A 108,295-nucleotide genomic window follows, 5' to 3' on the forward strand; every position below is an offset into this window, starting at 1 on the left:
ATCTAGTGGTAAGATACTGGGAAGTGGGAAGCAACTTATGTTTTTGTTTTCTTCCTTTGTGACCCTTGATCCTTCCCAATATAGGGAGCTAGCATTAGGCAATCGTTTCCTGGGAGTTATAACTTTGGGATTAGAAAACAGAAACGTCAGACTGTTCTCTTTTAAGCCCAGCTGCACATTCAAGACAGAAAATATTTGGAATAATATACAGACTAAATAAAATTTTTCCAAATAGAGAAGGGGGGAGAAATCAGATGAGAGAAATCAAACTTAGAAAAGCCCTATATTGCACTGTTAGGAAGGAGAGGAGCCAGGATGTGAACCCAGGCCTTCCTGACTCCAGGAGTCCATGATCTGACCCATGAGTACCTGAGCAGAAGTACCACTGCCTGAAGATCATGGGACTGTTAGATGCAGAACTGTGAGACAGGTTGGTCTCTGATGAGGTCCAGTGTGGAAAGCTGTCTCTAAAACATGAGGCCAGAACTGGATGGGGGCCTGATTCCTTCAAATAGGCACTGATTGCGGGATGCAGCCCACGGTTCCCCAGGAATGGTCCTCACTTGGCCTTACCACCCTCATTTTCATTCACACTTACCTGCCTGTTGTTCATTATGTCAGAATATGACTGTTTCATGATGCTTTGTGATTTGTTTCAGTTTATGGCAGGGACAGATTTGTATCAATCCCTCTCTACTATTTATTCAGACCTCATGTGCCTTCTCCTGAGGAGTTCCTAGAGTGCAGGGCAGCATAAAGCTAGGCTTTGTCAAGCACACACACAAGTTTGGCAAGGCCAGTCCTGATGGATCCAGCCAGTAAAGATACAACGAGCCACTGCATTCCTCAGTTTATTACTTACATATATAACAAAGGGAAGAATGCATCAAGGTACCAGCTGCCGGTGGTCCTTGTCCCACATGAGAAAAAGGACACTAATGAAGTAAAAGGAGCCAGATGGATGCACTGTAAGTTTTGGGAAATCTGGATACTGAGGAGACAATTTAAGACTGTAACTAAGAGGTTTTTATATTCTCAACTCTTTTGTGATGGGGGTGGGGCAGAAAGCGCACACCTCATCAGAACCTGCCTCCGGACAACCTCCCAGGAGAGATTGCCTCAAGGTCTTCCCTCATAAGTCTGTGGTTCTTTCCAGTTGTGGAAAGATCACAAAGCCTTCTGCTAAGTCTCAGATAAGTTTCAGTTCAAGCCTTTGCCTTGGAGGCCTCTGTGGATACGTGCAAAGTTGCCAGGGTGCGTGGCTGTGTGAGATGTTCCTCTACAGCTTTCTCAGGGTTAGAGGCTTTTAAACTCTGCATAAAAAGAGAAAATAAGATATGAAAACCAAGAAATCTGAATTCAATGCTAGTTCAATTCATAATTAGGATGTGACTTTAAATCCTTTACCTCTCTGGGGCTCATTTTTTAAATCCATAAAATTATATATTTTCTGTTTGTTTGCTTTCAGGGAGGTCTGTTTCCTCTTATTAGAATGTAAACTGCACAAAGACAGGGATTTTGCCGACTTCGTTCACTGTTGTAGCCCCAGTACTTGGAACAGTGACAGGCACATGGCAGAGATTCAGGAAACATTTGGATGAATGAAATGAAGTACAAGATGTTTCATTGCATTTTGTTAGCATGAGCATGTGCATTCATAGCCTTAAAACCTACTTTTGGGTGCTTTGTTTTTTGCAGGAAATTCATAGAGGAGTCCCAGTAAAACGTGACTGTACCTTTACTTTCAGAGGAATTCAATTTAAGAACTCATTAAGCAAGAACTCATTTAACCTCAGAGTGGATAATTACATACTGATGAGTGAAACTTGGTACCCAAATTATCTTTCACTAGTGGTGTCATAATAAACCCTAATGACACACACCTCTGACACATGGTTCCTTGTAATAACAGAGAATAGGGAAGACCCAGCTTGTCCACTGTTTTGTTCTACACGTGGCACTTTCCCAGTCATCTCACTAGGCTTCATTTTTCTCTTTCTCTCAGCCAATGTATGGTGCAGAACAGAAAATAAATTGTGAGTCTGGGGATCTGCCTCCGGTTCTGATGCTAGCCAGTCACTCAATTCCCCGTCCTGGGCCCCACTTTCTTCATCTTTATGTGTTTGTGTGATACACATGGTTTTCCTTAATTGCAATTTAGTGACGTTATTTTATCTTTTTCACAGATAAAGAAACCATGGCTCAAGGAGATTGACTGACCTGCTGAAGGTCATTAATTAGTACTAAAGCCAGGTTTTCTCACTCCCAGTTCAGGTTTTCTCACCATAAAAATGAGATACCCAGAAGATCCCCAAGGCGGTGGTTGCTTCCTTCTCCATGTCCTCTCCATGAAGGGACAGGGACTTTTGCCTGGCTTGCTCCTTGCTCTAATCTCAGCGTCTACTACTCCGCCTGGCACATAGGAGGCCCTCAATATATATTTGTTGAACGAAAAAAACAGGTGAGTAGAGACGCGCCACAATTCGTCCTGCGATTTGCAGCAAGTCATTGCCCCTTTGTGTATTTCATCTGTCCCCCACTCTCGACTAGTCTCCTTCCCTCGCCTCGTTCGCTCCTCCGGCCACTAGACGGCCCTGTCGTAAAGGACCCCGACTGGCAGAGAACGAAGTCCTTCTTGGCCCCGTTGCGCTTTGCCTGGTCGGAGGGCGGCTCGCAAGAAACCGGAAGTGCTGGAGCCGCTGCCGCCGCCGCCGCCTTTAAGTGCCGCGTTCACCGCTTCGGTTACCACCGGCGCCGTCGCGGAGGAAGCCGCTGCAGCCGGGTCGGGAGTGGAGGCGGCGCGGCATGAAGCGGCGCAGGCCCGCTTCGTAGCGCGCGTCGGGACGGTCCGGGCGGGGCCGGGGGGGAAGGTGCAGTATCCGCCCCCTCCCCTTCCCCTTCGCCCGCAAGGCCTGGGCCCCAGCCCACCCGGGCCTCTCCGAGGGGCCGCCCGGCGCGTTCTCCCGGTTAGCCCGCTCTGCGGTTTATCCGGCGCGCCGCCGTGCGCGGGCCAGAGCCGGTGGCGGGGCCCCACTTGCCGGAAGAGCCGAGGCTCTGACATTCCGAGTCAGCCAACGTTCACTGGGCGCCCCCGGAGCGCTGGGTGCTGGCCTCCGGACCTCCACGTCCGTTATTTAATTGAGCCTTGCTGGGGTTGGGAGCCGGGTACTGTCCGGGCTTACAGATGAGAAACGGAAGCCCACAGAGGCGAAGGGATTTGCCTAAAGTCCGATTGTGGCAGATCGGATTCGGACTGAGATTTTCTGGTTTCCCAGCTGGTGTCCTTTCTACTGTCCCACTCTAGCTCGATTCCCTCCTTGGTCACTGGCCTCTTTTCATTCTATTTCACCCAACCGGGGAAGGATAGGTACTTTCCTTTCTTTTTTCAAACCTTTCCCTTCACGCACTTTTCTTCTAAGTTTTGGCATCCCCCCCCCCAAGCCCCCTTCTCCACATTCTCTTCTGCACCTCTCCTCTTACTCATTCTAGCTTTCAAGATCTTTGCCCACTTTGTGATAATGAACCCTCAACTAGCTGTGAACCCTGGCGAGTGAAATAGCTAGGCTTCAACGTGGTTTGGGGTGTTTAAGTGGACAGACTGGCTCCTGGATTAAAAATTAAGGAATGACATTTGAGTGGATCCAAATTCAAGAGTCCTGAAGCTGTTTTCTAACCCAACATGCTCTTCTCTGAATGAAGGCTTAATGCGTGGGAAGGTGCCTTGACGTCTTACTCCATTGTTACTGTGCTAGCACAGCTTCACCTTTTCCCCTCCATTTACCACTGAGCTGTTCTCACCACATCTCTCTCCATCGCCTATTTGGGCTACGAGAGCGCAGAATTAAAACTGATAACAGAGTAACAGGTACAATCACACATCCTGCTTTTTTAAAAAATTTCTTTTCTTTTACTCAGCCAGAATTTGAACAAACTCAACACTTCCTTTTCTGGAAAAGTCACCTAGTTTGATTATTTTCAGGATATTTGTGGAAAGGAAAGAAGCAAAAATGCGATGCAATGAAAATGGATAGTACATACTTTATCTTGTGAAAATCTTGTTAACTGCAAGTGCTCTTTCCACAAAAATGGCCTGTTCTATAATTCTTCCTGGTTATTCTACTGAATCTATTATATCTCCAACCAGCTTGATTATGTATTCTGTAAAGTAATACAAATGTATTATTAATGTAAAAGGCAGAAGAACAGGACTAGGCACATAGAAATAAATTATGTTAATCATCTGTCGTTTTTGAGGATTTGCAATAGCCACTGAGTAACCTCTCATCTGTATGCCTTTTATATTTTTTAAAGGTCTTCCATAATTTTGCTTTTAACGTTTGTCGATGTCAGGATTTACACTGCTGTTCGGATATTCTTTTGAGTAAATTGGGTTATACACTTCTGAAATAAAATTACAATTTTCATAACGAAAATGCAGATACAAAATAATTCAGGCATTATACCAGAAAAAAATATTTATGCATCAGTTTTAAGTACTGCTTGAGACTTTAGGTTTAATTTTTTTTTTTTTTTTTTTGGCCACATGTGATCCATTTTAATAATGATCAACAGCCTTATATTGTATTTCATTATCCTGGTGAGCAGGATTGGATGGTGAGAAAAGGAAAGACTCCTGTGAGAAGAGAGCAGGATGAGCAGAGGGATCTATGCTTGAAGTTGAGTCACTTGAAAAAGATCTCTTTGAATGTGGAAGAGATCTGAGCAGATGAAAATACAATCAGGTAGGCACCACGGAAGGGCCCAAAGTGAAGAGATAGGTGGGGCAGTGAAACATGCATGGTGCGGAGAATGGGTGATGACCTGTTTTATAATTTTTGAAATTGGACAACTTGGGTCGCATATTTTGAGAATGCATTTGTGCATAAGGTGTTAAGGAAATCTGGAACTTAAATCATTTGGTTACCCGTTTGTGTAAATTACTAAAATTATATAGTATCAGGTCTGTCCTAGGAAATGCAGGACATACATTTATCATAAAATAGAGAATAGTAGTGTTATTTGAACTGTACAATTTGTGTATGTATGTAGAGAGAGAAGTAGTCTAGAGACCTAATACAATTTAGGAATACTAGATAATTTTGCTTATACACAAGCTAATGCAACTTTCATGGAGGAGAGATGTCACGTTAATGATGACTCAAGAATCGGCAGTAAGCTTGGGAGGTCTGTGGGCTGAGCTTCTCTGTTTTATCCCCCTAGACCAATTGTTTCCAGCAGTGGTTTGGAGATGATTTTAACACAAGGGAAGTTGAGAAAAATAAGCCCAATTTATATCTCTTCTCTTACCTGCCCCTCACTCTGTTACGAATCAAAGTAGATCCACTGACATATTTGATAGAAACCGACCTCCATCAGCTTTTAGATCAGCAAACGACTATTATCACATACTGCTACTTACTATCAGTGTACTGAGTACCAGTTGAGCTAAATGACTTTTTCTCTTTTGAGCTGTTTGGGTTCAATCACTGGCGGTAAATGCCCAGTTGTAATAATATTACAAGTTGTATACTTACGGAACTCTTGAGTGGGTTTTCTGGCTGCTCTTGCTACTGTTACATTGGAAATGGTAGTGTAGTTCACCGTAGCTTGAAAAAAGACACAGTATCCAGGCCACACAGTTCTGTTCATCTTAAATATGCCGTACAGCACAGTGATGGACTAATTCACAACCCACACCTGCTAATTACTTTTTCTCTGTGGTTGGTAGTTACCATGAACTCTGTCAACTTGTGAAACTAAGCTTTAAAAAAGACATCATGTTAAATATTCAGCCATGTATTGATTTTTGTTGTAGCAGTAGTTAATAATTATCTGAATTGGTTACACAAATGTAATCTAGTTTAATCTTCCAAGTCCACATGTTTTTGACATTTATTAGTTGAAAAAGAGCAAGTTGCCCTAGAATTTCTGTTCATGTTGTTCCTTTTTGGTAGTGTTATGAATAATGCATGTCAGAATACCAGACAGTGGCTTATGATAACACTTACTTGTTGTTTTCTCTGACACTTTGCACCTGTTACATTTAAATACTAAAATAGATAAAGGAAAAATAATCCTCTTCTGGATTTGCAAAATGAAAGAAACATGATTAGTAGATGAAATATTAACACTGTTTTGGAGTTGAATGCATAAACTGAGTTCAGACTTTTATCAAAATATTGATAGTACAAACATTAAATGCTTTCTGCATAAACCGCTTCACCTAAAGCCACTTGAAGATGGTATCTTTTTTTCCCTCTCACTTAATCATGAGAATAAAAGTTGTATACTCTGTAATAATAGTCACATAGATTCCTTATAGTGTAGAGTTACCACAAGGGATCATCAGAAAGGAATGATTTCTAGGGAGAAGCAAACGACAAGGGAAAAATGTAGCAGCCAGTTAGGTCTTTTGTTGTTTTGGAGTCCCACTTAAAAGGAAACAGTATTTATATTATCTTGGGTAAGTGACCTAGGAAGATTATTACAAGTACATTGTTTGCAACAATTTTATTACTGTTCTAATTTGCCATGATTATTTCTGTTAGCTGAAGAAGTCCACGTTTATCAGGTGTGTTACTTTTTTAAAGTGCAAAAACACTTAACTCCCTTGGCATACTTAGCTTCGGTATTGACAAACTCGTGGAAGGAGCATAGCAGCCAACTGGCATGTGGCCTGTTTCCTTCCAGTGTGGGAAAGAAAAAGGAATTTTGGCAAGAGATACCTAAGGAGAGCCTCTTATGAAAGTTACCAAAGGGGTTTATAGTCACTGTGAAATAGACATGACCTCAATTAAAAAAAAAAAATCTCACTTTTGAAATGAACACAGAAGGGGGAGTTATTGCCTTACTAGGTTTCATTGCAACTACTGAAAAGCATTTTTTTTCTTTCCTTTTTTTGGTGGGAGGGCCCTGTCAGACTGTCATTGTGATTCATATGAGAAGGCAGACCTGTGAACTTCATGTGCCTTCTTTTTCTAGGAAAATGCAACATGGCAGCAGCGATGGAAACAGAACAGCTGGGTGTTGAGATCTTTGAAACTGCAGAGTGTGAGGAGAATGTTGAATCACAGGATCGGCCTAAACTGGAGCCATTTTATGTTGAGCGATATTCCTGGAGTCAGCTTAAAAAGCTCCTTGCTGATACCAGAAAATATCATGGCTACATGATGGCTAAGGCACCTCATGATTTTATGTTTGTAAAGAGGAATGATCCAGATGGGCCGCATTCAGACAGGATCTATTACCTTGGTGAGTATGAAGTCATGGTTTCTGAAAGGAAATGCTTTCTTAATTCAAACTTAGAGGCTAGATGCAATTGGCACTCAAATTTTGGTGAATAAATTAATGAATCAGTAATGGTTCCATTAAAGGAAAAAAAGCTGATTTGAAGAACTTCAGTTTTAGTGCTCTTTTATTTGTTTTGTCCCATTATATTTTCACTTCCAGGTAACAAATCATGGATTGATCATGATCTTACTTTCAAAGTCAAAGTTAGAGGTGCTAGATATTGCTTCTTCCTAAAGCTAGTTCAAAATGCCTTCCCGTAGGAATGGTCAGGTTAGGAACATAATAAAACCAGTAGTTTGTTCCCACGCTTAACAATTGCATCTCTCTTTTTTTTTTTTTTTTTTTTTTTAAAAAAACAAGGCTGTTCTTGGTCTCTTCTTCCTGAGCCCATTCACTCCAGATTTAAGATTTGTCTAAATTAAATAATTACATCACTGATTGACTTCTTTTTCTGATTCACTTGTTTGTTTATGTACCTTAAATGCTTTATTAAGATGTCACAGTAAAAGGTAATAAAGGTAATAAAAAAGGTTATAAATCTTGAGCAACTACCTTGCCTAGGCACAGCTTAGGATTGAAAGAAATGACTAAGCTAGCACGTAATAGATATAAAGCAGTGAATAAAGAGCCAGTCTTGAAATCAGAAGACCTGCGCTCAGTCCATGGGTACCTTATTTACCCTGTGGGTCTCAAGTTTCCTTATCTATCAAATGAGGATTAATATCTATCTCAGAGGATTGTTGTAAGTACTAAACATTTTACATGAAAACACTTCCAAACTCAAATGTTAATAAACTCAATGCTGTGTTTGTATAACCAAATCAAGTTTTACTATGGTTAGTTTGAAGAAGGAAACCTAGAAAGGGAAAGAAAAAGAAAACAATTTTTAGACCGCATTCCCATCACCCAAGCAACTGTCACATTACAAATATTTATTTTTAGGATTAGAAATAATAGTTGTAAGTTACAGTACACTGCCTGTCATTCACCAGCTGGTAATTATTATTTGTATTATTATTAGCTTAAATCTCAAGAGCCTATTCCTTGTTGCTCATTGAATACATATTTATTGAGAGATTTATTGATGCTAAAATATTTAGATACGTCATTTGAGTAGATTATATATATACATATATATATATGTATATATATTTCTCAAGAAACTTACGTTAAGGCTTTTAAGGAGGCAAAAAAATCAAATTTTCCTCAGATTGGAGAAGCTGTATAGGAAAAGCCCATCTACTTATTTCCCTCCCCACCTGGGGAAAAAAAAAAAAGAAAGAAAGGAAAGGGAAGCCCATCCATAATTGTTAATTCAGGCAGTGGTTGGAAGAGAGTTTGGGCATAATTAGGGGGGGAAACCTTATATTTAGTATAATGTTTTAAAATTATAGCCGTACCATCCATAATTCTTATCTGTAAACAACTCTTTCATGAAATGCTTATGTTGCTATTAAACCTGCTTAAAGAAGGGAGTTTCTCTCCACATACAGTAGTTGAGTAGAATCATAAGCCCATAAATCTTAGAGCTTCCTTCCTGTAGTCAGGCTATTTTATTTTCCTAACTCGGAGCCTGAAGGGAATGAATTTCTGGTTGGTAGAGTGAGGAAGAAAAGGATGTGAGAGGGATGGGAACCCTGGAGGAACTGTGGCCCGAGTGGAGTCGAATGGCTGGGGCTTGGATGGGGAAGGAAGGGCTGAGTAGCCAGAGGCGTGTATGAGGGCACTGACCTCCTGTTGTGCCTTTAGTAAGTTTTTAAAAATAGGTTTCCTCCCCTCCTCCAAAGCTGTTTCATGTGTTTTTTTAAAAAGAGATACTCTCTTCATAAGTCTACATCAGTAATTATAGGTTCATTTTCTAGCAACTCCAGAATATTCCATTATGTAATTGTGCCATATTTTACTTAACTAGGCCTCTAATAATGGGCATTTAGGTTTTTCTGTTTTGTTATTACAAAACAAGAGACAGAGAATCTCACTTCTAGATCGTTTTGTCTGTGTGTGACTTTACTTCTAAGAGTAATTCCAAAGAGTGGAATTACTGAGTCAAAAAGTGTGTCTATTCTGACATTGATATTACTAATACTGTCAAGTTGCCCCTCCAATGAGACTGTAGGGTTTACATCCCTATCAGCATTGTCTCAGGGTATCTGTTTCTCCACACTTGAACCAATAGTGAGTAATCAACCTTTATCTTTCTCAGTCTGATTGGTGAACATTAGTCCATCTTTGTAGTTTTCAAAAAATTATTATTTTTTTAAATTGAGGTATAGTTGACATTTAACATTATATTAGTTTTATGTGTGCAACTCAATGGTTCAGTATTCGTACACATTGCTAAATGATCACCGCAGTAAATCCAGTTAACATCTGTCACCACACATAGTTAATAAAAAAAATTTTTCTCTGATGACAACTTCTAAGATTTATTTTCTTAGCAACTTTCAAATATGCAATACAGTATTGTTAATTATAGTCATCATGCTGTACATTAATCCCCATATTTCACTGTAGTTTTAATTCGTATTTCTCTTATGAGCGAGGTTGAGCATCTCCTCACATATTTACAAGACATTTGTATTTCCTTTTCTATGACTGATCTGTTTGTAATCATTGTCTGTTTTCTTGTTGGGTTGGGTGTGCTCTTCTTTTTGACCTAAAGCATTTTTTTGTACAATAAGGGAATTAACCCACTGTAGTATTTCCCCCTGAAGTTGAGTTTGTCTTTTGCCTTTAGTGCCTTTGCCATGTAGAAATTTGTGATTTTTTGTTTTTGCTAGTTAAATTTTTCCTTTTATGTAGTTTTGCATCGTATCTTGAAAGGCTTTCTCAACTCCAATTTATATGTTTTGCGATCTTTACATATTTCATTGTGTTTTTAAAATCTTTATATACTTTGGACTTTGTTTTGTTCCGTTGATCTGTCAAATCAAGTGCTAATACTATGCTGTTGCTATTATTATTATCATAGCTTTAGATGTTTTACTGTTCGATAGTACTAGTCACCCTTCATCACTCTTTCTCATACTTCTCTTGACTATTTTTGTTTGCTTGTTTTCCTGTGAGAATGTAAAAAGTAGCTCGTAAAGCTCTTTACTCCCAATCCTATTTATACTGTTTTAGGATTATGTTATATCTATAGATGAAGGTAGGGAAAATTGACAGTCTTTAACATGTTGAGCTTTTCAAGAAAGTTGCATGCCATTTCATTTGCTCAAGTCTTTTCTATCTGTCTGAATTTTAAAATTTTTTCCATATAAATCCATTGTTTCAAAATTTTGAACAGACCTCGGACACCGGTAAATACCTGTGTGTCATCAGGAAAGAAACAATGAGAAAAGCCCATTTTGTTTTTATGCAGAACTGGGGTGTGTTCGTAGACTGCCTTGGGAATCCTTACTGATAATGGTTGAAGCCAAGGAAGGCATTATGGAGCAGGGAGCAGTTTCAAGAGGGGCAGCTGAAGTGATTGTGGGGAATGGCTCTCATTTGAGGCTAGAAGAGAACCAGCTTTTTCATATTTGCAGGCTGAAGTCTCTTAGAAGGAGAAGGCTTAAGGAGGCTGTGATCACATTTTGTAAAATCATTGATGATATTGGTAGGTGACTACCGTCTTAAGAATTCTGTAACAAAGTTATCCTGGAACATACAAAATAGATTTAAGGCAAAATCAAGTACTGAAGTAAATGTCAGTTGATACCTAACTTTTTACCCCAAAAGTCAACAGAAACTAAAAAATGCTTAAGAAATGTTTAGGAAAATAAAGGGATAAAGAAGCTGTGGATGTGTGGGAGCTCATCCCCAACTTTTGCAGGGATTAGGATGGAAATTAACCATGCCCTTCCACAGACTACTTTCACGGCCGTTATCAGGACCTCTAGGCTGAGGATTTGTTCCTCTAGAGACAGGTTTTGTCCTTCCTGTGTGATTTATTTTCTCCTTCCTTCACTGTCCCCGAGCTTTTTTGGAAGTGATACCTTTCTGGTACCTTTTAGGGTTGAAGGGTTTTCTTTGGTTCACATCTTGATAACCATGCTGTATTTTTCTTACTTCTTTTTTTTCGTATGTAGTTCATTCTCCACTGCTGTGATCTTCCCATTCAATTATTGTATGATTTCACAGAATAGGCCTATCTTCTACGTAGCATAGATCTCTCTCTTTCACAATTCCTAACAATAAAGGATAAAGATACTTTTAGCAAATCAAGTATCATCAGATTGTGTTGTTTTAATATGAGTATACTTTCATTTGAAATGTATTAGTGATTACAGTTATAGAACATTTTTAGTTCAGTTATAAATTCGATTAGACCTGTGTATATTTCTAAATAGGTACTTTAAATGATTCAGAAAAAGAAGCAGTTTAATAATCTGAAGTTATCATAAAGCACCCCCATTTGGAATCTAATGAGTCTATTGCCAACTTGATTAACTTAACTTGCCAACTTAAGACATAATTTTCAAAAAAAACTAAAAATGACACTTGTCACTACATCATTTTATACACTTTTATGTTTTGAGAAGGACTAAAATTTGAATATTAAAAGGAAATCTTAGGATTTTTCTGTGAAGCCTGGGTTTTATTGAAGAAAATTACCATGGTATGTGGCGTGTGCATCTCCTACTTGTTAACATTCATTGTTAAGTCCTATAGAGTGCAAAATTTTGCAGCACATAGAAGGTGTTATGTACTTACTACTATGGTTGTAATAGATTGCTAGTTTTAAAAAATAACAAAGTGATTTTTTTCTTTTAAAGCTATGTCTGGTGAGAACAGAGAAAATACACTCTTTTATTCTGAAATTCCCAAAACCATCAACAGAGCAGCAGTCTTAATGCTCTCTTGGAAGCCTCTTTTGGATCTTTTTCAGGTGGGATTAAACATTGTTATTTCTGACTTGGTATAAGTTTTTAGATGTTTCATTTATTTAGAGGCAGAAATTCAGTTGGGGTTTTATATTTAAAGCAGATATGAGTCAAAAGGAATTAAAACATTTTTATGATTTTGCATGTATGGCCCTTAAATTTCATTTAGTTGTCAATATCTGAAGCTAAGGGATATTACAATTCAGATTTTTTTATGAAAACTGCCTTCTTCCTGTTTAACCACCTTTCCCTTTTACAAACTTGCTAGTTATGTAGTTCTCACATTTTGTAGTTATTCACGTAAAAGAAGTAATATATTTTCAGGAAGCTTTTTATTTAAATCTTTAAATTGAATTTGTAGTTCTAATATTTAGTTACAGCGCTAACATAAGGGTTAAATAAAGATACTAAATTCTGTTTTTGTTTCTAAATAGTATAATTCAATTTATGTAAAATTAAAAGTTAGAATTTTTTTGTTTCTTCTTCAATATTTTGTCTTTAGACAAAATGTAAATAATTGAAAACATCCCAAGAACAAGATGATAGTTTGGGTGTGATTGTTTGCTTTTTTGGTTCTCACTTATTATTTTTACATTGAGTACTACTGAACAGCATGTTTGGGCTAAATGAACTAAAATGTGATATTTCTCCTAATTAAAAAAAAGTAACTTCCATGACAACTAATCATTTTGACTGTGTCCGTCAAAATCACGGATGTTTTTTACATAAGCTTGTGACTTTTCTTTAAAACAAAAATTCTTTATTCTAAGAACAGTGTGTTGAACTGAAATAATGGCAGTTTTCTTATGGAATAGTTTGCAAATTAGTGAGTCAAAGTTTTTTTTTTTAAGCTTTTATTATGGAAAATTTCAAACCATACAAAAATAGAATCACATGTAAACAAGTTTCAACAATTATCAAATCTTGGCCATTAGTGTTTCGTTGTAGCCTTGCCAGTTCCCCCTCATAGTCGCTACTGCCACTTCTCTGATTATTTTGATCCATTGACAGTTACTCTTACTGTACGAACTGTCTTAATTTTGGTTGATGGAAGCCCCTTCAACTTGACATGTCAAATCCTTTTGACATGACCGTGGTGATAGTTGATAGCTCTCTTGCTCTCTGGCATGATGAAGATGTTTCATGATGATCTTCACATTACTTATCCCGCACTTGGAATCAGCCATTTCTCTAAGGGGCCCTGGTTCCTGTACGGGGAATTGGTATTAAGATATCATGATCTGCATACTAGAGATGCTCATTATTACTGGGTTGGTGGTTGTTTCTAGGTCTTTACTCATTTATCCTGCATAAGAATCTCCTTTCATGCTTGCCTCGGCAGCACATACACTAAAACTGGAACGATACAAAGAAGATTAGTATAAGTGTGTGTGTTTTCCCACAGACTCTTCAACACAGTATGTGGTCACACATTTGGATTTTTTGCCAATCCGATAGATGGAAATGGTATCCCAGTTTAGTTTAATTTGCATTTCTGCTATAGGCAAAGTTGATCATCTTTTTATATAGTTAAAGGCTATTTGCATTTCTTTCTCTGTAAATTGTTTATTGATATCTCTAATGCATCTTTCTATGGGGTGATTGGTCTTTTTCTTCATTTTTAGGAGTCTTTTATATACTGGAGAAATTAACCCTTTGTCTGTGATATAGTTTGCAAATATTTTCCCAAGGTTGTCATTTGTGTTTTTACTTTCTTTGTGGTGTATGTGAGTACCACTTGAAAGATTTTTGTGTAATAAAATTTATCAACCTTTTTTGGTATTGCTTCTAGAATTTGTGTCTTCTGTCTTAGGACAGTTTTCCTACACCCAACTTATAAAACAATTTACCCATGTTTTCATCTAGTGCTTTATGTGGTTTCATTTTTTAAAGCTTTATTGAGATATAATTGACGTATAATAAATTGCAAACATTAAAGTGTACAATTTAACAGATTTGGACATACATATATATCTGTGAAATCATGACCTCAGTCATTACCCCCCAGAGTTTCCTTGTACCCTTTTTCATTCCCCGCTACCCACCCACCTCCAGGCAGCAATCAAACCAGTCTTGCACAGTCTCTCACAAGATTTCTCTCTTCAGTATTTAATATTTTTTATTCTATTGTAAATGGTTTTGTTTTCTAATTTCAGCTTTTGGTTGGTGTTCATTGCTAGTATTTAGAAATATAGTTGGTTTTGTATATTGCTCTTATATCCTGCAACCTTGCTTAAACTCGTTTATTAATTCCACTAGGTTTTTTAATAGCTTCCATTGGGTTTTTCCATACAAACGGTCATATTGTCTGCAAACACTGACAGTTTGACTTCATCCTTTCCAATATAGTTGCCTTTTGTCTCTTTTTCTTGCCTCATTGTACTGGCAAACTATTCCAGTACGATGCTGAATAGAAGTCATGAAAGCAGATGCTCTAGTCTTCTTCCTGATCTTAAGAGGACTCAGTCAGTCCTTTACCTGTAAGTCTGTTAGCTGTAAGTGTCTCATAAATGTCCTTTCTTAGGCTGAGGAAGTTCCCTTCTGTTTCTAATTTGCTTAGAGTTTTTATCAGAATTTTGTCAAATTTTTTGTGTGTCTTGAAAAAAGATCATAGGATTTTTCTTTTTTAATTTGTTAATATGGTAAAATATCACATGATTGTTGAATGTTAAATCAACCTGCATTCCTGGTAAAAGCCCACTAGGTTATAATTTATTATTCTTTTAAATATTGTTGGATTCAATATGCTAAAATTTTTTTTAGATTTTTTTTAATGTTCATGTTTGTGAGGGATATTGGTCAGTAGAGTTCTTGTCATGTCTTTATCTGATTTTGTTAAGTGTTAAGTGAGCCACAGAATAAGTTGGGAGTTACTTCCTTCTTTCTAATTTTCTAGAAGAATTTGTTTGGTAGTGAAGCTATCTGGACCTGTAGTTTTCCTTGTGGAAAAATTTTTAACTACAAATTCAGTTTCTTCATTAGATATAGTGCTATTGAAGTTATGTTATTTCTTTTTGAGGAAGCTTTGGTTGTTTGTATCTGTTTGGGAATGTTTCCATTTCATCTAAGTAATTGAATTGGCATAAAGTTCTTAATATTTCCTAAGCTTTTTAATGTCTGAAGAATCTTTGGTGATATCCCTCTCTTATTCCTGATATTTTGTGTAATTTGTGTCTTCTCCACCCACCCCCTTTTTTTTCTGATCTGTCTGGCTAAGGGTTTATCAGTTTGGTTTCATTTATTTTTCTCTATCATTTTCTTTTTTCTATTTCATTGTTTTATACTCTGAACTTTATTATTTCCTTTCTTCTGCTCCTTTTTGGTCTTTTTTCTTATTTCAAAAGGTGGTAGCTGAGGTCACTAGTTTGAGACCTTTCTTTTTTTCTTACATAGGCACTTGGTGTTACAAATTTACCTTTAGGTACCACATTAATTACAGCGCATACGTTTTGATATGTTGAGTTTTCATTTTCATTTAGTTCAAAATACTTTCTATTTCCCTTTAATCCATGAGTTATTTAAAAGTATACTATATAGTTTCCCTTATTTATCATTCCCTTATTTAACCCTTCATTTATCATAAAGAGCTATTAGTGAGGGAAGATGTGGATGTAAATTTTTTAAGCTAGCACTTACTAGATTTGTTTTCTTTATATTCCTTTTTAAAATTTATACATGTATCAAATGATATTTTTAGCTTAGGAAAGTCTCTCCTCGTTGTCAGTCATTAATTACAAATATTCTTTGAGAGCAATTTTAACAGATGCTATAGGTATGAAAACAAAATGACACAGATTCTGCTCTCAAGTTGTTGTTGTTGTTTTTTTAATCTGTTTCTAGTCAGAGATAGTGAAAAACAAAGCCATAGCCAAGTGAGTAAAAGAGACAGTAACTCTTAGATATAAATTTCTGAGAAAAGATCACCATAGGAAACTTTCCTGGCCAAGGTTGAATTAGGTCTAAGGTTTTGGAACATTAGTAAAACTCGGATGGATAGAAAGAAAAATGGCCTTTCAAGGGGAGAAAATGGAACAAAGGCCAGGAGGCAGAACACCACATATTGGGTTTTACATCAGTGATGTGACCAGCCTGACCCAAGGTTTTATAACAGGAGCATCAGTAGGTGTAGTGGAAAGGTACTAACGACAGCTGATATTTGAGAGCTTCACTCTGTGCCAATCGATGTGCTGAACATTTTACATATTTTTTTCTAAGTTAATCTTCACAAAGCTGAGGTAGGTGATTTAATACTATTTTGAAAGTTAGGAAAATTACTTTTGAAGAAGTTAAGCTACTTGCCCAAAGTCAGACTTCTAGAAATGGTCAAAGCCTAGATTCAAATCACTTGACTTCAAAGCCTGTGCTCCTAACTGCATGAAAACTGCTTAATTACCATTTAAGTTGTTGAACATCTTGAATGCCAAGCCAAGGTGACAATACTTAATTCTTGTTCTCTAATGTATACAGTAATCATCTAGGGACCCTTTACCAAGAAATCTTTCGGCAGACTTCCTACAATTAATCTACTTAGAGTTGCTGGCAAATTTTGGGATCACTCAAAATGTAAACTCAGTCATATTAGGATTTCAGTGCTAAAAGCAAAAAGCCAGCTCTCAGAAGACTGGAACAGGAGACTTTTCTTTCCTTCTACATTAGGCCACACTGGACTATGGAATGTACTCTCGAGAAGAAGAACTATTAAGAGAAAGAAAACGCATTGGAACAGTTGGAATTGCTTCTTACGATTATCACCAAGGAAGTGGAACATTTCTGTTTCAAGCTGGTAGTGGAATTTATCATGTAAAAGATGGAGGGCCGCAAGGATTTACTGTAAGTCGGTATTACTACTTGTTAAATCTATTTTTGGGTCCTAAAGGTTATTTGCACCCAAATCAGAAACATAATTAAACCAAAAAATTATGTTTAGCCACCAATTGTTTACTACTAATTTAGTAGTAAAGAAAACAAGAAATACGAGTATAATTTCCAGTTTTAAGAGTTAATAATTTTTTCAGTGACATTCGTATACGATTTTTAAAATGCTAAAACCAGTTTCTATGTAGACAGAGATAATAAAGGACATCAGTGCCCGTTTTCTGAGTAAGTACTGAGGGGTGTTTTGGAAGATAATGAAATCACAAGGCAATTCCTTTTTGTTTCCCCTTAAAGCTTAATTCATCATAATAAGCAGTTTTAAATGTTTGGTTTTATTCCAGGCAGTTTTTTTATGTGATATTAGAACAGTCCTCCTATAGAATTGTGATGATTCTGGCTTTCATTGTATTTTTTTGAGCAAACTGTTTTATACTAGTAAAATTAATTGGAAATATGTAATAAATAAAATAGTCAGTAAATAAGTTTAATAAAGTACATAACAAATAACAATTACTCTACTAATAAGCTTGGGCAACAAAATTTGTAAAGTGCGCTAATATTGTCTCTATTTCCTCTCTTATTAATTCATATTAAAAAAAATGAGTCCTTTATAAGTTAAGGCATATGAAAATGTATTTTGCTGGGGACCAATTATCATAGTTGACATTTTACTTGGAATTAGTATTCATTTTTTGAAAAATTTTTGTTTGTTTTATTTTGTGGGGGAGGTCATAAGGTTTTTTAAGTTCTATTTATCTTTTTAATGGAGGTACTGAGGATTGAACACAGGACCTCACGCATGCTAGGCACGCAGTCTACCACTGAGCTATGCCCTCCCCACCAGAATTAGTATTCATTTTATAGGAAGGGTGCTGGCAAACAAGTATGTGTGTATCAGCCTGATACTTGCCTTTAAATGTTGTTTACTTTTCTAGCAACAACCCTTACGGCCCAATTTAGTGGAGACTAGTTGTCCCAACATTCGGATGGATCCAAAATTATGCCCGGCTGATCCAGACTGGATCGCTTTTATACATAGCAATGATATTTGGATATCCAACATTGTAACGAGAGAAGAAAGGAGGCTCACCTATGTACACAATGGTAATTCAGGTTTTCAAGTTCTTCAAATCTGCATTTCTGAAAAGTATTTTTAAAATGTAACTTGCTTTTGCTTACATTTTGAAATTGAAGCATGCTGGGTGATCTTTATATTTTAAATTGAAATCTTTAAAATTAAAAAAAGCAAAAGTACAGAGGATAACTGGTATGTACCACCTATATAATGCTGCCTTGTTTTAATGTTCAGTTTATAACAGTAGCACCTCTGGCATGATTATTCTTTTAGCCTAATAAGACTGCCAGAATTTCCCCAACTGTTCTGATTAGAATAAAATTTTAATTAAAAAAGTTAATCTTGTTTTTAAGAAAACAAACAGAAAAACCTAATACACATTGTAAGAACTACCTAAAAATTTATCTCCCCTTTTTGGAGAGCCTACTTGGTTATTTTGTCATAATAGGAAAAATAAAACTTTGTAGAACTATGTGTATTGTGGAAACATTTAATTTTTATTAAACTAACTATAATAATGCTACACACTACTGAAAGCACAGAAAATATACGGATGTTTTCCTCTAAAGCTTTCATACAAATAAAGATGGGAAATAGTGTATTGCTTTTTTTTTTTTTTTTTAACATATGAGATAGACCTTAAGATGAAGCTGCATAATGAAGGACAGTCACTCTAGAAATTTATTTGTTCAACTTTTGCATAAGCTAATGTTCCACAAAACTGGTTTATTGGGCATCTTAATAAATTATTTTAGAATATGATAGTGTATTGACGGTAAACACTTTTTCATTAGGATAATCAGTGTTATAGAAGCCGCCTCTTCCTGAACTTTTTACACTGATAGAGCACTGAATCAGGAGTCAAGAAACCTGTTCTAACTATTCGAACAGTCAACAAAGATAGATCCAGTTCCTATGTGCCAGGCACTCGGGCAGAAACTAAAGGTACCGAATTGAATAAGATATAGTCCTGGCCCTCAAGGAAATTATAAATAACAAAACAGGATGATAAGAGGAAAACGTGGGGTGTTATGAGAACACCAGTGAGGTAGGCAGTAAATGTCAGGAAAGGCTTCACTGTAGAGATGACACTTAAACTGATCTTAAGTGGTGACTGTACATTAGCCAGTACACAGCAAGCAGGGGGACTCCATGAGAAAGGGCTTGATGCAGAAGGTCCTGTGGTGTGTGTGAGGAATTAGAAGCAGTCTTCTGGTCCTAAAGCATGAGGTATGAGTCAAGATGTGAGGAAAGATAAAGCTGGCAGATAAGAAGAGCCAGGACAGGGACAGACTGTACCTCATGTAAATGAACATGGCCTTTATCATGATACGGGGATTCACTGAAATGTTTTTAGCAGTTGAGTGGTGTGGTCAGAGTCATAGAGAAATTGTTCTGGATATTTTGTGCAATGTATATATGAGAAGTTCAAGTCTACAGACTGGGACACCAAAGCTTGACTGTTGCAATTTTCCAGGCTTTATAGCCTGAAACTAGAGCATAGGATAGGAAAAGGGGGTGGAATAGGGAAAATTCTAAGTAAAAAGTACATGTTTTGGTGTTTAATGAGTCTCCGTTTGTAGTCAGGGAATCAGAACAGCTACCACTGGCAGTAGACAGGTTAGGCTGGTAGTGGTAAATCGGGGTTGGGAATCCTCACCATTTGTTCATGCTTTTAACAAACATTAAACTCTCACTATGAGCTAGTTACTTTAAAGGCTGAGACTGCAAAGCTTTGACAGTAACTGTTAGAATGAAGGCTTTTTCTTTTTTCAGTTTGTATGTTTTTTAATCTTCTGTAGAATTGTTTTCCACACAGGATTATTGTGAAGATTGGCACAATTTAAAGTAGAAACCCTGAAATCTTGCAGGATGCTATAGCAGTGTTTTTATTCTTTTCTGTACATGTAGGTATGTGGTATATTTATTATTTCCAGGACTAGTGTAGCGGTTAGAAATGCAGTCTGGAACTGGGGTATCGGGGCTTGAGGCCCACATCTACCACTTGAGCTCTGTTTCTCTGAGTGTTACTTAACCTAGCTCTTTGCTTCCACATCTCTAAAAAGGTTAATTAGTAGCATGATATCATAAGGTTGTTACTGAGACTTAATATTCGTGAAGTGTTTTACCGAGCAACTGCTACTTAATGTTTGTTTAGATAGGAAGGCAGAGAGTACGCATCATCACTCTTACTCTTATTCACAGCAGGTTCCATGTGCAGGTTCTCCTTGAATGGGTTTAGTCAGTCCACATGTGCATATGTTTATTCTCTGCCCAGTATGATAGAGGAATTTTAAAGTAACATAATACCAGCCAATACGCAGATGACATATCTTATTGTGAGAACAAGGTTGATACCACTTATTCATCTGATAAATCTTAGTAATTGAGGTCTGAGTAAGTGATAGGGAGATACAAATGAGTGGGACCTATTCTCACATCTAAAGGAGAACAAAATATAAAACAGTGTGGAAGGTATAGCTTTGGAGTCGTTCAAAGGTCCAAGAAAACTGAGCACTGTTTTGGCTATCTCATTAATTCCCAAATTCAAGAAACTCTGACAACTGAACTTAGTTTTCATTAGGCTGGTGCTAAAAACTCATTTGGTGGCACAACCTGACCTGAACTGACCTGAGGCTATTTATAATCTTAATCCTTCTTAGCGTGCCTATTCATAAGTTTGCTGCGGGAAAACTGGTGTATTTGATTACAGGTGTTTCATTGCCCTGCTGGAGACATGGCAAATTATGTGGTTAGATGTACAGTATATGAAAAATCCTCCACAATCTGAGTTCTAAATACTTCTGGACTCAAAATTTTTGGACAAGGGGATGTTCGTTTATATTGCGCATTTGTTTCAGGCAATATATAGAAAATACAGATAAGAAAGATAGTACATTGAAACTCGCCTATAAAATTAAAATCACTGTGAGATCCTACTGCACATCCCTTAGAAGACCAAATGTTGGAGAGGAATTTTCATACATTGCTAGTAAGAGTAGAAAATAATACAAATACTTTGGAAAACTGTGTGCCAGTTTCTTACAAATTTAAGTGCACACTAAGCGTACTACCCAGCCATTCCACTCTTAGGTCTTTATTCAACAGAACTGAAAACATGCATCCACAAAGATTCTTACACAAAAATGATCATAGCATTTTTATTCATAATAGCCAAACACTAGAAGCTGCCCAGATATCCATTAACAGACGAACAGGTAAAAGAACTATGGTAGAATATCACTCAGCAACAAACCACAAAGTGTATACTGTATGATTTCACTTCTATGAAATTCTAGAATATGCAAAACTATTAACCTACAGTGATAGAAGTCACATCAATGGTTGCTTCTGGGGTGGGCATGGATCTTGCCTGGGAAGGGGGATGAGAAAACATTCTGGGGTGTTGGAAATATTCTGTGTCTGGATAGGGTGTGGTTATACAAGTATATGCATTTTTAAAAATAAATGGTACACTTAAGATTTTGTAAAATATAAAGCGTTTTTTTAAAAAAGCTTGTCCATAGTCTCACTATTTGGAGAGAACCACATTTTGTTTTATGTTCCAACACTTTAAAAAGTATATATTTGTATAACATTTTTATAAAGGGAATCACAACGTGCATATCATTTAGTAATATGCTTTTTAAAATTCAAGTATATTATAAACATTTCCCCATGCTGTGAAATCTTATGTAATCATGGCTTTGTGGGGGGTTTTGTTTTTATTTTTGTTTTTTTAAAGCAAAAGTTCCCTTCAACTATTTGCTGGAAACCTAAGTGTAAAACAGATAAAAACTGATCTGCTCTGCTTGAATGGGAGGAAGGGGAGAGGGGAGGAATGGTGAATCACATGATCTGTAAAAACCCCTTCTAGGTCTAAAGATGTACTTCTCTGTGTGGGAGAGTTGTAAGTCACCATGACCCTTACATGGATTCTTTTTCCCATGATTTTAACCAAATGGGAAAATAATAACTAACATTTATGGAACACATGCTAAGGTTTAGGCTCTGTTTTAAGTACTTTCTGTGAAGTAACTCATTTAATCTTCATAACAGTCATATAAGGTAGGTTCTTATTCTCATTTGCAAGTGGGACACAGCAGTCAAATGTGACAGGGTGATTTGCCTGAGGTCAGTCTGTTAGTAAATGATGGAATCCAGATTTGAATTCAGTCCATTTGGCTCCAGAGTTCACCACTATACAACAGCTGCCTTTCAAAGTAAACTGAATCATTCTGCCTTGTGCCTATGAAAAGATAAAGAACTTCCTGTGAGATTTGCCTTTTATGTTTGCATAGAGCTAGCCAACATGGAGGAGGATCCCAGGTCAGCCGGAGTTGCTACCTTTGTTCTTCAAGAAGAATTTGATAGATATTCTGGCTATTGGTGGTGTCCAGAGGCTGAAACAAGTAAGACGGTTCAAAATAATCTATTATAGGTCAATTACAGTGTTATGAGATTGAACTACCAATTAGTTAAGTGCACAGAGTCTTAATTCTGAACAGTAGATTCTGAAGTGCTGAAGACTGGATCCTAGCAGTAATTATTTAGAATATTCAGGCTGTATCCCACCATAATGAATTCTAGTAAAAACAACTGTATTGTGGTTCAGTGCCCCAGGTCCTTCAACTCTCCTTGCCAATTGTTCATCTAGAAGCTGGTCTTGGTAATGTCGGTAGCAAAATTAAAATATCACACCTTAATGAGAGTTGCTGGAAGAACATAGGACTGGCTAGAGAGTCCGCAAGAACAGATGGCCAAATTAGTGTATGAATGGATCAGAGAAAGGGACAAATTCGTCCTTTTTCTTGGTGAATTGATGAGTATTTTCCTTGCCAAGAAAAAACTCTCTGAAGCAGGAGCTTTCAAACTTTGTCTTACGATCCAGTAAGAAATTTATTTTCCATTCTAGCCTAACACATTGTACATGTACTCTATACATAAAACTGAAAACAAAGTTCATGAAGCAATACTTATCCTTATGTGTAATGCACTCTGACATTGTGTAGTTTTTTCTGTTTGCTGTATTTTTTAAATGCTGGTTATGAGCCATTAAAAGATTTCATAACCCACTAGTGGATTGCAGATAGCATTTTTGAACACGTCTCTAAGGGACCATGAAAAATATTTATTTTTAAGCCATGTCTTTGATTTGGACATTTTATTTTAAGATGTAAAGTGTTTTATAATAACTATGTTGTTAGAACAAGATTGTGACATGAATTAGAGAAACTATTCAAAAAACTTGATTCTATTGAAATAGGACTTTTTATAGGAAATATTGTAAATATAATGATTCATTTTTCAACACTAATACATTTTAAGGTATGCAAGCACTGAAATCCTTCACAAGTGTTTCCCCTGTTTTAAATATGTATATGTATTTTTTTACATGCCCTCCAAAAAGAATAACCTTTAACCAGTAAAAGTGGCTTAGCAGTAACTTAGCTTGCTACTACAAAGACTAGTGATATTTTCAAACATAAAAGGCAGCGTAGTTCATATATAAACTATTTTTCACTATGGGAAATATAATACTAGAGGGACTGGTCAATTATGATTAATTTCTGGCATAATTCTTCTACATTTTCAATATTTAATTTCCTTTTAAGCTCCCAGTGGCAGCAAAATTCTTAGAATTCTGTATGAAGAAAATGATGAATCTGAGGTGGAAATTATTCATGTTACATCACCTATGTTGGAAACAAGGAGGGCAGATTCATTCCGTTATCCTAAAACAGGTACTGTATTCCTTTGGCATTTGTATTCATTCATTCCTACTTTTGAAACAAGATTTTTTCTGCAGTTATCCCAAGGGATGGTCAACACTGGTTCTTTACAGCCTTAGTAAGGATGAGTTGTGTATTAAGTGTCCCTGAAGTAGCTTTTCTAATTACAAGCTGATCCTTTTAGTTATTTTCAAAGCTGGGGAAGTGTACTGATTATTTCAAGAAATGAATAAAAAAGTGTCTTTGCTAGGAAGTGAAGATTTTTAAGGGATTATGTTCTTAATGAATTAGTAATTTCCCCCCCATATTGCTGTTTACAGCATTTCAACTGTAAAATGATACAGGATTTCCCTTCTTTATTACCTACTGACTTGATATTTTACAGCTTTTTTTTAATACCCATATTAAAAATTGTGAATTTGAAATGGAGTTTTGAGTTTCTTATGCTATCAAGCCCTGACTCTATGCAGTATCCCTGATTTAACTGAAGTGAAAAAAGGATTGACCTGGCAACATTAGTTTGAATAATTTTGGATGTGCATTACTGTTCATTTATGTCTCTTTCTAAAGGCACAGCAAATCCAAAAGTCACTTTTAAGATGTCGGAGATACTGATTGATACGGAAGGAAGGGTAAGTATAAAATGCCGAGTTAACTTTTTGTGTCATTTGACTAGTCAGTCAGTAGAGATCCTAAATACACTTTTTTATGTTTTGGACTCGTTGAACTTGCTGAGATCTGCAGATCATGATTTCAGGTTGACCTGATTTTCTACTTTGAAAACTTTCTGCTGGTTCTCAATAGGAATATGGGGATATGCATATTTACTACTGCTTTCCAATAGGGTTTCCCCTTTGCCTTTGCTAATTCTCCAGATCATTGTTTTTTAAATAGTGGCTTTTGACTGGTAAGTTACCTTCTGTGCTGAATAGATGTCTATGGTAGATTGATATAAATATCCCTCACTTCTCTTATACTACTGTTCTCTGATTTGGACAGCCAAATCCTTGTAAGCTGAATATATACAAAATTAATTAAAAAGCAGTCTTCTCTGCTAGACTTTTTAAAAACAGCTTTATTGAGATATAATTCACATACAGTACAATTCACTCATTTAAAGTTTAAAATGGCTTTTAGTGTATTCACAGAGTTGTGCAGCCATCACCACAGTCAACTTTAGAATATTTTCATCATCTCTAGAAGAAACCCACATCCCTTGGTCATCACCCCCAAACCTTCCTATGCCCCTCAGCCCCGGGGTAACCGTTAATCTTTGTCTGTGGATTTGCATACACTGGACATTTTGTGTAAATGGAATCATACAGTATCTAGTCTAGATTCTTTAATTAATATCATGTTTTCAAGCACTAATCATGTTACACTATATAACAGCACTTCATTACTTTTTATCACCTAAGAATATTCCATTGTATGGATATACCACATTTTATTTATCTGTTCATCAGTTATGGACATTTGGGTTGTTCCAACTCTTGGCTGTTAAAAATACTGCTGCCAATAATGTGGGTGTACAAGTTTTCATTTCTCTTGGTTAGATACCTAGGAGTGGATTTGTTCGGTCCTAGGATAACTCTATGTTTATTTAATCTTTGAAGATCTGCTGAACTTCTCCCAGGTGGCTGTACTATTTTATATTTCCACCAGCAGTGTGTGAGGTTTCCAAGTTTTCCACATACTTATCAACACTTGTTCCTGTTTGTCTCATAGCCATCCTAGTGGGTTTGAAGTTGTACTTACTGTGGTTTTGATTTACATTTTTATGATGGCTAATGATGGTGATCTTTTTATGTGCTTATTAGCCATTTGTATATCTTCTCTGGGGGACTGTCTATTCAGATCTTTTGCCCATTTTTAAAAATTTATTTTTTTTAAATTGTATTAGCTAGACTTTTAAAGGGAAAAAGTTTGCTTACCCAGGACCATTTCACTAATATATTATACAAATAATATTTTAGGGTAAAATATAAGGAACTAGGGACTATGATTTTTCTTAGATACTAGAGTCTAAAGTGATTAAAACCTGATTTACTGGTGATTTTCAAGAGTTCTATTAGTATAAACTCATGGGAAAAGACTTTTAGATTTTGCTAATTCTTGTAGTTAGAACTTTTTTAGGCATAAAGAACACCAGTATAGGTAACCCACAACTTATTGCTGGTTTTGCTACATCCTATTAACCTAAGACTGAAAAGGTGTCATGTTGTTAAAGATAGTGATTTAAGTGGACCAGTAAGCGAATTATTTGAGTCTTCTATAACTAGATTCCTTTTTTTCTTTTTTAATAGATTATAGATGTCATAGATAAGGAGCTAATTCAGCCTTTTGAGATTCTGTTTGAAGGAGCTGAATATATTGCCAGAGCTGGATGGACTCCAGAGGGAAAATAGTGCGTATGTTAAATTGTCACTTCCTTACAAATAATTTAGGATCCAGAACTGTCTGTGCTATTAGGTTTTTCTTTCCAGGGCAGCTGCCTTCACATGTAAATTTGCAGCATAGTTATTTCTGCACAAAGAATTTTTCCTGAACTAAATTGACTTGTGGATTTGTAATCCTGTAAGTGTAGGTGCATTGCATTTTAATTGTCTCTTACCTAGCCAGTCATGGTTTCACAGTGTTATTTGTGGTTAAATTGTATGACTTTCAGGCTCACGTGTAAGTGTGTACTTTTATTATTATATAATTTAAGCAAATATTTGTAGAGCCTTATGTAAAGTTGATTACACATAGTTCCTGTGTCTAATGCGGATAACAGGAGTTTCACAAGGCTGGTGTTTGTTGACATTAAAGGGAGAAAACAATTTCAAAAGCCACCTGTGGTTTTGGAAATTTAAAGAAAACCACTTTAAAAAACTCTGCTCAAGCTTAAAATAAGTGTAGAATAAGCTAATACTTTAAATTAGTCATTTATAAGTGATAATTTAACATAAACTAAAGCAATTCTTCCTTTGTGATTACAGAAATAACTGATGGGTGCTAGGGGAGGAAGTAGTAGAGTATTCATTTTCTGCAAGTTGGCTTTATTTTTGGTTCTTTCCTTTTATTTATCTAAACAGTGCTTGGGCCATCCTGCTCGATCGCTCCCAGACTCGCCTGCAGATAGTGTTGATCTCACCTGAGTTATTTATCCCAGTAGAAGATGATGCCATGGAGAGGCAGAGACTCATTGAGTCAGTGCCTGACTCTGTGACGCCACTTATTATCTATGAAGAAACAACAGACATCTGGATAAATGTATGCATGTTTTCTTGTACTTGGTTTAAATATTTTCTCAGAGTGCTAAAGCGAATGAAGCTTGAGCGCGGTCTATCAAAATGAATTTTTTAAGTTCAAAGTAATCATGAACATTATTTGCTTAGTTAGAACATTTCAAAGTGGAATGATGGTTCCAGAATGGGGAGGGGTTTGTAGACAGAAAGTAGATGCCACTGAAATGACGTCTCCCTGGCTGCAGAATTGCCCTTGTTCCTGGATATCGAAAACACTGCCTCATCCAAGGGCCTCTGAGAGGACCACAGGAGTTCTGTCTTTTTTGGAAAGGGCTTTCTCTTTTAAGTTGGCAAACTATACCAAAATATACCAGTTTGGGATTAATTTTGAATTTTCCAGTTTAGTGGAAAAAACTTAAAACAAGATACAAAATAAATAAAGCCAGCTCACTCCCTGGCTGAATATAGGCTTCATATGATTCACATAAACCAGATGAACATCTGCTTTCCCTTCAACTGTTAGAATGTTTCTCTCTGGAAAAGAAAAGTAAAAAAAAAAAAAAAATTTATCCTCATCATTTCTGTAATAAGGTTTATATCATTAAACAAACCTCGTGCCATGTTTCAAAGGATTGCAGAGAATGGTGAGTAAGAAACAGTTATTGGCCACATTTTTCTATCTTCTCCATTTGGAAACATTTATTTCTAAATAGATGAAGTGTTTGACTAAAGTAAGATAAATATGAAAGGCCCAGGCAAAATCTAACATTGTGCATATACCATGCCCCCAGCCTGACGGTTATTTATATTTCGGAGTATGTTTATCAAGTAATTCTTCTTTCTCTGGCTTAATTGAATTGTTTATGTAGTATTTTCATTAATGTGTATAGTAAATTAAGCTATTCATTTTACAGATCCATGACATCTTTCATGTTTTTCCCCAAAGTCATGAAGATGAAATTGAATTTATTTTTGCCTCTGAATGCAAAACAGGTTTCCGTCATTTATATAAAATCACATCCATTTTAAAGGAGAGCAAATATAAACGATCCAGTGGTGGGCTGCCTGCCCCAAGTAAGAAATCCTTTTTTATTTAAAAAGGAAAAAATGTTGGGAGCAGAGGTGGGAGGGGCAGGGTAATCTAATTTTTTTTTTTTTTTGTATACTTTATAAGCGTAGGACAGAGTTCTCGGTGGATACATAATAAACTGTTCATAGTGGGTCATCTCTGGGTACTGGGATTACTTATTTCTACTTTCTCTTTTTTTTTTTTTTTTGACTTTGACCTTGACTGTACTTTTTAATTTGTTTAAAATCAGCCCATATAATTTTTAGATTAAAAAAGCTATTTTAAAAATGTTATATAGTGAGTAGATATTTGTACATACTAGATTTTTTTAATACTGTCTGCATCCACGCTAAAGTTAATTTATAGTTACAGCACTTCGGACTGATAAAATTATGTTGCCCAAAGTGAAATTAAATATTATGTCAGCTGAAGTTAATTTCTTTTTAAAATGTGATGGTTTTCCTTCTGGGAAATGTAATATAGAATGTGTAAGCCTAGAAAAAATGAAATAGTACATCAGATACATCTCCTGGGTATTTGAAAAATTGAGTTATGGTTTTCTACTTTAAAAATACAGAGTTTGTTTTGGACCCTAGGCATTTTATAATGTTATATGCTTAACTGCCATTTGTAACTTAACAGACTCAGCCATTTTTTGTGGTAAAATACACATAACAAAATTTACCAATTTAACCATTTTAAGTGTGCAGTTTCATGGCATTAAGTATGTTAACATTGTTCTGCAGCCATCACCGCCATCCATCTCCAGCACTTTTTTCATTTTCTAAAACTGAAACTATCCAATGTGTAATACCTAATTTAGTGGAAAATAAATAATAACTCTTCATTCCTTCCTCCCCTCAGTCCCTGGCAACCACTTTCTGTCTCTATGAATTTGACTACTCTAGATACCTCATTTAAGTATAATTATACTTTTATATAAGTATATTTGTCCTTTAATGTCTGGCTTATTTCATTTAGCATAGTGTCCTCAAGGTTCATCTAGGTTGTAGCACATATCAGAATGGCCTTCCTTTTCAAGGTTGAATAATATTTCATTGTATGTATATACCACATTTTGTTTTTGTTTATCCATTCATCTACCCATGAACAGTTGGGTTGCTTCCACCTTTTGGCTATTGGGAGTAATACTGCTACGAACATGGGTGTACGGACCCTGCTTTCAGTTCTTCTGGGTATATACACAGAAGTGAAATGGCTGGACATGGTAATTTCTTTTTTAATTTTTTGAAGAACCACCATACTCTTTTCCATAGCAGCTACACTTTAATAATACATTCCTGTTAGCAGTGCACAAAGGTTCTTATTTCTCCACATCCTCCAAATTTTGTGATTTTTCTAGGGTTTTTTGTTTGTTTGTTGGTTTTGGCAATAGCTGTCTACGGGGGGTGTGAAATGGTATGTCATTGTGCTTCTGATTTGCACTTTCCTGCTGGTTAGTAATACTGTACATTCCTTCATCTGCTTATTGGCCATTTGTGTATCTTTGGAGAGATGTCTATTCAGATCCTTTCTCAACTTTTTATTTGGGTTGTTTGTTTTTTCAACATGGCCTTTTTTGGGATGGAGGGCTAATTAGGTTTATTTATTTATTTACCTACTTTTATTTGACGGAGGTACTGGGGATCAAACCCAGGACCTCGTGCCTGCTAAGCATGCACTCTACCACTGAGCTATACTTTTCCCCCTCAACATGGCCTTTTAAATATCATTCTTACTTGGGAAACAGTGAGCTCCATCTTAGCAAAGTAAATACTGCCTATGACTTTGCTCCTTTCCTTAGTCTAATTTTTTTTTAAAGTCAGACAAGATCTTGTATATCTAAGATGGAGATTTCTTCCCTAAGAGCCTTAATTTAACTTGGCCCTTAGCGTGAAGTTGCCCTACCAATTCTTCTGGTGTTCAGAAATTAAATAAATCCACTTATGGAATGCCAGAAAGTTTAGTGATGAAGACTGGTCAGAGAGCTGTGAATAGTAGTTAGTTAACTAAAACAACATGCTTGGGACAGTAATAGAAAGAAGATAGCTTAAAATTTTATACTCCAATTGAGGAATAAGAAGAGCTTTTCCCCTCTGCTGAGGTTCATTCAGAACGCCTAGTCTCTGTTCCTTCTTGGTGTCTGTTTCTGGGCCCTTCAGTTTCTGTACTTCTTTTCATTTCCCTCCTTTTTACTTATTCTTTCTTGCTGCAGATCTTCCTCCTTTTCCTGATGTCCATTTTATTTTGTTCCTCTCTCCTCTTTCCTTCCTTAAGTGGCTATAATGTGAAACAATTTGAATTTGTTATATATGTTAAATAATATTCATTTTCTGGTGATAAAATTTAATGTACTTAAGTGGAATTTTTGTATCTAAGAAAAAGAAGTCTGTTTTTTTAACTTGAGTGGGACCCTAGTTAAGATCCTGTATCATCTGACCATCTCAGCCTGTCCTCAGCTGTCACTCCTCACAGCCATACCTAGCACTAGCCAGGCATAGGGCAATGGTTTCCATTTTTTTCAGCCTCCTCCTTAGGCCACTGAGAACCTCATGTATCAAGACAGAATCTCATAAAGATAAATGGGACATATTGGCATATACTATGGTAAATACCCGGTTTATTTTTGGCAAATAAAAAACAATGGTATTAAAATGTTCCTTCTGGGCTTCTTAAGTAGTTTTGTTGCATTTCTAGAAGAAATGAATGCCTTATTGACCCATTACATGATTTTGTTTGTCTAGGCAAAGGTTTAGGAAGGCAAGTGACTTTGAGTTCTTTTCTGGCTTTGCCATAAGAATCTATTTTGCTGTTTTTACTTTACTTATGTAGATCATTCCATCATGAAGACTCACAACCTGGAATGTTTCTAACTGTAGACTTTATATTAAGGTGAAATTCACATACATTAAATTAACCAGTTTAAAATGTACATTTAAAATGAACAGTGGCATTTAAGTACATTCATGATATTGTACAACTACCACCTCTATCTAGTTCCAAAACATTTTCATTACTGCAAACATAACTTGAATTTTTCAGTGTACTTTTTTGGAAAAAAGCATTTAGAATACTGTTCTTCATTGTTTCATTTGTTTATAGTCTGGTGCGAAGTGCTGAATTACAACTGTATTTATCTTTAGGTGATTTCAAATGTCCTGTCAAAGAGGAAATAGCAATTACCAGTGGTGAATGGGAAGTTCTTGGCCGACATGGATCTAATGTATGTTCTCTTATTCTAATAACATGTTTCGTCAACATCGGCTGTGTGTATACAGTACAAAAAACCAGGAGTGCAACTTCATTTGACCCCAGTATTTTGAAACTATTAAATTAGGGCCTGAAGAGCTCAAGTTGTTAGAAAAGAAGAGTCTTAGTTTAATGTATAAATCCCACCCATTTCATAACCCTAGTGTTAGATGTGCTGTGGTTACTAAAAGTCAGCATTTTCAAATACAGTGTTACTACTTAAAATACTTTCCGAGTCTAGCAAAAGCTGTGAGTTAGGATACAGTTTGAAAATTATTTCTAAATCTCTTACAGGCTACTCCTGTCATTTCTGTATTAGAAGTTGCGTTTACTGCTTCTGAGGTATTGAAGCTCTTGTGTTCATCTGTTTACCTTATCTCACAAATGTAAAGTTTCATCTACCACCTGCAAATATGATGGACATTTATAGAGAGCATAGACTGATAAGAAATCACCCTTGGCATATGGCTTTCTGTAGCAATTCAATGAATTCTAATTTTTTTTCTTTTGCCTTTTATAGTATTTCACATTTGTTTCAACTTTCAGTTAGGTGGTCAGTTTCATGAGAGCTCTAAGAACTCCATCCTTTATATGTGTGATACATACAGTTAAGTTGATGTATGCTACCAGGATTTAGTGAAGGCCTGTGATTTCCTCAAACTGATTCGGAGATTTATTGAAGGATTATGTATACTGGCTACTATAGAAGTCACTCGTAGTCCCCAGGGTGATTAAGGAGAAAGAAAGAAGATCCAGGTCCCAGGTTTGTTTTTGTTGGTAAAAACTTTAGAATATAATAGGCAACTTTTAAAGTCTCATTTCCACTGAGAGTGTCACATGGCCTTCTGGTTATGTAGTCAATATATGTATTTTTTCTGTTGAGGGACCTTGGATGTTACTGTCACCTGAGAAGAATCTTACAGTGGAATTCTGAATTCTGATAACAAAAAATTATGCTGATGTAAACTTCATGCTGTGTAATGGTTGGATAATACTGAGGGAGCCCTTAAAACTGTATTTATACAGATCTGAACCCTATTTGGGCAACCTGAATGTCTTTCTACTACTAGCTATCTTGTGCATCAGTTTTCTTCTTTGTGTATGTCATGCTTATTTCTGTGATGTGTTTGTGTCCTCTTTCTAACTCTTCTATTTTCCCTCTATCCTTGCTTTATTTTTTTTAAGTCACTCTTCCCTTCTTTACTTTTGCCAGTGACCTAGTTCACACCCAAAGATTTCTAATGACAGTAGTTGGGTAAAGCTTTGAGACTTCTGAGTCCATGTGCCCCCTTAGGGTTCTCAAAGTATGGCCCCTGCACCAGAAGCCAAGCATTGGCATCTCTGGGAACTTTTTAGAACTGCAAATTCTTGGGCCCACTCCAGACCTCCTGAATCAGAAACTCTGGTAATGGGACCCAGCAGTCTGTTTCACAAGCCCCTCAGGTGATTTTGATACTCATGTGATGCTGAAGGCCTCACGTGTTTCCTGTAAAGTTGTTACATGAAACAAAGAAAAGGGGAGTGAGGAATTAATAAGTTATTTATTCAATTTTGAAAGGCCTGACTTCTAGCCTCTAGGTCACGAGCAGAACCCATCCTGACCTTTCACACAGATTAACACGTACCTGTGAGGTTTCATGATTTTGCCATTTCTTATCCCTTATATCCTTTCTGTCTCTGTCATATGGGCCTACTTAATGTCAACTGTATTTATTTCTGTATCCATGCATGCTAAAAGTGTTTGTAATGATGAAGAAGCTTCCTGAAGAATATGTGGCATTTAAAAATATTCATTTTAGAAATGTATCTATGTTTTCTTTGCTATGTAAAAAAAAATGGTGAATTTTATTAAACATTATTTGAGTAGGCTGGTAGAAGATCTTAAAAAGAAACAATAAAAGCCAGTTATTTAAAATCTTACTGTAATTTGGGAAGAACATCAAGTGAATTCAGCCGTGAGTTTACTTGCAGTTTTTGTTTTTGTTTTTTTTTTGAGTTTGGAATTGAAGACTTAAAAGGATCTTATCCATACTTATTTATAAACTATACCAGTATTGAAACTGATTGAGTGATTGAGTTCAGTTACCTGCCAACCCCAAACAGATAAAACATTTTTGCAAATTTGTGCAAAAGACCAAAAGAATACTGCTCAAGATAATGCTGCACTGAGAAATAGGCAGAATGCTAAAATTAGACGCTTAAATGTGCATGAATGGTTGACCTGTATAGGTATTTTCTCTCTGTAGAGGGTTGTCATTTTAATGAAATAATCAGTGTATCTTAGGAAGAGCATACATTCTAACCATATTGGAAACTCTGCCACTAGCATGCAACTCAGTCGTCCTTTTTTTTTTTTTTTTTTTTTTTTTTTGGACAGAATCTAGTCTTAGCTATAAGACATGAATAAAACCAACTCAGGTTTATTAACATTGGTGACAAATTTTTTAATAGAGGCACAAATCAAAGGTGACTGAAATGATTCTGAATAAAATTGGGTATTGTTTGTTGAATTACTGGCCTTGCCAAGGTTTTGCTAGTACTGAATTTTCTGTTGTTGCTATTTTGACAGATCCAGGTTGATGAAGTCAGAAAGCTGGTATATTTTGAAGGCACCAAAGACTCTCCTTTAGAACATCACCTGTACGTGGTCAGTTATGTAAATCCTGGAGAGGCGACAAGGCTGACCGACCGTGGCTATTCCCACTCCTGCTGCATCAGCCGGGTATTAAGCCCTTGTTTGTAAAGGGTTTCCTGTCGTATAAAAAACACTCTGCTCATGTAATACTCCTCCTCAGTAATGTGAAAATCAGTGAAGTTGGCCTGCAAAAAGCTTAGCCTTAACTTTAGCATTGTATGTGTATATAAATGGTCAGACTCTTAGCATGCTCCTGCTATAGCATCAGGGCAGAGGTTTTTACTTTTCCCTGGGGAAAAAGTAATTGTTTTTCCTTTCTCTAGCATTGTGACTTCTTTATAAGTAAGTATAGTAACCAGAAGAATCCACACTGTGTGTCCCTTTACAAGCTATCAAGTCCTGAAGATGACCCAGCTTCCAAAACAAAGGAATTTTGGGCCACCATTTTGGATTCAGCAGGTACTCATTTCCCTGAAACTGGTCTTAAGTAGAATTAGTACATTAATGCACTAAACCTGTGTCGTATGTCCACGTTTCCCGGACAGTCTTCCCATCCCTCACCACTGCCTGTCCCTGAGCTGCTGGCTTCCTGATTGATCCCACCCCTCCTAGTCTGTCAACTACCAGATAACTTTAGGCAGGAGCAGGTCTGGAAGGCCTTTTTGAAAATAAGATTAAAATAGTCAAGATATCAGCTAGGAAATGACTTATTCACATGTTTGGATGATTTCCCAGATAAACAAATGCACTTGAAGATAACGTATGCTGAACTCTTGAGCAGGGAAGCTGCAGCTTTAAGGAATACCAGCTGGTGACTTTCTTAAATTCTAAATAACTTGTAATGGCTATCTTAATAAAAGATAGAACACTCATTCTGTGTGAGAGTGAAGAGCACTACGAATTATTTTTAAAATGCTTGATTTCTTAAACATAAAGAATGGACTGATTTTATTTATCTTTTAATTCATTTTATCCCCAAATCCTTCTTTCTGTTAAGTATCTTCGTTTATTAATGTCTGCTAAGGACTTAGAACATCAGTGCAAAAGCACAAGGTGTAAGAATATTTTGATGTCCACGATCAGGATTAGTAATACGGTCTCTGCTTAGACTGTCACATCGTCCAGTATACGCAGACTTAGGATAGGTCTGCATAGCTTTGGAAAACCTGAGACTAATCATGACTTCCTTTTTTTCTGCGTCCTGATTAGGCTTATTCTCTAATGATCAGAAACAAATGTGTTTTGAGCACCTGCTGTGATCAAGTTAAATTGTCTAAGTTAATTTGTGCTTTCAGTTTCTAATCAGGTATATGGCTTAACCATCAATAAGTCACACCAAACCGAGTGCAAAGTATCTGTATTGTTCTGCATGTAAATACCTCCTTGACTCCAAGGATTATTCATAGTACTGTGTGTCTGCTTCTGAAATAGATAATTTGACATGTTCATTAGATTTTCTTTTTTAAAGGTAACTGTTCATGCTTAATTTCTTGCTCATCACCTGAAAGGGGGAGAGTCAGTTATTTGTGTATGTGGTTGTGGGTTTATGGTACCTTTTCCTTGCTCTTAGATTGTCGAGCTCCCATAAGAACTCCTTTTACAGACTCTTTGTAACCTCCTCGCAGGTCCTCTTCCTGACTATACCCCTCCAGAAATTTTCTCTTTTGAAAGCACTACTGGATTTACATTGTATGGGATGCTGTACAAACCTCATGATCTTCAACCTGGAAAGAAATACCCCACTGTGCTGTTTATATATGGTGGTCCTCAGGTGGGCATATTTATGTACATACATATGTGTGTGTGTGTGTATTTTTTCTTTTTCTTTTTTAGGTGATTTGTTTTTTAAGTGTCTAGCCAATTAAGATTTGAGCTTTGCTGAGCCTCTCCTTTTATTGACTCTGGCTTGTGTTCTAATTATCCAGATTAGGAGTTCAGGAAGCTGGGTTTTGCTAGATGGCTAATTTGAAAGTCAGTGTCAATTTCTTAATTTACAGCGAGGACTGTAACTGTCATGGGGAATGTAATATTCATGTCAGTAAGTAAATATATTGTTTCCTATCTAGAGAAACTTGTTTGGGAAATAAAACTAAATAATTAAATGCCTCCGTAACTAAAGAGTCTAAACATATTTTTGAAAGCCTTGGTTAGCCTAGTGAATTCCCCTGCCTTCATTCTAAGGTCATTTCTCTTAAATAAGCTATACTATTTTTATGAGCTAGTTAAAGCAACTGCTGTACTACTATTCAGCACTGCAAAATGTTTACACATTGTTTTTCCTTTTTCTGGATTAAATATTGGCATGTGAGTATTACATAAATTTTATTGACTGTCAGAGTAAAGTACTTGGGGTAAGTGAATTGGTTAATTGGAAATTTTTTTAAATGTTTAATCTTGGTTATATATCTTAAATTGAGCCCCTGAATATAGTTACCCTGTTTTTATAAAGCAACTCCCTTGGACTCAGTAAGTATCCTTTATAATTATACTTAGTTATTCAGATCTGGAAATGTATTTAGATGTCAAGTCATTCAAAAAAATAAAATAAGTACATAAGCCATAAAGTCTCAGTAATGATGATCACATATCAAGTTAAATCACTTTGCCATTGTTTAGTGAGTTTCACAAACAAGCAAAACATGGATCATCTACACACAGACCGTGAAAGAGTTAAATTAGACTTCCATTAAAAACCTGAAGCCAAATGTTTGTAAACTTCAAACAAAGGTATAATATAAAGAAATTCAAGAGAGAAATTACAGGACACTCAAGAACTTTACATGTTTTGTTATATTATTTTGCTATTACAGCTAAGCAAGAAGAATGTTTTTCCTTCCCAGTGAAGAAATGATATATGAGATGTTTGAAAAAACACTATGAAAACTAGTTGGTTGTCTGGATTTTAAGACCAGAAGACTCCTTATATTAGTAATTAAATTTGAAAGTCTAAGATGTACGAAAAGATACTCAGTATCACTAGTCATTAGGAATGCAGATCAGAACCACAAGGAGATACCACTTTACACCCCCTAGGACAGCTATTATCCAAAAGGGGGATAAAAGGAAAATAACAAATGTTGGTGAGGGTGTGGGGCAAAATTGGAACTCTGGTACATTGCTGATGGGAATGTAAAATGGTGCAGCCAGTATGGGAAACAATATGATAATACTTCAAAAGTTAAACACAGAATTATAATCTGATCCAGCAATTCCATTTCAGAGTATACACCCAAAAGAATTAAAAGCAGAGACTTGAACCGATGCTTGTATACCAATGTTCACTGCAACATTATTCATGATAGCCAAAGGGCGGAAGCAACCCCAGTGTCCACTGACAGATGAATGGGTGAACAGAATATGGTATATGATGGAATATTACGCAGCCTTAAAAAAGGAGGGCGTTCTGACGCATGCTACAATACAGATGAATCTTGAGGACATTGTGCTAAGTGAAACGAACCAGACACAAAAAGATAAATATTGTATTATTCCACTTGTTTGAGGTACCTAGAAGAAACAAATTCATCAAGACAGAGTAGAATAGAGAGGTGGCCAAGGACTGGGAGAGGGATCGGGAGGTATTACGTAATAGGTTTGAAGTTTCTTTTTGGGATGATGAAGAAGCTCTGGAAATGGATGGTGATGATGGTTGTATAACAGTGTGACTATACTTAATACCACTGAATTATACCCTTCAAGTGATTAAAATGCATGTTTTACCATAATTTAAAAAAAAAGAGTCCTAGCAAATGTAGTTAGGACAAAATTGTTTAATTATGTGGAAGCTCTTTAAAACTGAATTTTTTTTTTCACTTACAGAACAGTTTCTTTCTCAAAGTATTCCTCTTTAAAACTGAATTTTTTTTTTCACTTACAGAACAGTTTCTTTCTCAAAGTATTCTTTGGAAGCATTCAGATTTGATGAGGCCACAGGAGAATGTGGTATTTGGTTTGCAGGGAGAGTTCCCCATAAGACTGCATGATAGAATGTGTTTGGCCATTCAGCCCACTGGGAGATCGTTCATCCCTGTGTTTGATGACCATCTGGGTTAGTTATGAAGAGGCTCCTTAATGTAGGACCAGATCTTTCCAATAGCACATAACAGCCTTGTGAAATTTGGTTAAATCATATCAATGGTCCAAACATTGTTTTTCTTGGTGTATATTCGGGTCAAAGTGGGAATCTTTTGAATAGCAACAGTGTCACAATTCATACCATGAAGTGAATTACTTTGTCACTAAATGCAGCAATGTCTATAGTTGGACAAAAGTGAAATTCAAGAAAAGCAATAACTATTTCCCCATTAAAGTCATCAACGCTTAGTTCCTTAAACTTTTCATTGATGACAATTGTATGTTGTAAAATGTTTATTCAATAAATATTTATGGTGTTTCCTGTGTGACAGGCACTGTTTTGCAAACAGAAATGCACAAGAGAGCAGGTTGAGTAATAGCAGAACACAGGTTTTGAAGAATCGATATTGAAGGAAACTTTTGAATGCTTAGTGCCAAAGGGCATTATGTTTAAATACCTTCTGAGAAGAAGCAGGCCTCCAGGGCAATAAAGTTATTTAAGAATTCCTGTACTTTTTGCACTGATTTGTGTAAAAGGAAAAAGGGAGCCAGCTGGTCACAGTGTATTCATTAAAATACTATATTTTTCCCCTACTGATCAGAGAAAATCCCAGAAGAGAGAAGTAGGGAGGAAAAATTATCTTATTCCGTCATTTGAATGATAAAATTCTTCCTCAGGGTAGAAGTAATCATTTTAGTCCCTTTTTCTATGGGGCAGGTTAAAACTCTTGTATATAATTAATATCTAGGTTATAGTTTTGAAGGCTATAGTTGCTCAGTAATTGCTCTGAACCTTGAACACGAAGTTAAGAAAGAAAAGTAACATAAACATGAAAAGATTTAAGTTAATTTATATACTTTTTTTTTAAATTGAAGTATAGTCAGTTTGCAATGTTATGTCAATTTCTGGTGTTCAAGTTAATTTAAAAATAAATCAGGGAGGGGGGAAATGGGGAATTGGTAATCAGCAGGCAAAAAAAAGATCTTAATTATGCAAGATAAGTAAGTTCTAGAGATGTGCCATACAACATTGTCCTGTGATTAACAATACTGTATCATACACTTAAATTTTTGTTAAGAGAGTCAATCTCATGTTGTGTTCTATAAAATTTTATTTTATAGGCAAAATAATATGAAAACGTTCAGCTTTCTGTTTTTTGCATCCTGCCTCTCTTATGCTTTTGTATGCTACCATGTAATAAATTTCACTGAACTTGTATTTCTTCCTCAGGTGCAGTTGGTGAATAATCGGTTTAAAGGAATCAAGTATTTCCGCTTGAATACCCTAGCCTCTCTGGGTTATGTGGTTGTAGTGATAGACAACAGGGGATCCTGTCACCGAGGGCTTAAATTTGAAGGCGCCTTTAAATATAAAATGGTGTGTGAGCATACAAGCATTTTTCTTTTAAAACCATTTACATTTTCGGTGCATTGTTTGGTGTGAAATCCCAGTGGAAGAGTTGGGGGAAGGGGCTGTGAGTGAGTGCGCGTGTGTTAGCATGTGTTGGAGTTTGGGGGTGGGAGGGAAGATGCAACTTGATACTCAGTAGGCTAGCTCGTGGATACCTGTATGTAACTTTGGGGAGCTGAGACAGAACCACTTGTACATAGAAATACCCTCTCTTTCAATTTTATATGTCCAGCTTAGCCAGAAGGCAGCACATTTAGTGTTCAGCGTCCTGTACACTATTGAGATTTGTTCTGTCCTCTGTGAAGAGAGAAACCAACTGGTTAGTGCCTTCCTTGTGACAAGCCTCTTTCTCTCTACAGGAAGCTTTAAATGCTACCTTTTAGAGATGCCCCATGTCCTTTCTGCTGCTTTGGGAAATGATGAGAATCCGATGTTCCTTTTGCACAGTAAGGCAGTTACTGTGTTTGCCAGTGTATTGGACATGCTGAGTAAGACATGGGGAGTTTCTCCCACAGCCAGTTCTTTGACCTTATGTTGTATTCTCATGTAAGTTTTTTTGTTTTTATTTTTGTTTTTGGCTCAGTGAAGTGAGATTGTGTGCACTGGCAGGCCTAGTAATACAGACAGGGTGGTGGTGATAGGAATTAGGACTTAACAGGACTTAAAAGAGATTGTTCAGTTCCTAGAGGTAGATGATGGGAAAATAGGAGGAAAAGGTCTCGAGGGTGATCCCTTCTGCTTTACTGCATTAAGTTTTCAAAAGGAGAAGTAAAATTAGTCAACCACTTAAGGGGGCCAATTTTTTATCTTTGGGTATAGGAAGGCTTGTTACAAGGAAGATGCTGACCTCTTAGCAGACAACAGAACAAATGGAAATGGGAAATACGCACATAGCAAGGGACATTTTGGGTCACAGTAGGGAAGAACACTATGACTAAGGCTAGCTAAACTCTAGGGCAGGCTAGCAACAGAAGCTGTAGGTTCCTATCTCTAAATAGAGTAAAAAAATTTTTTTGAGCAACAGAATCTCAATTAATAGTGAGTTCTTACCTTAAAAAAAACTACAGGTATTTTTAGTAAAAACATCTATCAGCTTTAAAAGCGCTCTTATAATGAGATTTTTATTCATCAGCATCAGTGAAATGTTCACCCTTTTTTGACAGGGTCAAATAGAAATTGACGATCAGGTGGAAGGACTCCAATATCTAGCCTCTCAATATGATTTCATTGACTTAGATCGTGTGGGCATCCACGGCTGGTCCTATGGAGGATACCTGTCCCTGATGGCACTCATGCAGAGGTCAGATATCTTCAGGGTATGTCACTTCCTGCTGTACTCCTTTTTGCAATAAGGGTAGAATTTTTTTTTTATAAATTGAGGGTATGAGAAAATGTCGATTTTCTGACAGTTTACAGAGTTGACAGTGTTATGAATTGTTAGGGTTTGTGTGTTTAATAGCTGCGTGAGATAATAGATATATCTTGTCATCTTGTGATATCCATGTGAGATATATTTACATGTCTTTATCTATATATATGTCTATATAAAACACTTGTCAACTTGATAATCAGTTATTGGCTATTTATAGACATATGCCAAAGATTATGGGAGATAATCAGGATTAGTGAAATACACACATATATACTGGGTTGTACTTACTTGTTTAATTATTGGACTCCAAGCTCTGGGGGCAGAGACTTGTCTGTCCTATACTGTGTCCTCAGCAGCTAAGCACTGTGCTTGGCTCATGGTAGGTCCTAAGTAAATCTGTATTGGATGAATAAATTATTAAATATATAACAGTGATTACAATTCTATAAACAACTTCTTACAAAAATATACTAGAAGAAAATAGAAAAAGAAGCTAACAGTTGTTAAAGGAATGGGAATTAAGAATAGCATTTTTCTTTTTTTAATATTGCAATAACATGATTTTATTTCACAGCAGAAAGTTTTAGGAATAAAAATGATGGGGTTTTTGTTCTTACATGTATATTCAGATAATCTTTATTTATAATAACCACAAAATGAACTCTGAAAGCAGTTTTCCCAGGCTTACAGCTGTAGAGAAAGTAATTAGAATATTTAAATACAAAGCTGTGTGTGGGTGCCTTAAAGTGAGGCAAGTGTTCAGTGCTTAAATATATTTCATTCATTGTTTTAAATTCTGTACTGCCAGTAGAGGCTAAAAAAAATGACTGCTTTTCCTATATAAAGCTGACACTTGTCCCATATTTTTTTCACCAGAAGCAGGAATGAGTTTACATTGAGGCATTCCTACGTTCTAGTTCAGCCTCCTCTTTTAACAAAGGCCCATGTTTGTGTGTCAGCTAGCCCAGGTTAAGGACTTGGTGTGTGGCACACCCGTGGAACGTGAAGCTAACTGACGCACACAGTATCAGATTCCTGACCTTGGCACTCCACTCTGATTTTCTGAGTTGCCTGAGACCATGTATGCCCCAGTCGTGGGGCTAAAGCCTGAGGATAATTTTAGCCTGTAAATTTGCAGATACAGATTCTCATCGCTAGCCATTCTTTTCTGGACCACGTTTGACTGTCACTGTTTTCTTATGTAGGTTGCCATTGCTGGGGCCCCCGTCACTCTGTGGATCTTCTATGATACAGGCTACACGGAACGTTATATGGGTCACCCTGACCAGAATGAACAAGGCTATTACTTAGGCTCTGTGGCCATGCAGGCAGAAAAGTTCCCCTCTGAGTAAGTTCAAGCCTTAAAATTAAGATTATAAATTTAAAGTCGTATTTTTTTAATTGTCTTTAGTAATAATAAAAACTTACAACTATGACAAAACTAAGCCTAGTATTTTATAGGAATACTAGAAGGCATGGATGTTTCTCAAAACTGAATTACAGGCCAGTTCATATAATTTGGGTTTTTTTACAAGTTATATTTGAAGCCATTGCTTAAGTGCTGAAAGAAGTTTAATTAAGTACACAGCCATTTCAAGGTGGAAAAAATTCTATTTCTGCTTACATATATTTTACAAATAATGTAATGATGTTCTTCCTCCTAGGGACATGCTATAACTACTGATGTGTGCTGATTTCTCAAAAGGAAACTGAACACATGAGATTTTAATTTTTTAACCTTTCATTACATACATCATCTGGTTAATATAGTACTAATTTAATATTGAAATGTTGAATCCTTATTCTACTATTACAGTATAAGAACATTAATGTACTTAATTGTGATTAGTTTAAAGGAATTAAGTGGTTTTCCCAAATAATAAGTGGCTTGCCTAATCCTCCTCCGATATTTCCATTTCTCCAGACCAAATCGTTTACTCCTCTTACATGGGTTCTTGGATGAGAATGTCCATTTTGCACACACCAGTATATTACTGAGTTTTTTAGTGAGGGCTGGAAAGCCATATGATTTACAGGTGAGTTCTTTTCACATTTTCTCATTAAAATAGTCATGATTACTGACTGATTACTTTGAAATATAGTAAACTATGGAGTAAGGTCGGATTTTCAGCTGTGGCAACTCTCTGCTTAAGAGAAATAAAGTAATAAGCATAGTCAGTAGTGCCTCTAGTTGGATAAAAGTTAAGATGCTGTTGAAGTCAGGCTGAAATTTGACCTATCGGATTACATGCCTCGTGTATCTGTATCTGCCATCAGTTTATGATCCTGGACAAAATGACAGGAGTCTGGCCATTCTCTAACCTCCTTTGCTTTGCTTCTTCCCCTTGGAAGGGTGAGGAAATGCTGCTTGACTTCATTGTTGTAAAGGACTTTCAGGACCTAATTACATGGTTTTCTGATTTTCTTTTATTCTATATTGACATTGGAGCAGAAACCAACAAGTCACCCACCTCCATTGCTCCATTACAAAAAAAAAAACGCTTTTAAGAGGACTCGTTATTCCTTGCTTTCTCTTTTTACTCATTACACAGATTATGTGCTCATAAGAAAGGAAAAATATTGCTTTTCCCTTTTTTATGTTCTAGTTGACATTTATGTTAAGTATTACGAGATATTTATCTATGGCAGCGGTTTTCAAGCGTTTTGGTCTCAGGACCCCTTCATATACCAAAGAGCTTTTGTTTATGTGAGTTATGTCGTTCGGCAGTTCTTGTATAAGATAAAAGACCAAGAAAATTTTAAAATATTTATTTAAAATTAATAATAACCTATTATATGTTTATTTATGGGGGGGGGAACAATTTTTCAAAATAAAAAAAATTTCGACCTCATAAAATTTGTAAAGAAATGGGAGCCTTTACAGACTGTTGTGGATATTCTTTATTACAACACCAAAACTGGACAAATGGTAGCTTCTTAAAGGTTGGTTTTAGTGTGAAACCTGAAGTCAAATCTATATTTTCATACTCTGTTACATTAAAATCTCTTGGATCTTGTACTTTAGATGGATCTTTTACCCATGCATTGGTCATCTGGAAAATACTGATTCACTGTATTATGCCAGTCTTCTAAATGTTGGCTCATTTCATTATAAAATGTTTTAAAAATCACATGCATTGATATTACCACTGATCTCAACAGAAAAGTCTCTACGTTTTGGGAGGCTCATGAGCTAGAAGTAGTGGTAGCTGCAAGTCTTCCAGAATTCTAATTTTCACTTAAAAGTTCAAAATTTCATCATTGGCAGTAAGTACTGTCATTGTTTTCCTTGAAGTGACCAGCTCACGTCATTTTTGAGAAAATGTTTGCCTAATACCCAAGCCTGAATCATCATACTTGTCATTCTTTCAAGTGAAAAATGGAGTTCCATTTTAAACGTTCCATTTAAAAACTCAGTTGTACAAGTGCTTTTCCTTGAGACATTCTATACAGAATTGCGTTATGAATTCTTCCCATTTCATCACCACAGAATATTAAAAAGACCTCTACTCAGAGGTTGCAATTTAATAAAATTGTAATTTTTACTGCTACTTAAGTGAAATTGGCTTTTTTTTTTTTTTTCTTATTTGCTGCAAGTGTATGTCACTGTCTTGATTCAGGCCAAGGCACCAGCACTTGTACCCACCACTGCCTTTCATTATCAGTGCAAATGCCAGCACAGTGAAGAAAGGCAGATAATGTCTTCCTTTTGTTCTGAAAGTCGTTTTGACCTTGTGAATCCCTTGGAAGGGTTTTTGAGGTCCCCAGAAGTCTGCAGACCACACTTGGAGAGCCAGTGGTCTACAGATAAATCCTTCTGTAAGCCCCAGTGGTGCGTAGGAAATAATAAAAAGAGGAGAAGGGCCTTAAGATAGGATGTATGTATATGGTACCTTGGAGAGGCTCTGCTGTATATTACTAATCCTGCTGAAAATCTCTGGACAGCTTTGGAAGGCGATGTAGTATTAATTTCTTGTTTTGTGTGTTTTGGTTTTTTGTCGTTGTTGCCGTCAAGATCTACCCTCAGGAGAGACATAGCATAAGAGTTCCTGAGTCGGGAGAACACTATGAACTGCATCTTTTGCACTACCTTCAAGAAAACCTTGGATCACGTATTGCTGCTCTGAAAGTGATATAATTTTGACCTGTGCAGAACTTGGCGTACACTGGCTGTTAACCAAATGAGGAGGTTTAGTCAATAGAGAATATAGAATTGGTCATCCCATTTTGATACCTGCCACATAGCATCTGCTTCCGAGAGTATACGTGGTGCCATGCAGGTGTTTACAGCGCGTGGACCGTAATCCAATACCGTAACCTAAAGTAATCTCATACACACACAAAATTGAATGACATATTTTTAAGGGACCCAGCAATACCATGAGAATTACTGAAAAAAATAAGACATTAGCACCATGTATCCATACTACCTTATTTTCATTTTTAATAGCATTATAAACCTCATGGACTTAGTGTATTTTTACAGTATACTTCTGAGTTTGTTCAAATATGATGATATTAGTGATCGGTTTGGTTCAATTCCAGAATCTCTGACTAGTTACAGATTTGATAGCACTTAAATATAACTGAATAGCTTATACTTCATTGCTTGGGGTATATCCAGCATGTTATGAACTAATCACCATTAAACCTACGGCTTAACCAGTCATTAATGATTTTTCAAGGATAACTTAGTGGCCTCCTAAAGACACTTACTTCATTCAAAGTCTGACCAGTTTTTAGCCAATTTAAACTGTTTCTAGTATAAATAGTTCTCTATGATGATATGACCGAGTGGATTTTTCCTTTCACATAAAGGCAAGTAACTGTATATGTAGCATGGATTTAATTAGTCTTATAACATTGATAATTAACAGGCAGGAGAATTTTAATCAAATGATTAGAGCTTAAATATATGCAGGCAATGTCTTTCCCTTTAGGAAAAGAAAAAAAGTACACATTCACTTGTATTCTTCGGAAAATTTAGTGGTGCCAGTTTCCATTGGGTGTTTCCTCATTAAAATGTTTCAGAGTTTTAGGGCGATAGAAGGGAATTTCGGTGGAGCGGGGGAGACCAGGGCATGGAGAATGAGGGCAGACCAAGGTCTGCTGAACACCTAGGCAGCAGCACAGTATGACCAAAAATGCTCACGGAAAAGGTTCAGAATTGAAGTTTAAACTCCTAGACTGTTAGTTAAGGAAACCAGAATTAAGAAATCACGCTCTTGCCAACACAGTTACAGACTAACGTTAGTCACAGGAGGAAAGGTTCCTTAGAGTCACTTTGATAATTCTAGTTTTTTGTTATTTTCTTCTTAATTTTGGAAACCTTACAAATTTAAACTTTCTTTAAACTTTTTAAATTGCTTGAGCATGACTTAGATATTGTGAGCTAAAAATAAGGAGGTTTCCAGACAACCTCTTTACCATAAACCGATCCCCAGCAAGCCATGGCCCTCTTTTTCAGTGTTCCAAGCTTATAAGCGACTTCTTGAATGGCCATGACATTTTCCTGGCTTGGCCCCAGCACTTGACTATTAAGGGAGCTCATAGTGCTGATCGGTGCTGATTGGGATCTACCATCTTAGACTCTTAGGGTGCTAGATGGGTCACATCGGAGCTAGTGGCAGAGAAGCCATGTCCCTTTTTAGCCCAAGTCTCAGGTGTTTGGAAAGTTGTTACCAGTACTTTCAAAAAAAAAAATTATTCCTTTCCTTTCTCACCACTACAAAGAGAGTAGATTTCTCCCCGAGAGAGCACAGCCGCCATCAGTGAGGGTGGTGACTGCGCGTCAGAGGTGGCCTTCGTCACTGAAGGCCGCACAGGAGCTGGGGGAAGTCCAGAGATGGCAGGGTGGCCTGGCGGTTCTGCCCATGGAAAGGGATCGAGCTTCTGTTTTTGTATTTATACTGTATGATAGGTACCACACTTTTCCTTATGTCTGTATATGTATTGGTTTTCTTGTTTATGATATTTTCCCATAACAAGATTTGTTTATATTTTTTTCAATGTTAAATTAAATTGATTTGGGTAACTCTTCTTCCCCAAGAAAGTATTTTCCCCCAGTGACTTAACTATGTATCTGATTACTGAAGACAGCTTTTGTTTGTGGACTAGTTGGCCTCCAGGGATCCACCCTTATGTAATATGCAAAGTAGAAATGGTGTACAGACAGCTACTCATTTGAAACCTCTTACCCAATAAGGTGTTTCTTCAAAATGGCATCTTGTACCAAAACAAACCTTAGAGAACCTCATGGACTCTTGAACTCACAGATGTTTTCCTTTTGCATCTTCCCTTCTGCTTCCCTTCTATCACAAGAAATATAGTTCCCAGTCACTTAAATGCCATTCTCCTTCCATAGGGGGAAAAATACCTGACTGAATTCACTTGCAGAAAGACAGCTCGACTGAATTTGATTTTTAAAATCAGTGTGAAACACATCATAGTCAATTAAAGCACTCAGTAGAAATCTCACTAAAACTATTTATGGGTAACAACTTAAAAGGCAAGAGTATGTAAAAGTAGCAACGTTTTTAGTGAGAACCAAAAAGCACTAGGTTTAACATTGTAGGAGGTTTTGCAGACCTGGTAAATCAGTGCCCTTGAACAACCATCAACAGGTTTGATTCCTTATGTGTTGTTGAGCAGTGGGACTCGACGTCTAAGATTCATCTGAGACGCTCATGAAAAGAGATGCAGTCTTGAACATCACTCTTAGAAATCTGGATTTGGTTGATTTGAGAGGAGATTAGGAATCTGCATTTCAAACAAGCCTTCCAGATGATTCTAAAGCCAGTTACTTGTGGGCTACCTTAAGAAACTCTTCTATAGAGAATAAGCTGGATTAAAAAAATTACAGGTGATTTTTTTACACTGAACTGATTTATTAGAACCTAAAATAATAGTCAAGATAGCTGCTCATCTGTGATAACCATTGGCCCTTTTTTCACTCTGAAAAAAAAAAAAAGTTAATGAAGGGATCATTAACTGTATATCCCCTTTGGAGATTAATTTTGGAATGAAGGTTTTTCCCTCTATGCCATTCCTGGCTGGTTTCCAAAGCCTCATACACGAGGATGAAGTCACAACGCATGCATTACCTTTTAAAAGAATGAGATCCAGATATCGATGCTTCCTTTTTTTTTTACTACATGTTTAATTTCTTAGAGAAGGTATATCTGACTTCTCTGTAACGCTGTCCTCTCTGTAGGTGGAATGATTCCTATAAGATCTCTCATTATTATAGAATCAAATTTTCAAGTTGTTCTATCTTTGATATAATCTAACGTTCCCATTTTTCAGAGGAGGAACCCACGTATAGAGAGAGGAGAAAATGCACCCATGGCCCCACATCCAGTTAGTGTTCATTTGGTACTAGACTCCATCCAGCTATCCTGACTCACGGTAGTTAAATGATATGTAGAAAGGGCAAATTTTTAAAGAAGTATTTATTAATATATTCCTATGAAACATTTTAAAGATAACATAAAATGGTTAATTTTTCCATTCTAAAGTAAATGCTAAGCATGCTTATTAATGAAGCAGTACTTCTAATTAGTATATGACATTCTGAATTAGTATATGACATTCTGAAGTTAATTAAAATTGTTACACTGAATGTGTCTTCCTTGGTGTGGTGGGGGATTGGGGGATCGGGATGTAGTGTAGAGAGCTTGCTTAAGCCCGGGAGCCCAAATTACAGCAAGTTAAATTAAGAAAAGAATCATGGCCATATCTAAACTCAGACATGGAAGGTGAGTGTCGATTCCCGGCAGACACAAAGGAATAAGGAAACTGTCCTGACTCCCACCTTCCCAGCCCCACCCAGCCTCACCTGTTCATCGTGCAGCCTAAAATATGGAGACATGTTAGTGCCAGGTGCTGGCTCCTGCTTTTCTGATTTTGTCAAGAGACAGCTCTGGGTAACCATTTGAGAAGTCCCTCACAGAGAGCGAGGAAAAGTAGTGTTTATATGTTTGTTTTTAAATAACCCAAATACAAATTTATGTTGTATCCAGCACAATTGGAGTTCAGGTCTTTAATTTTAGAACATAAAGTGCCTGCTGTTTTAAGCATTGACATGTATAAAGAGAATTGCATGTCTCACTCCAGTAATTTTATGGGTTTTCTCATTTTCGGCTACATGGCTTTTAATCATGTAAAGTGAAACATTAGTTTTGTTGCATTTTATTACAGGTTCTTTGTTGCAATAAAGATGCTGCTAAAATTAATTGATGAAAATGTTCCTTTTCCCCCCACTCCCCATTTGTACACTTTTGCCTTGATTAGTGGCAACTGTGAGTGATTAACACACAAGCAAGGTCATGTGCTTGCAGTGGAGAAGGGCGACTGCAAGGTAATTACATGAGGTTTCTGGTATAAACACTAACCAAAAATGCATCCAAACCCAAAAGGAGGTGTGCAGAGAACGGCTTTGTACCTGTAAGTGGTTCCCGACAACCAGCGTTGGTCCTGCAGGGTAGCTGATGCTTGGAGCCCATGGTTAGCAGCTAGGAGTTTCTCTGGAATGCCTCTTGGAGTTGATAGTGGTTTCTGCATGCTCCCTGGGAAATTTCAAGGGAGTTCAGTGTAATGCTGCTGTCTTCAGAGATTTCCTTGACAATTCTCTGGTCTTTTGAAGCTGTACTAGAGAAAGGGTGAGGGAAAGCAGCGGTTGAGCTCCTCTAAAATTAGTAAATGTGGGTTTGTCTGAGAATCCTTCCAGAATGGACACTTAATCTGAATTCTGTAACCCTCTGAAGTTGTATACAAAATATTGCATGAATGAGTGGAGGCACATTCTAGGGAGAAAGACTTTGGCATTATAGATTCTCAAAGGGATAATTATTCGAAAAAAAAAAAAAGAACCACTGCTATGTAATGTATTAGGGTCTTAAAATTTTATTAATTTGTATACAAAAGTTATTAGAAATAAAGATTTATCTTTAAACAGGATAATGCTATAGACCTATCCTTTTTACCTCATGACACTTAAAAAAAGAAAAAGACATTTGTATGATTCTGGGATAAACAGGTAGACTGGGTTAACCTGTTGAGATTGCTTGTGGCCAGAAGTGACCAGCCAGATCCCCCTTCCCCAAACTCTAAAGAATGAATACCTCAGCATACATATAATTCATCTATGGTACTCCGGATAGGAAACTTTTATAGGCTACCTCGGTCTCTTTCATTCAGCCAGGATTTATTGCTAATCAAAAATCAGCTTTCAACCTGGCCATAAGCATACTGCGAAGACTTCTTCACAGAGGTGCAGACTTCTCAGTGGCTCTCAGGCCCCAGGGTCCTGTCAGGAGCAAGGGCCGTGGCCTCAAGGCTCCTGGCCTTCCCTCTGGCCAGACCTCACCCACGAAGTGGTTATGAGAAACAGGGATTGATCCCTTGGTGCTTTGGTGGGGGAGGGGAGCAGAGTTGAGACAGCTACAGTATGAGACTCTCAAAACCATAATTTTATTTTGGGTGTGGAGTGGTCTGAGAAACAACCAGGATTTAGATAAGTTAATCAGCCTAGTTCTGTCCACAGATCTGGTGCCCTGGCCCTGCCAGCTCTGAAAGAGGTTGAGCTCCCGGTGAAACTGACTAGACTGGGTTCAGCTCTGACACGGGCAATGAGATTGTGGAGTTTGTGTGCCCCTTACTAAAAGATACTCTTTCTAAATTGGCTCCTAAACTTGAGTTCTTGAAATAGAAGTCTGGGAACAATTAGCCAGGGTAGTTGTCCTCAGCCGGTGCCAGGAGCCCACCCCCCGCCCCAGTCCACTCATCCTCACTGGAAAAGCACCCCGCAGAAGCGGCATAGTTCACATTCTATTCACAGGTGACAGTTCTTTGCGGGAAGTCCTCTGACCAGGTGGGCTCTGGAAACGTACTGCTCTTCTGTGGAACAGGACTCTGTTGGCTTGGTTTCTGGGCGTATGTACGGTCATAGTTGTAACCCTAAGCGTGCATGTGAACGCCACTGTCTGTAGTTGTGTTGAGCACTTAGTGATGTGTTGCCTCGCCAGTTAATCGCTTTGCGTTGTCTCAGCTGTCCATTCCTCCTCATTCCTGTTTCTGCTCCTGCCTCAGCCTAGGACCTATAATGTCATGCTGGTTTGGAGTTGAAGGCGAAGATTAAGAATTCCAAGTGACTTCAGAGAAGCAGTTCTCAACTTTCATTCTGCAAATATTTAGTAACAATCCTGTGCCAGGCCTGTGTTAGGCCAGGAAGAAGCAAAGATGAAAAGGACACAACCCTTGCCCTCGATAGGTTCTCAGGACCACCTTCACCTCCCACCTCACTAGCATACCCAGCAGGACACTGCCACTTTCTTCCTGGCATGATGAATTCACACTTTCCCGCTCCAGTCCCGAATCAAATCCCTCTTGCGCCCCAGTATTCAAGGCCCTGTGTCACCTGACCTAGCCTCCCTTTCCCTCACCTGGGCTCTTTGCTCAGCCACAAGCATCCTGAGGCCTTCCTCTTCCAGTAGCACCCATGCTTTAAAGCCAGACCCAGGTTCCTCTCGGCACCCTACAGAGCTTATCCGGCCATCTCCATAGGTGGTGTTGCAAAGTGACACCAGCATCCGCTCGGGAGCCTGCTTCCACCCTGGCCTCTGCTACTTGCTAGCTTTCTGGGCTTGTGCGTGTTTACGTAACGTGCTGGTCCTGGGCTTCCTTAGGTGTGAAATAGGAATAACAGCAGGACCCTCCCCAGTGGGCTACTGTGAGGATTAAATTCCTTTCATATACTAGAAAGCTCTTGGTGCCTGGCATGCAGTAAAAGCGCTCAATAAAGGTTATCTTAGATTTAGCACTTAGTTTTATACCATTCTGGTTTTGTTTCCACAGTTAGGTTGCAGGCTGTGAGAGAAAGCGCCATACTGCACTGGGCTAGTTCTCCCCACCATACCTGCTAGAGGCAGGTACGTAGGAATCACTTATTAGATACTTGAATACCAAAACTTTTTAATTTTTTTAATAAAAAAATTTTGACTTCCCTCATTTAGGATTATCTGATTGATAGATTATAGGTTCCTAAGCATTCACCGACCGATCCACTTGTAATAGTGACAAAGAAACCAAATTCTCGCCTAGTTTAAGCTTTTAGGACTCCTCTGAAAGGTCGCTGGAATTTTTATTCTTTGTCCCCCACTGAGGCTTTAGGTTTGGAAGGGCGATGCTTCTCAGCCCTAGTTGCTATTGCAATTGCCGGGGAGCTCTTAAAAACTCTGATGTCTGAATCCTTCCTACGATCAATTACATCAGCATGGGGTGGGGGTGGAAGTCTGCCATCTTTCAATAATTTTTTATAAGCTCCTGAGGTGATCCCAATGTACAACCAGAATATACAACCTTTGGAGTAGAGCAATGAAAGATTGCATTTGTGGAATATCAGAGCCAGAATAGATTCTTCGAAATCATCTCATCTACTGCCTTACTTTACAGATGAGAAGCTGAGGTCCAGAGCCAGGAAATGATTATACCATAGCCATCCCAGCTGCTTAGACTCTGCGTTTAAGCCCAGGTCCTCTAGCTCTGTCTTCACCTCCCAGAGCAATGTTCTCCCAAACCAGAGCTTAACAGAGAAATTTGCCAAAGTGAGGAAGTTGATGATGGCCCTGGCAGGGCGGAGGGAGTTGAGGAAACCATAGGGTTCCAGGCCCTCCCACCCTTACTTCAACCAGAGCAGCTGAGCTTTTTACTTACATATGATTGGGGAACCATGTTCTGTAGCTTCAAAGAAGAGGTCAAAAAATCAGTGACTTCCCATCATTTTATAGATGAAACTGAATCCCAGAGGGGATGGCAAAGCCACAAAGCTATCAAGTGGCAGAGCTGGTACCAAAAATCAGGCCAATGCCCTGAGGCACAGGCAGGTCTAGTGACTTCCCAAATGTACAGCACCAGTTGGTAGCTGAACAGAGGCACCCGAATGCAGTCTCTAGGACTCCGACTAAATTTCCTAAAATCCAAGATGTTACCATTTTTAAGATCTTCATATTGGAAATATAAAACTGTGAATAAGATTTTATCTTAGAATCAAGGAAATACGGTATTTGCCTGAAATCTGAGTTCCTTCAGGGATTGAGCTCATGCTGAGCTCAGGAAGCTTGTACTGGGTGGGTCTTGGAGAGCAATCTCCCTGAACTTGCCCAGAGAAGGAAGGGGGAGCATGGGAAAAACTAGAGAATTTGGAATCTGATAGACTTGGGTTTAAGTCCAACAGTTGTGCCCAGGAGCAAGCCCTCTGCTTCTCTAACTTTAGACTCTAAAGGGGGTTCTAATATCTTCTTCGCAGAGTTGCAGTGAGGCCAATAAGTTGGAAATGATTTATGAAGTTCAAGTTGGCACTCCTGCCATTGACCTGACCTCATCCCCTCCGAGGAGTGCAGGCTGCCAGTGGGAGCAGTCTGCTCTCTAGGACGTCAGCTGTCAGGCCCAAGCCCTGGGGAGAAGATAGATGCTGGGTGGGGAGAGGAACATGACTCAGCCCCAGGGATCTTGGGAGAACAGCAGGTTCCTGGACATGAGTAAGGAGTGTGGGTACAGAAGCCTCCCATGGGGGTAACTGGACCCTACCTTGACCTCAAATATTTCCCACCTGCCTGACCCAAGGCTGATCCTCCAGAATGGCATATTACTTTGGATGAAGGTATCATTAGCTGTAAGACCCTTGTTAGGGATAACGTTACCTGTGAGCAGGTGGCACATTTCCCTCTGAATACCAACTGCTGGCATTTATATGGTGTGTGCCCTACCACTTAACACTGTATTTCTCCATGACAGTAGCGTGCTCAGAAATCATTCTTGCCTATAATTTCAAAGGGCACTAACATCAGCAACTGCTATAAAATGTCTTACTTTGCTCTTAACTTACTCTATTAAGTGAAAGCATGTGTAGCAGATGCTGTTAGTCACAGATTAGGTGCTGATTTTGCACCTTACTTATTTGATCTTCACAATAAGCTAGAAGACATCAGTTAGGTAGTGTTATTATTCCCCTCATGGTTCCTCCCCACCCCAGAGATAGAAATTAGAGCTCAGAGAGGTTGTGTGCCTTGCCCAAGGTCACAGTGCGGAAGTGGAAGTCTAATCCTGGCTTCACTCCTCCTTGAGCAACACGAGTTGAGCAGCTGCCACGGCCTGGCTCGTGTGAAGGGATTCAGGGATCTGGGGACGCTCGGAAGAATCAGACACATTCTCTGCTCTCAAAGCATTTTCAGTGCAGAAGTGGAGATGGACGTGTAAACAAAAGAGCACAAAAAGAGATGTGTTGTGTGAGCCCCCAGCAGGCAGGGCAGGACAGCAGTTCGGAGTGCAGGCTTTGACCCAGAGTGTCTGCCACACTGTCTCCCACTGAACCACTTCCTCCTGTGTGACCCCAGGCAAGGTACTGAACCTCTGTGTGCTTCAGCCTTCTATAACATAGGGTTAATAATGGTACTCCTTCAAGGAGTTGCTGTAAGCTTCAATATGAAAAAACTCACACAAAGCTCCTCGTATCTGGCACGCAGCACTTGACAAATGTGAGCAACTGTTTCCTCTGAGCAGTGGAAAAGAGGATGGTCAGCGAGGACTAAGGGGGTGGCATTTGGATTAGGTATTAAGGAATGAGTTTCTCCAGGTGGGAGGAAGTCATTCCACACAAGGACTACTTTACATACAGACGCGGAGGGATAAAGGCAGGGAGCTGGCACACCGGGAGGTGGGAATCCGAGCGTGTGGGGGGCGGCGGGGATATGGTAGGAAAAGGTGGGAGTGCTGGGATGCAGTGTGAGCGGCTTGAACAGCGGGAGATGAGGGGGCAGTGCACCTGCCCCGGCTTTTCCGGCTCTTCCACTGGCTTCACCTCAAAGGCTTAGTTTGTCTGAAAGACCAGAGGGGAGGGCGGGTCATAGGGCAGACGTGCTTTCATGTTTGATGGGGAAAGTGAGGGGAGAAAGGCTGTTGGGTGAAACAGGCCCAGGCCGAGGACCCTGGGGAGGCTGGAGAGGATACAGAGTCTCCAGCAGAGAGGGTGCAGCTTCCAAAGAGGGGCGGGCAGTGTGACCAGCGTCACCTCCCTTCAGTCCTGCTGAAGTGCTCCCACGCTGCCATGGTCAGTGTGTCCGGCTGCAGGCAGAGCATCCAGAGACCGCGGGAGAGAGCAGGTCTCAGCCCACTGAGCCAGGTGGGCAGGGGCCCTCATAAAAGGGGACCAGAAAGAGCCTTCAGAATCCCAGCTTGCTAGGGTAGGGTGGCCTTGAGCAGCAGTGCGTGTCAAAGAGCAGTGATTCCAGCAGGTGCCGCAAGGCAGTGTAGAGAGCTGAGGAGGAGGATGGTTCAGGGCAGGGGGGTGTCTACCCGAACAATACAGAGACCTACATCACCTTTTTTTAAGTTTTCATTTTATTATGGTTACACAGGAACATAGCTTAAGGAGTCAAGTTCTAAAACAAATCTCTAAATAGATCTTAAATAAGTTAAATTTGTAATGTTTCTCTGATTTTTTTGTTTTTTATTCATTATTAGTTGTGTCCCTACTATGAAAAATGAGAATTTAGCTGTTTTCCCTTCCATCTCCACCCACATTCCCCATCCCCTCATCTTTTCAATATAGTAGCTCTATCAGAATTTTACTTAGACTAATATTCAGTGTTTACATCATTATAAACTATATTAATGTATTCAGAGGTAAGTCTTGAAATAAACTGAATATTTTCTATCATGCAGAACTTTGTTTGACCTAGTTAATTATCTTTTTTAAGTGTATGTATTTATTATTAACTCAATCCCAAACTTGTCAACGTTTCTACTGATTTTTCTGTTTTATTTAATTGCCGGTATTTTCAATGTTTTTATTAAATATATTTTCATTGCCAATATACAATCGTTCAGATAGTTAATGAATTTAACAGGTTTTGATTGGCTGGTCTGAGAACGTAGCCATCATTTGTAGTGATGATTCTTTAGGGGTGTCTGAGCCATGAGGGCTCCAACTCAAGGGGTCCACTTCTGCCGGCAGCTAGGCTCACCTGGGGGATGGCTGCAGGGAGAGCCCGTCCTTGGGTGATTTCCCAGCTCCCCGGCCCCCTCAGCCCCCCACCCCCTTGGATGGTGTTTCTCACCTGACGGGCCTGCCCTGGGGGAGGGGTTTAACCTTCTATGAGATGTCAGTGTGGCACTTTGAGAGCCCCAGGTATCTCTGGAAGCTCAGGGGCCACAGCATCAGGCATCTCCAACACTGGGAGTCACAGGGCATTTGACACAAGCCAGACACCAGGCTGAAAAGGGGAGGAAGCCGGCCCCTTCCTGCCCCACGGAGCTAGGATGCCCCATGTGCAGGAGGACCCCAGACTCAGCTTCACTACAACCTGGGGTCTCCTATACCTCCCCTGGTAGAGGGGCCCTGCAGATTTCAGAGCCCTGAGACCACCCCAACTTCTGACCCTGACTAAGGGGTTGGAGATCCTGAGACCACCCTGGGTTCTTTTCTCATGGAGGCTCCCAGGACTCCCTGAAGCTTTATACTCAGGGGCAGGGTTTGTCATGGTGAAAGGACACAGAGACAATCAGCTGAGGGCAGAGGTCAGGAGTAGGGTTGGGGGGTCCATCAGGTGTGGCTGCCTAGGGAAGCCCACCTGAGTCCTGGGGTGCAGGGTTTCATTGGGGTTCATCATATCAACATTGGGAACAGTGCACAGCCGACCTTTGACTCCAGGCCCTGCGCAGGGCTCAGGAAACCCCACCATGGGTCACACTGTCAGTCCCCATTCCGTGTGGTCAGCACGGGCACACTCCGGTCAGCCAGTGCCCGTGTGTCGCAGCCTGCAGCCACTGACCCCACTGTCCTGCTCTGAGGCCAATGGAGGGACAACGAGGGGGTGTCAGTGAGGCCGGGTCATGGTCAGGCAGGGTGAGAAAGTCTCTGGGAAGGGAGAAGGTGGCTGCCCTTGCCTGGTGAGCTGGGACCTGACATCCACCCTGTGGTCAGTCATGCTGCCCCACATCCTGGGGCTGCCCCTTCCCACGTCCTGAGGCAGGGTCACATGTGTATACAGCAGGACGCACCAACTCAAGCTGTGCATTCGGGAGCTTAGTGACAATGGAACACCCCAGCGGGACACGCGGCCAACCCCAGGAGGATTTGGGGTAAAGCATTTGGAGGCATCTGTAGGGAGCCCTCACCTGTCAGCACAGGTGGACTGAGGACACTGACAGAGGGTGGGCAGGCGGGGGAGCCCAGGGGAGCCAGGGAGGGTCCTGGGTCAGCTCTGAGGCTGGAGGAGGGTCGTAGAGCTGGGGGCGATGGTGGTGGGGATAAGGAGGTGACCACGCGACAGGAGACAGACCAGCCAAGGCAGCAGGGGAGGGACTGGCTGGCCGTGTGGTAGTTGCGGATAGGCAGGCTGCCCAGCACGCACCCAAGCTTGGCTCTGTCCAGCACCCCCGGAAAGCACCCCATGTCTGGCCAGAAGAAAAAGGAAGCCCTGTTTCCACCACCAAAAACGCCAATGTGGGGTGTTCACCATGGTCTTTACCAGGCTAGGGACCCAAACATTTAATTGGGGAGAGTAATGGGGTTAAGTGGGAAAGTGTGATGCTTAGACCTAGAAAAGAGAGTTTCCTGTGGCGAAGAGACCCCGGGGAGCCAGAGATGGATAGAGGATGGGCGTGGACAGGGATAGACATGAACAGAGGGTGAGCATGGGGCGGGGGGATGGAAAGGGGCGGGGGACAGGCATGGGGTCAGACAGGGATGCACACAAGCTGACAGACATGGACAGGGAGGTGGACATGGGGCAGGGGGACAGGGTTGGACAGGGGGATGGTCAGCGAGTCCAGTAGTGGAACACATCTATTCTCCCTTGGGCCACCCCTCCCCACAAAGCTGAGTCTATAAACACAGGGGACCCTGGAAGAGGGGGTTCCATCTGGTTGGTTTGCCGAGGCTGGACGTTGATGGGGACACAAGCATGTCTGGTGGACCTGAAGACATCATTCTCTCTGGGCAAAACAGATGGACACTCAGTCCCCATCTGTGGATAGTCTAGTCCTCTGGGGGTCATGTCCTGCCGAGGGACGGGGTGACCCCACCTCGGCCTCCGTTATCACACGGCTTCTTTTCTGTGTCTGTGTCCAGATTTCCCTCCTCTTATAGGGACATCAGCTGTTGGGTTTCAGGCTGTCCCTAGTCCAGTAGGTCCTCATCTTAACCACATCTGCAAAGACCGTTTTCAAAATAAGGCTTCATTCTGGGGTTAGAAGGGACATAAAATTGGGGGGACACTATTGAACCCGCAGCTGCAGGTGAGGTGTTGGAGGACAGAGGGAAAGAGAAGTGCCCACAGAACTGAGACAGCATCTTGAGACTGAAAAAGGAGGCAGGCAGCTCCATGTCATCAATGGATTGGTTTATTATCCGTAACTTACTCCCCGGGTGGGATCGGGGATCCAGTGGACAAAGATCAGAAGAATTTGCAGCTGCATTCCACACAGCCGAGGGGCCAATGGGACAATTTATGGTTAACCTGGGGGTGGTGGGGTGAGTGGTGCTTGGAAACATGACATGCATTCCTAAGTCAAGATTCATGAATGGGTAACTGGTCTCATGGGCACTAGCCATAAGTCAGCGAAGGTTTTCATTCTTTGGGGATTAACAGAGCACAGAGGCCACCCGGTCCTAATGATTATTAAACAGTATCTATTAACTAGAAAGGCCTTGAGGACAGAGAAGTGATTGACCGCACAGTACAGCCCTGGGTAGGGTCAGAGGAAGGACAGGAGATGCTGTAGGGAACCAGGACGGCACCAGCTATGCTGACAGCCTTACAGGAGGGGAGGCCAGGCTGGAGAAGGTGCAGGTTTGAGTCCCACAGGTGCCACAGGAAAGGGACGTGGGCCGGGCAGTGGGGCAGGCCTCGCTCCTTGAGCTAGAGGGGGGCAATGGCCCTAAGAAATTAGCTCACACCGGCTCGTAGGGACCCCTCTGTGCACAGTGGACATGCTGCTTCAGGGGCCGACTACCCAGAGCTCTGTGTGACCGCTGCTGGCCAGCCTGAGCCGGAGCACATGGTGTGGGGAGCCTCAGGCAGGATTTGACCTCAGGGTTCAGTGAGGGCCCCCCAGGAGGCCTCAGTGGCAGATTCTGCAGGGCAGGGGCAAGGACTCAACTCCAACCACCATAGGGAGGGTGAGCAGGGTGGGCAGGGGCAGGGTGGTGTTATCAGCTCACCTGAGAAAATAACCTTTCAGGGCTCCTGTACGTTATGTAAAAAAAAATACTTTTTTCTTTTCTTTTTTGGCAGGGGGAGGTAATTAGGTTTATTTATTTAAAAAAAATTCTAATGGAGGTACTGGGGATTGAACCCAGGACCTTATGCATGCTAAGCATGCACTGTTCCACTTGAGCTATACCTACCCCCCAAAAGTCACTTTTTTAACAGTGAGGGTTTTCAAGCGGCGGGAAGTGCTCCAGCCTCACTCTGTGGCCGGGTCTGTGCTCCAGCAGCGCCTGTGGACTGACTGCAGCGCCGGCCACTTCACCTGGCAGGTCCTGGCCCCAGGACAAGAGGAATGGGACCTGGGCCCCGGCGAGCAGGGCTGTGGTTAGTCAGTCAGTGCACAGCCACCAGCCACACAGGACTGTTGGCAGTGCGATGATAAAGCCGGTCACCCCTCCAGGCACACTCTGTCCCACGGTGTTGCGGACGCATCTACGTGCGGGCCGAGCGCTGTGTCTGCCTCTGGACCATCCCATTTACACTCCACAGCCCCCACATTGTCACCTGGGGTCTCAAGAATCATGTGGGCAAGCAGAGGGTGTCTCTTGGCAGAAATGGGAATTCCTTGTGGTGTTGAGTTATTGATATGACGAACAATGATTTTTTTTAATTGTGGTAAAATATATGTAACATAAAATTCCCTAGTTACCATTGAAATGGACAACTCAGTGGCATTTATCACATTCACAAAGTTACCCAAGCACTACCTTTGTCTGGTTCCAACACATTCCCATCCCCCAAAAGGAGACACCCTTCTCCCTCCCCAGCCCCTGGCACCACTAAGCTCCCTCCTGTCTCTGTGGATTTGCCGGTCCTGAGTGTTTCCTATAAATGCAATCATACAGTTTGTGATTTTTCTTATTGAAGTAGAGTCAGTTTACAATGTTGTGTCAATTTCTGTGTACAGCACAACGCTTCAGTTATATATGACACCCTGACCCCTCCTACGTCAAGTATTTTGTAACACTCCTCTCACTTTCTGAAGTCAAATGCAGAAATAACATAACCTCTCTACACATATAATTTAAATATATATGTGTGTGTACCTATGCAGCTATAGTTCCGATAGTGAGGAGAGTTAAAGATGAATACTTTTTAATAATACACAATTTAATGGGTGAGTGCATGGCTTCAACTACACTAGGTCATCAGATGCTTGCTTAGATTTTTCTTCCATTTAGATTTAAGAAAAGACAGATGACGTTCAACTTGATTCAATCTTCATATTTAGTATTATCAAATGAGAGCAAATAGGCTTCTTTGCTTATAATTTGAATTACCGTGGTGACAGCAATCCCAGTGAATTTACTGACAATCCAGAAACTCGGAGCCACTTTACCAGGAGCTTGATTTTCCAACATGTGGGAGAATTCTTGGCAATGGTCTGAATGACACTAAAAACAAGTTTCGATAGAATCGCATCGTCACTATATTCCTGCAAAATTAAGTGTACCTTAAAGCCATACAGAAATAACTTGTGTGTGAGGTAGAACAGAGTCAGGTCCCAGTTCAGAAGATCACAGGTAGGTCCTTCCCACGAAGGGTGGGCAGGCACAGAGCAGCCCTTCCTGCAGGACGCCTGGCGGCTCAGGGTACCCCCACCATGTGCCCGAGAACCCTAACCTTTGTGTGGACCACAAACGCACAACTCCACATGCTCACGGGAGAACCCAGCTGCGACCAGAGGTTCCCAAACTGGGACGTGCGCCACCTTCCATCCAGGGAGCAGGAGAGTGCATGGTTTGGAAGGAGTCATTTTGCAGGTGGTCCTGTAACCGGCCTGCCTGGAGCCCTTGTGTGCAGAGACACTCATATGCAAAGGGACCCCTGGTGTAGCCCCTCTTCCTAGGACATTAAATCCTTAAGGCCCTATAAACATAATGCTTCTTAGCTTGGCTACCACAACAAATGCAACACACTGGGCTGCTTTAACAGCAGACATTTATTTCTCACAGTCCTGGAGGCTAGAAGTTCCACTTCAAGGTATCAGCAGGGCTGGTTCCTCCTGAGGCCTCTCTCTTTCGTGTGCAGACAGCCCTCTTCCCCCTGTGACCTGGGCTGGTGGTCTCTCTGCGTGCTTCTGTGTCCTAATCTCCTCTTCCTATTAGGACAACAGTCATGTCGGATTATAGCCCGCCTTAGTGACTTCATTTTACCTTAATCACCTCTTGAAAGACCCCAGCTCCTAAACACATTCACATTCTGAGGTCCTGGGGGTCAGGACTCAACGTGTGAATTCTGGGGACACAGTTCAGCCCGCAGCAGGCTGTGTGCCCGTAACACAAGGCTGCTGGCTTTTCCCAGCCCAGAGACATTTGTGTTAAGGGTGAGGACTCGACATGGAGCAGGTGGCCTCACCTGGTGGCTGGAGCCAGGATGACGCCTCGTCCATCCTTCAAGGACACGAGAATCACCGTCCCTGTGTGGGGAGCCCGTGAGGGCAAGGCATCCATAGTGCTGGTGAGGGCGGTGATCACAAAACTGTCTCACGTTTTTAACATTAGCAGTTCTTTTCAGCTTTTCTCAACACGAAAGATCCTGGGAAAATCAGAACAGGATGGGTTGTCAACCAGCACACTTTCCGGGACTGGGGTTGTGCCCCAGAGCAGATGCTCTGTGATTTCCGCCCGTTGGACGTGCTTTCCCGGAGTGGCCAGAGCTGCCTTTGCTTACTCCAGCTGTGCCTGGTCCTCATCGAGCCTTAGAAAATGTTTATAACTTCCTCTTATTATAGTATCTGTCTGTATATTTTTCTATTAATACAGTGTACTCTACCTGCTGATCTGATCTGCCATGCCCCACTCTCAGTAAATACCTTTATATTGCATTGACGTTTGACTATGACAGTCATTGAGAGCATTTTTAATTTTTAATGTCTTCTTAGTTACTTATTCTAAAGCTGAAAGCCAAACTTTAATACATGCTTAGTGCCCCCAAACGCCCCCTAACACACTTGCATGTACATTTCCAGAAAATGTAAAGTAATTTGTAGTGACAGAAAGCAGATCCGAGTTTGTCTGGCTGGGGGAGGGTGGGAGGGAAGTTCTGGGGATGAGGGTATTGATGAAATAAAAATTCATTTTTTAAAACAAGACAAGAAAAATTTAAACATAAACTTTTCCTCTGTCCTCTGGCCTCCTCCCTCCCCACTAGCGTGCACTGTGCGTCGGCATTACGTGTTAGCCAGACCTCCCCAATGGCAGAAACAACTGCTCAACCATAAAGATCAGTTTTTTCTCCTTCTGGTGCCAGCCTTGTAACTCCTTAGAAGATAACACTCCTTTCTCAGTCCTGTAAGGGGTCACGATGACCCACCACTCACCTTACATGTGCAGATTCCTTTGGTCGACTTTATGTACAATGCCAGTATATCATTCCCCTTAAAGACATTGATGGACGCAGAACTGACTAAGTCAGATGAACTGGGGAGACCCTGGGCCACACCTAATGGAAGTTCTTAGCTTGAAGACTTGTTTATGACAGTGTTAGTGTTACTAGCCATATTACTTGTATTCTGCATATTTTGCATTACCAGATGTGTGACTGGGCCCTCCCTAAAAGTCATGATGACTAGGTGACCTGAAACAATTGACAAAAGATACAGTTCTGTAAGATCAGTGATTTTAACTCGAGATGTGGGAAGAAGCAACATGAGGGAACCATTTCCTGGATCATAACATACTAGTAAGACAAACTGTTCAGAGCCTTTTGGCTACTGCTAAGCAGGTCTAGTTTCCTAACAGCACATCGAGTGGCCTCGCAACAAAATCCTCACCTGACTTGGGAATGAGCATTACTGGCACCTTGGGACAAACTGGTCACGAAATGCCTCCCAAACCTTGGTAAAAATTAAGACCAAAAGGGAGGGGATTGTAACATAAAGATTGTTGCCCACCATCCAGTTCTATAAGAGTCAAATCATTCCTTCAGACTATACTACAAAGCTACAGTAATCTAAACAGCATGAAACTGGCACAAAAACAAACATATGGATCAATGGAGCAGGATAGGAAGTCCAGAAATAAACCCACACACTTATGATCAATTAATCTACGACAAAGGAGGCAAGAATACACAATGGAGAAAGGACAGTCTCTTCAATTAAGTGGTGTTGGGAAAATTAGACAGCTACAAGTAAAAGAATGAAATTAGAACATTAGAACAATTAGAACATTCTCTAACACCATACACAAAAATAAACTCGAAATGGATTAAAGATCTAAATGTAAGACTGGATATTATAAAACTAGAGGAAAATATAGGCAGAACACTCTTTGACATAAATCACAGCACCAGGATCCCAAGGTTCTGCTGGGAGTCCGGGGGTCTGATTAGGATTCTGGGGGGTCTGATGGGATTCTGGGGGCCTGAGCAGGAATGCCACTCAGCACAGGTGGATGTTAGGTTTTGCTTCCCAGGAATGACTGAGACATACTGTGTGCCAGGCTCTGCTTATTCTGCGCTGGGACAGAACACTGTAAGGTGTCCATTCTGTCATCCCTCAGCGGGGCTGCCAGCTCCACAGTCAGCTGACCCCTCAGCCTTGGAGAGGCTAGACCCTGAGGAGGAGGCCTGAACTCACGCTGGCCTGTTCCATAGGGTGGGAGAGGCTGTGACTTTGCACAGGTTCCCACAAAGCTCAGAAAGCTCCCCCTGCCCCCTGCAGCCCAAAGCAGTTTCTAAGTGTTCGCTCTGGAACAGACCCTCCTGTGACTTGACACTTTGCTTACTGCCCAAGGGCTGCTGCCTCCTGGTCTGGAGACTGAACATGTTTGCTGGAGGAAATTCTATTTGTTGGAGGAAGGCCATGCTGTTCCTGGGGTGATGGGCATGTTCGGGGCAGAGCTGAGTGTGGGGAGAAAGAAAAGAGATTCCTCTTTCTAATAGTGAACCTAACCCAGTAAAAACACCAGCAGCTGTTCTGGTTGTCTAGCACTAGATTACAAACCACCTCAAACTCAGCGGTGGACAACCACCACCACCATTTGTTATCATTACGATTTCTCACAGTGCTGGGGGTTAACTGGTCTCGGGGTCTCATCGGTGGTTGTGGTCAGACAGGGGCTGGGGCTGGACATAGGAGGGGCTCCCTCACACATCTGGCTTCTGGGCTGGAACAGCTGGGGCTCCTCCAGCATCTCTGTCTCCGTGTGGTCTCCCCACGTGGTCTCTCCAGCGTGGCAGCTTCAAGTGGCCAGATTTCTTTCATGGTGGCTCAGGGCTCCAAAGAGAAAGCCAAGTCTTCTTTTATGACACACTTCAGAAGCCATGCGGTATCACCTCCACCACGTTCTATCTTTTAGAAATCAGTCACTAAGATCAGTCTATATTCAGAGGGAGGGGAAGTAGACCCTACCTGAAGGGAGGAGTGTCAAAGACCTTGTACAGCCTACTGGATATGTGGCTTCCGCATATGCAGATTCAACCAACCACAGATGAAAATTTCAAAATAAAAAATTCCAGAGGGTGTGAAAAGGCAAAACTTGAATTTGCACCCACTGACAACTGTTTACATAGCATTTACATTGCATTAGGTATTCTACGTAACCTAGAAATGATTTAAAGTATATGGGAGGTTGTATGTAGGTTATATGCAAATATTACGCCATTTTATATTAGAGATTTGAACATCTGGGGACTTTGGTATCCATGAAGGGTCCTGGAACCAATCCCCCATAGATACCAAGGGATAACGGGCGACTGTATTTTAAAATCATTACAGTGGGGGATTTTGCTATCCTAGAATCGTGTGCACACCACAGACGCCCACCGCTGGTCCTACAGAGCAAGTGGTCATAAATTCCTGATTTAGTGTCAGCGGGCCTAAGGAGACTTAGGGATTACTCAGGCAAGTGCTTCCCAACATCTTGGTGATGCTCAAACCCCTTTCATAGCAACCTGCTATCCTGAGAACTCCCTTAGTGATTTAAAACTCACTAGTTTGGCATGGCGTATGTTAAAGGAGTAACTTTTAAAAAAACATTCATTGGGATCTTATTATATGCTGTACACTGTGCTAGATACCAGGAAAACAAGAGTGAACAAGATACACATGGTTCCTGCCACAAGGAGCTTACGACTGGCAGCAGAGCCAGACAATTTAATGAAGTATATTATAATAAAGTGTGTTAGATACTGTGATAGAAGTACCAGCTCACAGAGTAATTCCTCTGGTTCTGATCTCTCTGCCCAGATCAAAACAGCATTTCCAGGGTTTCACTTGGATGCCAGGCCACGTAGGCACCATACATTCAACACGTTAAAAAAGCAGATTATCTCCCCTCTGTCCAGGTCTTTCCTCTGTTCTCTTTGTTTGATAGCATCCTATCCACCTGGTCAACTAATAGAAACTGCAGTCTTCTAGCCGCTTCCCAGTCTCTAGACCCCTTTGTTGACTTCTCCCCAGTATGTTAGCTCTATCTCAGACTGTCTCTAGGAAGTTATTTTAAGAAAAAAAAAATTATAATATTATATTGTTAATTGAAGACAATTTTAACATTTAATTAAACTGATGATTTAAAAAGCACTCTTCCCTTTTTAAGAAGTGACAGGTGCTGATTTTAAATTGATTGCAAAAAAAAGCATGATTCGTCAACAAATGAGACTATATACCACATTTGGAGACCAAATGTACATTGAAATTTAACCATGTGTTTAGGATCAAAAATTCCTTTCACTTTATGATTGCCTTTTGTGCTAAAGTGAAAAAAGAAAAACCTAAAAATGTTGAGTTGTATTTCTAAAATACGAAATAAAAAATGTTAGAATCCATTGGGAAGTACATCTCCACAAATAACATACTGTAGGCCAAGCTGGTCTGCCTTTCTGGTAAACAAAAAGCCAATTTAGATTGGATTATCATTAGATTTTATTTTTTTAAACATTGGCTTTTGACCTATTAGTCACTGATGACTTTGACTAGAAGACTTTACCATTCTTTTCTGATGATGATCAACTTGAAGCAAATTTGCAAAATTATCATTTTAATCATGACTCAGCATCAGGTTTTTGTAATTTAGCCATCAATGCTCCTCATACTTCCTGTCATATAGCTCATGATCCAATGTGCCTATAAATTAAACAATCTATAAATAAGATTGAAAACAATTTAAGCTGTTCAATGTTAAAAACCATGAAAGTGGCTAACGATGTTTACCTGAGCGTGTCCCCCAAGCCGACCATCCATAGACACCTCACACACACCTGGAGATGTCCCATGGTTCCATTTGAAAGGGGAGCATAATAGAATACTTTATTCACTGATTTAAAAAGAAAGAAATTAAGACCCGTGCCACATCCACTTTTAATGGTGTGAACTCTTTGGAACTCCTGGTTAGAAATGTGCATTGTATCCCAGCCCTCTTATTTTTCTCATTAATGCAGCTGAGGTTCAGGGAGGGGAAGGAAGCTGCCCAAAGTCACAGAGCAAGCCCGTGCTCCCTACCCAGAGTCTGTGTCCTGAGATATGAATACAGAGGAATTAATTGGATTTTTGTGTGTGGCCCTCCTTAAATTGTCAAAACTCAGGTCAAACATCTACCACAATCAGTAATTCTGTGAAATCTTTTTCCTCAAAACCCTCCACCACAGACAGTCCTTCCTTCTCTTGCTCCCATTGTCCCTGCCATACCACCTAGGACACAGTTGTCCCTGTGGGCAGTAACTTGTATTTTTTTTCCTGGCTCCCTGGCAGATACTGGTCTAGGTGCTTAGAATTCAGCAGTGAACCTAGCACACACAAAAAATCCCTGTCCTCATGAAGCCCACATTCTGGCTGGCAGGACAGTCTATAAATAAAATAAGTAAAATGTTGAGTGTGTTAGAAAGACGAGGGATAGGGAGAGTGTGTGCTCGGGGGCGGGGGGGGGAGTTGTGAGGACATGAAGTGTGGGGGACAGAGTTCTGGAACTGCACTAGGTGGGCAAAGTTCTAGAAGCTGGAGGGAGGGGACTGGCTGTGATCAGGTTACAGCAAGGAGGCTGGTGTGGCTGGAGAAGCAGTGAGCAAAAGGGATGGTGTAGGAGCTGAGGTCAGAGAGGTAAAACAGGCCCCCAGAGCAGACAGGCTTTCTTGTCATAATAAGGACTTTGGCTTTTGCTCTGAGATAGGAGGCACTGGTGAGTTTGGAGCAGAGAAGTGACATAATCTCGTTCCCATTTTAAAAGGTTCACTCTTGATGCTACATTGAGAAAAGACTGAAGGGAGACAAGGACAGAAACAAGTGAGGGGGCTAATGCGACAACCTCAGTGAGAGGTGACGGTGCTTGGATCAAGGTAGTAGCAGGAAAGTGGAGAGCGAAGGATGTGAAAGTGAAGGGTCAAGGATGACACCAGTGTTTGTGACCTGAGCAACAGGAAGGATGGAGCTGCTAGCAACTGAGACGGGAGACTGTGGGAGAAGCAGGTTTAATAGAGAAGATCAGAGCTCGGTATTGGACATGTTAAATTTGAGATGCCTGTTAGCCAATGGAAATGTTGAGTAGGTTGGTGGATACACAAGTCAGGAGTTCAGGAGAGATGTTCTAGGCTGGAGATATAAATTGTGGGCATCTTCAGTATAAAGATATAATTTAAAGCCCCAATGACCAGATGAGATCACTAAGAGAAAAAACGAGTGATGGGCTCAAGTCAAATGCTGCTGATGGAACTGGCAAGGAATGAATAAATCCCATATCCCATTAGACCTGCAGAGTGCACGTCATTATTAAGGGTTAGCTAGCAACAGATGGGTAAGGTACCTATTAGGTACAGAGACAAAATAGCTGTAAGTCTTGGGAACACTAGAGACACAGAATGAAGAACCATGGCATCCTGGTCATTGGATCTGTACTCCTCTCCCTGCCTTAGCCTGACTATTGACTCTCTGGCTTTAGAAAAAGAAATGAGTGTGGGATACTTTGACAGTCTGGCTAGGACAGAGAAAACACAGTTGAAGAATGAGTGGGAAATGACCTTCTGGAGTCAGAAAACCAGAGTTCTCCACCTGCTGCTCCATAGCCTCATGTCCTTAAGCAAGTCACTTCACCTCCTGCAGCCTCAGTTTCCCTGCATATAAAATTGGAGCGATCAAACCTTCCTTGTCTCTCCCAAGGGTGCAGAGAGGTCTGAGTGTGGCAGTGGTAGAGTACATGCCCTGCCTGGGCTGGTTATCCAAGTGCAAAAAAAGGTCAAGAGAAGCCATCAGCTTGCAGTGGCAATGGAAATGGGGATGAGGAGGGAACTGTCATGCCCTCAGTCTGTCCAGGGTCTGTTGGTGCAGCATGTGGACGAGCTAAGGAGGATTCAGGCCAGGACCTGGTCTGGAATGGACTGGCTCAAATAGCAAGACGAGGTTATCAAGACAGAGACTGAGACTTTGAATCTGCCTCCCAGCAGCCTGGAACCGAGATGGAGGAGACCCTGAGGCAGCAGCACAGAAAAGAAACAGAGACACTGAGGCAGAAAGAGACCCGGAGACCCAGAGTCAGGCAGACGAAGAGACAGACCCAAAAACAAGTTGTCCAAATGGGGGGCCCAAAGCGACCCGGTGAGAGCGAGGCGCAGAGGCGCAGACCCAGGCAGAGCTGAGCCTCCACGCGCGCAGGTCAGGGGGAGCGGGCCGGGGTCCACGGCGGGGCCTGACCGGCCGCACTCGCCAGGCGCCCCCGCCCGGGCTGCTCGCCCAAGATGGCGATGGAGGGGCGGGCGAGGCGGCGGCGGCGGCGGCGGCGGCGGCCCTGGCCCCCGCGCCGGCCCCCGCTCGGGCCCGGGCCCCCGAGGCCGCGCCCCCGCCCGCGGCGCCGCGCCTCCCCGGGCTACTGACGCCCGGCGCGCCCTCCCCCGGCGGCGGCGGCGGCGGCGGCGGCGGCGGCGGCAGCGCCGGCGGCGGCGGCGGGCGAGGCGCGGGGAGGAGGCGGAGGCGGCGGCGGCGGCGGCGGCGGCCCGGGCCCGGCCCCATGGCGCTGGGGGACGCTGGCCGCGGCGGCGAGCTCATCGCACTGACCTTCTGCCTGCTGGCCGCGCGCGGTAAGGGCGGGCGCCGCGGCAGCGGCGGGAGCGGCTGCGGGGTGTCAGTGCGTCCGCGCCCCGGGCTGCGCCGGGCTGCGAGGCCAGCGCGTCTCGGGTCCCCGAGCAAGTGCCAGGGCCATGGGGCGCGGGCTGAGCGGTCTAGCGCCTGCGATGCCTACGCTCAGGCGTTTGCGAGACGCGGCCAGGGGGGCGATTGCGGCGCGTACTTGTCCGCAGGGGGTGTGTGTCCTTGGTTTTCAGAGTCTGAAATGAGTGTGTGTGCGCGCGCGTGTTCAGAGGGTGGGGAGGGGTCGTACGTGTCCGCAGTGCGTGCCCGGTCCCGGCGTGGCATCGCGGTCCGTGGCTGCGGTGCTGGTGGCTCGCGCCGGGCGGTCTCTGTCTTGCCCGCGCGTGCCTCCGGGTTAGGAGTGTGTGTGAAAAAGGAGGGGTTGGGGGGGGTGCGTCTGCACCACCATTTGTGTGTCGGGAGAGTGTGTAATTGTGTCTATAGAGCTGAACTAATATTTGGCCTTGGCTTTTGGGGGGTGTCCTTGCACATGGTAGGGGTACTGAGCAGATTCCGGATTGACTAGGGGTAGTCGTGATAAAATAGTCAACTTTGTCCAGTGGGTGTGGTCCCTGAGGCTGATTGGGCCCTGGGGTGGGGGGTGCGGGTGGCCAGGGGAGTGTGGCTCCCCCATACCCGAGGCCTGGAGTGGGCTCGGGGAGGAGGCAGAAAACCAGTTGCTTTCGTGAACGTGTCCAACACTCGCTCTCAGGATGGGACGCGTGTCACTCACTCCTGCCTCACCCCTACTGGGGCATATCAGGGAAGTGTTGACCAGGTCTGCAAGGCCTCCTCCAGCCCCCTAACTCTCTGCGGGGTGGAGAGGGGGGTGGGTAAGAGTCAGAGTTGTCCTCGCTGGAGAAAGGGGTGGGGTTGGGGTGACGGCGAACCGAGTGCCTATGCCTAGGGCTCCTTCCACCCCAGCTCTCTCGCTTTCTGTACTGAGTGCGTTTGGGGGCGGCCCATGGGGAAGGTGGGTGGTATGGCTGGGGAGGGGGATGGGCTGCCCGCTTTGTTCGCCTAGTTCTTGCCTTCCCTGCGGAGAGGGGGAGCTGAGGATGTGTCCGGGGCTAGTCGGGGAGGGACTTGGAGGTGGGGGTGGGGAGGGGGATTTCTCTCCAGCTGCTGCGGCTTTCCAGAGACTCAGCCAGGCCACGTGGGAGGGAGGCGAGGACGGCGGAGGGGGAAAGGAGCCTCCGCCAGGCCGGCCCCAGGCCCATCACTAGGAAACCCAAGCAGCGGGTGGGAAAGTGTCAGGAAGCACTCGGACCTCTTCTCTCCCTACAAAGACACGCCCCTTTCCAGACCTAACTGCGGACCCGGCTGGAGGCCGCCTGGGGGCAGGGTCCTGGCAGCTAGGCTAGGGAAGTAGGGGGCCTGGGGTTGTCAGGTGGAGGGGGCGGGGAAGTGCCAGAGGGGCGTCTGTCCTCCAGGAGGCCAGGGGATTAAGGAGTAGTTGTGCCCACCCTCCTCTGCTCTTCTAAGAGCTCCGGGATCACGTTCGGGTCATCCAGCAAAGCGGAATCGTGGCTGGGAACTAAACTCGCTGGAGCATTATGGAATACCGGTGGTGGGGCCTCCTGCAAGGGGCTCAGTTTGCCTCGGCGATCTGGCCTCTCCCTGCTCCCCAGTGTACAAGGCAGGGGCAGGGCTCGAGCTGGGGCTCCCGTGGCAGCAGTGTGCATGGCTGAAGCAAGTATGATGGCCCTCAGCCCCAAACCCTTTGAGTGTGCAAAGGTCATCAGTCCTGGGGGAAACTATAGAGTTTTGACTAAGCCACCCTGATCTGGATGGAGGTCATTTATTCATTCATTCAACAAATATTTACTGAGTACCCCTTTTGGCTAGCATGTGACTGGTGCCTGGAATACAGTAAACAAGGAGAAGACTGACATGTAGTCCAGAAAGGTCAGGAAAGTGTTCCTCCAGGAAGTGATGAATAATAGAGCTCAATGCAGAGGGTCAGTTAGCCCTGCAGGAGAGTGATGATGGGGAGAGTTTTCTGCAGAGAACAGCATGTGCAGACACTCAGAGGTGACTTGGTGCAGACCGCTGAATGAAGCTAACTCTGGCTGGAGTTTAAGGCACGAGGCATATGGGTGGGGCAGGTTGGGGAGGAATGGGACAGGGGCCACGGGATGTCAAGAGAGAAGGCTTCAGATGGGGGCTGGACCCAACTCACGAAGGGCCTTGTAAGCCGCACCAAGACTTCTGGCCTGAGAGCGCCCACGAGCCCTTAGAGAATGTTAAGATCAGCTTTGTATCTGCTCACTCCAGCCAGTCTGGAAAATGATCGAGCAGGCTGGAGGCGGAAGCTGCAGCTTCTTGGGAGGCTGTGATAGTAATGAAGAAGAGGGGATGGTGGCACCTGAAGTAGTGGCAGTTGGGATGACCAGAGTAGCTGGATTCTAGAGATATTTAGGAAGTAGAATCAGTAGGACTTGAGAATAGACTGAGTTTATAGGGATTGAGGGAGAGAGAAGTCAAAAACAATAGGCACTGCAGCAGCCTCAACATGGCAAAATGAAGGACTGGTGTCAGAGTCAAGACAGTGACTGCCTGTCTCTCCTGAACACTGTTCGTAGATCAGGGCTTGGGAATTGGGGAGATGTTGTATGGAAATGGAGCTCGACCTGGGGTTGTGTGGGATGCCAAGTGCTTTGTTTTTACCACAGGCAAGAAGTGGGGCTCTCCCTTCCACCCAGTCAGAATTTCGGGGGGTGGTGATGCCTGAGGTCAGTAACACGGGGGCTCTAAGAACAGAAGAGCCACTTTCTCGTCACCAGGAAACTCCCCGCCCCCAGCCCATCAATCAGGATCAGAGGCCAACCTCAGTCAATCGCGTGTTGGGATGGCCCTCTCTGACCTCATCTTAGAGGTTAGGAACCAGGTCAAACATCTGGATAAGATTTTTCTTAATAGTGAATCTTCTCTGGAAGTTATCTAAACCTTCATAGATCCTGGATGTATTTTCATTGTCCAATTATATATATTATGTGTAAATTAGCATTTTCTTTCTTTTTTCCTAAAGATATATTGTTTCCAGTTGAGCAGTCTCACAATTAGCTTCACTGAATGTCAGCACTGAAGGGAACTTAGAAATAATTTAATGTACCCATTTTACAGATGAGAAAACCGAGTGACTTCCCAAAGTTACATGGATGGGGATTCAACTGGGGCTGGAACCAGTCTCCTGGCTCTTGGAGCAGCCACACTTTCCCAGGATTTGGTACACATAAGCCCAAGCTCAGTCTCTGCACCCATCCCCCTCACATGAGAAATTATCAACAACTTTGGGCTTGGCCTGCCTCAGTTGGTTTGTCTGGGCCTGGGCTCTGGAATCCACTCTCCTCCACCCATCTCCACCCGCTGCCTCCTGTTCTGCCTCCACTGTTTCTGAGGTGCAGCAACCAGACTTGACACAGAATTCCAGATGCAGAACAGATGTCATTGCCAAGCAGGCCTGGGGGCTCCTAGCTCTGTGGGTTGGTGGAAAGGAGGAGGAAGAATGGCTCTGATGGGGTAGGGCCCCAGTCCCACTGGCCGGGGTTGGGGGTGGCGGTGATGACAGTTGGAGGGAGAGAAGAAAACCAGAGAGAGAATGTTCTGGGCCTGACATGCAGAGAAGTGGAATCCTTGTCCCTGGGGCTGGCTGGCTGCCACCAACTACTGCCTCACCGCTGAGGCCAAGGCATCCTCTGGATTTGAGGGGATGTGGGGTTGCTGGGGTCCGGGAAGCAGAGGCTCAGTAAGCCCTCTCTCAAGTGCAGGCCTGAGCACACAAGCTGGTGCAGAGCCAAGACTTCCAGATGGTTCCATAAAGGGCTCAATTACCTTGTCACATAGTTTGGAGGATGGAACTCTGGCAAGTGAGTGGAGCATAAAGGAGAAAAAGGTGGTCACAGGAGGCAGGTATTTTTAATCATACTACCCACACGGCAGGAGAAGAGGTGATGTAGAGTGCTCCCCAGTCCCGGGAATGTTTGAGTACAGAATTTCTTTCATTGTGAGTTTGCTGTTCTGTCTCGATGCTTTTTAAGGATTTTGTTAGGTGTCTAATAGGTGCCACATCGTATGCTAGGTTTCCATGTGTATTATTCATGTCATGCCTAGCCTTGAAGGGAGTCCTATAATTTTTACGGATAAGGAAATTGACGCTCGGAAAAGCATAAGGAGCTATGTGTCTTCTCTTTTTGAGTGCGTCTTCACATGTCCACTCATCTGTTCAAGGAATGCTTATTGAGCACCTGCTGTGTACCAGGCACTGTTTTAGGTAATGCTGACTAGAACAATAACCTCCAGCTTGTTGCCCCGCTGGGGAGAAAGGCAAACCAAAAATCTAGAGCGCTAACTGCAGTGACCCAGGTGCCCAGGTCCCATGGGGCAGAAAAGGGAGAGGCATCTTAATCAGACCCCGGGATGGCAGAGCCATTGAGGGGCGAGAGGGCAGCACGAGCAGGGCACATGGAACAACAGTGTACTTTCAGAGAACGGGAAGTGGTGTGGCCTGGTGGGGACACAGGGTCCCGGAGAACAGGAGGGAGGCAGGCTGAGTGTGGCTTTCCTGTCAAGTCCGCTGAGGCTGAGCCTGTCTCCTCAGGATCACAGATGAAGGCAATTCTCCCTTCCCTGTGTCCCAGGCAACCGTCCCAAGCTCTCCTTCCAGCTGTTGTGGGCGGGGCTTAGTGTGTGGTAAGGGAGGTGGCCAAGGTCGGGGGCAGGGAGGGAGGTTTCTGGAAGAAGCTGACGTGTCTCCTGGGAGAAGAGAGAGGTGATGGTGTCATGGAGGATTTGCCCTTGCTGACCGAAGACAAGTTATAAATCTGTTGGGCCCTGAAATTCAAAAGTGACAAGGCACTGATGTTTGCAGCAAGTTCTCGGCTTAATGAAGGAGGCCTCTTTGCTTCGTCCCCCACCCCTACCCCCTAGCCTCTTTCCAGAGAGTTCACTGAAGAATGGAATCCTGGCTAATGCCAGGCTCCCACTAATCCGAAGAAGCAGCATTGAGCTGGCCCCAGGGCTCAGCAGTGAATCTCATTTCTGTCTGGGTTCCAGTTGGCCTCGTAAAATCTAATTTATCCTGTAAGTGGGTAAAATAATCTGTCAGAGAAAGCAGATTTGAGAGATGGCTGTGGGGCTCCCAAGCAGAGAAGCTCTGTGTCTCTGGCAGAGTCCCACCGAGGAGACTGAGGAGAAGGGATTGTGGGAGAGGGAGGGCCCCTCAAGGCCGAAAGCTGGCCAGCAGCAGGTGTGCGGTGTGTCCGCCCCAGCCCGGACAGGGAGAACTGCGAGGTACTCATGGGGGTGCTTGGGGGTCAGCCACGGCAGAGAGCTGGGGGTGGCAGGAGAGGGGTGGCCACGAAACCACGGGGCAAACATGGCCCACTCCCCAGAGCATCACCTTTACGAGAAGATTTGGCGGTGAAGGGACCACGTTTTGATGAAAACAAACGTGGGTGTGTAATGGAGCAGAATGCAAAATGTGCCAAAGGTTTAAAAAATAAAAACATTTCAGGTAGTCAGCAAGCCTCCTGAGCATGCTCTCCTCTGCTGCTGGGAGAATTTTGGTTAAAATGAGGAATGTGGCAACTCTTAATTTTAAGGCTGGGGAAACCGAGGCTGAAAGGAGGAAATCGGACCTGAGGTCATACAACACGTGATGCGCCCAGGACTCTGACTCCAGGCCAGGGCTTGTCTGTCCCACCCAATCCTGCTGTCTGTGGAGGCGAAAGGAAGGATGGTGAGGGACTTCCACGTGGCTCCGTGATGTGAGACTCAGGGAAAAACTTTCCCCCAGGGGAGGTGGGGGCAGCTTCGTGGAAGGACGTGGCACCTGAGCTAAGCCCCTGGAAATACACGTCCCGGGCACAGAAGGTGCATTGGGCACTGAGGCAGAGAGAACCCTCTTACTGGGGAGCAACTGTCTCCTCAATGCTGGGTTCATCCCCAGGATGTCAAAGAAAGACCCCCCTGCCACCGCCCCGTTCTGGGCCTCAGTGTCCCCATCTATAAAATGAGGAATCTTAGGCTCCGTGTCCATTTCTGTCGACGTGGGTGGCTTGTACTCTCGGCACAGCCTTGTACTCTCAGAGGGGGACCCCGGTTTCTCCCCACTTCTCCATCCCTGTTGGTTTCCCATCCCTCCTTGCCTTGTTGGGTGCTGAGCTCCTCCGAGGTGGGGCAGCCAGACATCTGCTGATCCATGAATATTCAGGAAGGGAATCGGAGCCTCCTTTGGGCTCCCCAGCCAGCCGCGGCCCCTCTGGCCGCCGTCCTGCCCGAGCCCGAGCCCAGGCTGCTGACAGACCCGGCAGCTGCTTGGGCCCCAACTGTTCACATTGTTTGTTCTGCACGGCGGGGGATTTTCCAAGCCCCGGACGTGCTTTGGGGGGCAGGGAGGCTGCTGGAGGGCTCAGGGATTCGTGTCATGTGGGGCTTTTCTACCCCTGAAACTCAAACCGACTGCTCACTGGCTGGAATGGGGCAATTGGAAGCCTCTGGGCTGAGAGCCCGGGCTGGCCTTCCCCCTACCGTGTTTGCATCAGAATCGAGGGCCTCAAAGATAGGAGGGACTGGATGTTAAGAATAACGATTAGCATTTATGCATCCACTTCCAGTTTATGAAGTGCCTTTAAAGCAGGAGCTCCCATCTCTTGACTGATGCCCGTTAGGCTCTGGGCTGGAGCCCTAGCATACATCATCTTGTTTAATCCTCACAGGCTCCATACTATCACCTCCACTTTACAGATGTGGAAACTGAGGCCCAGAGAGGTTGAGTGGCTTGTCACATAGCTGGCAGGTGGAGCATCTTGCAAGACTGGAACCTAGATCTTCTGCCCCAAGGTCAAATGCTCTCTCCACCGCAGCAAGTGGCCCTCAGTGATGCAAATGCCGGTTTGGTTTCCCAAATTAGAATGGAAACCAGGTGAGGGAAGGGCTGCCTTCTCCTCACTGCACCCACCAGTGAGGCTGAGCCCAGTTGTGTAGTTGGAGGTGTAAGCAGAGCCTTTCTGACATATTAAGAAAGGCAGTGGGGGAGGGTATAGCTTCAGTGATAGAGCGCATGCTCAGCATACCTGAGGTCCTGGATTCAATCCCCAGTACCGCCATTTGAATAAATAAACAAACAATCCAAACTACCAACCTCCCCCCAAAAGAGAGAGAGACATCTGTCTGTCTGTCCTTCACACTGCAGTGTCAGAGCCCAGCCTCCTTATCTTATCCAGTCAGGATTTCTCTTTGCCTCTCTGTCTTGTACCCCTTAAGGGGTGGTGGGAAGAGGGCCTGGGGACAGACACAAGTTCTAAGTGTTGCCATATACGTTGTGTCCAGGTGTTGACGAGTGTGGTAGAGATTGGGGTGCACATGCTCAGGTGTGGAAGGTTGTCCTGTAGTTTTGTGTCTGGATGATCTGTATTTGTTCAGGAATGAGTGTGTCCGGTTCGCGGAATAACCCTAACATCATAGACTCTCAGACCTCACCTGCTACATTTGAATAAACTAGAGCCCAGAAGGGGAAGTGACTGGCCCAAGGCCACACAGCTAGATTGTGACAGTCAGGTCTAGACCTGAGCGTCGCCAGATTCCCTAACCCTTGGGGAGCTCTGTCACTCATGCCTGCCTTAAAATGAGTGTGGGCCATTGTCTTTACCTCTGTCCCTGGCTCACTCTCAGACACACAATTGCCTTTAAGCATGGTGTAAGAGGAGACCTTGGGCCACTGAGCTTTGGTGGGACAGGGAGGCAGCAGGTCAACCTTCTGGGAGATACAACTTGGGGAACCAACCATTTCTCTCTGAATAGCAGTCACCAGGCCTTGCTGAAATGTTGGTTAAAATAATAAACATTGACATCTGTGTGTTTTTGCCTCAACGCTGGGATGGCGTTCCCTTCCTCCGTTGTTCCCCTGCTCTTCCCTTCGTGGCCAGGGCGGTGTTGGAGCTGCAGGCTCTTCTGGGGCATCTGGAGAGGGTCAGGGGACTGGGTTCTGGCACTGGCTTGCTGCGTGGCTCTGGGGGAATCAGCTGCGGAAAGGAGTGCTTACCTCCTCCAGTCCCTGGGGCAGAAGTGGGCGGGTAACAGCGGGCGAGAGAGATCTGTAAGATTCCAGGAGAGGGGGTGACAGTACTGAGCCGGCCACCCCTCTGCTGCACTCCTTTCCCCGCACAGCAGCTCATTTAATGCTCACCCTGATGAAGGAACGACTGTGTCTTTTTAAACTGAGATACAATTCACATACTGCAAAAGTCACTGTTTAAAGTGTACAAATCAGTGGTTTTCAGTACATTCACAAGGTTGTGCAACCATCCCCACTCTCTAATTCTAGAATATTTTCATCACCCAAAAAAGAAACCTCGGTTCCCTTAGCCATCATCGCTCCTCATTCTTCCCTCTCCCCTGTTCCTGGCAACCATTAATCTACTTTCTGTCTCTATGGATTTGCCTATTCTGGACATTTCACAGAAATGAGATCATGCAATATGTGGCATTTCGTAACTGGCTTCTTTCATTTTGCATTAAAGTTTCAAGGTCTTTTCACGTTGTAGCAAGTATCAGTACTTCATTTCTTTTGATGGCAGAGTAATATGTTTACCCATTCTTCAGGTGACTGGGCATTTGGGTTGTGTCTACTTTTTGCTAAGAACTGTGATATTTTGTGGATGAGGAAGTTGAGCAGTGGGGGAGGATGGGCGCGCAGTGCAGCCATTGGCCCGAGATCAATTTGTAAGGGGTAGAGCCAGGATCCTGACACAGGTCTTTCCATGAGACATCTTTCTGTACAGTTTGCCCCAACTCCCTGGGGTGGGTGACTCGGGAGCTGGAGGCTGTGGGAGGTGGGAGGACACACACTGATGGCCCTGGTGCCCCCTCCTCTACACAGGGGAGCAGCCGTTGCCCCGGGAGACAGTCGTGTTGCTGAGCTGTGGAGCAGGGCCGCTGCAAGTGATCCTGGGCCCAGAGCAAGCTGCGGTGCTGGAGTGCAGTCTGGGGGTGGCTGCAGCCGGACTCCCCACCAGCGTCACGTGGAGCAAGGATGGGGGCGCCCTGCCTGAGCACAACCACCTCCGCTTGCTACCCAATGGCTCCCTGTGGTTGTCCCAGCTGCCAGCCCCCGAAGGTAGTGACGAGCCAGCCCCTGGAGCCCCGGAGGTCATTGAGGGCAGCTATTCCTGCCTGGCCCGAGGGCCCCTAGGAGTGGTGGCCAGCCAGGCGGCGGTGGTCAAACTTGCCAGTAAGTGCCGTATCTGGGATGAGCTGAGACCCACGAGATCTGGGGTGTGGGAGGTGGGGTCTGCTGCTAGTTACTTGCGCAAAGGCTTGTCTCTGAGCCACTCCCCCTTTCCCTGCCTCCCAGCCTACTCAGTGGGTCCCTTCCTGGTATGGTCTGCCTCACTGTTCAGTAGTCCCAATTCTTCCCTGCTCCTCTCTTCCTCCTCCTTTTCTCTCCCTGTGAGTTCGAGAGTCCAGACTTGTGCTCTCCTCCAGGAAGCCTGTCAGAGAGGCTGGTAAGAGTGTCAGGGGCACAAAGGTTCTCCCCACTCCCATAGCAGGTGGAGTATGTGGAGCCGAGCTGCCTTGTCCAGCCCACCCCTTGAGGGGCTCTGGGAAGGCACAGATCACCATGAAATCATTTGGAGGCTGGAAGAAATGTGTACCTTACTGGAGTCTGACCATATGGTGGCGTAAGGCAGGGGGACTTTGAAATTCATTCTGCCTGCAGCACCTGACCAGTCATCACCACTTCTCCTCCGACCGCCTCTTTCCAACTGTGTCTCCGTCGATCTGAATTTGCTCTGCTTGTGTTTCTATTACCCTGTGTTTCTCTGTCTGTGTGTCTGTGTTTGGGTGCGTGTTTCACCGTCTGTGCTCGCTATGGCCTCCCTTTCTCGTGTTTTTCTCCTGTCCCCACCCTTTCTCACTGTCCCCATCCCCAGCACTCGCGGGCTTCACTCTGCACCCGGAGTCTCAGACGGTGGAGGAGAACGGGACCGCTCGGTTTCAGTGCCACATTGAAGGGCTGCCAGCACCCGTCATTACTTGGGAGAAGGACCAGGTGACAGTGCCTGAGGAGCCTCGGTGAGTGTCCTGTTGGGGAGTCAGGTATAGGTCCCAGGGTGCAGGCAGAGAGGGCTGGGGTTCTTAGAGTCAGGGTGGCTCTATTTGCTCCATTGCCTTTTTTTTTTTTTTTAATTCCTGCAAAGACTTTATTAGAATCACATGGAGGGCTGCTGCTCAAAAGCTCTTTGCCTTTTAAGACCACCTGACTTAGGAGCCAACCACCCACTGATGCTCAGCTCATTTCTGGTCCCAAAGAGAAGTTAGACAAGAAGTTTTTGCTCCCTGGGAGGAACGCCACCCACCAAGCTACAGGGCTTGGGTGGAGAGTAGTGAGTGAATCCTTCAGCACCCGACCATTGTAGTCCAACCACTTGGTTTATTGAGAAAGAGACCGAAGGCCAGAGAGGGGCTGTGCTTTATCCAAGGCCACATGGTGAGCAATTGGCAGAATATTCGTTGTTCATTCAGGTCCCCAGAGGCTGCTGGGAGGGTTTCTCTTTGCAGGTTTCTCTGGAGTTTCTACCCTAGGTGGATAACTTCTCTTCCTTTCTCGGTTCTATCCAATAAAGTGCAGCATCTGATAAATGGGTTGTGGAGGTCCTTCCTGTTTCACGCTCCCCTCTCCCCAGAAAGGCAATGGGGCCATCCCTGAGAAGCACTTCTAGGGCTAAAGAGAAGCAGAGGCTAGACCCAGGACCTGATCCCTAGTGCCGCCCCCTGGGCAGGCCCAGATGTACATGCAGCTTGTCCAGAAAGCATAAGGCTCCTTTGCATCTGTGGTCTCAGAATTGGTCTCATGACTCGGTTGCCACCCCAGGAATTCATACATCTTTGGAAATGTGGCTCCAAAGGCCTCTCCCAGCCACCCTGCTGTCAGTCGTCCCCCTGCATCTCTCCAGCTGTATTACCAGCTCGCTCTCTCCTCTCCTGGTGGAGGTGGGTTTCCTTAGGCTCAGAAATGCTGGTTTCCAGATCTCCCTGCCCTGGAACTGACCTGTCTTCAGCGTACTGAGTTGTCCCAGCTCCTCTGACTTTTGCCCATGTCTGGGTAGGGGTGAAAGTGTAAGAGAAACTTGTAGATAGAAAAGCCCCAGGACATAGCTCTGCCACAGTTTTGAAGGAGGAAGAAGTAAGAGGTCAAGACATGTAACCCTGTTGACTTTGGTGATCAGGCAGCCCCACTGGCCCTCTGCAAGTCACTGCTTACTCAGCTTCATTCTCCCCATCTAGAAAATTAAAGGGGGAAAAAAAAATGAAAGGGTTGGACTAGATCATGGTTTCCAAAGTGTGTTCTTTGTAGAACGTTCATCCCAAAAGGTAACTCTTGAAAAAAAAGTATTCCATGGTCAAATAAGATCAGGAAACTGCCTATAAATCCCCGCATGCTTTTTTTAAATTGAAGTATAGTCAGTTACAATGTGTCAATTTCTGGTGTACTATACATCTGCCCTTTGGAATTAACAAGGCCCTGAGAAGCCCTGTACTGAACAAAAACCTGTTTAACTTGTTTAACCAAGCACTTCCTAGATTCGTTTGCCCAGAGCCTCTCTTGCAGGAACCCTGTTAACATCCCAGGAATGAGCATTCTAGGCAGGGGACCGTGGGAATGCTAACCCAGCCTTCCTAATGCTGACATTTTAAGTTCTGTGCTTTCCAAACGTGCGGCCTCTCAGCGCTGTTCTGTGGGTGCTTTCTGGCGGTTGCTGGGTGACACCTACTCTGCAGCCCCCGGAGAGGGTGGGAGAGAGCAGGAAACTCTCCCTGTGTTAAAAGCCACAAGAGGCTCCACTTAATGAGAGCAGTGTTTTCTCACTTAATCCTTCCCATCATCCTTCAAGATAAGCATTCCTCATTTTCCATATTTTCTCTAATTGCTTTTAGTTTATATTCCTAGTAGAAGCAGTTTTCAAATTCATATAAACACACAATAAAAGAAACAAAAATGCCTCGTCGTCCTATCACCCATAGAAAGCCTCTGTTAGTTCTGATGTCTGTCCCTTGGACTTTTCCCCTGTGTGTTTATAAATATTCTCTTTAAAAATCGGGATTATATTGTAAATACTGGGGTTTTTTTTTCAATCACTTTTTTAAAAAAGACAGAAATGGAGTTATGTTGCAGCTTTTACTTTTTTTTCACTTCACACATAAGGAACATCCTTCCAGGTCTCTACTTATGACTGTGGTGATCTGGATTGTTAATGAGGGAATTGAGGATCAGAGACAGAAGTCACTTGCCCCAGGTCACACAGCTAGTGCAAGAGTGTCGGACGCCGGAGCCCCGGTGTGGATGACACAGGAGCCTCGTGATTTGGTTGGGGTGGGGGAGCTGCAGGGTCTGAAGAATTTCCTGCTGCAGGTGGGCTTAGAGATCAGGTGGTCCAGCCGTGGCTCAGAGCAGAGAACTTCCCCAGAGCTTCTCAGCAAACAGCAGAGTTCCTTCACCTCCCAACATCTAATTCAGGCATCATCCCAAGACTCCACAGGCCTCTTCCAGGAGGCTGGAGCTGCCAGTTCCTGGGCTCTGGGAGTGTTTGCCCCCAAGTCCTCTGAAAAGTGATCCTCATCTATAAATAAGCTGGGCTCACATGTCCCGGCACATTGTGTGGGGGAAATAAAGAAATATCTAAAACAGCAGCTTGATTATGCCCAAGGTATGTATTTTTACACATGCCCAGATATAGTTCACGTACAAATATGCTATTCATAAACTCAGCCCAGTGGTTTGAAGGAGACCATTTGCCTCGGTGGAGGCTGTGCACATGTGCAGTTAATAAACACACTCTGTCAGGGTCTAGGGGCATATTTTGAGAATTTATGGTAAAGGCTAGACCCTGAGGCAATTCCCTGATACTTACACTAATTTCTAATGATAGGGGATAATTTTTCTTCCGCAGGAACCGGTAATCAGTGAGGGCAGTGTTTCCCAAATCCCAGGCATTCACAAACCCCTTTCGTAATTTTGGCCACCCCTGAGCCATTTATACCATCACTTACTTAATACATTTCTTTAAATCAGCTCTCTCTTTTGGAACTTTAACACATACTGAAGAGGAATATTATCTCACTGCAATAAAATGAAAAACCAGCAACACTGACCATAAATAGAAGCTCGCCATAACAAAGAAATGTATAGCTGCAGGAATAAAAATGTGTGTCTGGATCCACTTGAAATCATTTTGTTGTCACCATTCACTCACGCTTTAAAACCACAGCACTAATGGATTTAATTACTCTAGGCTCCCTAGTCCAGTCTTCTGCCCTACTCATCTCCCAGGGCCCATCGTGTCTGTCAACCTCATGTGACCCTCAGCTAGTGTCGCTTTTTTCCCTGGGTGGATCTCCGAACGGCTTAGGGTGGAGGCTCCTTGGGCCTCCAGAAATTCAGGGCAGCTGTCATTTCTTCTGCGTTTTTGAATCCCTGGGTCCAAGTGGCCATTTGAGGGGTAGGGGCAGCAGACTTGAGCTCAGGCTTAGAAAGAGAATGATCCCTTCCTTTTAGATAAAGGTTGCTTTTCATTCTCTAAGGAGCTATTTTGTTTTATGTGAAATTCGAATTCATTTTTAAATGATAAAATATACCAATTTAAAGCAGAGAAAAGTCACCTACTGGCTGAACACAAATATCTAATGTGAGTTCATATCACATTAATAGGGTTGGGGGTGTGAAGTAGGCAGGACAGGAATAATGAAACCCATTTCGCAGATGAGAAACCTGAGGCCCAGACACGTGATGTTATCTGCTAAAATCACATATGTTGAAACCAGTTCTCTTCACAGTGCCACAGCTGCTTCTCTATTCGAGCCAGGAGTTACAAAACAAATGCACAAGCGCACATGCTTTTTTTCCATTTAAATATTTTTTAAGTTTTATATTTCCACACTGATAAATATTCAGTATAACAAAACATTTTTAAAACACAACAAACAGGAGTCCACAGTAATCCTGCTCCCAGAGAAAACCTCCATGAATGACGTGAGCTTTGCCATCCTTGACTTTTTCTGCGCACATCCTAGCGTATCATTTATCTATTTTCCAAAAATAGAATTGCTTCATAAACATTGTTTTGTGATTCCTCCCCCCGCACCCCCACTAACCAATATATCTTGGCCATCCTTCCAAGGACAGAGCTTTTAAAAACACATTTTAACAGAACAGAAAAGATTTTTTTTTTTAGAAAAGATTTTAGATAAATATTGAAAGTGGTTCCGTCTCACTTCTGTTGGCTGTAGCAACTGCACCACTCATGAGAAAAGGTACCCACTCCTTCATTCATTCATTCCTTTGTTTGTTCCTCCAACATACATAATTAAGGCAGTGTTACTTGTCAAGGGAAATATTAGCTCATGGGTACAATTTCCCTGAAAAGACTGGGAAAATTTAGGATTAGGGAGTGTGGGCAGCTCCTGGTGGGAACCCTGCTGGTACACTCAGCTAAGTTTGACTGAGGCAGGAGGAAGGGTCTAAGAGGCAGAGAATATTAGATGGGGGAGACCTGGATGGGGATGGGGGCCTGGTTTCCCAGATGGGTCCTGCTTATCCTTTCCCATTGAGTTTTCCATGGCAGCAGGCTGGGTCCTGGCCCAGGATTTTCCCTCCAGCCACCCTGTGCCTCCTTGTCCCCTCTCCCCGGCTGGCCCCTGCAGCTCTTGGAGCTGAGGGTAAGATGCGGGGGCAGAGGTGAATGTGCCTGTGGGGTGAAGGAAGGAGTCATGCAGGTTCATTTTTTTTCTCCAAGTCTTTGGGCCACAGCAGATTTCCAGGCCCATGGCCAGAACTCTCTCCTCACACCCTCGAGCTAGCTCTCCTCTCCTGTGTTTAGATTTTCTCATAGCCCGCTTTCCCCACTAGCCAAGGGATCTTCACCAAGTGCACAGCTGCCCCATTCCCTCCCTGACCTCGGCCCAGCCTATTATCCAGAGGCCAGCACCGTTTGTTCTGGTGAGAAACTGAACTCTCACCCTCGAGCTGACCCTGCAGGGGTCCCAGCTAGAGGATTCGGGAGGACCCACTCCCCACCCCGGCTTCCCTGGACACTTCCCTACCTTGGATTGCATTGTCTCTCAAGCAGTGTCTCTGGGCCCTTCTAGCCCAAACCACTTTCCAGCTCTCTAACCAAAAGGGCAGAGAGTACCACCCTCATCCGTCCTGCCCCTCCATAGTCACGTACGTGTTGACAGGGGCTTGCTGAGGACCACGTCCCTTCCATTGGCACTCTCGGCCATCTAATGGCTGCTGAGACAGGCAGGTGGAAGGAACATGGGATTTGGCACCAGAAGACCTGGGTTCCAGTTTTAATTCTGCCCCAGCTGTGAGACCCTGGGAAAATACCCTACTCCCTCCAAGACTTAAGACCTCCAAGTTTTGTCACCAATAAAATGAAGTCTGTGATCCTCTCTATCTCTTGGGCTTGTTTCGGGGGTCAGATGAGATAGGGATTTTATCAGGGGAGAAGGGAGGTAATATAGGCAGGGGTAAACAAATTCAAACTATAAAGAAGTTTATATAATAAAACGTCTCCTACCGACAGCTCCCAGGCTCCCAGGTCCCCTCCCTAGAGACAACCACGATGACCAAGGACATTCGGTGCAAACATATAAGTGAACGCATCCCCTATACATGGTCCTGTACAGTACACATTTTGGAGATGGTCCTATATCAGCCCACATGGAGCTGCCTCCTTTTAACAGCTGCCTAGCATTCCATTGTATGAATGTATCCAAACAGATTTAGCTAATTCCCACCCTACAGATGGACTCTTGGATTGTTTCCAGTCTTTTGCTATTACAGACAGTGCTGGAGTGAGCATTGCTATTACAGACAGTGCTGTAGTGAGTATCATTTTCATACATTTTTGTGTACGTATATGAGAATATTCATGGCATGAAGTCCTCGAAGCGATGTTGCTGGGTCAAAAGGCACATGCAGGTTTGATTTTAAGATATCAAGAGCTTGCCCCTGAAAGAGGGTGTATCAGTTGGCATGGCCACCAACAAAACAGGACTTCCTTCCCCCAATCCCTCATCCACGAAGGGTGTTTTGAAACCTTTTGACCTTTGTTAATCTGATAGATGAAAATGGTATATTGTAGTTTCAATTTGTATTTCTTTTATTAGGAAGGAAGCTTGAAAGTGAGCTGCTGGAGGGGAGGTGGGCCCAGGACAGTTTGGGCACAGCCACCCTCCCTGCAGAGCTCCTGCCAACCTCACAGGTGCCCTCTGCCCCTTCCCAAGGCTCATCACGCTTCCCAACGGGGTCCTCCAGATCCTGGATGTTCAGGAGAGTGACGCCGGCTCCTACCGCTGCGTGGCCACCAACTCGGCCCACCAGAGCATCAGCCAGGAGGCCCTACTCCACGTGGCCCGCAGAGGTAAGGGGGCTGGATGGGCAGGGAAACCTGGGGGTTTCTGGAGTCCTGCCTTCATATAGGTGACAGGGAGTTGATGAAGCCCAGAGAAGGCAGTGCCACCCAGCAAGTCAGAGATAGAACTGGGGCAGGAACCCAAGACTCCTGGTCCAGGGCTCCCTTCCTACGGAGGCTCTGTGTGTTCCCTTTGGTTTGAATGACACTTGCGGGGCTTAAGAAGTGAGGCGTGTGAGGATGGGTGTGGTGCCCTGAAGCCCTAGTCCTCGCCCATCTGTGTGCCCCGAATGCTGTGGGCACTGGGGGATTCACTTGCTGGGCACTGGCTCCCTGTGGTCTGGGGCCCCTGTTTTCTGCATTTCTCTGAAAAGCTCTTGTCCCAGTGTGATGCAGTAGGAAGGGCATGGGCTTTGGGGTCAGAATGACCTGGCTTGAATCCTGGCTTCTCTACTCTCCATCTGTATGACCCTGGGCTCCTTATCAAATGTCCAGCTCAGGGAGGTGGTGAGGATAGCTGAGATAGGGTTGGGAAGTGCCTGGTGCCTAGTGGGTACTCACTGGATCTCACTTCAGGCCTCCCCCCAAGGGCCCCTCACTTGCCATGGCATCTCCCTGCACCCCCAACCCCTCCACACATCTCTTCCCATCCTGGACACCTCCCCTCCCACCCTGCTTCCCGGGCTTAGCTGGTGAGCTGCTCTCTCTCAGTCTGGTTTGCTCTCTCTCCAGCTCCCGGGGTCTCTGCCTCCACCTACTGGACAAGTCGGGTATTCAGCATATCAACCCAGGGACCCAGGGTCACGCTGAGAACTTGGCAGGGATTAGTCTTGGGGGGGCTGCCAACCTGGCAGAAACTCGAGCCCAACCTCTGCCTTTCCCACATGGGAACCGAAGCCCTCTGGAGAAGGGACTTTCCCAAAGTCACACAGCGCACTGATGGCAGCACTGGAACTAGAAACTATGACTGTTGACTGCAAGTCCGGACTCCAAGTCTACTCATGACCCTGCCAGTCCTCTGCCCGGAGGGTGGGTTTGATCTGACAGGAAGAATGGGGTGATGTGTCGGAGGCCAGGTTATTCCTTTCCTGGCTCCAAGAGCAAGAGCTCTGAGCTCCTGTCCCAGCTCTGCTGAGCAATGCAGCTGCATTCCCCATCTGTCAGATGGAACCCTGACTGCTCCCTGCCCCACCTGCCTCACCAGGTGACTGTGAGCATCAGGTGAGGTACTGCATGTGAAGATGCCTGATGGTAAGGCTGCCTGCTGGCCTGCCCTCTCTCCAGGGTCCCTGGCATCCACCGCAGGGCAGGACGTGGTCATTGTGGCAGCCCCGGAGAACACCACCGTGGTGTCTGGCCAGAGTGTGGTGATGGAGTGTGTGGCCTCGGCTGACCCCACCCCTTTCGTGTCCTGGGTCCGACAGGGTAAGTGGAGGGAGGGGACCTGAGGGCACGGGAGAGGGAGGGTGTGGCATCTCATGCATCCCCAAGTCAAAGAGCTGTAAGGGTGACTCTGCCACAGTCACCGACCTTTGATGTGGCAGAAACTCCTCTCCCAGGGCTGAGTGTGGGTGGGGGAACCTGGGCAAATTCAATCATCAATCCGTGTAGCAAGTTTCCTTTGTGAATGAAGCGCGCTAAGCCTGGCACTCACAAAATCACGCTTGAGACCTTACTGAAGATGGGCAGTGGGCTCGGTTCTCCACCTTACGTGTTTCCAGTCCTCACAATAGTGTGTGAGAGGAGCAGAAAGGTGCCAGCGAGTCGGGTGGAACTAGGACCCACTGCTGATCTGTTTAACTGCACAGCACCTCCTGGTCCACCCAGTGTGCTGCCACCTTTGTGTGCCTGGCTTCATGCTGGCACAGTGAATAAAATACCTGGATGAGAGTCGGCGGGGTGGGGTGCCGCACTGTGAACTCACAGTCTGTGTGAGCGAGATAAACACACACCCATGAAGAGAGGCTTGACAGCATCAGGCAGCAAGTGATGAGTGCCAAGTGGGACTGCATTACAGGAGATGCTATCGGGGTAACGAGAGTGCCGGGCCAAACATCGCCTTGCATGCAACTCACTCTCCTGCTGGAGCCTCCCGGAGCTCCTGGGAAGAGGGCAGGCGCCAGGGCTATTATTCCCAGGGGGCAGGCGAGGAAACTGAGGCTCGGAGAGGCAGGTGGAAAGCTAAAACCCAAACTTTTGAGCCTGCTCACTTTCCGGGACACTACTCCCTGCAGCCCTGCAGGGAGGAAAAGCTAGGATTATTTTTGTTTCCATTTGTCCATAAGACGTGACTTGTCCCGAGTTGACGGCAGAAGTAAGTCTTAAGCTCAGCTCTCTTTACCCTTCTTCCCTGGCTCAGTCTGTTACCCTACACTGCCTCCTTTTTGTAATTTTGTGTCTCACATTCAAGTGTATATAATGATGAATACAGAGAGTTTAAAGGAAAATAATAAACCAGCTATGTACCCCCACCGAGCTGATGAGAAAGAACAGCGCTGGTGTCTGCGCCTCTGTGACCTGCCCAGCCTCATTGGACCTGTGACACTTGCCTAGTTAAGGGGATCCTGGGGCCGGCAGGACCCTCGTACCATTACTGGGGTTGCCTGGAAGTTCTGTTATCAATGTTTCTGAAATCCTGACCAGGCATCAGGGTGACCTAGGGAGCATCTTAAAACTGCAGACTCCCTCCCTTCACGCCTCAGGAGTTATGACCCAGGATTCTTAATGCTTAACAAATGCCCTAGGTCCTTGCTACCAAAAGTTTGGTCTTCGGACCTACCTCCTGGGCATAGTTAGAAGTGTAGAATCTGAGGTGCCCTAGGCTTCTGCATCTTATTAACAAGGTCTCCTGTGATTCTGTGATTTGTGTGCATGGTAAGGATATATGCTATCCCAAGAGGGTCCTGACACCTCTGGCTCAGGGATCTCACTTAGAAAAACTCTGCTAATAGCATCCCTGGACAGAGACTGGGAAGAGAGAGTCTGGAAGAGGACTTCATTCCTGACCCTGGGCACTACTCCTTCCCTAGGAACTTACCCTACTAAGTCAGGGAAGGGGGCATGACATTTTTGTTTTGTTTTGATTTGGTTTCTTCTGATGGCAAAAGTTGTACGTATTCACTGTAGAAAACTAGGGAAAAGCAGAAACAGAAAACATCCCACCACTCAGAGATTAAAATTGTTAACATATGAGTGTATTTTCTTCCAGACTTCTTTCCTATGCATATGTACATTTTTGCCTCAAATTGAAAGCAGGCTGTATTTACAGTTCCAAGTCCTGTTTTCATTCAACAGTGTATCATAAGCATCTCCCCATCTTAAAAACTTTTTCAAAAAATAATTCTAATAACTGTGATATTCCATCATTCGGATTTAGCCATAATTTAATTAGCTAGTTCCTACTATTGACTTTTTCAGTCCTTCCCAGTTGTCCACTACTACGGTTAAGAATGCAGGGATCTGCCCTATTCACAGCTCCCCAGCGTGGGTGCCCACGCTGGAATCCCTGGCTTCAAGGTCAAGGTGGAGCCCCTGTCTAGCCCTATCAGCATTTACTTTTTCTTCAGTGTTGCAGCATACTGGTTTTAAAAACTTTCCCTGGTTGATAGGTGAAAATGAACATCTGTGTTTTGATGTGCATTTCTTTGATCATGTGAAGTTGCAGACTTTTTTGTTTCTTGCCCATTTGCATTTCTTCTCTGGATTTTCTGTTTATGTCCATGAGGCAAGGGGTTTTTAAATGGTTTTCATTTCACATCAAGATAAAAGTCTGGCGTGTATTCAAATGTTTGGTTCTGGTCAGACCTTTCCAGCCATATCTTATCATAGAACTGGCCTAATCCCATATGGGGGAGTGTATCCTTCTTGAGACAAAGGGATTTAATAATGATGGTAATAGTAACAACTGATGAGTGTCCTGAGCACCTATTATGTGCCTGCATGGTGCTTGGCAAACTCACAGACCTTACTCATTCCACCCTCAGAACAGCCAGCCCTTCCAGCTACAGACTACCTCCCCATTTTACAGACAGAGACACTAGGGCTTGGAGAATGTCATCGGAAAGTAGAGGAAATGAGATCCCAACCAGAGACCGTTGCGTTCTCTTAACTTGGGCGTAGAGGACCGCCGCCCTTCCACGAGGTCCGGAGAGTGGATGGAGAGGCAGCCCTTAGCTCCCCCCTCTAGCGCTCTCCCTCCTCCCGCAGATGGGAAGCCCATCTCCACGGATGTCATCGTTCTGGGCCGCACCAACCTACTAATCACCAGCGCGCAGCCCCGGCACTCTGGCGTCTACGTCTGCCGAGCGAACAAGCCCCGCACGCGCGACTTTGCCACCGCCGCTGCCGAGCTCCGCGTGCTGGGTGAGGGGAGGGAGGTGGGGGGGAGGACGGAGAGCAGATGTGGGGGAGATCGGATTGGGGAGGATTAGCTGGGGCCGAGGGAGGGAGGACTGGGGAGGGGGGAAATGGGCAAGTGGGTGTGTTAGAGGGACTGAAGGGAGATACTGGAGGATGAAAAGGGAGTAGGGTTACGGGGTCGAGCTCATGAGGAGGAGTACTTTGTGGTGCGGGAAAGGCTAGGTAATTAGAGGAGAGGAAGTGGTGGAAAGAGATCGGAGCGATGGAGTGAGGAGAGTTTAATCGGGGAGAGGAGAGGAGTGATTAGGAAACGGCTTGAGTGATTGAGGGGGTGTGGAGGGGTGTTCTGGGTGGGGTAATGGGGGAGGGGTGGGATTGAGGTTTTTGGGGGAGATGGAGTAGTCTTGGTGGAGAAAACTGGGGGACAGGGTTGCTCAGGGCTGGCTGAGGGATAAATCCGATAGGTGTAGGATACACGGAGGTAAGGGAGAAGGAAGCGTAAGTGCGGGAATGCGATGAGATCCTGGAAGAGCCAGGGTATTTAGGGGAGGCTGAGGAGGCCTGGGGAACAATTCGGGGAGAAGAGAATGGTCATTGTGGGGCTGGGGCAGGAAGAGAGCTATGGCTGCGCTGCTTAGAGTGTTTTGGCGGGGACGGGTGAATCAGGGAGAGGTTAGAGTGAGTGGAGGGGATGTGGGAGTCGTCAGGTATTTGGGGGCGGGGGCAGGGCCCGGGCCCCTGGTGGCCGAGCGCGCAGTTAGCGTCCCCCTCCCCGCCCGCAGCCGCCCCTGCCATCTCGCAGGCGCCCGAGGCGCTGTCACGGACGCGGGCGAGCACCGCGCGCTTCGTGTGCCGCGCGTCCGGGGAGCCGAGGCCCGCGCTGCGCTGGCTGCACAACGGGGCGCCGCTGCGGCCCAACGGGCGCGTCAAGGTGCAGGGCGGCGGCGGCAGCCTGGTCATCACACAGATCGGCCTGCAGGACGCCGGCTACTACCAGTGCGTGGCCGAGAACAGCGCAGGCACCGCGTGCGCCACCGCGCCACTGGCAGTCGTGGTGCGAGAGGGGCTGCCCAGCGCCCCCACGCGGGTCACCGCCACGCCGCTGAGCAGCTCCTCAGTGCTGGTGGCCTGGGAGCGGCCAGAGCTGCACAGCGAGCAGATCATTGGCTTCTCCCTCCACTACCAGAAGGCACGAGGTACGTCTTCCGGGGGACCAACACGCCCCAGCAAAGGCCTACGCAGGGGCGCGTGATGAGGAGGCGCGGGAAGCACAGATTGGATGACTGAGGGGCTGCCTGGTGGGTATCTCTGGGGATTGGATGGGGTGGGGTGGGAGCCCACAGGAGAGATCTGTGCAGATATGGGTCAGTGCATTTACCCCTTGGCCACAGTTTGTTATGCGAGAGGTGAGAGGGAATGCTTCTCCTCCCAGGGAAGGTGCCTTCGCATTCCTGGAACCATTTCATTAACTGCAGGAAAAGTCACTTCAGTTAGAAGCCAGAAAGAACCAGTGGAGGAGTTAATACACCAAGACTAGAAGTCAGGAGAGTATATACTCCGCAACTCAGATTATCTGGGATGACTTAGCTATAAGTAAGGCTATTCCGGAGACTGGGACAATATGAAGGATCCTTCGACAGCCTCCAGCTGACAGGTCCATGGGATGGCCCAGTGACAGTCTCTTTGTCCCTTATGTCCCCACTCAGGCATGGACAATGTGGAATATCAGTTTGCAGTGAACAATGACACCACTGAGCTGCAGGTTCGGGACCTGGAACCCAACACAGACTACGAGTTCTATGTAGTGGCCTACTCGCAGCTGGGGGCCAGCCGCACCTCCACCCCAGCGCTGGTCCACACTCTGGATGATGGTAGGGCCTCTGCACCTGCAGTGGGCACCTTGGGGCCCAGTGAATTCCCTGGGGGTGGTAGCTCAGCTTCTCTTTACTGGCGTACACCAAGGCACTTTTATCTGCTTGGTGTCATCTTTTGTGCCCTGTAAGGGGGTAGGCAAGGGTTCTTCTCCGATTTACAATTGGGGAAACTGAGGCCCAGAAATTGAGTGACTTGCCCAAGGTCAGTAGTACAGCTGGGACTTGAACCCAGGTCTCATGATTACCTATATCACATGGCCCTTCTTCCCTATACCCACGTACCATCATCCAGTCAGGCAGGAGCCAGTGACAACCCAGTGGATGCAGAAGCTTGTGCCCACAACCGTTTTCTGGCTTTGGGGTGGGAAGGATGTCCCCTCAACTCCAGCTTGTGGCTCCCCTGAGAGGCTCCCTTTCCTCCCTCAGATCCTGGTCCTGAGCCTCCTTCTGACTTGCTGTGTGACCTGGGCAAGTCTCTGACCGCTCCTGGGCCTCACCTTCCACGTCGGTGGAGCAGAGCTCATGCTGATGTTCTTCTGTCTCAGTCCCCAGTGCAGCGCCCCAGCTCTCCCTGTCCAGCCCCAACCCCTCGGACATCAGGGTGGCGTGGCTGCCCCTGCCTCCCAGCCTGAGCAATGGGCAGGTGGTGAAGTACAAGATAGAGTACGGTTTGGGAAAGGAAGGTGAGTGGGGACGAGGTGCGGGCTCCACCTGGCTGGGAATCACTGATGCGAAGGGTTGGTCAGAGCAGCTGGGCACCTGAGCAGAGCAGTGGAAAGTCCGAGGAAAGTAGGGAGAGCAGAAAGAGGGCAAGGTGAACCTGGAAAAGGGGAGTGTGGCCGAGGGGGAGGGAGGGCAGGAGTGAAAGAGAAGGCTAAGAGGGCTAGCTCAAGACAGGAGGAGGCCTGGGGTCTAGCCCCATCTCCTCTACAGCTGCAGTGGGTAATCCTGTCAGTCCCTGCCTCAGTTTCCTTATCTGTGAAGTCAGGCAGGTAGCCCAGGTAATCCCTGGGGTCCTTTCCAGCTGAAAAAGCAGATGAGGGATAGGGAGGTGGAGGGTGTGCTTGTGGGACTGGGGGAAATGAGGCATTGGTTGGGCGGGTGTTAGGGCAGGTGTCGGGAGTCTAGGGGTGGGGGTGTGAAAGGGATGCAGAATCAGAAGGCAAGAGGCTGGGGGCCAGAGGGAGGGTGGGGAGGGAAGGAAGGGTGAGAAAGCATCCTTGGGTGGTCCTCAGGGCTCTGGAAGGTAGGCGGTGCTTGATGGTCTTCACAGCCAACCCCTTGTGCCTGCGCCCTGGTGTGTGTGTGGTGGTGGGGGGTCATTGACAGCTCCGGGGGACGTGGGGAGTGCCTGCTGTGATTCTCCCCACCTGAGCCAGCCCTGGAGCCGGGGAGTCCATCCTGGCACTGAGGGGTCGGCGCTGAGAAAGCCTCAGATTCCGATGGGCCCTGAGGACTCAGGATCTGAGGTGGAAGGGTCGGTGGAGAGGTGTTTAGGAGTCGTGGTCCTTAGGTGGCCACCCAGCAGCCAGTCTTTTCTATCCCGGCAGATCAGATTTTCTCCACCGAGGTGCCGGGGAACGAGACACAGTTTACACTGAACTCACTTCAGCCCAACAAGGTGTATCGAGTGCGGATTTCGGCTGGCACGGGGGCCGGCTATGGGGCCCCCTCCCAGTGGATGCAGCACAGGACGCCGAGTATGCATAACCAGAGCCACGGTACGGGGTCAGAGGGGACAGGGGGCCGGGGGGGGGGCGATGTGCGTGACTGTATGGGTGTCAGTGTGCGCTTGGCACCCAAACCCAATCGCTCCCTCCATCAGAGACCTTCCCTGGCTCCCCCTGCTTGATGGGCAGGGGAGGATGGGGGTAAAGTGGCAAAGAGCTGGCCTTTGCAGACACCCCTGGGCTCATGTGTCCCTTCCGTCTCCTGTGAGACCTTGGACAAACCATTCACAACTCTAAGTCTTCATTTACTGTCAGGCGTGGGCGTGAGGATTAATGAATGTATTGTAGACAGAGTGTTTAGTACAGTCAGAACTTGCTAAATAGTAACTGCTTCCAAGATTGCGATTGTTGTGGGTTGGGTTGAGAGGGATTAAATGCAGCCAGACCCATAGCATGTACTATCTGTGTGACCTTGAACAAGTTACTTAACTTCTCTGAGCCTCAGTTTTCTTAAATAGGGGTAATAGTATTTCATTATTTTACAGGGCTGTAAGAGTCAAGTTACAATACATGGTACAAAGTGCTTAGAATAGCATCGGAGCTGTAGTAAGCCACCCCTCTCTTAGGCTCCAAGTTGGGCTCCCCACTTCAATGGCTCCATCCCTCCTTCCCAGCTTCAGCAAATCCTATGATCCCCTTCCAAACCAGTATCTATTTAGTTGTTCCTTCAGAAGAATTCTAGAGCCCTACTCTGTGTCAGCCCTGCCCCAGAGGTGCTCCTTGCTAACCTCCTTGCAAATGCCCCGGAGACATTCCTGCATTCCCAGCACTCTGGGCTGGTGGAATAGTGAGTTCTCCTCCAGACTGAACCTGGCACTTAGGCTGCTGGCTGAGTGGCGATGCTTTGGGAGAAGGCTGACAAGGCTCTCACTCTATGCTGTCTTCCTGCTTTTTGCTTCCTCCTGCCTCTTCCCCCTCTCCCATCCCTGGCCTCTCCTCCTCTCTCCCCATTCTCATACCCCTCCTCCCCTCCTGCTCCTCTGCCTCCAGTCCCTTTTGCCCCTGCAGAGCTGAAGGTACGGGCAAGGATGGAGTCCCTGGTCGTGTCGTGGCAGCCACCCCCTCACCCCGCCCAGATCTCTGGCTACAAGCTATACTGGCGGGAGGTGGGGACAGAGGAGGAGGAGGCCGATGGTGAGAGCCCTCCAGGGGGCCGCGGAGACCAGGCTTGGGATGTGGGGCCTGTCCGGCTCAAGAAGAAAGTGAAACAGTATGAGCTGACCCAGCTAGGTGAGGAGGGCCGGTGGGGTAGGGAATGAGATGGACATAGCTTTAGTCGGGGACTGGACAAGCTGGGCCGGTGGTTGGAGATGGACTCTCTCTGGGGATGAGAGAATGACCTCAGAGGCTCCTCTAGCCAGTGAGTGACCCGCATGACCTTCTCCAGTCCCTGGCCGGCTGTACGAGGTGAAGCTGGTGGCATTCAACAAACATGAGGACGGCTATGCGGCAGTGTGGAAGGGCAAGACAGAGAAGGCTCCCACGCCAGGTGAGGGTGCTGGGGAAGCGGGGAGGAGGGCTCTGCCGAGGGGTCTGTGCGTGGCCGCCTTCCCCTTTCCTCTGGGCCAGCCCTGGTGGGCAGGCCATCTGGAAGCTTCAGCCTCTGGCTACAAACTGTACTCACCAGGCAACCCCCACCTCCCTCTCCCTCCTCCCTGCCCCCAGCCACTCTGCTAGGCTCTTCCAGGTCCAGACAGCCTCTGTCGCAGAAAAGCTCCTGTTTGTGCCTCTTTTAGGTCTGCTAGAGTTTTCATTATCCATGAGCTGGGCTACTTTGGAAAGTTTGAACAGAGAGAAACCCCGTGGTTCATCAGTGACTTCTGATCCCAAGTTTGATCTTTAAACAGTTTTTATTTACAGTGCATCCACCCACATCACACTGTCCATCAGATTATCCCTCTGCTCTAGGCAGGGAGGGGAATGTGGCCCACCAGGAAACTGAGGCTCAGGGTCTTAGTTTGGGCTGCTCTGACAAAACACCACAGATGGGGTGACTTAAACAACCAGCATTTATTTCTCACAGTTCTGGAGGCTGAGAAGTCTGGGATCAAGGCGCTGGCAGAGTCAGTGTCTGGTGAGGACCAGCTTCCTGGTTCATGGGCCATAGGCCATCTTCTCACTGGGTCCTCACATGGCCGAGAGGGCTGGAGAGTTCTCAGCAGTCTCCTTTTATAAGGGGCACTGTTATGGGCTGCAAATCTGTGTCCCCCCAGAATTCATGTGTTGAAACCCTACCTGCCAATGTGATATATTAAGAGATAATCAGGATTGGATGATGTCATGAGGGTGGAGCCCTCATGAATGGGATTAGCTCCCTGGTAAGAGTCACAAGAGAGCTTGCTTCACCTTTCTGCTCTGAAGATGCAATGAGAAGTTGGCAGTCTGTAACCCAGAAGAGGGCCTTCACCAGAACTTGACCATGCTGGCACCTTGATCTCAGAGTCCGGCCTCCAGAACTGTGAGAAATAAATTGCTGTTCTTTCTAAGCCATCCAGTCTATGGGTCTTTGTTGTAGTAGCTGGAACAGGCTAAGACAGGCACTGATCTGATGCATGAAGGCCCCACCATATGTTCAGATATCCGATATATGAGCTTTGGGGGACACAAACATTTAGGCCATAACACTTTTCTACACACTTCACAAATATTTACCTAACTTAATCCTCAGTAACAACCGCATGAGGTATAGGCACTATTATCAGCCCCACTGACAGAATAGGGAATGGAGGCACAGAAAGGTTAATTAACTTCTCCACAGTCACACAGTAAGTGGGAGAGTTGGAATTTGAACCCAGAGCAGCTTGGCTCCCAAATCCGTGCTCATAATTACCATGGTTTGCTGTCTCACTCTGTTACAGTCTTACAGACTAGTGTTCCACAGTCTGCTGTCTGTATGACCTTGGCAAAAATCACTTAAATTCTCAGCGCCCTCAGTTTCCTCATCTGTAAAATGGGAATGATGCCACCCAATTCACAGGATCAAAAGAGAAAGGGTAAAAGAAACTTGGGAACCGCAAACCACTGTACCTGCTTAGGGATGAGCATCCTCCCTCCCTTCCCCACGCTCTAATATTCACCCTCCAGACCTGCCCATCCAGAGGGGGCCACCCTTGCCCCCGGCCCACGTCCATGCGGAATCAAACAGCTCCACGTCCATTTGGCTTCGGTGGAAAAAGCCAGACTTCACCACGGTCAAGATTGTCAACTACACTGTGCGCTTCAGCCCCTGGGGGCTCAGGAATGCCTCCCTGGTCACCTATTACACCAGGTGGGAGGAGGGACTAATGCTGTGAAGAGGGAGGAATAGCAGACGATGGGGAAGAAGGTGGCAGGGGGTGATGAGGAGAGGGTCCTGGGTGTTTAGGGACATTTCATGACTCACGTGTTCAACTAGGGGCACGTTGAGGGTCTGATGACCTGATGGTGACAGGTGGAAAGGGGGAGTCTGTCCAATCCCATCCCCTCACAGGAGAGCCTTATACTCGACCCTAGGAAATGTGAGGCAGCACAGACCTATTTCCTCAACCTCAGAAGACGGAGAAAAGCTGTCCAGCTGCTGTCCTGAGAGGCCCCCAGTTGGATGGGGAGACAAAGACCCTGACCTGGGGAGCTGTTAGGTTGGCAGAGGAAACAGCATAAAAAAGCAATGGATATATACAGTTGCAGCTAAAGTAAAATTAAGTCAGGGAAAAAATGCATCAGAGGTAGTTCCCTGGGTGGGAAATGACATGGATTAATCCAGGAATATTTCTCGGAAGAGCAGGCCTGGCTCGGAGCTTGGACATGGCGCCTGATATCCTGGGAACAGCGTACATCCAGGCCTCTCTGCAGGTCCTCTGGATGCTGTTAGTGGCCCCAATGCCAGGGAGCAGATTTGCTGCCCAGTGTAGGGGCTGGGGTGGGTCTGGGGTAGGAGAGTAGATTTGGAGGGACCTGCCCTGCTAGAAGGGTGTCCCTGAGAGTACTTGTCATGTTTCTTGCCTCGGCAGTTCTGGAGAAGACATTCTCATCGGCGGGCTGAAGCCATTCACCAAATACGAGTTTGCAGTTCAGTCCCACGGCGTGGACATGGATGGGCCTTTTGGCTCTGTGGTGGAGCGCTCCACCCTGCCTGACCGTGAGTGGCCCTCGGCCCTCTGGCCACCAGTCCATCTTTCACCGAACTCCTACTTGCCCCAGCAGCCCTCTTCTGAAACGCCCCCGAGAACCCCATAAGTGTCTGTCATTTGATTTGCATTTATGTAGGCCAGTCTTATGCTGGTCCTAACCATTTACTCCTAGACCTAATAACTTAAGATCTAAAGGAGGGTTCTGGCAGCCCATGATGATGTGGCTCTGAGATGCCTTAGAGCCCTGGGTCCCCATCCTGCCCTTGGTTGGGCCTCAAAAACCTGAACCCCCAAATCTCTGTCCCCTCCTAACTCCCCAGTCACCTTATGTCCTTGCTTCTCATCCTTCCGCATTCACCCCTGCCCCACGGGGATCAACTTCTCTAAAAACAAAACACAAAGTCTTCCAAGGTGGTACTTCTCACATTAGGGTTCCCGGGACCATGGAGGACCTGTGCCAGGGGCAGGCGTAGACAGAGGCTACACAGGGCATCAACCAACTTTATTTGAAGATTTGGGGTGGCAAGGGGAGTCAGGAACCTTAAATGACAAATAATTTCAAATACTTTTTATATTAAACTTTACCATCGAATAGATGGCAAACTTAGTGTGAGAGTTTAAAGTAAAATGTAAGCTTTCCAAAACCTTTTGAGCTCTACCCCAAGGGCCCTTAGAGTATCAGACAGTGTCTTCAATCCTTGGAGATATTTGGGTGTGGAAGCTGGCAGGAGCTCTGCTTCTGAGAGGGAAGAAGGGTGGTGAATTGTTTTCCAGGAGTTCCCCAATGAGAGGCCAGACCTCACTTTGCTTTGTGGTTTGTTCCAGTACAGGAGGAAGGAGGGAGGCCATGCCCTCACGCCCTGGCTCCCAGCTGCCCCCCCGAGCTCTCAGTGACCCTGCCTCTCCCCATCTCCTTCCCTGTACCCCAGGGCCCTCGACGCCCCCATCCGACCTGCGTCTGAGCCCCCTGACACCGTCCACCGTTCGGCTGCACTGGTGCCCCCCAACGGAGCCCAACGGCGAGATCGTGGAGTATCTGATTCTCTACAGCAGCAACCACACCCAGCCCGAGCACCAGTGGACCCTGCTCACCACAGAGGGTGAGGGCTCCCACCCCAGGGCATCTGAGCAAGAGCTTCCCCACCCTCTCCCCACTTACCAGCCTCCCCAGTGGCTGGGTTTGTTTGGAGCAGGCAGAAGCCACTGCCTGAGTGGGAGAAGCAGATTTCCTCAGTGCTGCTTCCCAGCGCATCCCTGCCTCACACCCCGACCCAGTTCACCAACTCTGCTCTCCCTGCCTCCCTCTGCCCCCAGGGAACATCTTCAGTGCTGAGGTACACGGCCTCGAGAGCGACACTAGGTACTTCTTCAAGATGGGGGCACGCACAGAGGTGGGGCCCGGGCCCTTCTCTGGCCTGCAGGATGTGATCACTCTCCAGGAAAAGCTCTCAGGTAAGAGGCAGGAGGGAGGAAGGAGTAGGGTCCATCCTGGGGCAGCTCAAGGTCTCCAGAGGCTTCTGGAGTTGACTTCTAACCCTAAAGTCATCTCTTCCAAAGCCTTGCCTCAGGGCACGACTACACTTTCACTGTTTTGGACAGCTGCCCTCCTACTTAGGTGTGGAAAGGACAAATGTGAAGAGGCAATGAGTGTGGTCCGGCAATGGTTCAGTAGTGAGGTCAGATTTGTGGGAGACTGGCTTGGTTTCTTTGGGAGATTGCTTTGATTGGAAGACTGGCTTGGACTGGTGATGAGCTTTATGTGGTGGAGGTGTTGGGCAGTGGGACTGGCTTTGTAATTTGCAGGACCTAGTGTGAAATGAAAATGTGGCATCTCCTTATTTAATGAGGAAGAATTTCAAGATAGTGACGGCAGAGCATAAACCCAAGCGCGGAGCCCTTCTAAGCGTGGGCCCTGGGTTACTGGACATGTTGCACACCTGTGAAACCAGCCCTGCTGGGCAAGCAGGAAGTGTGTTTCCCTGAAAGGCCAGGTTGCTGGGGAGGAAACACAAATTCTGGATGTCCATGGCAGGCTCAGTTGGAGAGAGAGGTTGTGGTGGTCCCTCTGAGTCTGTGGGGCCCTCCTGTCCTTGCATCAGATTTCATGTGTCCAGAGGGTGAGACTCAGGCTGGTGGTCTCCGGAGAAAGCCACAGGAAGTCCTGGTCTATGAACCCTGGGTCTTCTCCTGTCCTGATCTGTTCTGCTCCCTCCCTCTCTCCCACCAGACTCTCTGGACGTGCACTCAGTCACGGGCATCATCGTGGGTGTCTGCCTGGGCCTCCTCTGCCTCCTGGCCTGCATGTGTGCTGGCCTGCGCCGCAGCCCCCACAGGTGGGTGATGGAACCAGTCTGACTGCAGACAGGAGGGATTTCCAGAAGGGCTGCAGAGATGAGAGAGCAGGAAAGTGGCCATGACTTATGCTAGGCACTGCCAGGAGCCCATTAAAGTTGACTGGGATGAAGGGGACTGGGGGATGGAAGGCGATGTCCTCATGACAGTGGGGGGTGGGTTTAGGGAAGCCCCCGGCCTATCCCCTCAGCAAGGGCAGACACAGAGCTGCTTCTCTCCCACTTCCTTGGTAGCTGCCGGCGTCTTGGAAAGAGGGACCGCAAATCTCCAGATGCCTGGAGCCAAGAAAGCAAGGAAGGATCCCCTCTGCAGTGTCCCAGATGTTTTGAACAATCTGAGTTTCTTATTCATTGCACAGACTAGGAAACCAAGTCCCAGAGAAGGGCAGGAACTTGCCCAGGGACATAAGCTGGACTAGATCCCAGTCCCACCCCGACCCCACTCTTTGACCACTGTGCCTATTCCCCATCTTCCCTTCCAGGGAAGCCCTCCCGGGCCTGTCCTCTACGGCCACTTCTGGGAACCCCGCGTTGTACTCCCGAGCCCGCCTCGGCCCCCCCAGCCCCCCGGCTGCCCATGAACTGGAGTCCCTTGTGCACCCCCGTCCCCAGGACTGGTCCCCACCTCCCTCAGATATCGAGGACAGGGCTGAAGTGCACAGCCTTATGGGCGGTGGTGGTCCTGACTGCCGGGGTCACTCCAAGAGAAAGGTGAGCCTGGAGCCTGGGTAGGTCCGAGCCCCACGCCGCTCATTCCTGAATGGGACACCAGGGGGCGCAAGAGCACAATGTGTGACCCTGTGAGAGACGGGCCCCCCCACCCCACCCCGCCCCTCCCCTCCGCCTTCCTGGGCCAGCTGCAGAAGAAAAGACACTCACTCCCTCCTCCTTGAAAGGGTTGGCAGGGCAGGGGAGCAGATGGGCCTCCATCGCCGGCAGAATAGGTCAGCCTGGCTCTCAGGAGGAGGGGAGGGCCCCCCACGGGCTGTTTGCGGGTGACTGAGGGTGGCCAGAATACCCAGCTCCCTCCTTATCCTGGAAGCTGGGGAGACCCCTAAGACCCAGCTCACCCCAGTATGGGGAAACGAAGCTGGTCAGTTTGGCTTTGGCCATGTGGGCCCAGGATCCTGATAAAGTGGGCCCACACAAGGCAAGTCCCCCCGCTGTTGGCCGTGGTGGCTCATCCCAATCTCTCTGACCAGCCAGCTCGAACCCCTGAGTCCTTCCTCCCCATTTCCCTGCCTCTGTGCTGAAGGAGACCCTGCCTGCCTCAGGAGCCTCTGGGCTTTTCTGCAGGACTTCTCCATCCTCAAACTCACCCCTAAGCTCTCAGCCCACTCTGTGCTCGTCCCCACAGCCTTGGGGAGGGAGGTAGTAAGCGGGGGCAAGAGTCTGTGGAGGGGGATCCATCCACTTCCCCGTCTTAAGCTTCCCAGCCCACCCTCAGTGCTCCCGCTTCTTTCCCTGTGCAGATCTCCTGGACTCAGCCAGGTGGGCCAAGCTGGGCAGGTTCCTGGGCAGGCTGTGAGCTCCCCCAGGCAGGCCCCATGCCGGCTCTGACCCGGGCCCTGCTGCCCCCTGCTGGAACCGGGCAGACGCTGTTGCTGCAGGCTCTGGTGTACGATGCCATAAAGGTCAGTGTCCTGGGAGGAGGGGGGAGGAAAGAAGAGAAGGGTCCCCGTGCTTATGAAGAGCCAGTAGTGAATCCTCTGGAGACCGTGGTGGTAGCCTCCCTGGGGATAGAAGTCTAGCCTAGAGACCCCTGGAACTTCGGAAGGTGAGTGGGTGGAGGGCAGGCCAGGTTGTGAGAATCTGTGTTTCTCTGGGTTAGGGACAGTCCCTCCCCTGCCTAGTGGGCTGCAGCAGAATTACCATGGGTCTGACGGTGGGCCTGGCCTGAGTGCACTCAGCCCTTCCTGCTGGTCACTGAGGCCCTGACTGTGTCTTGTGCTTCTGGAACTCCTGGGCAAGGGCCAGTGTGTCACATTTCCCTGCCTCCCCATGGACCTGATCATCGTCTCTGTGGGACATTCACCTTTACCAACTTCCATGTAACATACAATGGACTCTGAACATACTTCTCCTCACCAAGTATGATGGTCATTCTTCTGATGGTCACTCTCAGCAATGGTCTTTGTGTTCTCTGCTCTGACCAGGGCAACGGGAGGAAGAAGCCGCCCCCAGCCTGTAGGAACCAGGTGGAGGCTGAAGTCATTGTCCACTCTGACTTTAGTGCATCCAGAGGGAACCCTGACCTCCACCTCCAAGACCTGGACCCTGAGGATGCCCTGCCTTCAGAGGCTCCTGACCTCACTTCGGATGTTGTGGATCTAGAGCAAGGGGCAGACTGGCCGGACAGGGAGCTGGGAGGGTGTGAACAGGTGACCCCTGGGCCAGACAGACTTACCTGCCTGCCAGAGGCAGCCAGTGCTTCTTGCCCCTACCCGGACCTCCCGCCCAGTGAGGCTCTGGAGGAGGCCCCTGGGAACAGCTGCCAGCCAAAGTCTCCCTGCCCTCCAGGAGACAGCCCAGGCCTGCCCAGAGCCCCAGTCTCCTCCTCTGCTGAGCTCCCCTAGAGGGCACAGTTTGGGACAGGCTCGTGTAGATCGTGGGACATGACATGTGTGGCCACGCACGTACACATGTGCACCTTCAGGTACTGAACATCATCAAGCCATTGGGAGCCCCCTAGGGTGCTTTGGCTCAGGGGAGAGGAAGAAATGGGTTATTCACTCCCCCTATACACTGTGACACATGTGATATGTGAGACACATGTGAAGCACAGCTATACGTGATGTACACGTGTGTGAAACATGTGTGTGCTGGTTGGTGAGTTGGGAAACCCTGGCCCAGGCAGTGGTCACTACAGCCTGACTGATCTTCCAGGTCAGGACAGTGCCCCAGCGTGGTCCATCCCCAGCCCTGTGGGCTCCCACCTCCGTCACCCAGCCTTTTTATTACACACTCTGAGAGTGTCTCCAGTGCCCTGTCTGACAGAGACAGCCCCGGCCCACTTCCCTGTCTCACGGGGCTGAGTGCAAGTAGGCTCTGAATGCCTCACATCTTAATTGCATCACCCCCCATCTCCCATGTCCCCACTGCCGGCATTGAGAGGGTGACGCTGGCCCCCCCTCAGAGCAACTCTGCATCTAATTTTGTAATCGGGGAAGTGCCTGGTTTGGAAAATCTGCTTTCTCTTGCTCTCCCCTCCTTCCCCCTTCCCCCTGCCCTCCTCTAGTGTCCATCTCCCAGTCCACCTGCCCTCCCCGTCCTCCCACCCATCTCTTCCTAATTCTCTCAGCTTTCCTCTCTGTGGTTTCCCTGTCTGTCTGTCACACCTCTCTCAGACTGTGTCATGTGGTTCTCCTGCCTGGGGTTCAATCTCTGCATCCTTCCCTAACAACATGACTACCTCATGTCTGCTTCGAGGCCATAGTGCAACTCTTGTGTCCACCATCCACTTCAGCCATCATCCTCCTGCCCCCTCCTCTCTGTACCTCCAAAGGCCCCCTCCCCAGGCAGACTGCACCTCCCCCCAGCCCAGTGCAGGCTTGGAGAAGACCTTCCAGCTTCCCTTGCATCTTTCTCCCTGGGACTGAGACAGGAGGGTTCTCCTTGGAGGGGATGAATGTAAGTCACACAAGGATGTATCTTAGACCAGGAAAGGGGAACGTGACCCAGAGGCTCAGGATAAAATTACTCCGTCCCCTCTAGGCAGGAAGGCAAGTTTGCTGGATGGAGGCGGTTTGGGGCCTTCCTTCCCAGCTAAAGCTAGAAGGGTGGTAGGGGAGAGGAAATCAGGAGCTCTGAAACCCCGCCGCTTCCCACTCTGTGCATCTTGAACATGAGCTGATTGGGTTGGGGTGAGAGCGTCCTCTCCTCCTCTGGGGTGCTGGAAGAGAGGTCTTTGCCCAGGACAGGGGTGAGGGGCTCATTTCATTTCGTTTTGTCTTTAAATGCAATCCTGAAGTCATTATCTTTTGGCTGCCACACAGGGACAAGCTTGACTTCTCTTTCCTGTGGAGAGGAAACAGTGTCATTTATTTGATTTTGCGCCTCAGCCTCTCATAGGAGCACAGAGTACGCGGTCGCGGTCTTTTCTCCTTGAATGCATCCTTTTTTTTTTACTGATCAGCACATCAAGGGTTAACTCTGGCTTCTGGGCCAAATTAGAAATAACCAGTCTATCTTTCCCCCCCCTTTTTTTTTTAATGGTGAAATGTCTCTCAGCGGAGTTGCAGCTTCCTCAGACCCTTTCAGCATCTGTGTTTATTACACTCGGGTGTCACTCACGTTTGACATCCGCACCTACAGTTCCTCCCCCTCCCCCTCCTTCAGCCAGCCTATGATAACACTAAAGATTATTAATGTTGGTTTTGTATCTCGTTAAGGACAGAATTGTCACTTGTACTATTTCTGTAGCATTCAGCGTTGCTGTGGCTAACATCATTGTGTATGTTTCATCATTGCTCTGAAGGTCAAAAGCCTCATTTTATTTTGCTGGTTTATTTTCCTTTAGGAAAAAAAAAAAAACTGCCCTGAATTAAATGGCTGTTTTAACAGTAGGCTCTTAGCATTACACCACATAGTCATTTTTCATGTTCTTGTTTAACAGGCACTGAGGTTCTGGTTTAAATTAAATAGCTGCAAATGAGACAATTTATAACCCATTAGGTTGGGTGGAAAATTGTTTCTCAAAAGCAAATAAGTAATAAATCTGGTATCTGCCTATAACTCACAGTTGATAAGAAAGTGGCCATTACTCACTAGCATTATATATGATTTGGGCTCTGGGTAATTTGGAAGTGTTAGGTTTGTGTCTTTGTAGCAGTATTTTTATTAGAAAAGAGTCTATTGGCCTTTTACAGGGTATTAATCCCTTTGTCACCTACCATTGATGCCTTACAGTTTTTGAGTTCTCATTTAAAAACCTTTTTCTTGATGCATGACAAGTGTAATCGGTACCTGCTCATTTATTTGTCTATATTTAGTTTTGCTGTATTATTTAATTATTTTCCCAGCATTTTTATTTTCTCCTTACAAGTATGATATTCTTTAGTGTTAAGCCAAGGCGTTGATCATGTATCTGTCCTGATAATCAATTAATAAACTATTTTCCAAAAATGTTCTCTTTTGGAACCAAATGACTAGAATCCCCTCAGCCTTTCTACCATAGAAAATGTATTTCCTACCAGGGTGGGAAATGTTGGTTTTAGAGGGAAAGAGCAGGTGGTTATAAGAAAGAACTGAACCAGATCTGGAGAAAAGGGAAACTTTATACACTGTTGATGGGAATGTCAACTGGTGCAGCCACTGTGGAAAACGATATAGAACTTTCTCAAAAAACTGAAAATAGAACTACCATATGACTCAGCAATTCCACTCCTGGATATAGATCCAGAAAAACCAAAAATACTAATTTGAAAAGATACATGCAACCCAATGCTCATAGCAGCAGTATTTACAATAGTTAAGATATGGAAGCAACCTAAGTGTCCATCAACAGATGACTGGATGAAGAAGATGTGGTATGTACACACACACACACACACACACACACACACACACACACACACACACAATGGAATACTACTCAGCCATAAACAAGAATGAAATCCTGCCATTTGCAACAACAGAGATGGACTTGGGAGAGTGTTATTCTAAGTGAAATAAGTCAGACAAGGACAAATACTGTATGGTACCACTTATATGTGGAATCTAAAAAATACGACAAACTAGTTAATATAACAAAAAGAAACAGACCCACAGATAGAACAAATTAGTGGTTACCAGTGGGGAGAGGGGTTGGAGGGCAGTATAGAGGAAGAGGATTAAGAGGTACAAACTATTATGTATAAAAAAAGCTATAAGGATATATTGTACAGCACAGGGAAGATAGCCAATATTTTATAATAACTATAAATGGAGTATAACCTTTAAAAATTATGGATCACTGTATTATTGTACACCTTAACTTATATACCTTTGTACATCAACTATACTTCAATAAAACTAAAAAAAAAAAAGAAAATAGGTAACTCAGAATCCTAGAATAGGAAACACCACCCCAGCGCCCCGTCCCCCCCAAATAACTGAATCATCTCCCTCAACAAGCATTTAGGAAAAAGACTTGAACTTGGGAAAGATGTGTTCTTTGATAGCACTCTTTTAGGCTCTTTGGAGATCTTTTTCCATCCGGCCACACATCTTTTAAGTTTCTTGGGTGCAAGGGATGAGTGAACCACCAACTCCACAGATCTGGGCTCAACAACTCTTCTTTGTATAACTCTGGTCTTCAGAATTGCCCATGGCTGCATGTTCACACATATGGGCGTAGTACTTACAAGCTCAGAAACCCACACATGGGCACTCACCTTCACAAACACCCCCAGTCCATTAACTCAAACCTGGGCACAACAGTCACACACGAAACACACTTACACCCCACACAGATCTCAGGATCACTGTGGGCAGCTGCTCTGCTAAGATCTTTACAGTGCCTGGACCCGGCGTGGTTTTCTGCGGCAGGGAACCAAGAGCCAGAGGCTGCCCTGCCCAGGACCACCCCCAAAAAAGCTGGTGAGCCAGTCCCGAGTTAATTGACAGATCATAGGGAGAGATATTGCACACTTTGCATGCAGCAGAATAGCCATTATTTGCATATCACTCTCAGACCAAGGGTTGTGATAAAGAAGAATTAAACACTTGTCAAAATGAATTTAAAATGACAGCAACTCAGGACACCTATTTGACCTCTCCTGAGTCTAGGACAAGCCAAGAAGGGGTTATGGAGAATTCAAGCCCTGCGGGAGGGAGTTCCAGGACTTTGGGCCCAGGGAGGGGCCTCCTCCCCTCCCTTTCCGAGGGCCATAGAGGCCCATCATTCCCTCCTCATAATGAAATTAGTGTGGGGCTTGGAGTGCCCCCTAACCCTGATTTCTCCATTGCTTCCCACTGCTTGCTTGTACGTCCCAGGTCCTGACTCTCAGGCTCATCTTCCAATTGCTACTAAGAGTAAGGAGTTCTTGGGCTGTACAAACTCCATCATTAGTAAACTTACCTGATTTCTGGACGACTTTTCTTTACTCATCTGCACCAAAGTTAGTCTTATATATAGTTGATGCTCCTGGCCCAAGATTCCAGAGTTGGCACCAAAAGAGAGATGTAATTACACCTCTGCCATACCAGTCCAGCGCCAGAGGAGCAAATAGCTGAGTGAGGCAGAGACTACCCTCTTTAAAGCTCCTGCTCCTAGAACTTAGCAGATGCTCAGCAATTTTGATGGACTAGCACATCATGCTGGACTCAAGAGAAGACCATTTGATCATGAATGGCCAAGACTGAAGACCCCTGAGGGCCAGCATGGGTGTGTGTCTCCTAAGAGGCATGCCTACTTCTACAACAATTCTTCTGTGAGACTGATGTTGGATCCGTGTGTGCTCTCTGACATGAAACACTGAGTCTTCTTTGTGGCATAGAAATGCTATTGGGAGTTTTAACTTTAAATGCGTTTTTCCTTTTACCAGGCTATTTGTCACGACCTGTGTCCTTTAAATGTTCCTATGAGTGAGTAGGAGAGATATGATTATCTTTATCTTTCAGATGAGCTAGAGGATGACTGCCAGGGTTTGCTGAGCTAAACAGTGGGCAGAACCGGGGTCGGAACCCGGGTTACTTAAGCATTCTCATTGTCCCATTGGGTCTGCTCTCCCAGGGCTCCGGAGGAAGCTGCCTTCCCACCCCTCCTGCCTCCTGTCCACCCAAGCGCCAGAACTCTTCAGTCTAGAGAGGCTAGTCTTGCAACTGAACGTCCTAGCCTTTGGGTGGAAGGACCAGAAACCCATGGGAAACGGAATTTTTGACAACTTTGTGCAGCTTTTAGAGAATTATCTCGACAATATTGACTTGGACACGGTGGAGGAGGGCGCGGCAGAAAGTGGGTCAGAGCGAATCCCGCAGCTTTGCGTGTTTCTCCGCAGCCCGGACCTACTCCGCAGTCCGCTGGGTTTCCACTGCCCCAGCGCCCCAAGTCCGGGGCTGGCCCGCGGGGAGGAGATACGGGGCTGTAGCTCGGGACGGCGCTGGCCGCTCCTGCCTCAGTTCAAAGCGCAGGGGGCGCGTCCGCCGCGCAGCCGGGAATGTCCGGCCGCTTAAAGCGCTCGCCGGCTCTTTTGTTCCCCAGACCGGGCCTCCGGGGAGAGGGGGCTGGGGGAGGGGACCGGGAGGGGAGGGAAGGGGGGCGGCGGGCGGCAAG

General features: G+C 44.6%; 2 protein-coding genes and 1 long non-coding RNA gene across 12 annotated transcripts; 2 read left to right on the forward strand and 1 right to left on the reverse strand.

Annotated features, from left to right (window-relative positions):
• The first annotated feature begins 2,681 nt into the window (after positions 1-2,681).
• On the forward strand, positions 2,682-49,111 carry DPP8 (dipeptidyl peptidase 8). 5 transcript variants are annotated; one of them, XM_032480924.1, is made up of 21 exons: positions 2,682-2,870; positions 4,606-4,742; positions 6,982-7,251; positions 12,048-12,160; positions 16,812-16,985; positions 17,966-18,134; positions 22,407-22,517; positions 23,721-23,849; positions 24,408-24,469; positions 26,144-26,244; positions 26,915-27,092; positions 27,982-28,141; positions 31,280-31,359; positions 33,955-34,107; positions 34,344-34,479; positions 35,646-35,791; positions 39,326-39,472; positions 40,669-40,821; positions 42,083-42,225; positions 42,802-42,913; positions 44,893-49,111. In XM_032480924.1, exons 2-21 carry the CDS (start codon positions 4,706-4,708, stop codon positions 45,013-45,015), a joined length of 2,697 nt encoding a protein of 898 aa, XP_032336815.1. In that variant the 5' UTR covers positions 2,682-2,870; positions 4,606-4,705; the 3' UTR covers positions 45,016-49,111. The 5 variants fall into 5 exon arrangements, 4 of the variants coding, with proteins under 4 accessions (XP_032336815.1, XP_032336816.1, XP_014414143.1 ...); XM_014558657.2 differs by lacking the exon at positions 2,682-2,870 and adding an exon at positions 2,888-3,865; XM_032480925.1 differs by lacking the exon at positions 4,606-4,742.
• An 11,976-nt stretch (positions 49,112-61,087) lies between these two features.
• On the reverse strand, positions 61,088-69,516 carry LOC116664057. Of its 2 annotated transcripts, none has more exons than XR_004320360.1 (3): positions 69,451-69,516; positions 61,505-61,684; positions 61,088-61,247 (listed from the first exon to the last, which is right to left on the reverse strand). It is a non-coding gene; the product is annotated as an uncharacterized LOC116664057 (long non-coding RNA). The 2 variants fall into 2 exon arrangements; XR_004320359.1 differs by lacking the exon at positions 69,451-69,516 and adding an exon at positions 69,129-69,364.
• On the forward strand, positions 68,996-105,165 carry IGDCC4 (immunoglobulin superfamily DCC subclass member 4). Of its 5 annotated transcripts, none has more exons than XM_032480927.1 (20): positions 68,996-69,151; positions 78,082-78,432; positions 79,136-79,277; positions 85,491-85,627; positions 86,903-87,043; positions 89,825-89,980; positions 90,760-91,173; positions 91,684-91,848; positions 92,397-92,534; positions 93,402-93,572; positions 94,572-94,811; positions 94,969-95,070; positions 96,666-96,849; positions 97,571-97,698; positions 98,620-98,790; positions 99,005-99,142; positions 99,918-100,023; positions 100,524-100,752; positions 101,514-101,675; positions 102,198-105,165. In XM_032480927.1, exons 1-20 carry the CDS (start codon positions 69,082-69,084, stop codon positions 102,615-102,617), a joined length of 3,765 nt encoding a protein of 1,254 aa, XP_032336818.1. In that variant the 5' UTR covers positions 68,996-69,081; the 3' UTR covers positions 102,618-105,165. The 5 variants fall into 5 exon arrangements, with proteins under 5 accessions (XP_032336818.1, XP_032336820.1, XP_032336821.1 ...); XM_032480929.1 differs by having other exon boundaries at positions 94,590-94,811; XM_032480930.1 differs by lacking the exon at positions 94,572-94,811.
• The last annotated feature ends 3,130 nt before the right edge of the window (positions 105,166-108,295 follow it).

The sequence above is a fragment of the Camelus ferus genome, chromosome 6 (assembly GCF_009834535.1).
Source record: "Camelus ferus isolate YT-003-E chromosome 6, BCGSAC_Cfer_1.0, whole genome shotgun sequence".
NCBI classification, from domain to species: Eukaryota; Metazoa; Chordata; class Mammalia; order Artiodactyla; family Camelidae; genus Camelus; species Camelus ferus.

Excerpts from the sequence above, each read along its gene's own strand:
- DPP8 (XM_032480924.1), top strand. The coding sequence starts at position 4,706 with ATGTGGAAGAGATCTGAGCAGATGAAAATACAATCAG. Across the intron at positions 35,792-39,325 it reads TTATATATGGTGGTCCTCAG|GTGCAGTTGGTGAATAATCG; the intron begins GTGGGCATATTT and ends TTTCTTCCTCAG. Across the intron at positions 39,473-40,668 it reads GCGCCTTTAAATATAAAATG|GGTCAAATAGAAATTGACGA; the intron begins GTGTGTGAGCAT and ends CTTTTTTGACAG.
- IGDCC4 (XM_032480927.1), top strand. The coding sequence starts at position 69,082 with ATGGCGCTGGGGGACGCTGGCCGCGGCGGCGAGCTCATCGCACTGACC. Across the intron at positions 79,278-85,490 it reads ACAGTGCCTGAGGAGCCTCG|GCTCATCACGCTTCCCAACG; the intron begins GTGAGTGTCCTG and ends CCCCTTCCCAAG. Across the intron at positions 97,699-98,619 it reads GCGCTCCACCCTGCCTGACC|GGCCCTCGACGCCCCCATCC; the intron begins GTGAGTGGCCCT and ends CCTGTACCCCAG.